At 39.5% G+C, this 144,179-nt stretch overlaps 7 protein-coding genes across 14 annotated transcripts; 4 read left to right on the forward strand and 3 right to left on the reverse strand.

Moving 5' to 3' along the window:
* Positions 1–11,157: 11,157 nt before the first annotated feature.
* On the forward strand, positions 11,158–16,593 carry prss35 (serine protease 35). 2 transcript variants are annotated; one of them, XM_085919080.1, is made up of 3 exons: positions 11,158–11,294; positions 14,382–14,729; positions 14,859–16,593. In XM_085919080.1, exons 2-3 carry the CDS (start codon positions 14,400–14,402, stop codon positions 15,660–15,662), a joined length of 1,134 nt encoding a protein of 377 aa, XP_085775206.1. In that variant the 5' UTR covers positions 11,158–11,294; positions 14,382–14,399; the 3' UTR covers positions 15,663–16,593. The 2 variants fall into 2 exon arrangements, with proteins under 2 accessions (XP_085775206.1, XP_085775205.1); XM_085919079.1 differs by having other exon boundaries at positions 14,382–16,593.
* A 1,104-nt stretch (positions 16,594–17,697) lies between these two features.
* On the reverse strand, positions 17,698–37,822 carry snap91a (synaptosome associated protein 91a). The gene is made up of 29 exons (XM_085919078.1): positions 37,681–37,822; positions 31,998–32,140; positions 31,360–31,435; positions 30,952–31,054; positions 30,564–30,657; positions 30,368–30,479; positions 29,992–30,098; positions 29,878–29,919; positions 28,996–29,057; positions 28,740–28,748; positions 27,996–28,008; positions 27,685–27,854; positions 27,368–27,462; positions 27,059–27,073; positions 26,697–26,891; positions 25,611–25,688; positions 24,920–25,162; positions 23,883–23,966; positions 23,526–23,594; positions 23,095–23,241; positions 22,651–22,722; positions 22,232–22,447; positions 21,102–21,299; positions 21,005–21,023; positions 20,475–20,565; positions 20,277–20,363; positions 19,648–19,785; positions 19,475–19,571; positions 17,698–19,179 (listed from the first exon to the last, which is right to left on the reverse strand). Exons 1-28 carry the CDS (start codon positions 37,808–37,810, stop codon positions 19,491–19,493), a joined length of 2,889 nt encoding a protein of 962 aa, XP_085775204.1. The 5' UTR covers positions 37,811–37,822; the 3' UTR covers positions 17,698–19,179; positions 19,475–19,490.
* A 1,734-nt stretch (positions 37,823–39,556) lies between these two features.
* dop1a (DOP1 leucine zipper like protein A) lies at positions 39,557–61,773 on the reverse strand. 3 transcript variants are annotated; one of them, XM_085918338.1, is made up of 38 exons: positions 61,416–61,773; positions 60,433–60,630; positions 60,042–60,223; positions 59,779–59,949; positions 59,308–59,497; positions 58,991–59,089; positions 58,697–58,796; positions 57,590–57,672; positions 56,893–57,007; positions 56,680–56,800; positions 56,466–56,585; positions 55,864–55,981; positions 55,042–55,071; positions 53,780–54,037; positions 51,753–52,272; positions 51,061–51,344; positions 50,834–50,986; positions 50,661–50,761; positions 50,311–50,576; positions 48,040–50,167; positions 47,457–47,568; positions 47,087–47,269; positions 46,712–46,837; positions 46,300–46,434; positions 46,014–46,069; positions 45,792–45,896; positions 45,625–45,691; positions 45,375–45,519; positions 45,070–45,149; positions 43,101–43,210; positions 42,837–42,986; positions 42,437–42,498; positions 42,049–42,201; positions 41,836–41,972; positions 41,672–41,727; positions 41,211–41,375; positions 40,814–40,943; positions 39,557–40,521 (listed from the first exon to the last, which is right to left on the reverse strand). In XM_085918338.1, exons 2-38 carry the CDS (start codon positions 60,568–60,570, stop codon positions 40,213–40,215), a joined length of 7,458 nt encoding a protein of 2,485 aa, XP_085774464.1. In that variant the 5' UTR covers positions 60,571–60,630; positions 61,416–61,773; the 3' UTR covers positions 39,557–40,212. The 3 variants fall into 3 exon arrangements, with proteins under 3 accessions (XP_085774464.1, XP_085774462.1, XP_085774465.1); XM_085918336.1 differs by having other exon boundaries at positions 57,590–57,699; XM_085918339.1 differs by lacking the exon at positions 55,042–55,071 and having other exon boundaries at positions 57,590–57,699.
* A 282-nt stretch (positions 61,774–62,055) lies between these two features.
* On the forward strand, positions 62,056–73,201 carry ube3d (ubiquitin protein ligase E3D). Of its 2 annotated transcripts, XM_085918399.1 has the most exons (10): positions 62,056–62,339; positions 63,114–63,325; positions 63,924–64,011; positions 65,010–65,232; positions 65,947–66,019; positions 66,100–66,178; positions 66,402–66,510; positions 66,741–66,889; positions 68,734–68,872; positions 72,226–73,201. In XM_085918399.1, exons 1-10 carry the CDS (start codon positions 62,242–62,244, stop codon positions 72,244–72,246), a joined length of 1,191 nt encoding a protein of 396 aa, XP_085774525.1. In that variant the 5' UTR covers positions 62,056–62,241; the 3' UTR covers positions 72,247–73,201. The 2 variants fall into 2 exon arrangements, with proteins under 2 accessions (XP_085774525.1, XP_085774526.1); XM_085918400.1 differs by lacking the exons at positions 68,734–68,872; positions 72,226–73,201 and adding an exon at positions 67,165–67,545.
* Positions 73,202–92,076: 18,875 nt separating this feature from the next.
* On the reverse strand, positions 92,077–94,721 carry tpbg (trophoblast glycoprotein). 2 transcript variants are annotated; one of them, XM_085919479.1, is made up of 3 exons: positions 94,589–94,721; positions 93,355–94,491; positions 92,077–93,266 (listed from the first exon to the last, which is right to left on the reverse strand). In XM_085919479.1, exons 2-3 carry the CDS (start codon positions 94,289–94,291, stop codon positions 93,160–93,162), a joined length of 1,044 nt encoding a protein of 347 aa, XP_085775605.1. In that variant the 5' UTR covers positions 94,292–94,491; positions 94,589–94,721; the 3' UTR covers positions 92,077–93,159. The 2 variants fall into 2 exon arrangements, with proteins under 2 accessions (XP_085775605.1, XP_085775604.1); XM_085919478.1 differs by having other exon boundaries at positions 92,077–94,491.
* Positions 94,722–95,934: 1,213 nt separating this feature from the next.
* Positions 95,935–113,364, forward strand: ibtk (inhibitor of Bruton agammaglobulinemia tyrosine kinase). 3 transcript variants are annotated; one of them, XM_085918797.1, is made up of 29 exons: positions 95,935–96,089; positions 96,543–97,431; positions 97,569–97,665; positions 97,809–97,933; positions 99,059–99,169; positions 99,285–99,455; positions 99,570–99,687; positions 99,846–100,026; positions 100,288–100,411; positions 100,872–101,037; positions 101,194–101,347; positions 101,726–102,110; positions 102,220–102,470; positions 102,544–102,630; positions 103,163–103,245; positions 103,760–103,797; positions 103,903–103,999; positions 104,114–104,215; positions 104,691–104,808; positions 105,204–105,264; positions 105,898–106,025; positions 106,359–106,471; positions 106,542–106,687; positions 106,768–106,880; positions 107,618–107,716; positions 107,801–107,953; positions 108,342–108,539; positions 110,326–110,458; positions 111,381–113,364. In XM_085918797.1, the coding sequence occupies exons 2-29, from the start codon at positions 97,108–97,110 to the stop codon at positions 111,504–111,506; spliced, it is 4,002 nt and encodes a 1,333-aa protein (XP_085774923.1). In that variant the 5' UTR covers positions 95,935–96,089; positions 96,543–97,107; the 3' UTR covers positions 111,507–113,364. The 3 variants fall into 3 exon arrangements, with proteins under 3 accessions (XP_085774923.1, XP_085774922.1, XP_085774921.1); XM_085918796.1 differs by having other exon boundaries at positions 100,872–101,049; positions 106,545–106,687; positions 111,381–113,363; XM_085918795.1 differs by having other exon boundaries at positions 100,872–101,049; positions 111,381–113,362.
* Positions 113,365–118,541: 5,177 nt separating this feature from the next.
* On the forward strand, positions 118,542–122,938 carry tent5aa (terminal nucleotidyltransferase 5Aa). The gene is made up of 2 exons (XM_085918232.1): positions 118,542–119,312; positions 119,681–122,938. Exons 1-2 carry the CDS (start codon positions 118,887–118,889, stop codon positions 120,458–120,460), a joined length of 1,206 nt encoding a protein of 401 aa, XP_085774358.1. The 5' UTR covers positions 118,542–118,886; the 3' UTR covers positions 120,461–122,938.
* The last annotated feature ends 21,241 nt before the right edge of the window (positions 122,939–144,179 follow it).

Here is a 144,179-nt window from a genome sequence, read left to right on the forward strand (position 1 = left end):
TTTGCCATCGACATACTGCAACATGCATATCAATTAAATGATTTTCCATTAGTTGGGAGAAGCTGGAAATAAACTTGTGTATCCGCTTTCGGCCGTGTCGGCCTTGCATTCTCTTAAACAGGCCCAGATTCCTGATTGAGTAAATAAAAATGTGTCTGTGCATTGCGACGAGTTCATCATTATTATTTCATTATTCACACACTTTGCCATATTTTGCTTACTTTTCACTTTGAGTATGTATTTATTTGAGTAATAAGCATGACCAAATTGATTGCAAATGCTTATGTTGCTTGAATTCATGCTCATGACATTTCTTACAATCACAAGATCCTTCACATGGCACACCGTATGTGTGATGGGAGTGACGCAAGGAAATTTGAAGCCGAGGTCACGATTGACACAGTTACAGTTGTTATGCAACATTTTCCAGTTACAATCTCACAAGCGCTAATATACAGATGAGTTTTGGAGAATCGTTATCATTGCTAAGTTGTAGTTGAAGTATGGACAGAATAAGGTGACCGATACAAATGCTGATCCGACCAGATGATTTAATAAAAAACCAAGTCTTGTTGTCTCTATGAATGCATTTTATTCTGTTATGTTGGATTTCATGAGCTTGCATAGATGTACCTCATATTTGACCGGATTGGGTATACGGTAATAAGGATTTCTCCAGCTTGCTCCAATTTAACGTTGATTTTTGCGCTTATCGGGATTTCTCTCATTTGAAATCTGGACGGTAAACATCTGCCTTCTGTTTTGCTATCAGGAGCGGGAAGTTATTTTGGAGGTTAAGGCAGGACGCCATTTGGCAGTAAAAGAGCATGCGGAATGCTGGGAGAGATTTGGGAAGCACGCTGTGCCAGTGTAATCTTCACGTTTCTATCAAGGGAGCGAATAGAGTGAACTAACACAGGGCTATCTGGGATTTGTCATCTTGGTCAATATTCTCTATATGTTTGCATGTTTTTACCATGTTGCATGTTTTTTTGTTATTACCATGGTGGTTATTCCCACCACTGCCCTAATGCTGACCTAATGCATAAAACTCTATCACCATGTATTTATAAATAGGTTCTTTTGTTGACTCAAAAGTTTGTCTTCCAAAGATAATCGAAATAAAATAGGTATTTGTCTCAATAAAGACAGTGCTTCCAAAAGAAGCCATTGTCTACATATGCCCAACTAAAAAAAGAAATGAATGCAGGATATCAGCCAACATAATTCATGATTTGAATTAAAGAATTATTATATTATATTATGATTAAACAATAAAGCGGACTTTGACTTTGATTTCTACGCTTGTGCTATACATCATCAACATATAATGAAGGACCAGTTATTTACTCGTGAGGTAAACGCTATCACCTTTGTCGAGTAGAACACAAAAGAAGTGTTTTCACAGGCTGCATTCTTACCACAGTATATTTCCATATGCACAGAGATATATCTCCCATATTTAGGTTCAGAAAGTATATTAAAACATTTATTTTAGTGCCTCAAACAGTGGTGTTGGAAAGGCCTTGAATCAGTTAATAGTATTTATATATTTTTTAAAGCTATATTTTGTTGTAATGGTTTTTTTTACGACAGGTACTGAGCTTTATATTGTAGTCACTTGTAGTAAAAAACACAATTTAAAACAGTTGAGTTGTTTTCATAACATGTTTGTGCTTTCATGATAATACAGTGGCCACTCACATATTTTGGTTTTGCATTTGGGAATGAGTCTATTGATTTTTTTTTCATTTTCTTTCCTTTTTTTTCTTTTTTTTTTTTTTTTCTATCTTCCATTAGCCATGGAAAATCTTGCCCACTGACAATTTTCTGTAATGTGCCGCTGCAGCAAACATGGCATCTGGTTGAGCATCTGGTTGTTTATCTATGAGATCATGCAGTAGAAATAGTTCTGAAGTCTTTGGGAAACAGCCTGCTCGCATGAACACAGCACTGAACTCTCTTTGTAGATAAGACGGTCTGCACTTCACCATCAGCACTTCTTCAATGTCTGTCATGCCGATTTCTCTATCACCTGATTGTCTGCGTTTACACTCTTGTAACTGGATGACTGAGTCTGATAAGTTTAGTTAGTATAGCTATAACCTTTAGCCAATATAAATACATTCAATAAAATGAAATGTGAACAAAGAATTGGGATGTCACGCGAGGAGTAGGATTTGGACCCAGATGCAGACATGACAGGGAAGTTGAAAATATATATAAGTACGCAGGGCTGGACGTAAAGACAAAACTTGACATTCTCCCTGGGAGTGAGCTCGACGTACTGACAATTAGTCACTGTGTAACTCAAACTTGTATACCATGAGACATGAGGCTTATATGACATAATGACGGTGACATAATAAAAGGACAAAGCTTAAAAGGATCAGAGCAACTGCATCGCACGTGATACATCAAAGAAGGCTTATATGACAGAATAAAGGTGGCATAATAAAAGGATAAAGCAAAAAAAAGGACCACAGTAATTTCATAGCAACTGATAGATGAAGAAACGACCCATCACAACATGCTATTTCCATCCGCTTTTGCTCGTTCGCCATATTTTTCCCTACTGACTTGTCCACGTATGTTACAAATGTTTGTAGTTGTACAGTATGGAAAATGTGGGCAATGAGGACGCCACATGAAGCGGTGTGGTTGCTGGAATGACGTCATTTTGTCACAAAGGCCGATTTGTGAAGATGGAAAAACCATGTATGACTGATTGATGTCCGTCATAATTGCAGTGTTATTGTTTTAATTATTTGAATATCAATCAGTTGATAGGTGAATCCGAGGATGTCAATCTGCAAATCTGCAGTGGTCAAGGACAAGTATAATCTTTATGATTTACAGATAAGATGAAAGGAACATGTGAATGTCAGCATCAAACAACAGTGAACAATAATTAAAGGGTTATTGTGCTCTTAGCTCATGAGCTCTATTTTAAATATCATCGTTTGTCAGTACGTAATGATATTCATTCACCGTTGTTTTATGATCTTTGTAGATAATTAACTTGATTAGATTAGAAAAGCAACAATGAAGATGATCTAACCATTGTCTCCAAGTGCCTGTTGGAACTCTATAATCTCCCTGTTATCCTCCCAATTGCTTCAAAATGTACTTGTTGGACTTCAGGCACCTGAGAGCACGAGCTGCTTCAGTTGGGGTCAAATCCAGTCAACTGTGTTCATGTCTACAATGCAAATGCCCATCGGTGAAATGAGTTATACAGGTTAAAGTACAAGGCTATAAATGAGTCATATTAAAACTGTTCCTGCATGTACTCACCTCGGGGAAACTCTTTGACCTTTGAATTTATGAAATTGATTCAGAATGGAATCAGAATATGCCTGATAATGTTGAAATATTTTACAGAACAACTATCACACCATTTGCTTCCGAGATGGGCAAATTTTCATCCTACAGATTTATTGAATTTTTTTGGACCTCATGCCGAGGACCAACAGTAGCCTATCAACAGAGGAAACGCTGGGTAAATGTTATGTAGGGGATACTGCAAGTCTGTCGTCACACTTTTCTTTCTTGCTTTCCTGTAGGTCCTTCCAGGACCTTCCCCCAGCCTCTCAAATCAATGTGCTCTTTCATTGATGTCTGGTCATAATGTACCACTGTTTTAGCCCAGGGATATTTAGGAAGGTAGAAAAAAATAGAGAAGTTTAAGCTGCAGCTTTCCTGTCTTGCGTTATTAGAGAAAGCTGAGTTGATGTGTAGTGTGAGAAGGAGCTTGATCAAAATGGCTCAAGAGCATTAAAGGAAAAGCTAAACATGTCCTGAGGACACACTTGCAACCTTAAACCTAGGAAATCAACATTTCTTAACATAAAATGAGAATATTTTCAATCACAGAAACACCCATGGTAATATTTTACTGTGCAGCTTTGTGGCATTGCTGTTATTCCATCAATCAGTCGGGAGGGGTGAGGATTTATGGTCAATAGTTGCCAAAAAACATGACTTACTAGTTTATTTTTATATACAAGGCAATGTTGCTTGGCAGATACCATATCAACTAGATTGGTTGCCCATTTAATTCTCAGATCTTTTGAATCTGTGTTTGGTGAACTGCTGTGACACTAAACCTAATAATAATGAATATTAATAACAATCATAACAACATCAACTGCAATTACTGTTTTTATTACATTATTATATTTCTATATAATGTTTCTTTGGTTGCTGTTATTTTTGTACAAATTAAAAATCATATGCATTATAAAAATGGTTCGATATACTTTTTTACTTTTTTTCTCAATATTTGTATTGCCTTGGAGTCTGTTTGTTCCATTCATGTGGGAACATGTCAGTATGATTTGGCCACTTTTAATAATAATTGTGCCCACAAATCAAATACAGAATGACAGAATGATGAAATCCCAGTCTAGTGGGCCTAGTAGGTTTTTCAAAACAGATCTGAAAAACAAAATGAAGTTTTGTAGGCCTTAGTTTGTCCACAGAAAAAGAAAGAAAAAAAACCTTCTCAACACAGTCTTATTTAAAGTAACATTAAAGCATCAAAAAGGTGCCACGGTACCCGTTTTGTCCAGGAAAGGAGGGCGATTAAGGCATTTAAGTAGTTCTAAAGTGTGGTTATTTAATCTTTTTGACTCCAAAAGCAGGGGTGACTTTCCACCAAGGGCCACATAGGTACGTCAGAATTGTAGGATGTGGGGGCCCACTTTGACATTCTTCAGCTTTATTTGATTAAACCCATGAAAATGTGTGAATATTTCAATCCACATTTACACTCTATTGTTTCTATTGAACTATTTCATACTGTACATGATTTTGCTACCCCATAACTATTTGCACAATATTTATTATGTTCCCTCATAACTCCAATCATTCCTGTGACTACGAATGAATGTTTTTGAAATGGAATAAGACAACCTATCTGAAGCGGGAATTCTTCTTCAATGACATCAGTTAACCATCTCAAAAAGTACCTTGATCTATCTGCACCTTTTTCCTCTCTCATGTCTCAAGTTCTGGCATGGTAATGTGAATTGAAAACGCCTTGTCTTTCCAAATCTTCAATGTAAACACTCAGGGATCAAAATGTCTCATTTTGCTTGTCTAAACAGTTCTCAGGTCGCAGTGCAGACATGCTGTAGATCAGTTAACAGGAAGAGGCATGAAGACTTGATCAAATATGCCTTTGTAGCACTGAATGCAACTCCCCCTTAGATGCTTGTTTGGCAAATGGACGATAAGGAGTCCACTAATTAATTTGTTGTAAATAATTCTAAATTCATAAATCAAATCGAAAATGAGAAAAAAGAAAAAAAAGCATTTATTCTAAATTTTAAAACAAATAGAAAAATGAGTATTAACAGAATAAACAGTTCAATGTTTTATGTCCACATTTGAACTATTTTACCTTGTCCACAAGGCCCATTCGTCTGTTTTTGTTTTTTTTCAAATCAAACGTGACCCTTGAGCACAATAGTTTGCACACCCCTGCTTTACCTGCTCCACTATACTAGTATATGCCTTAGGACATTTTATTCCATCCATCCCTTTTCCAGACCTCAGTTTTTGATAAATGTTCTGTTAATGGTTTGATGGGCTACCGGTCATGCATTTTAGTGTAAACAGAGCTTCAGCATGGGATCCACAGAGCTATAGGAACTGTATATAATTCCTACTGCATGTCACTTAACAAGCTCCACATGTAGTCTCAAGTACCATTTCAAAGATCGTTCATCGAAGCCTTAATGTACTTTGGGGGTTTCGGAAGCAAATGACAAGCTCATCAGTCATGAGGAGAAACCCCACATCCACAGATATTTGGGGCTGAAAAAAATGCAAACAGGTACTTTGCTGAGTTGCTGGTTTATTCTCAATGTATAATAAGGGATCTGTGGTGCATATTTCAGACGCAAACAGGCATGTGATGTGGAATGGTATTTTTATGTTTTTATTGCAGCAGAAAAAGAAAATATGGGCAGTCAGTGTAAACACATTCACACATAAACTCAGCCTCATAACATACAAGAGCACATTCTGATCTGTTTTCAAGTCAGAGATCCCGATCTGCATGTTGTCAAAGCACTCTCGGTGCTTTTGCCCAAGACACTTTTGAACTTTTATACTTTAGTTAGCATCTTTATTAGCTGCTATGTCCCTGTTATCGCATCACAGCCATATCTGTATTTTGCTATTTCAGAGCGACATCAGAATTGTCACTTGAACCATGACGTGGAAATCCAGCCCGACAGTGCCATGCTCAAGACCTTGCATTTCTCATTCATTTTTTTTTTATTTTTATTTCCAAACACATGTTTTCGTCATTGGTTTTCATTTCATGTCAGCAATAGTGTTGTTGTTGTTGTTTTTTTTTACTAGGGTGAATACCAGGTATCCTTGTGTACCACTATTATGAATGGTGTGTACACTTTCAACATGCAGTAATGGCTGAATGGCTTAATCAGTCCAATATTTTTGTGCGTTGTGTTTCAATGAAATAAGCTGCAAAAAATGCTTTTTGGTCCAGCAAATTCATTATTTCTGCATCATTGTGAATTTTGAGGATCCACCACCATCGACCTTGTTACAGTTGCATTATTATACTTCATAGTCCCCGCTATGCCCTCAATCTCACATTTTCATTTGTGAAATACAGTCGATTCCAAACACCCTCATTATACCTTCATTGTTGTTTGTCAGCATGCCTCATTTGACTGATGCATTTGATGCAGCATGGTTTTCACAAACTCTTGAGGTGCTAAAATACCTTAATATGGTAGTCCCACCAATAATCCCATGACAATAATTTAATGTTTGCTGAATGATTATTGATGGGATTTTGTTCATTCAAACAAGTTTCACATCTGTTTTACCTCAATGACGACGCAGGTTTGAAGTTTATTTCGAACCATGAAATAAACACCTGGACTGATGTTAAAAAGATTTATACTGTATGTAAATGTTTAACTTGAGAATTGTTGAACATCTGCCTTTATTTTGCTTATCAGCAACGGTATTTTGGTAACACTGTGAAGCACTTCATAAAATATCGGCTTGGTGAAGACAAACAAGATCAGAACAACAAAAATCTGCTTGACATAAGTATGTTAGCAATATAATTCTAGATGTGATATAAACATTTTGATTTACACATTTACAGTCGATTACTCAACGTGCATAGTCACTGGGTCAATAGACTATAGATGTTTATCATTAAAGTGAAAGCTAAAGCCATCTTGTGTTTTCTTTAGAGGATGAGCCAAACACAACATATCCCATCAGGATGTGCTTCTATGGAGCAAGGTTTGGCTTGTAATTAAGAGATATGGGATATTGAAACAATACCATGAGGTAAGCATGACTGGAACATTCTGAAAAGATAATTACTGATTCCTACTGAATAGTCACAGAAAAGTTTGCAATAAGTTCTGAGTATCGTGTTGTGTGTTTGTGAGTGTGTGAGAGTGTCTGTGTGTGCACGTGCGCATTTGTAAGGTGAGGATCCCTGGGATATCAATGGTGGTCTGTTTAGAGCAAAGCTGTGAGGAGCCTTGCTAAAAGACCTTTCAGTTGTCAAAATAAAGCCAGTGGAAGTAGCCCACTGCAGTCTTTGGAGTGGATTTATGAAAGACTTCTGTGCAATGATGATAGCCTTTAACATCTTTGATATTTACAAATAGATTTCTAAGATAAAGTCTGAATCACAATTGCCCCCTTTTTATAAAAATGTGTTCAAACAAAGATGGCAAAGGGTGAGCTTCACTATTTCCCCCAGTTTATTATGTCTCCAATAATTACGTATCGACCACAGCAGAGCGCAAAGGGAGCACTTCCCATGAGGGTGTTACAACGGGCACAAAAGACCCTCTATCCTCTGTACACAAGCCCGACCTCTCTAAAAATACGTCTCACTGCTTTTCACAAAACCAAAGACTTACAAGCAGAGGCTTGACTCCTTGATACGTTTGATTTTCAATTGAGAAAATGGGAAAATGTTTTCAACACAATATTGGTGACAGCAGTTGACTCTCAAACATGAACATTGAAAATTAAATTTAATTCGTGAACAGAGCAAATAAAAACATATTTGGTCAAATATTTCTTCACTTTAAAAATACCTGTTTGTAATGGATTAACTCTCGCCACACTTGCGTTTAGTTCCCACCGAGTGATGGTGTGAATGAGCGTGTAATATTTCTGTGTAAAACAAAGATCATGTTGTTTTCTAAATGTTAAACGTTAGGACATTGATGTAGCTTATATGTATACTCTTCGACTTACAGAAAATCTTGTGAGGAAGCTGCCTCTCTTTAAATTGATCTAAGGCTGGTATAGTAAAGAAAGCGCAATCTTTATCTTTACAACGAGGTATAGGATTGAAGGAATTTTGTTGTCATACTAACATACCTTTCCACATGATATGGCACGGAATACGATACCGGAGGTCCCAGGTTGACCCCTTTTTGTGAAAAAGAAAGTAGAACAATAAAATGAGATCAAATACATAAGATGCAGCGATAGGGGGGATGCTTGTTGATGCTCATAAGCAAGTTTGAATGATCAGGATCGTTGTTCTGTAGAATTTGCTTCACAACCACACAATGGGATGGATGCGGTGTTGAACAATGTCATTTAAAATCTCCTGAAAAACGTGTAATAGTTTTCATCAGACAAAAAAAAACCTTCGAACCATGATGAGCATTTATTTAATATCCCATTAGTGACCTAATTTTTCCATGGACTAATGCTTTTTGTCCTCGGCGCTAAGGCAATTCAGGTCAGCTTGCCCACTTCCACACCAAAGGACAACATAGGGTCTTCAGTGAACCTAAGATGCATGTTTTTGGAATGTGGGAGGAAACTGGAGTATCCTGAGAAAACCCATGCAAGCACAGGGAGAACATGCAAATTCCACACCCATGCCTGGAGTTGAACCCTCAGCCTCTGAACTGTCAGGCAGACGTGCAATCCAGTCAGCCTCCATGCCGTCAATTCAATAACTATTAAATTAAAACCACACAAACACACAGAACCCAAATCTTCACCTGTGGATCTCACTACCAGCCCGCTCACAAACAGATACTATATTAAAAACCTGCAATGTCCTGGTGGTCTGCTTTATCACATGTCCTCCCTTTCTCCTGATGATCTCCAGCAGTTTGGGAAAATACTTGTCCAATTGCACCAAGAGCTTTTTCTCCTAGGGAACTGTTGCAACTTGTATGTACTTCATTGATCTTGGGCAGTGCTTCCCATTGATTTTTCTATCAGGCCCCACTGCAACTATAAATAGTAGATTGTGCCCTATAGTTTATTCATAATGTGCACACGCACATGTGTGGTCATCATGCTCATATAATGATGATCTACATCAGGAGCTTTATAACAAGCTACATCAGGTGTGCATGGCCACCCGGGTCTTCCTGACCACTTCCTTCCTTTCCCAAGCATTTGCGCATGCACAGAAGCACTCGCACCGTCATCAGTGGTGGAATATTATAAACAGATGGCTTAGAAGGTCACAGCCAAGTAAGGGATTCTATATAAGTATTTTTTCTTTTTTTCCCCTCCCGCTTGAAATAGTTAATAATACATACACCAAATCAAAGCTGTGCTGGTGCATTTGCTGAGACCAAAAGGGATGAGACAAAAACAGATGTGCAGCACAATTTGCCAGTCTTACATGTGTACTTCATTTGGTAGAATCCCACAAAATAGCAGCTGAAGTAATATGTCGAATTTGGGATGGATCCACAAAATTTAGGTGCACCTGCTCTCCTTCCCTATAATCACACACTAGAAGGTTATATAAATAAATTGTGGGTACATACATTTTTTTATAGAGGCCACAGTTGCATGCATCCAACAGAAACAAACATCTCCACCAAATAGAAAACTTCTCTCTCGTGAGAAAGAAAGCAGGTGAGTATAATTCCCGATTTTAGGACTGCTATCTCCATAAAATACTCAATCTGTACTTGATCTGCAGGTTGCACTAAAACTGTAATTCAATGTTGAATTTAGAAATATTGCAATACATACTTTCGTGTTGTTTATTAATAGAAAAATAACATGCTTGATAATATAATCTGCATCATAGTTCTGAAGTTTGGATCTTTTCTCCGGCCATTCTGTGTGGAGTTAGCACATATTCGCTGTGCTTGTGTGGGCTTCCTTCCAGATTCCAAAAACACATCTGGTTATCTGAACACTCTAAATTGTCCATATGTGAGAATCTGAATGTGAACAATTGTCTCGCTACACTCCAATAATTGAGGCTGAGGACCAGTCCAATGTATTCCCCACCTCTTGCCCAAAGTAACTAATCCCCCTACACTTCAGCCCCCCCCCCCCACTGATTTTCAAGCAATCAAGTGTAATTACATGGCAGGCAGCACTAAGGAATTTTTTTTTATAGTATGTTAGCATTACGTTAGCTGACTTTTGCTTTCTTAAAATTATACGGTGTGGCACAATATTTTTGTGTTAAGATATATGTTTTACTCTTGTTTGTGTTTTACATGCAAGTATAATTCAATTTCAACTGTGACTGTCAAATAAGCAACTTGTAGCAAGCACACTTGGCCTCTTATTTGGAGCACTGTGGCACAAGAGAGTGACAATAGGCACCAAGAAATCATTTGAAAAGTGTTTTCTTCATATGTTACTCTGTACTCTTAAATCAGCAGTTTGTGCAGACTTACTTAATAACATTGTCTATAAGTGTCTTTTTGTCCTCCCAATTGTATCACTTCATTTTGGAGGGAAAGTGCTGCAGATGTTGACAGGAATTCAAATCCGTAGCGCTCCCACACTATTGTTGTGAGACCAGTGGAACTAATTCCTGCAAAGTCCCACAGACAAAATGAGGATTGATTATGCTCCTGTTTTGTGCCTCGTTGAGCAGGTCTCACACCATGGCATCTCTTGTGCAGTGCGGCTTCTCTACTGAATACAACGCTGTGACTTGCTTGGGCCGCTTTCTCTAGCACCACCCACAAAGCTTTGTCACCAGAGAGAGATGAGGGGGGAAAAAAACCGTCTTTTTCAGATTGTGCTTGCCTCCCCCTCCCTCCTCAGCATCAAGTGCTTTCAACTTTCTGTGCAGTCACTTAGAAGGAGCAATGAGGAGAGAGGAGCTGTCGCCCTGCTGATGCCAGGACGTCTAGGATGAATTAACAGCCGTTTGTTCTTCTTTTTATTTAAAAAAAAAAAAAAAGGACAGTCTTTGTGCATGTTTTAAGACAAAGAAACAAGATATTGCGGATTTCTCATCTCCATCAATCGGATGCAAGCAGGTAGGGCTAGTATTTGATTTTGCTCCTTGTGAAGGAACCACTCTGTCTTGCATGGATTGCTTTTTGGTATTTATTTGTTTTAAATCATTGTATTCTTTCATTTAAACTACTTCTATGTCATTTGAGTTGTTTTAAATGCTTTTGAATGGAAAGTTGCCAGAGAGATGCAACACCTTTACAGCCAAACAAAGTGTAATGCTGTTAATTTTAATACAGATGACTTTTTATGGTTTACATTACAATATAATTAGACTTTTAATCGCAGTCAAAGTATTTCCAGACATCTGACAGAAAAAAAAGGCATCTGTTGCAGGTTTTCATTTGACTAAGTTTAATTTTACTCGTGTAAAAGTTCGACATCAACTTCATTTTTTCAAATTGAGATAAGTGGACACGTCCGTTGAAATAATCTATTGCAATAACTTTTTGACCTTGATAAATACTTGGTTGACATGCTCTAAGGAAATTTAGGGAGGATTTTGCCCTCTGTCGGTCATTGAGTGTACACAGCGTCAGGCTTACGACACGGATGGAGAGGGCACACAAAGCTGCTCAGCTTACTTGGGTGGAAAATGATTGAACTCAAATGTGAGGGTTTCGTGTGACTAAGAGCCATGGTGGCAATATATCAGTCACTTTCCACCCTGGTGAGTTATTGCAGACTTTCCAGTGTTTTTGGTGAAGTCTGAATCTGGCTGAAGGAGTGTGAAGTTGAACAGACACCAAAGGTCATTTTAGTCTCAATTAAGGCTTTTGTGCTTTTGGGGGCTTGTTTTATTATCCTTTGTTTTTTTGCCAGGTTTTCTTGGCCCCTACTTTAAAAGGATGCGTGCTTCACATCAGCCAAGTCTTCAAGTTGAAGTCATTTTATTTTTTTACGGTTTTTCAAAGTGCTTTTTTGCATTTTTTGGGGCCTGCTATATGCCTCTACTCGACTCTCAGTGATGTAAAGCAAAAATGGTGAAAGTAGTAAAGATGACTTCAGGGGGGGTTGCCATAAGCGTGACAAAAAAAAAAAACTTTCAATGCTACATAGTTTATTTCTTTATCGTTTAGCTGTTTGTTATTTTTGCATAAATGTCAAAAGTTAGTGCAATCCTTATCAGTATAGTCAATATTATGACGGTGGAGTTTAAAACCCTGAAACAGATTGATTCTATTTCCAGTATTTGTTATGGGAAAAAGAAATCCAAACAAATTGGAGGTTCTGTACTTCGGCACAATTGCCAACTCCGGAAAGAAACTGGAACTGTCAATGAATGATGCTGAGTTGCAGCTCATTGCAATACTGCACTTCCATATAACTGAAAAGGAATGTGTCTTTGGAAGCTGTCTGGTCCACCCCCCTCCTCAGCCCACCCTAACCCCCACCGCAGCGCACACCACCGGAGGTAAATCCTCCAGCTGGAAAGTGCAGATATCAGACTGTCTGCAGCAGCATCGAAACGACTTTCTCCTCACGCATTTGGAAGTTGCCTGCGTGACTTCATGATCACAGTGAAGCTGACGACATGACATTTTCCAACTTTGTGATCAAACAGCTTTTTCTTTTTTGGGTTATCAGGAATATGGTTGTATCAGTGCCATACCAAATGCGCATGCTGCACGTGTCCTGTCATTTAATGACACGGGAGACGAGTGGTATTGAGGAAACCAGACGTGGTCATAACTAAAAGAGAAGGTTAACCATTGAGGCAAACATCCAAGCCACTGTCTTGAGCTCATTTTGAGAATGACGGTTCATTCTTACCTCAGTGCTAACCACAGCAGTGACTCAAACTCTTAACCATAGAGCTGATGCAACCACTTAGCAAGTGGCCAGTTTATCCCCAGACTATGAATACAACTGATCAATTTGTGCAGACTTGCAGAAAAGATCTGGAGAAATGGTCTGCAGCTCTTCAGTACCTCCCGGAACAGCTGTGCATAAACTGGAGGGTATGCGTAACTCTGGTACATACTGCCTCCCTATGGCCAGAGATGGAGCTGTGTTTTGGACTTCCAAATTTTAAATAAAGCCTAGTTATACATACACCCAAGAAAGTGAAGCTGAACTGCATTTGACTTTTTTTTTTAAATTAAAGAATTCCCTGTGTCTCAATTTTTTTCCTCAAAGTGCACTTAACAATATAATGAACTGGATGTTTTTATTTTTTTTGATGGCTGTCTTTAGCTTTACGATACAAAATGTATCATTTATAGGTAACAAATGCATGTCTTTAATTGGAGGTCATTTGGGGGCTAACATTATTGTGATGTCAAGGATGCTTATCCTGGACAGCGCTCCACCAGACTAAAAAACACACAGAAACTAAACTCAAAACAATCAGTGTTTGACCTTCAGTTTGTTTGGGAAATCATGGTCAACAGAAGAAATACTGAAACGTCAAATACTGAAAATACTGAAGGGCGGGTGTTGGGCAGGGAGGGAGGGCTTTAGCCCCTGAGAAATCTATCGACCCCATTGTCTGATTTTCACTTGTTTGACCGCAAACTGTTTGAGTTCTGAGTGTTGATATACGTACAGTCTAGTGGTAACAAGATATACAAGTATAATTTCTTCCATAGTAAGATCCTAACTCAATTGAATCATATATTACATCAACATTGCCCATCAATCTGTTCCACCCTCCAAATTAAAGTGTTTAATGAACACACATAGTACTGTAATGAGGGGATAAAAAAAAACACTAGAGAATATCAAGAAATACATTTCTTAATTGTTGTATGAAGTTTTAATATTAAATCTTGGGACAAGCTATGCACCAATAAGAGCTGGCCTGGTGGGGCACGTCCGGAATTGTCTCTGCATAAGTTTCTTGTAGCTCCTTTTTCCAAGTCTTCTTTTGTATAGACTGGTTTGACGCACTTGATAACGGTTGTGAAATAAGTCCTCTGACTGCTTATGTATTTTTATTTAAAACCATAAATGATTATCAGAGAGTAACAAACTGCTCTACTCAAACCAGGAAAACCAGTATGGTAAACTCAGTCTTGTAATTCAGGGCACTAAGTCGAGGTATCACTGTTTAGATATGAATGAATGCTTCAAGACTATAACCATCTCCCTCTTTGTTTTAATTTCAGAGCCAGGCCCAATTCATAATGGGCCCTCTACACTTGTGCGTGCTGCTCCCAGTGACGGCGTTGGTCGTGGCGGCTGTCGCCACCGAGCTGTCTGCGACTGTTGACGACGAGTACACTTGGCCTCAGTGGAATTTGCCTCTGGTAAGGAAGAGGCGCACGCTGCCTCTGAGTAGTCCCAACTTCTCGGCTCATCCTAAAGGAGAGCTGAGCGGAACGTGTGGGATTGAGTGTCAGCGTGGCCTCCCCTCGCCTTCCCTGGATGACCTGGAGCAGCTCCTATCCTACGAGACGGTTTATGAGAATGGCACGCGCACGTATACCTCGGTGTCTGTACAAGGTGTCAACGAGGTGAGCGATTGGTCCAGAAACGACTCCTCGAGCTCCCGTCACAAAAGAGAAGTGTATGGCACGGATACCCGCTTTACCATTTCTGATAAGCAGTTCTCCACTAAGTATCCCTTCTCCACTACTGTCAAGATCTCCACGGGTTGTTCTGGAGTTCTGGTGTCACCCAAACACGTGTTGACGGCTGCCCACTGTATCCATGATGGAAAGGATTATTTGGATGGCGTTCAGAAGCTTCGCGTCGGTATTCTTAAGGAGAAATCTCGAAAAGGGAAAGGAGGCAAAGGGAAAGGAGGGCGAGGGAAAGGCAAAAAGAGAAAGGGAGATGATGATAAAGAAGAAATAAAGCAAGTGGAAGACAAGGGAGGGAGCCGTAAAGGAAAGGGTAGAAAGAGCCGGAGTCGCCGCAGCGCAGAGGTGGAGAAACCTTCATTTCGGTGGACCAGGGTTAAGAAAACCCAAGTGCCCAAGGGTTGGTTCAAAGGTGTGTCTGATGGACTGACTGCAGATTATGACTATGCAGTTTTGGAGCTGAAGCGAGCCCCCAAAGTGAAGCACATGGATCTGGGTGTTATCCCCTCAGTCAAGAAGCTCCCTGCAGGAAGAATCCACTTCTCTGGTTTTGATGATGACCGGCCGGGAAATCTGGTATACAGGTTTTGCTCTGTGTCCGAGGAATCTACTGATTTATTGTACCAGTACTGCGACGCCAAGCCCGGTTCCAGCGGCTCTGGGGTTTACATCCGTCTCAAAGAGCCAGGCAAAAAGAAGTGGAAGAGAAAAATCATCGGGGTCTTCTCTGGTCATCAGTGGGTGGATGTTAATGGAAATGGGCTGCAGCAGGATTACAACGTGGCAGTGAGGATAACTCCTCTCAAATATGCCCAAATCTGCTACTGGGTCCACGGGGACTCAAGTGAATGCCAGGTATCCTAAAACAACACAGAGTCCCTTAGGACACCACCCAGATCCATCCACTTCCTTTCAACCAAAGGACACCCAATCTTCTCGACCTCCTGTCACCAACACGGTGCCTGTCTGGCTTCCTGCCCTGTGCTTCCCAAAAACACATGACACAGCCAGACAGACTCAGTGTTGACAACAGGAACTCCGAAACACATAAAGAGAACTGTGGCTTTTCTAATTTATTTGAAAAAAAAATGGAGAAAAACATATGTATTTTAATTATTTGGTTTTTTTTGTTTTTGTTTTGTTTAGATTTGTGGCAATTTTTCACTACGTTGGATACATTTCTAAAATATGCATCAACTTCTCTAACTTGACCAACATGCAAGTTCTGATCATTGAGATGATGATGGCTTGAGAGCAATGACAGAAATTTATGTAAACTATATTCCACAAACAGACTACATTATAGGTATAATGAATAAATGAATGAACTTTTAACAAGATGGTGTTTTTGCAATATGTATGTCTAAATTGTTTTGTATGTCTATAGCCTTCTTTCTGTTCCCGTTGAGCTGGTTCCAATGGACCTGAAATTGAAATTAACATGCCAGCTTTCCTTTGTAGCAGTGAAATGTTTATTTTTTTCCTCATTAATGTGCACATAATTGGTGCTTATCCAGAACACATGGTGCTAATTTATCAAACTAAGATTTTTTTTTTTCCAGGGAAAGGGGAGCCTACTACTGTAACTATGATCTTGAGGCTGTCGTGCTAAAATTGGACTGAGCCTTTAAATAATTGACATGACAATTTAATTGATTTATTATGCAAAGGGTTTAATTTGACCAAAGACGTTAAATCATTGTTTGATAACAACACATTGTAATATGAGATGCAATGGGTTTTTTTTTAATGTTGCTTATGTTCCCATTTTTTGTCAATTCTAATAAATACCCAATTCCTGATACTAATCGCGATGATGATTGATGAACCATTAATTTCATCTGGATTAATATGTGTATTTCTGTTCATAACTATAACAAAATGTTTTTATTAAGAATATTTATGGGTAAAGGCACATTGACGGAACTACTAACATGATTGGTATAAATGTGTGGTTAGCCCTCAGATTACCCTCTTAGTAACAAACATGCTATATAGACAACAACACGTCATTCGTGTGAGTTTAGTCAAGTTAGGGTAACATATAGGGATGGGACGATTGGTTATGTAAACCATAAACCATGACAGTGCTTAATGGGACTGAAAACTGGCCTGTTTAAATTTAACAATTGAACAAGATAACAGAAAAATCACATTAAATATTGGACACATGCAGAATTATGTTCACCCGTCCAGTACCTGGAAAGTTGGAAAAGTAGTTTTCCGTGATAATGATCTTTGCAGATTCGTTGCTGTTATATTTTACCTTGGCAAAACACTTCTTGCAGATTGCATATTTTTTATCCAGTGTTCTCCTGTGAGTTCACACTTTGGATTATATTATTGATTATATTTATATTTTTGATTATATTTGCCCTCAGGGTATCAAATATTTATTGCAATATCGATTTTGACTAGTGACGTGTAATTATTGGAGATTTAATGAATATTTAAAATGAAAATTTTGTGGTCATTTTGAAAGAAAACAAGAAGAACAGGAATTTGTATCCATCTACTCCCCATATGGATTGTCTGTATAAGAGTTGGAGTGGTGAGAAGCCAATCCCATCTGATTTTGGCTGGATTCGCCCATGCTTGATTTATTACAGGGCACAGGAACAAAGAAAAACTGTGAGTGAGTGAAAAGTGTGTTATTGTCGCCACAATAGTCTTTGCATCAATTGAAAGACACATTATTGCAGTTGGGTCGTGGAATCACATTTAGATTGTGTATCACTATACAAGAACTATACTGAAATTTATAGCTTCTGACAATGAAACTCAAACTCCCCCAAATCAACCTCCATAAAGCAACTCTCTTTTGAAAATCAATTGAGATAAATAAGACTATCTGTTTGTATGTCAGAAATAAGAGGGGAAAAGAGTTCAATCCGTCATTTATTGCATCTCAAAGGGCTTACATGCAATGGGTAGGGACATCATACACAAAATAAATTAGACAGAAAAAAAATGCTTATGACCCATCCATGAAAATGGTTTATCTGAATCAGCACTCTTTTGTACAACCTTGCGTTTTAAACCGTCAACTCAAATGAGGAGGTACATCATTGTATTTCTAACACAACGCAGCATGTAGTCCAAATCCACACACACGAAAATAACAAGAAAGATAACGTTGGGCAAAACGTTAACGTTCCTGCGCCGCATCCATTACCAATTAGATGTCTTACAATGGAACTACAAATTCTTGATGCCCAAGAAAAGCATTCAATAAATTGCAGTGCATTGTTAAAAATACCTCACAGATTAGGATGTAAAACACAAAGGCAGATCACTTGTTTAAATAGAAAATGTTCCATGGTACTTACCAAAACAAAACAAACGGTTGTGGAAGATTTTATTTGACTCCAATTGGATTTATTGGTCTTCGCAAATAAGGATTTTTTTCATTGAAAAAAACAATACAAGCAAAAGAACCAAACAAATAAACAAACAAAACATTACTGTGCACACATTAAAAAGTGGAATTGTTTCAATGAGGGGCACTTTAAAACTTTTTTTCCATGATGTATAACTTTTTCACCAAACATTGGATTTGGAAGTAAGACTTGCCAGGCATTAAAAGACAACTGCCAAAATAGTAACAAAAAATAAGCCACAAATAAAAAGAAACACAAAGCGTCAGTTGATGTTCCAAAGTCTCAAAAGCCCACATAATTCGTTTCATAATATACAATATATTTATCATTTTTTTTCTCCAAATGATGACTGAATGACACTCACATGACTCCTCACAATTTCATGTCAGATTCACATTGATATTTCTCTTCAGCACACGTACAGTACATAATAGAGACGTAATTGTCAAATTCACCAGCGGAGTCTATGTTTATAAATTAGGACCTTTCTGTACACAGGACACAACATAGTTCTCCAAAAACCACAACGACTTAATTAAACTCTCATCCAATCAGAGCAGAAGAAGAAGGGCCCCTCCCCTTTAAGGGGACAAGACTGGGTGAAGCTTAGGACACCAAAGTACGACCATCATTCAACACAAACAATATATCTAATCACATACTCCTTCACTTTCACTCAAGAACAAATTTCAGGATTTTTTTTGGGTGAGATTTTGCTTGAGACAAAAAATTGAGAACATCTAAATGAGCACGCACTTGGAATTCTTTTCTCATATATATTCGTATACTGGTTATACTCCGCTAGGTTTCACTTTCACAGTTGGTGCTACAACATCACACAGGAGAAGGAAACAGAAAGAAGATGGAGAAGAGGAGAGGAGAGGAGAGAGGCTCTTATTATGTCGAGAAGCAGACAAAAGAGACAGATTGGCAGGGCCACTGGCTTCCTGGGATCTTGACAGACGCGGGGAGCATCCGACTTTGTAGAGGAAAATATTTGTCTACAGGACACGACAGTCTGCCTTCATTATCTCATTTAAAGAAATATTATAGTACACTTAATATATTGTAAAACTTATTATTTAAGTATTATTCTATACACTCAGAAATGTATAAGCAGTGCTTCGATAAACCTTTCAAGACATTGTATTGGCACCAAATTGTGTTGAACTTGTTTAACATCGTCTAATTCATGTTTACCACAATCAGAAGTCTGACAGGTAGGAATCATAAGGATTCTTTAAGTCCACTATATAATGTATGAAGTAATATATAATATGTAGGACTGCAACATACCCGTCTTTCATTTGTGTTATAAGAAGTCCTTAAGGTCGAGCTCTGCCAGAGGATCTTTAGGCTTTTTGGGACTCTGGCTTGCAGGTCCAGGAGAAAGCTATGAAAAAAAACAAGACATGTTGAGTGTTTTTGATATTATTCTATATACTCGGCACTGATTCAAAGAATATTACCAGGGCTCCTGACGCCGTAAGTCCTCCAGGTGCAGCTCCAACCACGCCGGCAAAAGGAGGTCTCATCATGGACTGACCGATCATAGGCTGACCCATCATGGGTTGCATCATGGGAGCTCCTGGCCCTCCAGCGGCAGGCTGCAAATAGTTTATATGCTTTGTACAAAAGGCTAACACAAAAGGAGTCCAAGAAACCTTATTACAGAACTTAGACCTTGCTGAATGCAGACCATATTTATTTACTGGAAAAGAACAGTAGGGGTTCTAAAAATACAAGTGGCGGGAAGTAACAAACTACAAATACTTAGCTAGTACATTGAAGTATAGATGATACTGCATTTGCGTATTCAGAGAAACTAAATGTTTGCCATCCGTGGCCTTATTTAAGAAAATGGTTTGTTTTCAACTCCATTTGTGGGGCACCATAGGCACAAATTGGAAAAAAATTAAAAAAGTGTATTTTTATCATTAGTTTTTTTTTTTTTAGCCAAGCTATTGGAACACATTGGTTTGGCTGCATAAAAGCCCTTAAGTGCAGGATTTGAATCAGTACTTCTACTCAGTCATTTATACAGAGAAGTACCTATACTTATATTAAGGTATAGAGTGTATTGAGGATTTTTACTCACCATACCAAAGCCAGGCTGTGCATTCATTGGTGGTACCATTGCTCCACTAGGAGCCGCTGCTCCAGGTCCGCCAGGAGCCACTCCAGCCTGGTCATAAATTCATAGTTTGTCAAAGCATACATGTTGTTAACTAGCTAACTCCTACTTGTGCAGGTGGCATGAGGTTTGACTGCACATTAAAGTTGAAGTTGCTCTCACCATGGGGACACCTGGTGTGGTCCAGCTTGTGGGGGCCACATGAGGGGTCCAGTTGGCTCCTCCAGTCAACTTCTTCTCACTCTGTGGATCTCTACAGGAGGGTTATTAGATAGCACTATGAATTATTTATACTGTCAACCACCAAATATGCCTTAACATCTAGAGGGGGGTGCATCGCTACGATAAACTACAACTCAAAATATATTTGGATACATTTTAAAGGGGAACAATTGGGTTTGGTTCGATTAGATGCAGTCACATCATTTGAATCTAAACTATCCATTTTCAACATCCAGTATCCTGTTCCAGGGCCCATTTTCCAATTTAAATAACCCCAAATAACATCAATAACACTGAAGAATTATTCTGAAACAATAAATCATAGCTGTTGCATGCATATTTGGGGTTTTGGAATAAAAATTGAGAAAACAAGTACAATTGTTTTGTTGTTTTTGTTTTGTGTGTTTGTTTCTGTTTCATTTTGAAAAAGGAATGAACAGATGGACGTATCAAACAAAGAGTATACTTACTTTTTCTTCATTCCCAGGTCTAAAGGGAGGATAAAAAAAAATGGAACTTGAATTTTCAGGGAAATCACTGATGTGTCCCATCATACAATACATGTACCTCCAACCAGGTTGGCCAGTGAAGAGTCAAGATCCCCTGCAATGGCTTTTGTTGGGGGTGGGGTGGCAGGTGGAGCAGCTGTAATGTTTTCAACTGTGACGGGAGTTCCCATGCTCCCTGCTGCACTTCCTGTTGTGCTTCCCCCGGTGCTCTGTGGCGTAACGGCGGGCATCAGCAAGTCACCTAATCCATCAAACACTTGAGGGGGGGTAGGAAAGGTGCAACATTAAAAAGTCGCTCCAGATTACATGGTTGTTCATTTCCAGTTCTAGCTAGAATGCAGGCAGTGGGCAGATGTCAAAGTGAAGGTAAGGGAAACAATCCAGCTGTAATAGCAACAGTACGTAGTTAAATGTGCAAGCACAAAGAGTGGGACCACATTTGAAGAAATAAATTGCAACACATATACGCCTCAAACTATGACTACTGTCCCCCTTAGCTTGTCACTTTCAGTAAAAATTATTATTATTATTATTATTATCATACCTCAGATTATGAACAGCAAGAAGAAGTATTTGGAATGGCTAATTGCTCCCAACTCATTGCAATGCTACATCACTGTCATTTGGATAATAATTAACACAAGAAAGGACTGGGGGGAAAAGAATTCCACAAACCAGTGTATTTTGTCTCATGCAGGAGACACTGGAGGATTACATTTTAAACATGCAGAATATCTTGAAACAAAAGGCAGACTTCAAAAAGTGCACATGCTGCAATGCGCTGTGGAGTTCAACTCACCAATTACACATTAGAAGAAGCAAGCAAGAGGTAGCCAGCAGAGAGGAAGGGGTGAAGATGAAGGAGGTGGGGAAGAGTGAGTGAAGCAAAAGAGAGCATGTGTGAAACTGAAGAAAGCGCAGCATGTGTGAATGGTCCACATTGAAACAAGATAAGAAAGAAATCCCATCAATCATTGAAACAGAGTCAAGGTGAGAAGTTAAGCAGTCGACAACAATGGTAGAAGCGTGTCATCCATGCAACAGGCTGATGCCCAAATTATTATGTTTCAGTGGACCATACACTTTTGCACATCGACTCGCAGCTAAGCAAGAATGTTTAAGAGATAAGTTGAAAAAGTTGGACTTTTTTTTTGAAGTACTATCCCTGACATAAAACTTGACATTTACCTGAAGCATCAAAGCCACCAGAGGACGCTGGTGTGGCTTTTGCAGGTTCTGCAATGGCAGGTGCCATTGGTACAGCTGGCACAGGTGGTGTCGGAGAGGGAAGTGAACCCAGAGTTTCGAATCCCGATTCAAGAAGATAGTTCTGTGCAGGAGCTGGAGCCATGGCTGGGGCTAGGGCTGGGGCGACGGTGGGTGCCAAGGTGGGGGACATGAGATCTAACAAAGAGACGGATTGGGTTGTGACTACCAATCTTTTTAAGGTTTCAAATAAAATCGAGATTTTTTTTTTCAATACAATTATGATGGTAATCTATTATTCACACATTTTCACTATTCGTGGACCGGCCCGGTCCTTTTTCTGCTCGAATTGCAGGAGTCCACTGTTTCTATAAATATGGTGTAACCCTAAACAGTTGTACCTCCGAGCAGGTCTCCTCCAGGTCCCCCAGGAGCAGAGCTCTGTGTCTCCTTCACAGACCCACCAAAGGAGTCTGGAGGGGCAATTATCCATAGGGAAAAAGAGCGGGTAGTTAACACAAATACACAATAGCACAAAAGAATTTGAGTTCTTTTCTTTTTGAACATATTGTTGAAGTTTTTTTTTTTCACTCTAACTAATGTGCTAAATACTGAAGAAAATATCAATATCGCTATGTCCCTAACAGGACAGATTGCTCTCATGATCCGAATCCGAACAGTCCAGCTCTGATTTATATTTGTAGGTGTTTGAGCTCTGCATGTTGCTGAAAGTTATACATATCATCCGTTTGATAGAGTATTATCCAATATCCAAGAAGGACTAGAGAACAATAGACAAGAAAAATATAGAATTATTAAAAAGAGGACATCTTTTGCTATCATACCCAGCAGGTCAATAACTGGGGTCGGCTCTGCTTTGGTTGGAGAGGAGGCCTCAGTGGCAGGAGCAACAACAGGAGCTGGAGTTGGAGTCTGAGCTGAAGCAGGCGCAGGAGCAGGGGCAGGAGGAGGGGCAGTCTCAGGACTAGGGTCTGATGATGAGAATGATTTGAAACAGGAGAACAGACAACAAGAAAGCAGACAAATTAAGGTTCAATAATATACCTGATATAATATATTTATCTGCAACTTTATCAGCACGGCAAGGCTAACATTCTCTAGCAAAGGAAGCAAAGCAGGAAAGCAGGCCTTCATGCATCTTTACCACCGCTTTTGAACAGGATTGATCATGATGAGTGGAGCCTTGCTGCTCCCTTCATAATTCACATAAGGAAAACAGAAGGGATGCCATTAATAGTAAAGCACCTTAACTCACCAGTGACAATGTCTCCAGTCGGAACCGGCTCAGGCAAAGGAGAAGGCCCGCGTGAAACAGCAGGGAGGTCTAAGTGACCAATGCAAGCAAGAGGCAGAGTGCGAGAAAGAAGAAAAAGGTGGTGGTCGAGGAGCAAAGAAAAGTATTAGCAGAGCAGGTAGAAACAGCTCTGGTGAAAAAAAGCAGCCTTGGGGAGAACACGATGCTTGTGGATTTCATGCACAGCTCTCAGATCACTATGAGGGGAAAACAAAATTGTGTAGTAGGGAAGGACTATGTATTCGACAGGAGTGGAGGTGTGCTAAGTAGAAGAGATGAAGAGGTTTCACACACAGACATGTGGATCAGCTCCTGTACCTGCACCGAAAAGGTCTACGCTAGGTGTGGTAGCAGCTTTGGATTCTGCGGTAGAACCTTGCTCAGGCATAGAATCAAGCATATCTAGGACACACAATCATCAAATGGACATTTAGATTTTAAATCCAGTACAAACACAATGACAAGAGGTGTGGGAAAGCAGAGAGATGTCAGAGGATATTGAATGCAACACAATATCAGATTAGAAATCTAAGGAAATATTGTGAGCTTTGCATTTATTTATAAATATTAGGATTATATTTGTGAATGCATAATAATTCCCAGGTTAATGATACTAGTTAACGACGGAATTTAAAGCAACGTTAGAACATTTTAAAACTACACAATATTTCACTTAAACTTAAGAGGACAAAGAATAAATTATACATTTTTTCTCAGCTGACATTATTGGAAACTTTTCACATGCAGGAGATGATTCGTTTAAATGTTCGCGGTGAATATTAGTATTTGGTTAGGAATCACAGCAAGGACAGCCATTTTTGCTGATAAGGAGATAGGACAACAAAGGTCAACTCTGATTTTGGCGGTCAAGATGCTTGCTTGAATGGCCAAAGAAAACGAATGAAGGAAAAAAGATACAGTGTTCACCATCATCTATGGGTAGCTCATAGCAAAAATCTGTGAGCAAGAGATATTGCAATAGGGCAGCATAGCACTACTTTTGTCTAAAATAAGATCTTCAACTCACTTCAGAATAGTTCTTTGGGGTCAAAATGCCCCAAGATGGTGGCAGAACACTACTTTTATCTAAATGAAGCCCCACATCTCACTTCAACATAGCTCATTGGCATCAAGAGATGTCATAAAATGTCACAGTAGCAATATTTTAATTTCTATGCCCTGTGCACATAAACTGGAACATTTCAAATGTGGCGGTGTGGAAATTTCAGATACAGTGACTGTCGTTCCAATTTTATTATTAAGGACCTCTAGAGCAAGGGCAATCAAGATCAAAATATCATCATCATATAATGCAGAGTGGCTGGGAGAGCAGAATGAAAGCAAAAGGACATTACCACCAAAGAAATCTAGAGTCGGAGCGGCTGCAGACTCTGTGGTGGTGGTGTCTGTGGTGCTAGTGGTGGTGGTGACAGAAGGAGTGGGGGCTGCGGCGGGTGTGGCGACAGGGACAGCGATAGCCGGCGCCTCACTAGAGGTGGGAGGGGTGATGGCAGTGGCTCCCGTGTCAGCGGGTCTCATAGCAAACAGGTCCAGGCCTGGAGTAATGTCCGCACTCCCCTCGGTCGTAGCAAAAGGGTCTTCAGCAGGAGAAGCAGCAGGGATTGGAATGGAAGGGTTAGACGTGATTTGATGAGAAAACAAGGGAAGGGGGGTGGATGATTAAAACGTGACTATATTTGTGAGGCAAGGTGCCTGTGGATGTCTTAACAAGACTTGGAAACCATGAAAGAAAGGCAATTGAGCACACATCACTGGAGGACTGAAAAAAGAAGCCCTATTAAAGGCTGCCTCTTATCTGTTGAGAATATCGGAATCAACAGCAAAAATAAATTTGAAATTAAAATTAATTTAAAAATTAAATTAAATTAAAAATAATTTGACTCACTTTCATTCATAGGTCACAAAGTATGTTTTCATGTATGCATGTATGTATGTGTGTGTGGTTGATACATGTATTATATACATGTATTGTATACATAGTATATCATATATATACATGTATTAATGTTCTTGCATAATACCCACCAGATTCCCCAAATGCATCAGTAGCAGGACCCGCAGCCACAGCGACAGGACCATCTCCTGGGGAAGGTGCAAACGCATCTAGTGTATCACAGCAACACAACCAAACAACACATGGAGAAACAGATGGAATGAACAAAAACAAACAAACAAACAAACAAACAAACAAAAACATGAGAGGTCAGTATCAGGGAAAGGCAAAGAATACAAGAAGTACGCAGCCCAAGTCATTTCTTTGACTGTACCATCAGTTCTAGGAGGAAAATTTGATGGGGCTGCATAAAATTGTATTCAGTGAGATGAGGTCAATTGTCACAAGTTGTTTGTACTCTGTGACAAGTGGGGGCATGGATTAGGGGAATTCCTTATTTGATAGGGATCATCCATTTGGTCTTCAGATTTGGCAGCAGTGAATGTGATATAAACACAACACAGCCAATATCAACTTGGAAAAATAGATGATAAAGAGAGTGGACAGAGAGAAGAGAGACAAGAGATTACTGTATTTTGTCTCAGTTTTGTGTTTTAATACAATTAAATTTTTTTGACTCAAGCCTTAGGTATTGTGACCAATTCATCTTCTTTACCCAATATTAGAACTTTAAAAAAAATGAAAATTAATCATGATGCTCATGTTGATTTAGGGATTTAAAAAAAGGCTGCATTTATTGAGGAATTCTTTGAGTGTACTTGCAAATGGCTCAAAAGCAGCATATCTTTAGATTTATGAAAATAAAATGTTGCAGATGTTTCCTAATCATTGTAAGAAATTAAAATAACCAATGTCTTCAAAAAATTAATACAATAAATTATTAATAATTTATTGAAGGTAGTTTGAGCAAATATGTCATATATATATAGTATATATATATAGTAGAACATTATATATATATATACAATTGTTTATATTTGTGTGTATATATATATATACGCACACAATTGTTTTTTTATATATATATATATATATATATATATATATATATATATATATATATATATATATATATATATATATATATATATATATATATATATATATATATTGAAAAATTGCATACACTCAGGTGTTTCCATTTTCATCTGACCAACCTCCAAAAAAGTCGATGTCTCTAACTGAAGCAGCGGTGGGAGCAGTGACAGGCAGAGAGATGGGCGCTGGCATGGCTGCAGCAGTGGAAGCGGCAGCTGGAGATGCAGCCACTGCAGAGGCAGCTGCAGCATCAGGGACAAGCTCTTTTTTTGCTTGTTTAGCTTCAGAAGCATTGTTAGTGGCAGCCGGAGTGGCTACAAGACACCATCCACAAAGTAGAAAAAAGAATTAGAAGAGGGCAACAGAGATCTTTTTTTTCTTGTGATGACTACTGTATATCAAAGACAACTCATGGTAGATCTAAAATGGAATTATTCAGCTCCATAACTAGCTTGTAGAAAGAGATCATGAGATTACTCACCGTCAGCCAAAAGGTCTGCACAACAAAAGGCAAAACGTTGTCCATTAATGAATGACATTGTTAAAAGATAACAAGGACACACCTAAGCAAGTATTAATGAATGTAAAACCAAAATTTTGCAACATTTTTTTTGCAATGTGAAAAGATGGGATTAAACAATTGGGCATCATTCCTTGCATGTGAAGTCCAAGCTCTTTGATTCGTTCCGAGCGATGCACATGATAGACCGCGAGGGTCAATAGTGAGGGTCACACTGTATATGAATTTCAAATAAAGCTCAGGAATTTTCCGAAACAACAGTTTTCTCACCTCCCCATGCGGTTGTTGTGGAAGGCGGTGCAGTCCCACCAGCTGAGGACGAGGACATGGGATCTAGATCCAACAAGAAGCCATCATCGAGGGCACTACACAGAAAAAAAGAGAAGCAAGTAAATATCATTTCATCTTGTAAATATCACATGTAAATAAATACAAACCGTGACAATGGAATCAAGTTGACAAACACAATTTCCTTTTACTCTTTTTCAACCACTGCACATTTTGTGACGTTACAGCGCACAAACATCAAATCAATAATAGGACAATTTTAATATTAAATAAACATAAGTTCTTTCACTGGCACTTACCTGCTGGCGGTAGTGGTGGGAGTGACCGCTGTGGGTGTGATAGAGGGAGGTGGAGGTTTAGCGGGGGGCCCCGGTCGAGCAGGGGGGCCCCCGGCGCCAGCAGGCGGTGCAGGCTTGGGTGGTGCAGAAGATGTCGTGGTAGTTGCTGAGCTGTTATTGACCACTGTGTCCTTTTAACAGACAACATGGTTAAACAAGGTGACATATTTGAATGCTAATGAAGATGATTGTGTATTTCCAATCCATCCCTCTATTGAGGTCTCATTTAGTGTATGTAAGTACTTCATGTATTTGTCTTGGTGGTGTCTTACCTTGGTGGGTGACCTACAAAAACAAGAATGGCAAACAGGTTAGGAAAGAATAAGAGTGATATCATACGTACAGTATAAAGTGATTTAAATATTCGGTAAATTAAGACAGGCAGTATTTGAAACATAAACATGAGACTAAATAATTGCATCTTAGACTCATTTCCACTTCAACTTAGGGTTTTTCTATGCAGGTAAGTTGGAGAATGTGACAATTGTCCAGCCTGTACTCCTTAGCAAAAGTGGAGTCTGAGAGTAAGTAACACTGATTTAATGACTTAATATACACTGACCGTACACCTGCACAATCCATTACTGTAGCCATATTATAATTCAACCATTGAAAGAATAATTATAGCTCAAGTATAAAAAAAAAAAATCCTTGTTGTCATTGTAAATTCAGTATTGTCTTTGATTTCATTGGATTGTACAAATTTACCAGCAGCTTTATATTAGTGTATGATTAACAATATTTACAAATGTGGGTTCTATTTAAGTAAATAAATGAATGAATACATATAAAATACATAAATGAATACATTAAAAATGTACTATTGAAGCACAAGGTGAACACAGCTTTGGTTTAATATTGTTATATTGATGGTATGACTTTAAATGAATATGGTCACTTTTATTCAGTAAAAAATCTCTGTAAAAGAAAGAAAAACTGGTGGAAAATAAAATGTAAAGATGAAAAAAGCAGGTAATGGTATAAATTTAGCATTTCGAATGACAGAGAATACTTACTTATCCTCTCTGTATTGTATTGGACAAAGATCAGAAGAACATTAGGTTAAATATTTGGCCGTCATAACATGAACAAAGTGGATAAATAAAAAAATGTAATTAAAGCAGCCTCAAAAAATGATTTTTATATCAATTCAACATGTCATTGAGTTCATGCAAACCAACCTTAAGCCAATTACAAATGATCACTATCTTGCTAATGGTAAATGATTTATTTTTTTTTTTACCATAAAAAACAAACAACACACAAACTTACGGCTTCTTTCCTTCTAAAGTGTTGAGGTGAGTTTCAAGTGATTCTAAAAGACTTTCTGGGGCCTGTGGAGGAAAACAGAATGGCAAAAAATTAAGATCTATCGACATCATATCGGTCATATGTGCAGAATGTATTAAGTATACAAAATTCCATCATTGTGCATTGTTCACCATTGGTTAAATGCTTAAAAAAACATGTTCATACAACCCATCATTTCAAGAAGCTACATATTGAACAGAGAGGAAAATTAGGTTTAAATGTATCATTAAGCTTGTCAACGCTGCTATTCATTTTGTGCTTTGTATTTTGTTTCTGATTTTTAGTTCATATAATGCATCATACTATTTTGGCTCTCCTTCAAAAAGATGACGATAATCAATGGCTCAAAGATCTGGGAGACTGACACTTATTAATAACGACATTTAATTCATTAGTCATGCAGCACATCAGATGGTGTTAGATGGCACTTAATAATGTTTGCCAGGCTGTTTGGATGAATTATTCTGCTCATTTACAGTACATCGCTGTTTGTGCACCACTTATGCTATAATGCGCCTTTGAGGGTCAAAACGGAATCTATTGGCAATGTAAGCCGAATCCATAAAAATGGGAGGATTGACATATATTCACACGAATATCATTAATGTGTGTAATTCTTTAAAATCTTACTGCTCATGTCATCTCCTTGGTAAAACCTACCAAAGATATACAAGTCTCTCAAAAGGTCTGACTTTGAGTGAGAACACAATATACAGCAATAAGAGTAAATAATAAGTATAAGAGAAAATATAGTGTATAAAACTGTTTCAATATCTACTTTGTCTTTTGAAAAATACACTTTAGATGTTGAGCTGAAGAAAGTGTGACTGTAATAAGTCTTACTTGAGTCAGTTCAGGTATGTCATTCTTGTCTATTCCCACTTGCTGGAAACACAAAACAAAGACATTTGAGCCAGTGAGTAATGAGTGCTAGAACAATGCACATCCACATCTTACCTCTGCAATTTTGAAGAATTCAGAAACCCGAGTCATGCGAGTCAGAAATCTCTTGTAGATCTCCAGTCCATCTTTACACTGGCTTCTCTTCATCTGGAAAAATTTCTCTAAAAGACATAGTCGTGACGATATTAAAATGGACATACTTGGACTACATATTTTTTGCCAGGAAAGAATTTATGGTTCTAAAACACTAAATTAGTAACCTTCCGTAATGAGAGATTCTGGCTTGTGCTGACCCCGAAACATGTCGGAATAAATTATCTACATAAATGTAAGGAAGATGTTAAACTAGGCTATTCAATCTTCACTACTAGATGATATTTAACATGCATTTGCCGGGAAAAAAAATTGAAGGTGAACAGAAATACTGTACCTAGTAGATTGATGATGCCATCATTGTAGCAAGCATATAACTTTATCAGGTCTTTGAACAGTAGAAGAAAGCAGGCATTTATGACTCCATTGTTTAATTCCGGTTGGTGTGCCTTTGAACAGAATTACAATTGATGAGGTGAAAGAAATTTGCCTTCAAGTGATGTCACTGGTGAAGATTGCTTCAAGTAACTCACATCAAAATCCAGCAGTGCATCAATCTGACCCTGCAGGATAGGCATTCCTTTCAGCAACTTCTCTACTGTCATGGTCCTCATTGCTCCATCAGCGCTGTGATGGAAAGAGATAATAAGACATTCTGTTTCAATATATTGAGACATTTTAAGAGGAGGATCTGAAGAACTTCTGGGCGGTTTAGTCCAAGCATGCAGTAGTTTGCGATTAGTAAATTTACCAAATTAATCTGTGATGATGATAATTATTGAGTAAAACTGTTCTGAAACCAAAATGTAGATCATATGTCCCCTGCTCGCATCATCCTACAACTAATTTGACGTGTTTTTTTTTTTTCATCAAAAGTAAAATTTGATTGGTGAAGGAATGACAGAAATGAGGAAACTGTACCCTTTCTTGACTCTGACAAAATCGAAAGACATCTGTCTGTAGGCAAAGGACTTCTCATTGAGATAACGGCTGTAGCGTCGGATAAAGGTGGACATGTCATAGCCTGAGGAAGACATACACGCACACACATTGATGTATGCCCAATAATACTGGAGGAGCGGGATGTCAGCATTGTAACTTATCAGAGTACAAATATTATAAATTACAACATTTTGTGAAGATTTCGCTTTGGAAATATAAGGCTTGTCTCCTATACATGACATACTGAGCGAAATAAAAGACTATCTGTTAAAAAATAAGGTCAAGTATGACTTTATCCAGTGAAGCCATCATTAAAAACAATACACAAACATAGAAGATGTACCACTTGCTGAAGGACAGATGAATGGGGAGTTGAGAAATACCCACCATGGGAGCCTGTTTTGTCCAGAAAATTGGCAAGGTTGAACAAAGAATTCCTCGATGAAAGGAATTGCAGGAATTTCTGAAAGAGCACACATACAGCAATGTACAATAAATTGTGGTGCATGATGATCAATAAAGCCACAATACAATTGATTTGGATGTTATTGGAGGAGTATTATGTATTATTAAACCGATTTGGCATCTTGACATTTTTGCATGTTCTGGGAGGAGTTAATGCAAATCGATCAATTGCACATGCATATTTATTAAATTAAAAGCTGATTTGATATGTTGAAGCACCGCCTCGGAAAGAAAAAGCAAACCACGTTTTAACAAAACAAGGCTTTTAAGTAGTTGTTGGCTTTTTCTTGGCTTTTTTCTCAAACTCAGTAAAATGTTTCTCTGCTTTGTCCACTCACACTTCCAATTCCATTACTTCAAACTTCAATCTGCTTTTAAAGTCGTTTCACAAATGTTTTATGGTAACACCTACGGAAAGCACACATATCTCTTTTAAAAATGTTGGTCTCCAAAACTTTTAGAAACTGTACTTGGCAAAGCAATTTAGTCTCTCCTATAAAGCGTCTTACCAAAACAGTTGTTTGTTTCTTAGCCTGGACGGTCTATGTGTGTATTGTTACCTCATTGCCGTGCACCATGAGGTTGTGTGTAGTAATCAGGGCCTTGAAGACCACCACCCAACTGGCATTGCCCGCCCTCTCTATCAGTGTATCGGCCATCTGAGGGACGCTTACACTGGAATCCTGTGAGGCCTGGATCAGGTCTGGGGAATTAAAGAAGAACTTTAGTAGATAGATAGGGGTGCAACAATTTTGTTCAAATCAAGACAACAGGAAAAAAATGCAGTGATTCAGATGAGATGACATTCAAGAAGGTGGAGGTATAAATTGAACAGCTGCTTAGATGGGATATTCAATTTCATACGCACCATTAAACATGTGCTGGAAGACCTTTACTCTACTGCCCACATTTCATTTGCCAAATAACACAGCATTATTTTATGTGGCCCGCAAAAGCAAAATTACGTGTCAACTTAATGTTTATTAAAATACCAACACTCTAAATTGTCTTTCCTGTTTATAAGTGAGGTATTGCAACATTTTTTTGTCATAATCCTACTTTTTTTTTTAAGTCTATAATAACTTATTGTGTGTTGCTTATACCTTGTACTGCTGTAACGCTTGATTTTAACCTAGATTGATTATAATGATCCTATTTTTTTCTTAATAGCACCCATGCCAGTACATTGTTGAATTCATCCCTCTTACTTCATCACAAACTATGTCTATGTTAGTGACTCAAGCCAGAGTGCTGCGCTATTATCAAAATGTCTGGACGAGTGCTGCACAACCACTGCCTGATTGGAATTCATCTGGCTGTTACTCCGTTCATTTGTGAAACTTGTCATTACTACCCACAGAGGAACAATGGGACATTACACTGCAGAAATCATCAAAATCTGCATTAAAAGAAACATTTTCACTGACTACTCAGGAGAAATAGACATCTACCACAGAGCTTCATGCCGCAGTATGAGAGTGTAAATCACTGGTTTGAAAATCGGCAGTATTTTGTCAAGAAAAACAATCATTTGATTAAATACTGCACACGGGAAATCATTTAGTACCATGCGTGTAATGGTTAGTTTTTTTTTTGTTCTTCACAAGCACCAAATGTATGAATACAAATTCTGATGAGTTAATCCACTGATTATCAATGCACACGTCATTTATTTTTTTCCAATCATCTTGGATAGGGTAAGTAGGGAAGGGAGCACTCTGGAATGTGGTCGTTGCAAACGAAATATCTTCAAGGTCACTTTTCTTCAAGCCTACAACCATCTACTATGTAACATTCAGGATGCAGCAATGATGGCTGTACACGATGTCGTCTGTAGTGAAGCTGCAAATACACACCCATACTACACAGAAAATAAGCCCGCCAGGCCTGATGACTCATCATCCCACACTTCTCCTGTGTGTGTGTCTCGTTTTTTACATCCCACTGAGGCTGGCAGACTGTGGCACTGATTATTCCAACACGACCACCTAACGGCTGGATAAACCTGTCCCATACCATACTGAATATTATGCAATAGCACAAAAGATGTGGCGCTAACCTGGGATTCTGATTGGTCAGCTAGGTAGATGTTAATAGATTAGCTATGTTGATTCAATTCACAGTAAATTTAATCTATCGCGGGTGATTCTCGTGTAACACAGCAGAAATGTGTGACTGCCTTTTCTCCTTCATTATTTATGTGCGTGCGTGGAAAGGACAACAATTGGAGACAATAACCAAACATATGCAGGTCAGGCTGATTAAATGGTCCTAAATAGTATACCTGAAGAAAATAAATAAGGATATACATTTTACATTAAAGTGGGAGGATCACACCAATGTTAAATTTAAGAAGGCGTTAACAACTTGCCTATGTATTATTTATTAATGGCAGGGGTTTTGTTTAGGCTCCAGCATCAGATGTCTTGACGGACCCAAAAGGAGATCATGCAGTGTTTTGTGAAAAAAAAAAAAAGGCAGTTATCAATTAGGAAACATGGACAATCAAAGAGCCACTGGAACTAAACAGTATAACTACAAACACGATAACTTTTCTTTCGAAAAATTCAGTGCCATTCAGATCGTCATTTACTCCAGACAGGGCAAAAGTGACTTTATGAAGAAAATGTTTTTTGCTCAGTAGGTCATAGATTTGACAGTTATCCGCAGAGCAGTGGAAGGAAATACCCTGTTTTGTTAAGATGCAACACAAACCCAGCAGATAAAATGAAAACATACATTTATTACCAAGAGTCCATGCTTTTTATTTATTTTGCTTTCTTAGTTCATTTTGTCTCTAGCTTATGCTGTCACATTTTGTTGCTACTATTTTAGTCGTTTTTACTCGCTTCAATGAGTAGAATATGTTTTCAGTTCTACTTTAAATTAATTTCTTGTATTTTCTTATATTTTGCTGATTAGGCTTCAACTTAAATTCTACACAAAAATAAGGGGTTATACTTAATAATAGGTTAGACAAGAGCAAAACTTGTAGTTTATGAATCGAGGATCTGTAAGGATGATGTAGTATTACTGGAACTGGACACCATCAAAAGAATGGCAGACTAAAGGGCTTTGCTTGATGGAGGACATGTTTCACAGACTTCAGCAAAGTGCTTTGGCAGACATCACTGACTGTATTGATTTACCAAACAGAAAGTCTGCGCAACTACTTTGCCTCTTTCGCTAATAAATGTGAAGCAATAACTCATCTGTCAGGCCCCTGATATTTTGAGGCGCACACCGCTGGGTAAGATTTTTCGGTCTTCTTTGTTAGGACTTCTTCCTGCAGAAAATCACCTTTCGTGTCTATCATTTTGATTTATTGTTCTAGGAAAGCTGACTTACAGCGTTGCGAACAAAAACAGAATGTGGATGTGATTTTTAAGAGGTGAGGGGGTCGTGGCTGGAAATGGGAATTTCGCTATTACCGTTATTCAATTAGCGGCCCGTGGGCTACATGCGGCCCAGATCCAACCCCAGTGTGGCCGAGCCTGTAGTCCAGCTTGTTTGAATTGATTTGCGCCTAATGTTTATGGCCCTGGTACATTTCTTGATTAGAAAATTTGGCCTAACTGAATTGGTCACTAGACAACCCATTCTCCTGAATAAGACACAGCTGCCCCACTAGTACTTATTTAGGAAGACTGATAGGATTGACAACCTATTACTCTTATGATTATTTGTGAAGTGTTGACTGGAATGATTATTTCTACTAATGCTTGCTAGAACTTTGAGTTGTCCAACATGTTCGACCCTTGGGGTGGAAACTGTTACACCCTCTTCTTATGTTGTGCAAACTTTTTCGGCTTGTTGTCCAAAATTGCTCCATCAGTATCTGCTTGCAAAATGTTGTAAGGATGAAGAAATAAGACCCAATGCAGCTGGGCGAAACCTGAGCGGAACCATTTTGCAGAGGCGACCCCAAACCTGTTTGTACTCAACCCCACCCTAATTTCTGACAATAAAAAGGCTGCTGCAAAGAGAAGTAGCAGTTGCTTTCAAGCATTTATGTGTTACACAAAGTGATGCTGGCTCTCCTTGTTAGCAAACGTAAACTAGCCGAACTGTCTCTTGTGGTTCTTGGGACATATAGAATGACTGCGGAAATCCGCATTAAATACTCGACAGAATTTCGGGGGTATTAGAGGGGAATATTGTCTATTAATTCAGAAGAACACCTGCAAGGTCAGAGACTGATGATGTTGGACGATGCCCCGCAATATCTGGCGTACTATAGTTCAATTCAAAGATTTTCAAAGTCCTTTCACACTTACACTCATCCAATTGTACTTTGTTGGGAGCATTAAATTATAGAAAATGTCGATCTGACTCTGTGATGAATGTACGTCTACTATTTGCTGAATGCCAGCTTCATCACTTAACAAGACCACTTTCCTTTGTTAGTAACAGCAGCCAAGTAGTTGAACATTACTCTCTATGGTAGCAGATGTGTTCTGAATGGACCAATGATTGTGCAGTAGGTTGGGAAATGAGAGCATTTGAGAAACGCAATATATTTCGTCACAGATACAAGAACTATTCGCATTTGGATTAACCAGAACATAAAAACAAAGACAGACTGCAAAGTGCATCACAGTTGAATTACAGTGACCATAGAGTAACAGTATTTCAACAAGTGCAATGAATAAGCAATGTTGTACTCACATGTTGACATTAAGTTAGTACCGTATTTTTCGGACTATAAGGCGCACCTTCAATGAATGGCCCATTTTAAAACGTTGTCCTTATATAAGGCGCACCGGACTATAAGGCACACCATTAATGCGTCATGTCAGATTTAGAATCCAAATCCAATTATTCTCCATTTTATCATTTTTATTTCAACTTCATATGCAAAAAATTACTTTATAATCACAAAATAATGATCCATAGTCTTTTTGATTCATGATTCATAGTCTTCAGCGGGCCACTTATGATTGATTTTATGACACAATGCTTTGGGCCAGTTTACATTTAGGAATTTGGTCCATATATAAGGCGCACCGGACTATAAGGCGCACTATCGGCTTTTGAGAACATTTTAGGTTTTTAGGTGCGCCTTATAGTCCGGAAAATATGGTAATTGTGGTGGCAACAAATATTGTATGCAGTTCAGTTCATCACAGGTGCAAACTCGACCAACAAACCGACAGGGATAATATGGACAAAGCAACTACGAGTCATACAGAAACATACAGGGATTAAGACGCAAACATTAATGGTGCTTACTGTATTCGGGTACTGTATCATGATTTAGGTGCATATAGATCAGAACAGTACATTGATGATTGATGATGATGATTGATGATGATTGATTGAAAGGGTTCTGGATGTGCGAGAGCATGGAGGGTGATACAAGTCATGCTGCATAAGTGATGCTTTGGTGAGTTACACATGAATGGACCATGAAAGTACGCTGTTTATTTATAGCTCCTCTCACCCGCAAGCAACATAGAGGGAGAAAAAAAAAACACCCAGAATGCACTGTGCCCCACTGCCAATGTGGTGTGCCAGCTTAACAAAAGTGGAGGTTGAAAATGACATCTTAGGAAAAGCTCAATTCAACAGGAGGTGGATGTAGCTATCTCCAGTCTTAAAAAAAGAAAACAAAGTCAAAGTCGTCAAAGACCTAAAAAAAAAAAATGGAGATCCTACACAACATCATTTTGGGCAGTGGACCCATGATTCCACCATGGAATGGATGGAAGATGGAAGTTTGTTGTTTGGAGTGTGTGCAGTGGATCAATTGCCGTAGCATGTCTCAAAACATGCATGTCTCAATTTTCAACAGAATCCAACATATTTAGTTCCACGAATAGGATCTGTGCCATTGAATAAGGCAAGCAGTGACAACAATTCAAGGTGACGCCTCTGTTCATGGAGGTCGTAAAATCACTTAGTTACAATATAAGCTTTTCAATTATGTATTCACCTGCACCAAAGCAGCATGGGGCATCACGCCTTCAGCACCATTGGCAATGGTGTTATCAAAACCTCAGTTTGTTGGGATACTTATTTCCAATTTAAGTGTAAGACGCTAGCTTCCATTGCTGTAGATTAAATCCATGTGATGACACACAGCTGACTGCATGGGGGAGGTAACCACCATGACTTTGGTGCATGGCCTACATGCACAAGATACATAGATGGATAGATGACTGGACAGGCAGATAAGCAGACAGACAGACAGACAGACAGACAGACAGAAACATGGGCACACACAGACAGTAGTCTACTCACATTCCAGGTGTTTTTTCTTTGGGGCTGTTTGCTCATGTGTGGTGGATTTACACACAGCTCGAGACACCTCCGATCCAGTCAAGCTGTATTGGGCCGCGGCGATGCGGTCCGTAAGTGTCTGACCCGACATCTTCTTCTCTCGGTGGAGTCCACCCTCAACGATCAAGTGGTCCTACCCCCCCCCAGACCCCCACCTCCACTTAAATATGAAGAGGAGCCTCAGTACTCCAAGTCAAACAATTCTATTACATAACATTGATGGAAGTGACTGATCAGTCAGAGCATGCGTCTTTAGGGAAAATAAAGTATATATATTTGTTTTGACAGGAAGCTGACACCTCAATAATGTAGACTGGATATTCAAATGAAAAGATCACCGTCAATCTTTGGACCTATTTTTCCGCCTGTGAGACAAAATGCTCGTTTTTGGATGATGCTCTTGAAGCTTCCCCCTCCTTTCAGTTTTACAGCATCCGGCCTCCTGCTTAATCCTTGCAGCCTCTCCGACAGTCCTTGTTTGAGCAGAGGAGCATCAGGCCCGGGTTGGGAGCATCCCCATCCAGAGCGCCGTTTTTCCTCTTCTTTCTTCTGCACCTCCCTCCCCTGCACGCTTCCTCTGTGCAGCGGCCCCCTCCCCTCCAATGAAATCGGGTGAAGCACGTTGCAAACCCCGAATGTTCTTGCGTCTTTTTTTGTGTGTGTGTGTTGTATTCGTGTTCTCTTCGGTCTTGTTATTTATTTATTTTTGCATTTGTCGCCGCGCCCCGCCCTTACGCCGTGTCACGTGACAGTGCCGTGCCAATGCTAAAACTGCCGCTGCCTCTTTCTACCATCGCGAGAAGTGCAGCGGACAGAAAAGGACGTGAAGGGTTAATGACGCTCGTTGACATTCAGGATTTGAAGGTGATTAGGGACATCCCTCGACCCTTGACACACCCCTCACAGTCACCATCATGCAGTTTTATCGCTGTCCGTGGTGCTGATCTTGCGCAGGCAACCCTGCTCCGTCCACTGTGGCTGGTGGTTTTGCAGCCACTGGATATTTGGATTCAGGATGCAGATGTATTTTATTTGATCAGAAATAGAAATTTACCTTTCAGGTCACTGGTGCGTCAAGCTGATGGCTTCACTCACGCCCTTCAACAATGAAATCTTAAAATGCTTTTTGTTGATGTTATTTAATCTATTTAGTTTTGGTGACTTTCATCTTGTCCTATCAGGGGTTTCCACAGTGGGTCAGTTGCATGACATGTTTGTTTTATTTTTTCTTAAACAGAAAGATATTTATCTCTGCATCACCCTAACTGGGAAAAGCATCTCTGCGTTAATGGCAATAGTTTGTATCAGTGCTCTTATCCTGTATTATTTATTCATCTTGAGTGTAAAGAGTGATTATTTTTACTGCATTGCTGCTACCACTACTTTTATTATTATTATTATTATTATCATCATGCCATGCTACACTCTATACTGTGGTTGTACAGACTGTGTAATGGGTAAGTATTGAGGAGAGTTAATAAACCACACCTACATTTTACGTTGTTTTAAGGGCCGTTTCACTTCATACATCTAATTGATCGCATCATCTGTAAAACTAAAGCATCTAGAAAATAATCAAATAAAATCTGTGCGTTTTCATTTACAGCAAAGAATAATCAGCGAGTTACATGCTTGCATGGTGAAGCATAGATACTAATGTGCAGTTTTTACGTCAGTAGTGTTGTCACTGGTGTAGAACTGATATTGGGAAATGTTTCTAAAGTTTGCATTTTTCTTGTATACGGTCATTGAAATCAAGGTAACTCTGTATTTTTGTGATTGTCTTCACTCTTGTATTAGATTTAATGTGGTGGGCGTGGCTAAGACAGGGGAGCTCTGACCGAGTCACGTGTCTTTTGGCTAATTCTGGTACATTTACAGAAATGTTGATTGACATACACTGTCCCTGTCAAATAAATAATACAATTAAATTAAAAAGATGTGAGGTGGGTACATGTAATTAATACTGAGGTCATTGATTGAATTATATCCAAGGTGTCCAGTAGAAAGCATATTAACAAGAACACTTATCAAACAGATGCTGGCTCTTCAAAGCCATTATGATGGAATTCACAAAAGCTTTGCCAGAATTGTTACATATCGTGTTTAAAATTGCTTACTGCTGATTTTAGTAGCATTTCATTGCTAGTAAAAGGCTAGAGCTCAGCCAAGCATCAGTAAATGTCAATTCAAAGGACAGCAACATCGGAAGTGTGCCGCTCTTGTTAGAAATTTTTATTAAGTCACATCGATATGGAATGGCACGGCATCTTTTCTTGGTCCCACAGGACTAACTTGAATTATTAAAAGTCAGCCATCAAGGCCTTTCTCTCTGTACAAATAATTAAAATCAATGAGCTTTTGAAATGTAAAATAATTATAAATACCAAAAAAATTACAAAGTATTTTCCTACAATTGTATCAGCTTGTTGCAGTAATACAAGTCGAGGTTTATCACTAGTGCTGATCAGAATGTATAAATCTCCTGTGTTTTCACGTTTTGATTAGACCTTCCAGAAAGTCCTTTTCTACCATTTCCTCAATGTTTTGTCTGGCTCGACTCCAGAACACTTTCTGGCTCTCCAGTTTGTGGCCCTCCTTTGGACAAGGGAAGGAGCCAGCTGCACGGTTGTGAGCGTAAGCGGGACCTGAGCGGCTGCCGGCTTTGCTGTTAAACACCTGGCTGAGCAGGTTGAAGAAAGGAAGCAGCTGCTCCATGCTGCGGATTACATAGAGAGTTAGCATCAAGTGGCCTGGCTCCCAGGAAAGTGTTCGCGTGAAGCAGTCATCATCTGCATTTTTCTGTGGAGGAGACATCAACAAGGGCATGGAGTTCAGTGTGGAACTCTGGCAAGGTCAATCTGTTTACAGAGAGTGGCGGAATGTTTACGCTTATCAACAAATTCGTTTTTTCCTCTCATCAATACACTTAAAATGGGATTAAAAAAAAAAATCAAAGCCATGTTGCTCCAGAAAAAATGTCAAAATCGTTTTTGAGTTATGCTGGTAAAAAAAACAACAACTGTTTATGCATTCAAATGGAGATTTGGCTTTTACATCACACTCATTTAATAAATTTGTGAGGAGGCTGTACCTTAGCTCGTTTCCTGAGCAGCTTGGCGAGTCGGACTACGTAGGGTTTAAACTCCCGCTGGTGAGTCCCTTGCCGTCTCACCTCCATTCCAGAATCATCTGAGGCTTCAGGAATGAAGGCCCATCGATACCTGGGATCAATAAAGATGGCAGCATACAAAAACCTAATTGTTAAAGCTGACTGGTGCCTTAAGTGACCAGTAATACTGTCAATAAATTCTTCCATTTCAAACAGTCATATGTATTTACCCCCAAGAACCAGCTCATAATTTCTGTTTTTATTGAATTATTATCCACTTCTTCCATTTGCTATTTTAAAGGACATCTGACCAATCCCAATAGTGAATGCCAGTTGGGATTTTCCCCATTTAGAGTCTGTAAACTCGCAAAGTACTGACATTTGGAACTGAGGCAGGCTTTCGGGCGGCAGGGCCAAGGCCAAGTCCAGCAGCTTGCAAGCTGACAGATAGAGGTTGAGCCAGCGTTGGCTGTTGTAGGACGTTGAGAAGCCATTGCCTCCGGAATAGGTGGTTTCCAAGCCGGCCACAGATGGCCCAGATGTCCTTGGGAGACAGGATTAGTCATCGGGGTCAACAGAGATATGTCATTACAGTAGAACCTTACTTCACAAACAAATCAGTTCACAAACAATATTTCGGTACACATATTCCTTTGATTAAGGTCTGCTGCCCAATGGCAAAAGCAACTTGGTTCTAGGGATGAACAAATTAACTCTATTACCGACAATTTTAAAAAGATTGCTTTGGTTCATGAACAGAGTCTCAAAACAAATTAAGTTCATAGCTGAGGTACGAGCATAATATTCAATCTTGATAGCGACAAGTGTCAAAAAGTATACCTTGATATGTCCTCATCTGATATCAGCTCTTGCTCCATCAACAAAAACACCTGAACCTAAAAAGAACACACGCAGAGGTTATGAAATGGACAATTGACAAAGGTGAACATCAATGTACCGGTGATTGAAAAATGCAACGCCGTGACACAGCATTGACAGCTCACCAGTTCCGTGATCATAGTAGGCCATAATGAAGTGAGGTGTTGAGGTGACACACGCAGCAACAGCACCCTGAAGAAAAGGAACACCTGAGCATGCAGGATGGGTACCTGAGGAAGACGCAGGCTCTCCACCAGGCGCTCTGAGAGAACACAGAATGTAATATACAGCTTAGAATAGTACAAAAGTGAAAATCGGAAACAAGAAATAGTCATTACCTTGTATGTCGGGGAGGTACTTTTGGTACTGGTCCACTTCACTACTGTAGATTGTGAAGGCCAGGCGCTTGAGCAACATGGCCCTCTGTTCCAGCTCAGCATCTCTGTTTGTGAACAGACTCAAGGAACTGCTCTGTGCTACAGCCACACGAGCTGAGGTACAACGCAGGGACAGACATATGTGAAATTAGTGAAAAAAATCTCTAAACAAAGCGCTTTGCAGAACATAAAATAGTTTTAGACTGATGCAGGATTTGTTAATGTGATTTTAAATGCCAGTTGAGCAAAAACAGTCTCAAATTATCAGTAAGAGATGCAGGTCTCAAAAAATATCACCAACAGATGAAGGTTCTATAAAGATCATTAGAATTTAGAAAATAAAGCATACTCATAAGATCTCTGAATGTGGTCTTGTCATGAGTCATCAGATGATCAATGATCGCCCTCCAGCTGAAAAAAAAAACACATAAGTGACACAGTGACAAACAAATATGTGTCTCCCTTTATCATGGATTAATAACTATCTTCGGTTCTTCTTTGCTATTTAAATATTGAACATGCGTGCGGGTAAAACAACACTATAGAGCCATTAACATGAAGTCAATATCGCCTGTAATAAGTGAGAAAAAATAAACTAAGTGAATGAGAATTACAACAATATAATGTATAAACACTGTAAATTGTCTTGAAACTCATTCCTTCATTTTTTTGTTTGTTTCAATCTGAAGCAGAGACCCGAATTTAAAAGAAAAAAATCCCGGTCCACACTGACCGACTCTTTTACTCACTGGCTGACACAGGATGAGTCCATCTGGAAGAAGGTGTGGTCCATAAAGAGGTCAAAGGCCTCCTTCTTCCAGGCCCGACGTGTGTACTGGTACCCACTTAGACTGCTCAGCAGCTGAATGCAGGCCCGGTAGCTGGGAGCATTGTGAGCGCTGACAAAGAGATGAAGACAATCCATGACATTGGTTCAAAGTTGAAGGCAAAAGCACTCAGCAGACAATTCTGAGCCATATCTTAGCATCACCCACAAACAGACACTTACTTACCTGTGGTTGCGTAAATAGGGAACTACATAGTGCATGATATTGACCAGCAGTGGTATAACCCGCTCCTTCTCATCACTGTAGAACACCATGTCCAACAAGTGAGCCAGCACCTGCCAATGAATTCCAGACAGTCTGTGTAAATGCTGAGAACACCATTGCTCTGAGGGACAATCTTTCTAAATATGATTTGATCTACCATATTCAGCTGATTTAAATCTGCGCCTAGACTATCAACATTACTGTGGCAGCTAACAGAATTACAAATTGCACTGCAGCATTATTGATATTGACACATTGACGTGCAGAGAATAAATGAACTCGTATAAACACAAGTGGGAAAACACTGCGACAAGAAAGCCCAACCTGCTGCATTGACTCTCTCGTATAGCTTGAATGATGAGGTGAGTGATTTGTCAGGCTCGCTTCAGAGCACCAAAGAAATTAGATTTATAGACCTTTTAATAATGATTGATGTGTCCCACCTCGCCAGTGTCTTTATAAATAGTCCGAAATAAAAATGGGGTGGGAGGCCATTTATCAGCTTTGAGGATATCAGTTGTTTAGGCCAACTAAATTGAACTCTTGTTTGTATATCTGTAAGTGCAAACCTGATAATAGAAGCTTGGTGCTTAACCAACAAAGAGATCTGTCTTCTTATGTAAGGATATTGATGGACTTTCTATTAACGTTGTAAATAACCTCTACTGAGCAGTATGCACCCGGGACTAAAAAGGTTTCTGTAGACAGGTACGATGGTGTTCTAGAATCCAGTCAAGCACACTAATTCTTAAGTTGTTGTTTTTTTTTTGCACGTTTCACTTTTGTCTTGCCCATTCATCGAATATTCTCTCAGGAGCTTTGTGTCTTGTCACCATGCAGTTTGGCAAACTTCAGTCTGGCTTTTTTCAATTATTTATTTTAGGGATGTCCGAGTACCGATACCAGCCTTCTTTCAAGGTAAGTATCAGGTCTCGCAGCGGTGGCAAATACTGGTAATCTAATCTCCTGAGATGTCTCTCTCTCTTTTGGTTTCTCTGGTCTGTGATTCACACCATGACCCCAAAAAGCAAAGTGACTACTTGTTCTTCTTTAAATAGGCCAGAGGACTGAAAGTTTTAGGACACCTAAGCTGCTAATATTGTTTTTAATTTAATCTTTATGTGCAATACATTTAAATTGAATCACAGTTTAAATAAATAATGGAACTTGAGGTTCCAAATATAATTTGTTCGGCGAAATTGCTCTGAGATGGAAACATTGAAAAAAAAAAAAGTTAATTGGTTCCACTGAATTGAGCACAATTGCATTTAATCCATTCCAGTTAAAGAACAACTTGAAATTTGCCTTATTGTGATTATTGTTTGGTTAAAAATTAAATTCTGTGCAATAAAGAAATATATGAAAACACAATTTAATACACGAAAATAACAATGGGTTGTCACATCAATTTGCTGTGTCTTACACTTTTTGGGTGCAGTAGTGTTTATGTGCAGTGTGGAATACTGCAATGTCTAAAAGACAATCACGTCCCACAGCGGCTGAGTTGCACTGGTAGCCATTTTATGCGACCAGAACCACAGAGTTATTGATTGCAAAAGCCAACCGTTCTGAGCCTTTCGCCGCCATGCCAAAACTGTCCAGAAATCCAAAATAAAACGTTACCCAATGTAATTATTAATTTTAAATAACAGTTTATAAACCAAAACCTGGGCATTCGTAAACCAAGGTGTATTTTTTTCTTCCTATTTTTTGTATGTATAAGCACCGTGTTGTGATGGATAATGTTACAGGGGCTTGCAACAATCTTAAATATATTTTTAAGGATGCTCTGCTGCATTTGATAAAAAACTTCTCAAAGATTGGTGATAAAATCCTGCCCCAAGTGGAGGAGTTCAAGTATCCTGTTCACAAGTGAGTGCAAGATGGAGAGTCAGATCGACCGGTGGATTGGTGCAGTGCAGTGTTTTACCTCAGCCAGCAGCGTGAGGGCATGAACGCTGTAAACGGATGGGGTGAAGCTAGAGGCCTCCATAACTGTAAGCATTAAATCTATTAAAAAAAAACAAAAAAACACACACACATGTAAAATCTTGTCAGGGGCTAAGGAGCACATGTCCATTAAAAGATTATAATACATTCTAAGATTCACATGAGCAAATCTGTATTTTTGTATAATCTTCTGGGTCGTTTTTTCAGATGATCTTAAATTTACTTTAGCTGGATTGTACATTATAGGACCGAATGAGTGTCCTTCATAAGAATAAGAAAAAAAACCTTCAACATCTGCTTCAAGGTTAGTTCCATCCACAACTATCTGAGGAGAGGCCTTCACTTCCAGGTTTCTCCTCAGCCATGTTGTCTGCTCTAGAGAGGAGCCTGCAATTGTCCCAATGGCCTCCACCACTTTATGTGTCACATCCTGAACACCATCAAAATCATAAACAAGCAAACAAACATAGCACATGAAAATGTGTTAGAATTAAATTAAAAGACAATGGAAAATGTAGGCAACCAAAGTTTTAACCTGGAGCTCTCGTTGGTCCTTCTTACTTTCCAGATTAGGGTTCTTCAAAATGAATTCATTCAGTACACTGAAGAACAGAAACCAATATAAAGACCATGTAAAATGTCAGAGTGAAACAGAGTAATCTCAATATCTTGATTTGTTCAGAAAAACATGAAAAGACATACCCAAGTATTAGAAACTGTCCTGGGGCAGGCAAGCCTAACTGCACGGAGTCTTTCAACAGAGCCAGCAGAGAAGGCCAGCTATCAACTAACGTGGATACAGTGATTCTATGACATTAAGAAAACATGCTATTAGGGTGAGCAAATCATCAGCTTTGCAACCGATGTAAAGTATTTTATAAATACACTGTACGGTATACTGATGTTCATATGTAACAAACTCACCTCTGGACATATGCATAGAAGAACTGCAGCATGCAGACCTCCAAAGAAATGTGTTTCTAAAATGTTCCAAGCAATAAAATGAGTGACCATGTATAAAGTGGGTAAAATCATTGTTGAGAAAAATAACACAATACATTTGCTCTGAATTAACTAACTGCCTCAAAGTATATTATAGTATATATATATATATATATGGGTGGAGTAGAAAAAAATATATAGCAACTGGATCTTTGTGTAAGTCCAGATGTCTACTTGGTAATGGCAGGAAAATGTAAAAAAGACCAACCTTATCCTTTGCAATAGCTGGTGGCTGCTTGAGAACCTCTCTGACTGTGTGCATGACAGTTTCAGTCCGCATGGCACTCACTGAGCGAACCAGCTCAACCAGCAGTAACTGTTCATCACTAGCTACAGGAATCACCTGAAAGTCATACAGGACCAAAGCAGAGTTCTTATAACTATGACAAAGTACAGAGACATTTTGAGCATTTTATAGTTATCTTTTAGTGGCGTAAATGCATACTGCAAAACTCTGGACTAACCACCCATTTTGTTAAAAGTTGCACGTTATTCATTTTTCTCAAAACAGTTATAAAGGCCTTTAAAACTTAAAATACATGTTGAACTAGTATTCTAAAAATGCTACTCAAGTACAATGCAATAGATCATTGTTTGTGGCGCGGTGTAAGGAGACCCACTTTATTTCTGACGGGTGCCTTGAGCTGTTTCCTCTCATTCCAAACATAGGCAATGGCTGCCATAAAGTGAGCACCGTGGTTCATGGAAATGGGGCCGAGCAGCTCAAGGACTTGCTGGCGAATTTTCTGTAGATGAGAAACAAGTAAGAAATGTATGCTGTTATGTCCTAATCTAGGAACCCATTAGCGTTTTGGATCATACACACCTTCAACTACTTCACTTAAAATCTATGATTGCTGTATTGCACAACATGTAAAATCCTTTGAATTGTAGTGACTACAATTTGAATACACTTGAGTGACACCTCTAAACTTACTATATTGCTGGAATACTGTAAACATTGTCCCACGTTATCTGCCATTAGGTTAGAATACCTTAGTAGAGCCCAAATTGATGTTGGAAGTGGAAGCAGCAGAAGCAGCAGCTGGTTTCTCAGAGCTGTCAGCATGATGGAGGACACTCCAGAATAGCGTGACAGAAGACATGATGGTGTGGAGAATGGACAGGATGCCTGAGCGAGCCTCAGCCAGGTACTTCTGGTCAACACTCACGTGTAACTGACAGGTCATCAACAGGAGAGAGTGTCAGCAATGTAAATACAATGCAAATACTAAGCACAAAATGCTAATTGTCAACCATATACTGATATTAATCATACCGTGTAACCAGTAAGACAATAATACTGTATCCAGCACTTATTTGGCACAAAAAAAAGGTCATTGTGTACATGAATTATGTGATCACCTGGTGATACTGAGTAGTGGGATCAAGCAGGCAGTAGTGGATGATTGCAGTGATCCCCTCCAGTACTGTCAGTAACAGGTCAGGAGGAATGCAGAGTGCCATCCATTGGGGTCTACAAAAAGAAAGTTTATATAGCATATAAGAAACCCAAAATAGTTCCAAAACATGGATTTACCAAGTCTACTTTACATGCATATTAATACAACTGAATATTAAATTGTTCTAATTTACTGTTTTCACTGTCTGTGTGGTTGTACCATTATTTTAGCTGATATGTGAAGCAAATTGTATATTCTCCCAAATTAAAGTTGTACTGTAGTTTCATTTATTGGCCTACAGCGCCATCTAGTGTTAAAAAAATCGACTTGCATGTGAAAATGCAGTTTGTAGTCTGTGAAAGCATAAATGTTTTTCTTCAATCTATAGTGTATCATGTAATAATTGTAATGTTTCTTAAATTTGATACAATATAAATTATTTTCACATGTTTTATGTCTTTTCTTTGGAGCAAAGTGCTTTGCAATTTAAAAAATGCATACATTTGCAATATTAGCAGCATTCTCCATGCTATAATTCTTAATACCTGGAGTCAGTAATCCCAGTCTCATATCGGTACTGGTGAAGAAGATTGTCCAAGTTTCTGCAAAGCTGTAGAGTGACTGATGCAACCACCCTTCTTAGAATCCTCCGCATGTATGGTAGTGTGGCTGTGATGAGTCCAATCCACTGAGGGTGCATTTTACATGCATGGTGTTGATGCAGTGCCCTTATCACAGCGCACAAAAACATGCCCTGTGCTGTGATTGGCTGTCCGTGAAGATACTGTAGTGATGTCATTGGCTGCTGAGGGTTCACATGCTCCACATCTCCACCTAACATCTCAAACCCAGTTCCTGTGCTGTTGCCTGCTGCTACAGCTCCCGCAGCTCCCGCCGCAGGTTCTCCACCTTCTTCGATTGGTACAAGAACCTTGTGCTCAAGTACAACTAGGCTCTGGAGTAGTCTCAGTAATTGAGACTGGACTGCACTACAACTGTCCATCTGGTCCTCTGACAAGTTGATAATACTATCCTCTGACAGACCTTCCTCCACTGTGGACATGTTTACACCAGCCGCCCGTTGGTCATGCCATTTCTGAGCACTGAATATGGAGGAGAGCAGGCAATGGAGAACCACCTTCTGAACTTTACATTTAGACAAGACATCGTAGATGAAACTAGCAAATCCCTTTGCCGAGCCACCTGTGACTTTAGTCAGCTCACTGAAAAGAAGAGTTAAGACCTCTATACTGGTCAGCTGCATGGCCCGGTTCCCCGCCAAGTCCTGAGGGCCTGCTGTCACGTGGGCCGAATAGAAGCTCCTTAGGAAGTATAGACAAAGTGATATGATGATTTCCAGATACATGGCACTGCGGAATGAGTGGGAGTGGGAGTCTTGTGGGATGGGGCAGTAGAAGTCTTTGCCCATGACAGAGACCCTGTGACGAGCCAGCAGGTTTTGGAGCAAAGATAGCTGGGGGGTGTAAGTGTTATTGATGCTGGTAGTGGAAATAGCACTTACAAATCCTGAGGGAGCAGACCTTAGCATGGCTGCAACTGCAGAAAGTGCATGTAGGGCCCTGGAGGAGTCATATAACTGGAGATATAGAAGAACATGCTGGTAGAGAGGATGGATATTGAAGCGAGAAGGGTCGGAAGACAATCTACGTCCTGCGACACTAACACCTCCGACGTTCCCACCTGAACAGCCACTGGGTGAGCCTGTGTCACTTTCAATTTCTGATACTTCCCCTTCCCCACAGCTATACCAGTTCTCCAGATCTAGGCTATCCCCAAAGAATATACTGGGTGTTTGTGTTTTATCAGCTTGGCTTGCTGCTTTTCTCTGCCTCTCCTCCTCTTTCCTTTTGGACTTTTTTGTCTTAGGCTTAGCCCCCGTGGATTTGTCAGCCAGCTTCTCCATGATTTTGCCTTTAAGGCTGAGCTGCGTGCTGCTATGGCTACGTTTGCGTGCTTGAGAGTTGTCCACCTGCAGATTGTGGTCTGAAATGGCTGGGTCTGCGTTGTCAGGTAATGTGACAATGGAAGGTGAGGAACTGTGACGAATGATGCCCTCTCTGTGCAGCTGCTCTTCTGTAGCTACATCAGTTGAAGGGACGCCGAGGAATTCCAGTGTTCCTTCAGCCAGCATCTCTGGCAGCGTCTGGTGGTTGCAGCTTTGAGTAGGTCCAGAGTCCAGATGGGCTCCAGTGGATATATCTGAGGAAGTACTCTCAGAGTCTGACTGAGGCCAGTCTTCAGACTGAATCGGCATATCATGAGATTCCTCAGCTACTAAACTCAGAACATTTTCTATCAGATCGTTTACAACAGAGAAAACAGTCTCCTCTAATGAGTCTTCAGACAAAGAATCCGAGGAAGCAGGCTGTTGGTCTGAACTATTGGATATGCTGTTTACAACCTCCGGCTCATCAAAACTTTGATTTTCCACCGGAGAGGAATGACAACCAGTCGATTCAGAGGAATGGGGCTCCTCCTGCTGATCAGCAGGCTGAAATCCAGCAGTTAGTTGTAAATTCTCACTGCTCAGACTCAGTATGGATAAACTGTCACTCAGAGGGTTAACAGTAAGACAAAATGGCTCCATGTCACCGACTTCAAGACCTGGGAAATCTCTCTGTGCCATCCTGTCCACTTGCATACGGCTGAAGTCTAATGACGGGAATAAAAAAACAAGGTAAAATGTTACTGTAACGAGGCAATGGAGAAGCAAGAAATGACTTATATTGAGTCACACCTACTGATATTTCATATCCAATATACAACACCTACAAAATAAAAAGAAGGCAACTCACTTTCAGAGAAGCCTGAGTCTCTGGTGTCTACAGGTTCCGATGGTTCATGTTCAGGCAGGCCAGGAAAGACATGGGCCCAGTGGCGCTGGGCTTGTACTTTTTGAATGGAAACTCTATGGGTCTTTGGATGCAGTAGAAGAAGAAGGAGTGGTTCTAGTACCCGAGCAATGTCATGTCGCTGAAGGACCTGATTAAGCCATGCCCGGCCAACTGAACTTGTACAAGGATCCCAATAACTCAGGCTGTCTAGCATGATAAAAAGAGATCTGTCGGGTAAAATAAACGATGAAAAAAAAATAACTTTAGAGGAATACCAAGCGCACTGCAAAGGCAAATGCATTTGAACCAACCTGTCAAATGTGCGATTAAAAGGAGAAGATTTGGTCATGTTTAAATCTCGTGTCAAATGCCACAGCACGGAAAACTTTACATGGGCTTCGAGGCGAATTCTCTGTAAGGAAATATAGAAGAGTAAGGATTTGTTTGTGTTTACTGACACTGACTGGATTTCCCCGGGACTGACCTTGTCACGGTGCATGAGCTGCTGGCTGATCACATCCTCACAGATGCTGGAAGAAGGTACAAGGTTGTGGAGCTGATAGAAGAGCTCCACACTTCGTTGATGGTGCTGAGGTGTTCCTTCACTCAACTGATCCCACAGGATAAGAGCCACATTCTATGCACAAGGAGATCAAATGGTTAAGGGAAAAATAGAGGGAAAGGCAAATGGTTGTTCCATATGATTACTACCTTAAAGAAGTCGGTCTTGTTCGCGATGTACATAAGAATTCCCTGAGTGAGTGGGGGCCTGATGACAACAGCCACTCGCCCTTGGCTGGGACTCATCGGCTGGGCAGACTCAGAGTTGCCACTGGATGCCGCACTCTCGGCTGTTACCATGGCCACAGACTGGGTGAGTCCCACAAGGTCCATTAGCAGAGAAATGGCCACACCTTGCAGACTGAAGTTGCTAGCCAAGCAGGTGGCATCCATCAGTGCCTGCAGCCACACTGGCAAACATCCCTGTTCACTGTCTGTATTAATAGGGGCAGAAAAACACTTGAATACATATTTATTGCTTTGCTTTCACAAGTTTTAATGTCCTTCAGAAACAGGTTCCTTTAGCTAAAGCTACTAATCACACCACATGAACTGTGAATTACAGATATTCTGTTTAACAAATAGCTTTAGTGTGTTCAAAGTAATCATTTCCACATTTGTTGTATAGGTGATGGTGACCTTAAATGGAAAAAAAGTCTCACATAATGCTACATTACCGATAATAACTATACTATCTCTAAAGGGGTATGACGTTTAAAAACCTTAGACAAGAACGAATATCAAGTGTGAACGTTCATGTACTTTTACAAAGCAAGCCTGAGAACACTAGCGATGTTTTAATGAAACACCTTTTGATTACAAAGACTTTTTAGGATACTTACCACATTCTCGTTCTTGTGTGGGTGAGGCCTTCACGTTTCCCTCTGCAATGTACACTGGAAAACTGGAACACTCCAAGAACAGCTGGCAGGCTGCAGTAAAAGCAGCAATGCACTCTTTTTGCACCATCACATTGTCCAAGCTTGACTTCGTAAGATCTACATGCCCACAATGTGGGGTACTCTCCAAAACAAGATTTGTTGACTGTACCGCCAGGCCTCTGTCCTTCTCGTCTTTGTTCACTTCTTCAGAAGATATATATAAGGTAATAAGCCGGGATATAAATTGCTGGAAATGTTCCAAACAACACTGCATGACTGGTTTGTCCACAGGTTTAGGTTGTGATGGGCCCGAGGAACGAATGCACGTTTTATGTGTTGGGTGCATGTGAGGATGTGTATCAGGGCCACCCTCATGGTACTGGATAAAGTCTGTGAAGGAAGTTTCAGATGAGATGGGATGATTTTCTACACCTTTGAACACCTCCCCACTTCCATGTGGATCGACAATCACAGGAATGGCCTGCGGGAAGACGAAAAGGAGAGAAAAGAACACTTGAATAATTCCTTCCATCTCTGACAATTTTACATCGTTGTTCATAGGACAGAGATCCGCATTAACTTATCAGCAGTGAAACAAATGAACAAAGAACAAGTGCTACAACTTTTGACATCTGTCCACAGCTGTTGTTCTGAAAAAAGGATCTTGACATGTACACAGCAAACAGTGCAACAAGTTGAATGAATTTTTTTCTTTTCAGTCACTGGGCGCAGCTAAATATCCTGGGATTCACCTTGATCCAGGCAGCAGGCACATTTTGGGGCCTGGACTCAGGTGGCATGTAGGGTAGCACACATCATCCATATGCTCCTCAGGGTGGGGGCAGAGGTCTGTTAAAAGTGTTTGTTGGATGTATGTGGCATGTTTTCCACTCTGTTGGAGATAGCTACAAGCTATTTCATTCTTCTGTACTTCCAAAGAGAGTACAGGCGAGCTGGGCTCAGCTGTTGGTTAACTACCATCTTTTTCTTTGCTCCTTACGGGCACAGCTCAGTCCGTGTAGGCTGATCCATGTCTGAACATGGGACAGATTGACTGAATGCCACAGTGAGCTTGCACTCATTTAACAAAGCAGAATTCAGTTATTGAGACCAGGAGAACCGGGACAGCGAACGAGTAGTCTCAAGGGACCACGAGATGGCTGGGCCATTGCTGGGACTACCTCGTCAAAAGCAGATCATCAAAGCTGGAAATGAGCTGCTTGACCTAATCTGAACAGAGGACTACCTCGTCAAAAGCAGATCATCAAAACTGGAAATGAGCTGCTTGACCTAATCTGAACTGACTACATTTCTCTCTTTCTTTGTTTAGGATGGAGGGAAGGCAGTGTAATTTAGGCAAAATGGGTCAAGATAAGTAACTACAATTATCAGGAACAAAACGTGGTCATGGGACATTGCTTATATGTGAAACAGCACAAACTTGCATGTTAGGACAAGGATAATATAAACATCAATAAAATTCAAAAGCCTTCAGACATCAAATAATTGAAGAGTTGGACTAAACCCCTTAATTCCCCATGACGTTTTACGGCTGTTTTCTGTTGCTTTACCTTGCCCAAAAATACAAAAAAATGGTCCTCCCTTTGAAAAAATAATGTAAAAGTCCTCCCAGAAAACTTGAAGCTGTTATAGCTGTAAGTGGTAGTTTATTTCCACTTACAACTACTATTTGTTTAATACCTAGGTATATCAACTTAAAGTTGAAGTGAACACAGTATACGGTACTGCCATGACTACAGTGCTCAATAATAAGTCAGTAAGGAATATTTTTTTTATTTTATTTTTTTATGATTAAACTCACCTGTGGTTGGATTCTTATATATACAATATTTTTTATCAATAGACCATTATTTATTGTATTTTATAATAGTAAAACATTGATGATTCTGAAAGGTAATTGAAGGTTTTCTACAAAATTTAAGACATGTAAAAAGTGTGGAATATGTCACTACTTTTACTATACTCACTGTTGTATCGTTTTTTTTATCTTTCGCGGAGTCTGAAGAATTTCCACAGGAGCTGGAAAGGCCCTGCACCTGGGGGCCTGGGGGCAGAGCCAAAGGAGACACTAATGGTGGTTGTACTTTGCTCAGGATCTTGGAGCAGAGACGCAGGCAGTGAGTGAGCTCTCCAAGCCCCAAGGTCTGCAGGTGACAGGTTAGTGCAGCCACCATGCGCAGCAATAGCTGAGGAAGATGCTCCGTCTGGATCTCGATGTACGTCTCCTACAATAGGTGACAATAGATGTAAAAAGTTGTCTATATTACATTCACACCATGTCTCTGTTCAAAATGTACAACAGCAGCCTTGTCCCTTCTCATTATTTAATCAGAGAGACTATAATATTAATAAAAATAATAATATCAATGAAAATAATAATACATCAGATTAGAAAGTTCTTTTCAGGACACTCAAAGATGCATTGGATGCATTATTTATGCACTCAGACATTCACACTCTGGTGGTGATAAACTACGTAAGAGCTACGGCTCCCTCTGACCACCACCAAACTTTTGCACCGGGATCATGAGTGTTGTTAGTCATGATGGTGAGTTAAAACAATTTAAGGACATATACAGTACATATAATTTTTCCAGTTATGGATTGTCATGACCACTGGCCACTTGTGTTTATAATTTTTAGTTAAAGTTAAGTAATTTTGTTGTAACTTCTATAGTTTTTTTTCCCAAGTTCCTAACTTGCAATATGCATTTGCTTTTTTATTTCTTACCGAATGCCATTTGTGTAGAGGTTAAATTTTACAGTACGACAGTATACAGTGCTGCATATTAATGCAATATATATGACGTTTAACAAGGAAGATTTTACTAAATTTGAAAAAAGGGACAAATGAACCATGAAATAAATATTGGAATATACATAAACATAGTCGGTATTCATATTTCTTTAAAAATATGTGAGCAAGACAATGTCATAAAATTACATGCAATTAAGAAAGCCCAGACACACTGGGCGAAGATTTCATTGCCACAACATCCTCACCAAACATTACGGATGAGATTTTATTGGACGAGATTATTTTCTGTGCTTCTTTCCCGAATGAATTTCGAAGTTAAGAGCACAGTGGTCAATTCATTATTAAGAAATGATCACGCAAAGCTTGGTAGAACTCGAGGCCAAATGAAAGTTGGTGGGATGTTGCAGGAATGCTATCATAGCCTCAGTGAAGCAGGATGAGGTGAAAAAGCAGGAAAGAGCAGTACTTTACCTGGCAGATTACCCTCATGCTTCTAGTAGGCTTCAGGGAGAAAGAGCAAATAGTTTGAACAGACAGGAGCAAGCGGAGCACAGGCCACAGCACACTAATCACATTCCTCTCTAGCCAGTGTCCAAAACACACACAGACACACACCCAGACACTCTTGAAACAGGGTAATAAACAAGAATTTCCAAACTGAATTGGAAATACAGTACAGACAAGCAGATTTCTAAGCCGTACAACAGTTTACAAATCTGCTATATATTTTAGGGTAGGGAAATAGACACACAAGTATGTTTGTGCTTGTGTGGGGCGTTGCACACCTAAGAAACAAGAGTGGAGGCACAGACGTTAAAAATAGCAGAAACATCCCAGGACCAGGAAATGTCTGTTCAGGGTAGGGAACTGAGCAAAAAACAGTAAAGGACGTGAATGATCTAAATCGGGGGCGGGAGAGGATGGCGAGAAATATATAAGAGCCCAAGCAGAGCCAGGAAAGAAGGGAATGTCAATGCTTGGAAAGAAGCAGGACCAGAAAGACACAGAATAATATGAAAAGAAAAAGAGAAATGAAAACTCTACGATAAATAAAACTTGAATTAACAATACAGAAACAATTCTACACTACTGGTAAATTGAACTAAAATCAAGATTCAAATGAGACAAATTAAATTCAGGACTGAAATGAATGAAAGAAGGATTTTTTTTAACGTACTATAACTGTACATAGAGGCAAATACCTACATCAAAACTAAAGTGAAGACAAGAGAAGGATGGATGATGGTGTAGGAAAGACAACAACAAAAAAGAAAAGAAAACACACAAACTTACCAAGGAAACGATGTCCAGCAGGAAATCAACTAGTTGACAAAACTCCATTAAGGAGAGCTCTTGGGTATCTAAACTCCCGGCATGCTTTGGAATACTCGTTTGAACATTCAGTGTCGTCCTACAAAAGAAGCCATACGGTGTATCTGTTGGTTGGTGAAGAAACGAGCTGAATGCAAAGTGAAACATCTTGATGTTCTTTATAAGGATTGGCAAATTTGCAATTTTGATGCAAATTTACCCATTGTGCAAAAAAATACATAAATGTTATCACTTTTTTGCACAAACTTTCCCACATTATTATTAACTTACACTTTGGCTTTTCTTTTTCAAAGACCCATTAATATAGCCCAAATGTTTCAAAATGATCTATTGAATGGATTGCTGCAAAAGGCCCATTTCATGTTTGATTAGATTTAAAAAATGAATCTCCTGAATAAAAAGAAATAACTGCACTGCCTTCCTCTAAAGTGAGAACGATAAATGAATGACAATTGGCATTAGTCATGGATAAAAGAACGAGCAAATCAACTATTCGATACCAGTTGTACCCTAACCCAAGAAATAAAATGATGTATATGAAAAACTTATTTCCAAATAGAAACCTGCAGCACTCCTCAAACCAGCGAGCAATATAGTCCCACATGTAGAATGGCTCGAAAGAGTTGAACAGGAGATTGGCTGTTTTAATCAGCTCTGCTGTCTTCTTGTTCTCTCGAAGTTTGCTAAAAAGCAATCCAAAGGTCGACATTTGAATTATACCATGAATTCAAAATATGTGAACACATGCTAAAAGAGAAGGTGGTTGATTGGACTAACCTGCTAAGGTGTGTGTGGTCTTTGCTGAAGGAGCTCTGGTTTTGGAGGCCCAACTCAGTTTTACACTTTGTGTGCAGAGTACGAAACACTTCAATAAGAACATCCTCTAAGATAGCTGGACCTGAAGAGAGAGGCACACAAGACACGAGTTGGACACTGGAGAGCGGCATAGGAATTTATAACGCTAACTTTTCATAATATTCGACATATTACCAAGCTCTGGTTTGTCAAGCAGACTGATAAGAATGCGAAATGGCTTGAGGTCATGCATGAGAATGCTTTCCTCTTCTCCGCCTCGCACTTTGCCTTGCAATATCCCCACCATTGCCTAAAAACACACAATTAAACAGAGAAGAAATATATTTGACAAACTGAGAAATACTACTTGATACCTTTGTTTTCAAATTTGGCAAAGCAAATTCTACTATTAGCATCTTCCAGCCCCTTCTCTCATTTTTTTCATGTGTTCACGCTCCGTCTGCCACATAATGAACTGAAGCCTGCAAAGTCCCTGTAGTGCCAACCCTCTCCCAATGGAGGGAGTTGCAATAACTACATTGGAACAGATGGCATAGGAGCAAATGACAAAAACAAAAATACTTTCTAAAAAAAATAAATTTGCCTTCTGGTTTCTCTGTGCTGTGTGTTCTAACCCCTGGAGTGACACAGGAGAGCACATGGCGGGACTGAGTTAAAAGACAGTTAGGGGACATCAAAGAATTGGCTGCCGGAAAAGGTGCAAAAAAGAAGACAAGAGGACTTGGAATGCTGGAAGATAAATCAAAAAAGAGATGATTGTATTGGGCAAAAATGACCATACCCTATATCACACATAAAACTATTAAACATGGTCAAATTCTCTGCGACGTGACTTGTTTTGGTCTATTGTGTTCAAAAACAAAATTCCTACCTGGACAAGCATGTCTTTTGAGAAGGTGTTGAAATAGTGGCTCGCATGCTCTTCTGGTTTGCTCTGTCGAGTGGCTCGGGGTCCTGTTTTCAGCCCATTGTTGTCAAAACCTACAGAATATAAATCACAACAATCAAAATTGTAAAATATTTGGTGAATGTATTCTTTAAGGGGAGGAATATTCAAACACAACGGATCCTATGTGGGGAAAAAAAAAAAACTTGCCCTTACTATGGCTAATCACATTTTCCGGAGAACTGAGTTCATTTTCATTGATCCACCCAAGCCTGATTAATTCCAGACCTGCTAGATCAAGAAATCTAACGAGAACTTGTTGGACAAAATAAAGCCAGCCAACGAATCTGAAAAAGTTGCAACACCATGCCAGTATTCAAAGAAAGTCAAGATTAGATTAGAAATAAAGTCTTTGACATCCAGCAGTCAGGAAAGCATTACAAAGCCATTTCTAAGAGTTTAGGACTCCAGTGAACCACGATGAGAACCATTATCCACAAAAGGAGTAAACATGGAGTAGTGATGAAACTTCCCAGAGGTTACAAGTCTACAAAATTAAGGCCGTCACAGCGAACCCGAGTAAAACATCTGAAGAACCGCTGGCCTTCCTCACCTCAATTAAGATCAGAGTTCATAGGGGTGTAAAACCAAACTATGTTAATATGTTTATTTGTCATTTCAGATGAAGAGAAGTTGAAATCCTGTAGAAGGTGCTTTCAAGAAAACTTAAAAAAAACTTGATACATCCATTGCGATGACACTTACCAGCATGTGTATCCGAGTTCAGTTGCAAACAAAAGAAAACAAAGTAATGTTACAGACTGAACAACATTTATGTTTCTCAGAATTGAAAAGAAGTTTGTGGATGTTAGAAATCGGCACTCCTATAATCCGTCAAATTGCCTCGTGGTCTGACTCAGCGTTGTTTTGTGTAAAAGAAATTGTGGGTCATGTTAACGTTCTGAAAAGGTAAATAATGTGTTCCTCCAGTACCCAAGTTGAAATTAAGCATAGAAGGGTCTATCTTTAACATTTTAGAACGAGTGTGAACCTGATATACTACGGGCTCAGATGTGTGTGTATGTTTCGCACCAAGTAGCCATGCGTAGAGTCGGCGGTTCAAGGACATGTCTCTTCTCAAAACCACATGCAAAGCAGCTGACAGGATCCGTATCATGTCTGGGCGAGTAGCCTGAGTACAGCAGAACAAAACATTTACACACACATACACCGCAACCGAGAACTCCCTAAGTGTTTTGAAATATCCCAAATTAAAACACTGCTATCAAAAAATTGCACTGCACTGAAGTTGATGTTCAGATCTAATTGTAAAATACAGTGTATGCCTGGAGGTTTCCTTCAGATGGCATCAACAGCTGTTCTCACCTGGCTCATGTGGAATGGGAAGCAAAAAAGGATCAAATCTAAAGTGCTTCTCTGCACCAGCACACTTGAGTCCTGGACTGATGTGCTGACAGCCTCCACCTGATCAGAAAATACAGACATGGGGATGATTTGACCAATTATTGAATTATTGATTTCTACAAATGTTGATCAATGTTATTCATTTCACTTGTTTGAGGTTATGTAGCATAGTACTATTAGCAGCCAAACAATAGATTTATAGTATTTGAAAATTAAAAAAATGCATGGGATCGAACGCATTCTTTATTAAAGACGGCTCTCACGAACCCAGCCCCTACCATGAGTTCAATGTCACTGCCCATGACGTAAAGCTGGTCCTCCATGGAGAGCTTGCGGTTCAGGTGCAGTAGAACAAAGGAGACCCCCGGGAGACGCACAGCGGGACTGGTAAGGATACTGCCCCATAAGGCACTGTAGAAAGCCGACTGCTCCACTGCTGCTGCCACCTTCTCCAAAAGGGTGTTGGTTCTGTAGCAAAGATCCAGTGCTTGGTTATAATATATTGGTAATATAATACACCTAACCAAAAGTCAAAGCTGGACATTTTACAGGTTTGATGAGGTGCAATCTGGGCATAGCACAATTAATGACCTGTGACCTCATGTGAGTGGAATTTCATTAAAATAAAATTACAATCATAAATAATCGCATGTTAAATCGCAGAGGCAATTTTAATTGGAAAAAAATGGCAATCTGAATTCCCCCCCCCCAAAAAAAAGTCCTTTAGCCCTAATTTCAACCATTCTCACCTATCATAAAACTCTGATCCTTCCTCAAGGCCAGGCAGTACTCCAGTCAGGAGTCCCTGTAGACCCGGCTTCAGCGTCTTGCCCAGAGGCAGGTAGTACGTCTCATAGAGGCCCAGCAACACAGGCTTTACAGACATGGCAGCATTGGTGAGTAAAGGGAATAGCCCCGAGCTGCATTGTAAAAGATGATGTGAAATGAGTTATTTTCAGTTGTGTCTCCACTGTAACGTCCCATACACATGCAAAAGCAAAAAAAAAATTACCTGTAAAGAAAGAGATCTTTGGCCAGCCTTTTGGGTCCAATAATTTTAAAGATGATCTCATAGGTCTCCAAGGCCTTACGGTGGACTCCGCTGGGTAGGGCTGGATGGAGACATTGGGCCAACCGCTTGCCTATTGTCAGCTTCTTGGGAACCACTTGATATTTTGCATTGTTCTGCAATACCTGAGAGGACAATAAAACACAACTCTCTCATTGATCCCAGTTTCCCTTTTATGAATATGCGCTGAGAATGTTTAGAAGGTAGCAACCTTTGCTATGCAAGAGTGATTCTCATGCATATTCTTGATTAATCTATTCTAGCGAATATTTTTGTTTTGAATTCTCTACTTGTGCGCTTAAGTGCATTAAAAATGATCAACTTGGATCGTTACCTTGTTGAGTTTGCCCAGAGCAGATATGAGGTCTGCCCATTCACTTGAGTACTCAAAGTTTTTAAGGGCTTTATCCACCGCTGCCACATAGTTCCTGTACTTGGAGTCACTTAGCAGCTCCACTTCCTCTGCATTCATTTTCCTGGGTGGCTATTGTGCTAAAGTTGAACACCAGGCATACATGTGTGTGTATCACACCTGGTCCAAAAGCACACAAGGAGACAACAAAAACACAGATTTGTTATTGGAAGTTACTGTGTGGTGACTATGACACTTTAAGGCCTGGCAAGCATGACCATGCTGTATACATGACTAGACAGAAGGTAGGTCTAAGAAAGAGAAAGTGACCAAGCACCTTGTTCTGGAATCTTCACAAGATCACAGTTGAAACAAAGGAGTTGAAACAACGAAGATCCACTAGGGTCATTGCAATACTTTTAATTGAGGGCTAACATTCTACTGATGTTGTCCAAGTTGGCTAACGTGAGTTAATTGGAAAAATAAGCCAAGGGCGTACTCTGCTGGAGAACGTGAAATACCACAGACTCGAAATTTACAACATTAATCATTTACTATGTATAGAATCACAAAAATAGGCATTATAACGTCAGCTGTAGATAGGTAGAAATCTCAGTATTCGCCTCTTATAAATAAACTGTTGTAACGGGCGGGACTTAATCGGCGATCATAATGTGCCATTTGTATATTTCAGAAGCCATCTGATGGAATTTTTAAAAAGCAGGTTTCCGTCAGATACTCACTTTAAACACATTGTCATCACACATGGGTTTTTTTTCTAAATATATAAAAATTCTTGAAACTATATACAGAAAACCTGACCTATATTGTTCACATATTGCAATCCCTAATGTACAGAGGTTTCTGTTTACAGCAGTGGGTGCTTGGGCTAACAACTAAATGTCTTAGAACTGGTTTTGACAGTAAACAGAAATAATGAATTAACATTGTATTAAATAGCTTACCGTCATATCTTAGTGGAGGAGAAGTGTCATTCAACAATGCACCAAATTCGGTGGATTAAATGAGCTATCACGTCAATAACTGCGCTAGCAAGGACGCTAACGTTTGCTAACAGGTTGCTAAAGAGGATGGAGAGGTAGGGCCCTAACACTTATTATTTCACAACGTTTATGTCTCTTGGCAAGAAGACAATGGCTGCAAATATTCTACATATTCCCCCGGTACTTCCTCCCGCTGTGTGCGAATCATCAACCATGAGATCATCATCACAATGGCGATGGAATGGAATGACAGGTCCCAGACTACACTGCAGATTCGCAGCACATCCGACTGTAACATTCAACCCGCTTTTCCGCATGGACGTCTTCCGTCTTTTGAAAGTGTAAAATGATCACTGTTACGCTAAAACGTTACGGAAACTAAGATTTCAGTTATCAAAATAAAATAGAATGAATAATAAAAAACATTTTGCACTCAATCGGTTTGATAGAATTATCGTAAATTGATTTGTGGATGGTCAGTTAGATACACTATATAGAAAACTTAAAATATATGTACTTTTACGCTTTTTGCGTTTAGGGAATTACAGTTATATAAATAATAATAACACATTACTATGAAAATGTTAAGCGGATAGTCTTGTTCATCATATGGCAAACTGTGATCGTGTGGCACGCTGCAGACCATCCTTAATGCTATCACAGCGGACACTTTACTAGAGATATATCAAGTACACGTGTATTCAAGAAGTTTGTTGTTTTAAAAAAACAACAACATATGAGCAAATTATAGCCTGTAATTAATATGTGTATGTAGTCTGCAGTCTCTATGGCCAAATACGATTTGGAGATGCCAGTCAAGACACGCGGAGTTGGAGTGTTTCTTGAATTAAGAAAACGGCTTCAGAGTGGACTTCTAATAATCGGGTAAATTTGTTGCAATAAATTCGCGTCTTTTTATGATGCAACAGAATTGCATTGCACACCAGCTATGCTAACCCATGTCAGCTCAGGATTTTTTATTATTTCAACGATCGTGTATCGTGTACATTCCGATCATATCATCGCTATGCTGTCTCCATCTTTCACGTTGCAATAATGTCTCCGATAATTTGTTCACCCTGTTGAGGTCACATAGAAATCAAATTATGTCCTCATCTTAATGCTGTATAATGGACGTACCATATTGTCCCAAGTTGGACTTCCTGTTATTAATAGAAGATCTTTGGTCGGAGTGATGGGTACAGTACTCAAATAGGACACTAGATGGGGTAAATAGAATTTAATAAGTACACATACATAACAAGTCTTCCTTTTTACGTGATCTTAGGATCAATTATCACCATTCTCACAACATATTTTACAACTGTAAATATGGAATTTGTTGATGTCGTGCAGCTGGTAATCAATTGCAGTCTTAGTATATTGTGTCATCTTTGTATTTCCACTCTCAATATTTGTGAAGCAGAGGTTATTTTATACTGTAACAATGCTTTTCAGTACTTGATTAATGTAAAATAAAAACAGTCTGATGATTATCATCTTGATCGAATTGTAGACAGGTTTGAATTCGGGCTGCACAATATTGGAAAAATAGCATTGAAGCTGCTCGTTCCAGAATCGTAATGTCATTTTGAAGTCTCTTTTGCTTTTACAGATGTATCATGATCTTTCCTGTTTCTTTCCTTTTCTGTTGTCTAGGAAAGATGTTGCTGGAAACCCCGCTGATGTGTTTGTGACCGGTGGAGATTCCTCTCTTAACGTTCGGACCCCCACAGGCGAGGTGACATTAAATTTGCCCCCAGGAGTCTCCTATGTGGATGAATCCTGCATTCTGACACCTGGGGGAGAATCCTGTGAAGAAGAGCTTCATTTCAGGCTGCGAATAAGTGTTTCACATAACACAATTGAAGGTACTGCTGGATATTAGGAACAAAACCCATAGCTGCATTTATTTATCACAGTGCTGGCGTCGGGCTGAAACCTTGTCGTACCTCCAAAACAGCTACTTTTCAGAAGACCCTGAAAATATCATTTTTCTTCAACCATGAACATGCATCGTCAAAGAGAGCGAGCCATTTTCAAGACTTTGGCCAATAATTTGTGGAAAAAAAAGAAGAAAAAAAACACCCACACGTGTACAGATTTTTGAAAAATCTTCAAATTATGATTTATGAGGTTGTGCCTGATGCCAGTAATATGAAATAATGGACGAAGACAATGAAGGGGTCTGGTCATACACACATGTAGAAATCATTGAAGTTAACTTTTTTAGTGGCTGATTGCATCATCTTGTGACTCACAAGAGTTCCATGTCTTGCCAAATTCTCATAACAGATTTTATCAGGACCATTTAAGATTTTTTATCTTTTCTCAAAACATGCTCACAGCTTACTTCTGTCATTGACCTGTTGAAATGAAATTGGTTTTGTGCTGTTTGCTTATTAACAGTTTTCTGCTCTTTTCCGAACATAACAGTCATTTTGCTTTGTTTTAATTGTTTCCCTTTAGAGTCCTCGGACATAGTCAGAACACTACGGACTCAGCAGATGTATTGCTTCTACTGTCAGAGCTGTACGACCAGGCTTCTCGAGGATAGGTGAGGAAAAGACAATCAAGGAGGAGCCGGTCTGGAAATGTGTTCTTATCACTACTGCTCCTCGTCAGGAAGAAGAGAGAGGTTTTCTTGATGGTGTGACCTAGCTGTCCACAGGAATAATAGATATATGGAGCTGGAGCTAAAATTGTCAGTTGATGTAGAGTCACTATAACATAAAGGTTTACATTACCTATTAAAACAAAAAAAAAAACAATTGCACTTTTCTCCCTGAGGTGGTCCAGCGGTATCGGTCTTATTGCCTTCAGCTCATAGATTTCTGTGGTCAGCAGTGTGATATGCTGAAAATTACTTTGCCAGCATTATGAAGACTTTTAGCCTCTGGTTATGTTTTTCAGCAGTGACCTACTAAAAGTTGTCAAACACTCCCCCCCCCCCCCCCCTCTCAACAAGGGCAAGTATGTGTCGAGTCGTGTGTAGAAAAGCGAAGGCGGTTGCAATTAAAACAACACCATGTGTCAATGCGATATGCAGTTAATTTAATGCTCTGCCATAATAAGTTTGCTGCAGACTGTCGCTCTAATAGCGATTAATGGAGATTAATCGCTCAGTGCTTGTTTTGCTGATGTTGTAATGCGTAGTTACTAAATTGCTATTAGACAGAGAAGAGTCATTTGTATTTTTTGGGGAGTCCAACTCTGAAATTTCTATCCCACTTGCAGTATCTGAGATTTTTCTTTATTGTGTGACACAAAAATTGGACTTAACTAATTGCCTCAACTATACTGTGTACATGGGTAAAATTTCTCATTACTTTTGTTTGATTCAAGTTATTTCAGTGACTGTTGTGGATTTTTCTTTAATCAAGGAGATACAACAATTATTACCATGTGTGTATACATGTGATAATAAATTATGGACTCTGTAGATGTGACCAGTTTTGTTTGGAAACACTATTTTCAAAATGAAGCCATGTCCAAAAACATGGCTGACCTCATTTGATCCATATCTCATGTCTTGTAACAATTCTTTCCTTTCAGATTGTTTAAGCGAGTGCTTCCTCTCCCTAATGGCAACTGGAACGCCATTGTGGACGATTGGTGTTGCCACGCAGATCCTTTCGCCAACAAAAAGATGCTGCCCCGAGCTGAGGATTGTTTAGTGGGCGACACCTTCTTTCTCCTCACCCGGGACGGCAGCTGTGACCAGACCCTTCTTCAGGAAGTGAGCCCTGCTGACTCGCAAGATAGTCAAGAACCAAAGGTGAGTGACATACAGCACACAAAAAAAAAGGATAGCTGAGTTAAGCAAGGATCCAGCTAGACCAGCAGAATTCTAAGCTGCAGTGTCAGAATGTACTCTAAGTGTGCAATGCTCAGTTTCTGTAACACAATACCTGATTTAGGATTGCTAGAGATAGAAAAGTACTAAAAGAAATCACTTTGTAAGTAATATATCTACACAATTCAAAGCACGTTAACAGTGGCTCTGAGGTGTGTGTGTGTGTGTGTGTGTGTGTGTGTGTGTGTGTGTGTGTGTGTGTGTGTGTGTGTGTGCGTGCGTGCGTGCGTGCGTGCGTGCGTGCGTGCGTGCGTGCGTGCGTGCGTGCGTGCGTGCGTGCGTGCGTGCGTGCGTGCGTGCGTGCGTGCGTGCGTGCGTGCGTGCGTGCGTGCGTGCGTGCGTGCCTGTGTGTGTAGATTTTGAAGATGAGCTGGAAAAATGTTTTAATTACAGGATTAATGGACCTTTTCAAAACATGCTGTATACGTGCAAGCACCAGTACATTTCTCTGAGTATGAGTAAAATGAAATTCCTGTATTTCCTGGAGAAAGATTAATATGTATTTGTTCGGCAAAATATTCTTTTCCTTGAGCCGAGTTCTAGTGAGATAAAGATTGCTTGGTTTCTTTGAAGGCTGTGCATGCAAAAACGATGTATAAAGTGTTGAAATGTTTCTTTTGTGTACTTCATGAACAGAAAACCTGCCGCAGACTGGCACATGTGTCCTGCATGAGCTGTTCCTCAGTTTTGGGAGAGGCACTGACACCAGGTATGTTTCCTGTGAGGAACTGGTCATCAATAAACCTCTATGCCGAGGTTTTTACGAGGTGTTCTTACTGTGACTTGTAGAGACGCTGAGATTGTACATCACACAGGTGGTGGTGGAGCCCAGCGTAGGGGACACAAAGCCAGAATTGTCATTGAGCAGGTAAGTCCAATAGTTGGCCATTTTCAGTAAATGCGAGGAAATCAGGAGGAAATAAAAAGAGCCACTCAGCCCTGAGGGATTGTTGGGTTCTTAGGGTCTCGTTTATTGTGTAAGTTCTTACGTACAAAGTAAATTCAAGGCCATTTTGTAATTTTCACAGTTTTCAGTGCTTCCAAATCTAAAATGAACAACTATTCATTCATTTTTCATTTGTTTTGGATAGATCTCGCTTCCTGGAGAAGACTGTAGCAGCAAGGCTTGCAGAGCTGTCCAACTCAATGAGCTCCTTCCACTTTTCTGTCCAAACACCGACTGGAAAAACCTTCCTGCTGGTAAGAACAGGATTGAAATATAGTGAGATAGTTAATCAAATAAAAGTAGAATGATTTATTTTTGCATATTATTAGAATAACTTTACTCTATTGAGCTTAAGTACAGTTAGGATGTTGTTGTTGTTTTTTTCAATTCAACAAAGTCTTGCTATGTGACAAAGAATGGGTCAAATGTGTCTTAGTCCTTTGCACAATCTAAATGCAAAGTGACATGTCTGCTACTTTTGCAGCTCTGGCTGCTGAACAGCGATTCCATCATAGCATCAGTCCCAGAGTGGTCTGCTAGCACCCACACTCCTCACAGTCCATCACCAAAGGTTGCAAGAGCCCTTAAACTCCTCTACATTGCCTGCTCTCAAATGGGGATTCAGCAGCAAGAGTAAGTAAATACATCGTGCACATTTCTCCTTCCGTTTCCACTCCTTCTTGCCTTCATCTTTCATCTGCTTCATCGCCACCTGCCATAACTCAGCAAAGGATGAAAGAGGTTTTTTTTCATAGTTTGTTTACATCGTTTATTCACCAAAAAATATGAACAGGATTTTCTTCCCAGTTGCTACAAAGGTAAGAAGATGCAAGATGCACCCTATATGCAAAAAAAAAAAAAAACGTGCTGCACTGATATGCTAATATATGTGCATAATTATTGTTCAGGTTTACTAAGGGATGGTCACAATGTACATCTATCAATGTTCTGCCACCGTGACAACTATTCAGGAACTCTGGGAGTCAGCTGTAGCCAATCTGATTTGCCTCACACAGAGTGCCACACCATTCCAAGACAATGTTCCATATTTTTTCAAATGACATTGCCATCAAATGTCTTCGCTTGTCTCTTGGAATCCACTTCTTCCATTTGTTTTGACCATCGTGACTCTGTGTGTACCTTGCTGTGATGCATTAGAAGGGCGTCAGTGGATGCTCTGCATGTGGCTCTTCATGCTCTGTATATCAGCACCCCACTGGAAGAGTCTTCAACCCTCATTATTTTCAACTGACTCAGCACTGGTCGTTTTTTATCCACTCTGCTGTTCCCTGCAGCCGAGGGCAGTCAAGTCAGAATGGGGAAGTTAAGCTATTTCCAATGTTTTGACAAAGTTGCTGTCAAAAAAAAGTAATAAAGCTCACATAACCCTGTCTTTGCTGGAAAGTTACTATATAGTGGATGTCTAAAATTGAGATTCATAAAATGATGAACTCTTTTAGGATTATTTTTACACTAGTTATGTGAAAAGGCTTAAGAAAATGTGTCTCGAGATGGCTGGCCACAGTGACTTTTGATGTACACGTTCACTGCCAGGATAGTAAAATATGGATCTTTGACATCAATTGAATGAGTTAACGAGCAAACTAGTTCCAACTACTGTAAATCACCGATGCTTTCTGATTGTTCCTCCCAAGAAATGCACTCAATTTTTCAGCTCTTCAAGCAAATCTTGCTCAGTGTTTACCAACATTAAATTTGTCTAGGCAAATCTCACAGCATGCCACCAGACAAATTTCACAAAAAGTATTATTAAAAAGGTAATAATAATACCCTTATGTCAAATGACTCCTAAATGTCCTTAGTATAATATCTGGGTTGTTTAATTGAACAAAAAGTAGATATCTCAACTTTTTTCCTGTAAAAGTGGTGAGAACACAGTTTTATTATGCAGTGTCTTTCATACTAATTGGCAACATGGGTTAAGATTTTGAATGACTGGTCTTGTTCATACAACAAAATTCTGAGGACAAAAATCTATTTCAAACACAACAGAATTTGCTTGTCCTTCCTTACACATAATTAGTCTGGAATTATAGAAAAAAAAAAAAGATGAATAAATTCATTGTCCTTTGCGTAGCTTTAAGTAAACTACATTTATTGAAGACTTATCCTGTGGGATATGCACAGATGGCAATCGTGCACTTTCACACTGGATCAAGACAAACCACACGTACCAACATGTGTGCAGTTGCATGATGACGCATCAATCTTTTCACATTCACTCACTCTATGCACTATTGCAATGACGTGTACCGACGCAAAGCACAAGCTGGTTATCTATCTGCTTTAATGTCTTCCTTGTAATTGTGCACAGTTAGTAGTTAAAAATGGCTCTATTAAAACTGCAGTGAAAATTTTTCATCATGAACTTTATTGCTGCTATTTCAGGCTTCCCGTTTGTACTGAACACGGGCTCTGGCAGTGACCATGAATCATTTGCTCTTTCTACGTTTTAGCGTTGCCACCAGCTGGGAGGTCAATGCCACAGGACACTCGGTGGTGCTTCCTCTGAAGGTATGTGAGGAACTGCTGCAAGTGATTGAAGACAGCAATGCAACAATTCCTGCATCAATGCGTCACATGAGAGCCTATAAGGTGAGACATAACCCGGGAATTACAGTTCAGACTTGCATGCTGGGTTCTTTGCATCATTGAATCAAAATTATATCAGTCTGGGTACAGATATAAATCAAAGAATCTTCACAATGAGCATAAGACAATAATAACTATCTTGGCCGAAACCGATCACCCCCGTCCCCCACTTACACTATAGTTGTGACCTAGTGTTTTTATATAATTGATTTTCCAATTCAATGGTTTGCAACTCTTGCTTTGAGGTTTTTTTAATGGGTAAAATGCAATATGTCTCAGGCCTAACCTGATCTTAAGCCACCTTTTATCCAGAATTCGAACAATATCCGTATTTAGCCTTGAGAAAGTATTTGATCAGCAAGTAAACGGGTATAAATTAGCTGACAACTGTAGTCTTAGCTTTTTTAAACACAATGACAGTGGTAATTAGTACATATTCTCCAGTTCCTCCTTTGAAAACTGAAGTACGAGTCCAATTACTTTTCAGTCTGGAAAAAAAAAGAGCATGACAGCCTATTTATTCAAATCAAGAACTGTTTCTCAGAATTACATTTTCATATTATTGTCTAAAACCTCAAGCCAAGAGAGTAACAAAATGTATTGTTAGGACAGGTTCTTTTTTTTTTTTTTCTCCCACCCTTACATACTGGAGTAGGTTGTCCTTAATGTTTAGCAACATCAACGTCTGCAGTTGCATAATGACTGAGGTGGGTGAGACCGTTGTGAAACTGAGAAGGCTCCAAACACAAGGCAGACACGGGACATAGTATCTGTCGGCTTGCTGGAAATGGTTCCAGTGGTAGTAAGGACAGTGATGAAATGATACACTCAAACGTTTCCTGATTGTGGAGGCCTGTTGGGAAGTCGTCGGTAGAGGACGGGAAGGTAATTTGATCACACAACCATCTAGAGTTACAAGAATTAGTTTGAGGGTATCTGAGATCTTCTTTGAAATGGTGAGGAAAACACAATGGTACCCAGAGCGTGGCAGAGACTAGCCAGAGGGCTTTATGGGGGCGTTGGAAATATCTACAGAGAATATGATACAACAAATGCATAAAGTAGACAGTGGTCTTTAGTTTAAGGTTTGCTTTTGGTCCACAAATGGTGGTGCAACAGTGTATTTTACAGCATACAGTATTATCAACTACTATATGGGACTGATATGCAATAAATATTTTCATTAATATCAGTTTTTGATTACCTTTATTTATGGGGCACTTCTAAAACATTAAGAGCTGCAAAAAAGTGCTATACCTGAAATAAAAATCAGATCTCTGAAAAGACACTGTTAAAACAATAATAATGTACAAATGCAAGAAAACAATCGAAGAATGCTGAGTTTCATGCTAAAATGAGAAAGCCAAAGGTTGAAAATGTTATTGTGCCTTAACTTGGAAATGACACCGTGTTATTGTATTGTGGAAAATGCCCATATCGGTAGATGTGAAAAATTACTTGTGCTACCCTAATGGAGTTGTTTTTTTGTATATTTGTAGTTTTGTTAGTTTTACTTTAAAGCTTCCATACCAAATATATATATAAAAATATAAAAGTAGATAATGATGGCCAAGACAACCATTTGTCCAGTAGGTTACTAAACTAACAATATTGCTAAACCAATCAATTCGACATCAGATCTGCCCAAGCATGTCGGAGAAAGTTAATTACAACTTTTTATTTCATAATACACTTTTACTAGAGTACATAAACTGTCTCAACAAAATCAATCAAGAGTATCGGTGCCACAATTTATTGTACATACTAGAAATGAGAAGTCACAAGCAAACTGTACGTTCCACTCACTTGAATTTCTCTGTTGCTTCGTATGTCGTTTGACTCCAAATGTTTGACCGTTTTTAATTTCTGTGAATGGATTCAAGACCGCACCATAGCCAATCCAGTATGCATTCTTGACAGTCTATTGTTTTCTGTGCTTCACACCTTCTATTCCTGGACCCACCAGTGTAATGGGGTGTAAAGTACTTTAGCTTGCTGTCACTTTGCCCCCGGCTCATTAATCTGCTACTTCTACACCCCCAAGGCAATGCCAAGTCAGAAAAGGTATCAGAAACTGATGCTTTTCACAAAAAAAAATTTTGTGAATGCATTCTTAGGCTTACAAATATTTGAACAATGAAAGCTTTTTTTGGCTTCGCCCACATACACCACTACAATCAAGCAGTGATCGAAGTGTATGGTTATTACTATTCAAGCAGAGTACATACCTGTAAGTCCATTTATTGGCCATCAATACTGTTTATGTACTGTGTGCAGTCCATTTTCTTGTTTTGTCAAGACAAATGAGGCAAATAAATTCCCGTTCAAAAGTTTGGGGTCATCCAGACAATGTAGTGTTTTCCATAAAAGCTACGATAATTGCACACGAGTTTTCAAGTTTTCAACTTCACCCCACGCTCACGCTCTCAGATTTCAAAGAACTTCTCGATGTCTTTGTTTTCTCCAGGCTGGACTATTGTAACACGCTGGTCTTTGTGATACTGCAATACATTCAAAAAGGTGCTGCAAGGATCCTTTTGAGATTAAAAAAAGTTTCACCACATCACACCTGTCCTTGAATTCCTCCCCTGGCTCTCATCTCACTCAGAATCAAATAGAAAATGTTCCTGCAGTCTCACCGGTACCTTCATGGAGATGCAAAGTGTTTGGTTTTTTTTTATTTCCTTTTTAGGCCTATTTTTTCAAATCTCATAGTTTTTGTTGACGTTTAAACGATAGCATTTTAAAGTTCACCGTCAGTGCATTTATGAATTCAAAACAATTATCATTTTTTATGACTCTTATCATTTTGAGCCTGCTTCTCCATGTTTTCTTACTCCAGTTTACTATCTCATGTGGTCCTCATTTTACATTAATGGCAGCTCACCTCCATTTGCTGTTTGTTATCATTTGGATGAATTATCGTTGATTCGCCTGAGTGGCAAGCAAGAATTGGCATGGGAACACAGAAGACAGGGCCTTGAGTGAGGCAAATGCTCTCATCAATCATCCCAGTGTGGAGCCCTCAGTGGAACACAACTATTGTCTACAGCAGGCAAACAGCCAGGACTAGCAGATGGAGGAAGTGAGATAGGATCAGGCTTCGTTGATGTGCTTTCTGTGCTTGGTTTAGCTCGATGTGGTTTTGAACTTGTGAAATCCCTGCCACCTGTGGGGGGTTCATTCGAAGACCCCAATTACTGATAAAGTGTTGCTGTGCTGATTAGCGGCCCATAGCACACCAGTGCATCTGTGCTTTTGGGAATGAATGTTCAGAGAAGTTTTCCAAAATGCTAAAAATACTACACGTTTGTCTGTGTTCAGAACTTAACCAATTCTCTTTCTGTTGTCCTCAGGTGGCTTACCTACAATTGTGAATGCTCAGAAGAGTTGCCGGGATTCTGAGGCCCTATTTTGTTCCTCAGTGGTCAACTATTGAAGCAGATGATTCATTCGAAAATATGTAATTTCAGTGAAGACGGCCTTTCCCATTTCAGTCATTAAAACTACATAAGGCATACAATTCCTATTGGTGCTATTGGTAGAAAGTGGCGCTAGAATCACAATACTTAGTTTTATTAGTGTCATAGGTGTTTTGGATGTTTATCCTGTTCAGAGTTGTGTTTTGTATTTTCCAGATACATTTTCACCAAAAGAAATTAAAGTGTAGAGTTTTTTTCCCAAACTCTACCTTTCTGTTCATCTATTTGCGGGATCTGCTGCTTTGTGAAGCTTATTTTAGAGACAAATCGACCACTTAAGGGTAATTATATCTTGGGGGAGATAAGTGTAATTTTGTATACCATTTGTTCAATTTTTATGCATATTGTAAGGGTAATTTTTGTTCAAAAAAATAATGGTATAACATTTAATACATCTTTCTGTCACTCTAATGTGGTGTACATCCAAAGTGGTTTTGCTAGACTATAAAAAGTAAATCACAACAGTCAAAATGAGCAGTTTGGCAAGTTTTGGTAAAACATACCACCGGTAGTTAGTATGTCACTTAGCTGTACTTAGATGGTCACGTGTATTTATTATTGGACCCAAACCACTTCATTACACTACCTAAACTGTAATATAAGTTTACCTGTCTGTGGGTTTTGTTAGAGGGCATTCTTGTCTTCATTCCATGAGGTGAAAACCATGCCTTTTCCATCCTGTTCTTGTCAACATCATCAAGAAGATAATCCATTAATTCAAATTAATGATCTCCGGAGTTGCTCTCACGCTGTTGGTGTTTACGCAGAGGAATGTCCTTGAAGGGATTTGTGGACGAGTTTGGTGCAAAAAAAGAGACCAAAACTTAATCCCAGCAATAAAACTTTGAGGAAAGAAAAAAGAAATGACATTGTGTGCCAGGCCTCCAAATTTAAGCAGACATTTGTGATGACATAAAGCAACAGCAACACAAAAGTAACCAGTAATATGAAAACGAGAATAAGCATTACATACCGTTGAGTTGTTCTGAACCAACCTGGCGTTAAAGGGTACAAAAATTGGTTATCTCAGCGATACACCGATGGCAAATTGTTTTTCTTATTCGTATAATGTTCTATGCACCACTATTTTTCTGTATTTGGATTATATTTGGTTGTCTGTTCCTTAATATTGGTTTTAGTATGTGGATGTGTAACACACCAATTTGCATCATTTTATGATAGATCACACGGTCAGGCCATTTCCAGTCTATCTGTTTATGGTACATTACCTGATTGATTTTCTAGCAGATAATTACCCTTGAACAATAACTGAACAAACTACTATCCTTGACTTCTAATTTCAAAACTATTAATCCATTTTGTTGAGTATCGTATATATTAATATGATTAAACAATTAAAGATTTATTTTGGTTTCACCGCCATAAGGCCCCCCTGAGAGAAGCCGAAACTCCAAAGTAGCCCACGAAAAAATTAATTTGACATACCTGTTCTAAACAGAATAGTGAATTTCCGGAGCAGCCATTTCAAAGATTTTCCTTTTACCTGAAACATTTTTACCGAACACAACCTGCATACCAGTTGAGTAAAGCAGAGGATCCATTTATAGAACCTACTGGAGTTTATATGCCCACGCATCCACTCGATGTATGAAAATAACTTACCGTATTTTCCGGACTATAAGTCGCTCCGGAGTACAAGTCATAGGCCTATAGCCTTTTTGCAGTTGAGTGGGACAATAACATGTGAAATGATATAATAATGTGTTTCTAATTTCATTCATACATTTCAAACATAAACCGCTCCTGATTATAAGTCGTAGCTCCGACCAAACTATGAAAAAAAAATTGCGACTTATAGTCCGGAAAATACAGTAATTTCATCTACATATGTTCCATCTGACCAGAAAGCATATTTGCTTGCCTTCCCGCATCTATTTTTAACACTTCGCAGGAAGAAGGGGTTATTGTCCTTGCCTCCATTTGCAGAGATCTGCTGAATGCTGATGCGGCAGGTGACAATTACTCTAAAAACACAGAACTACAATATTGTGCCTGCTGAGATGGCGAAGCAGAGCATAAATGGGCTAATTAAATACATCCACCCAACTGTCAAGAGCTTCTCATTTCCTTTCTGCCCTTTCTCCATGAGTGCAAATGAAGCAAGCTTTAAATAACCAATTTGTTTCATGCATGATGAGCAGAGAAAACTATACACAGCAATAACCACAATCAGATGCCTTGAGGGATTCCAGGTATACTTTGTATTAGTCCCATTGATGATAGAAAGGGAAGTGTCACATTAAAAGTTTTTGCATAGCACATTGTTGCCTGTTGACAGCATGCAGCTCATTAGCCTTTTCAGACAGTTAGCTTGTGAAAACATCAGCATCAATACCTTTTCTTTTTTTTTTTTCTCGCCAGAATTTGTAATTAAGGTCACTAGAAGGGTTTCTTGTTTACTTGACTACATCTGCACCTAAAATGTAGGCAATTATGAGGAGCAGCTACTAGGAGTGATAAAAGCTCGAGGATTATAATGATTCTATGCAAAATCTAATGAGAACCATTTCAAGAACTGTTCGGTTTTGATTGACAGTTGAATTACTGTACAAGCGCATTAATATTAAAACTAACAGGTACAATTTTACTTCCCCTAATCTCTATAGCATAGTTGCATAATGAAACATTCTGAGAGCTCCTTGCTCATTTACTTTTGGAAGGTTTTTGATGTTCAGTTATAGTTCTTGGAAGTATATTGGAATCCAGTCTTGGTTGTTTTTGAAATTCCAATTTCCAGCCCAAGCAGTTACATTAAGGCTAAAATAAATGAAAGAAAATGGTCACTTCAGGAACCGCCAGGTGGGTGAGGTCATCTTTGCATCTTTCAAGAACTGGGAAATGTTTCTGTCATGACCATTTATGCCACTTGGCCACCTATCGATTTGCAGCCACATACGTATTGTATACTAAAAGAGTCAATGGTGGTTTATGACTTCCTGCAAGAACTACAAGGAACCACTTGTAAATCCTCACATCCAGACTGGCATTGTCTCCTAGATGGTGCCAGAGAGTATTATGGGTTTCCTTTCATAATGCAAAGTGGTCCACCTCAACCCTGCTGAAGGTTATCCAGAAAGTGTAGATACTTCTCAATGGAGCAGCCATTCCCCTGGCAACACAATCTGAGGAGGAAAGAAGAGGGAATCTTTTCTAACCATTGGCTACGTTTATCCGACCTGGCCATTCAGACTACGGTCACATTGCAAAGCTTTGGATACGAATCCCATCTAGGACCATATACGAAAGTGGCCCGGGTCAGATTTGAAAAAAAAATAAGACGATCAGACTGTCTTTAAAAAAAACTGATATAGGTCTCATATGGGCGAAACAATGGAATTGAGCAATAGGATTCACTGGGGGTTACTTCCTACTTCTAGCTTTGTAAAAGAGCCTGACAAGGAAAGAAACAACTCTAATCTGACAAGTCTGTCATACACAATAGACTGCTGAGCCTTTATCCCCAGCACTATAATAGGTACTGTGTAAAGTGGAAGTGACAGCTTGGACATTCCACAGAATGACTACTACTGCTCCAAAGATAGAATCAGTACTGGCCGTCAGCCCATATGAACATTGGCTCCGTTACTTACTGGAAAGTATTTTAACGTTGAAGTTTAGGATTAGGGAGGCAAATAACCACCAATGAAAACTGTGATTTTAAAAAAATGAAATTATTGAAATTAGCGAAATGATTTGTCGGGAAAGGTCAGAGATAAAAAAAAAAAGATACCGAACATTCTACATTATGCTCACCCATACACTTTACGGTGTACTTAGTGATGCCCCTGCAGTTTGGCTGAAAATGAGTTATTAGAGACATAATCACAAGAACAACAATGCCATATTTCATTTTAATGCCATAATGTGTTTATTTATATCCTGCAATACTGTTTCAGTATAGCCTAATGCATCTTTTGATGCGAAACTCTCGGCAGTCCCTGCGATTTAGATTTAAAAAAAAAAAAACGCCTATTAAAGCTTCATATGACATAAAAAATATGGAGTGATCAACTCACAGTATGAGTTTTGAATTGGATTTTCCAGGTCTTTGCGCCTGCTAATGCATTTTGTTGTTTTTATTTATCCATTTTCTTTTTCCAGAGACAATGATGTGTGAGATTACAATGTGGCCACTGTAGAATAAGATCTGTTTGGGAGAGGTCAAGCCATAAAGCTTGTTTCATCTCTTGAGGGGAAATGAGGCATTAGATTGAGTTCCTCTTTTAGTCACCCAATCCTAATGGTTCATCTATCCTTAGCATCCTCGGTCATTCAATGAAAGAAGGATCATAGAATCGTTGTACTTCACCAGAGTCACTCTGGCGCTGAAATGAAATGATGACACTGTTATTAAGTTATTTATGTCACTACCCGAGTTTGCACAGGATGTTGCATCCTCAATCTGGATTTGAGCACATTGCACTATGGACCATACTGTTATGAGTATCTCTTCTGAACATTCAGAAGGACAACTTTAGACTGTTGTACTGTAATGGGCATCTAGAAAGTAAAATTGAACATTTGCTGCACTTTCTCTCACAGTCAGATGTTCCTTCATCGATCAGTAAATGTAAAATCTGAATATGCTGTTAATCGGATTTTTTTAAAATATCACCGAAAACCTGAATATTGTGTCACGTGAACCACAATCGAGTTATCTCTTTGCAGCAAAGCATTGGTTTTTGTTCTGTACATGCTCTTGCACTATCTGCAAGGAATCTTAGTTTTTGTAGTTCCGGAAAAACTTGTACCCGCAACATCCTCGTTATTTCGAACCCAACTTGAATACATTGAATTTGAAGATGACACAACGTGTATAAGTCCCAACATCTGGCACACAATTCATCAGAAATATACAAGTAGAGGTAAACGATCATGGCAAAATTCAGATGTAGCACACTTTTTAGGCAAGGAGGAAAATACGTTGCTTTGGAATTGTGGTGAGTGACATGAATAGTAGCAAGTATAACAAATACGTAGAAATTTTGCTTCATGACATCTGTGTGTTGCTCTTGAAATGAATTAATTCAGATACTTTTTAAATTTTGACCTCATCGAATATTGTCTACATGTCAACATAGTAACTGAATGTATTCTAGTATTACTGCACGATAGAACTTTGCATATTGTTAGAATTCCTACAGTAGCATTTAGCTCAAAGCACTTCAATGTTCTGGATACTTCTTCGGCTTAATTACAATATCTTGTCCTCCAGTCTTCGCAATTGCCTCATTGTTAACAACCATCCCCAGCCCCCACTTCTCAAGTCCCTCTGTAACGGTCTTCATCTCTACTTTCCAACAAGGCCACAGAGCATATCATTGGAGCATTGCGGAGCTCATTAGTTTGTGCATTGATATCAAAAAAGCCTCAGCAGCACATGTCAAGCCTTCAAGCAGACCCAGGCCAAGAAGTCAACCTGCTCTTGGGGAAGACTGATGCAGAGGCCTCAGCAAAATGATGCAATGACAACTGAGAACAGACATCTAGGAAACACTTCTGCAATACAGTATGTAACGATGCTGACACAGAAAAAAAAAAAAAAAGGTTGTTCCTGGCTGGTCGTATACAGGATGTCAAAAAATGCTCTCCATATTTGTATTGCAGATTCCAATGACTGAATTATATATAACTCCTAGTTTGTTAAATAACTAATCACATTTCCTGGAATATTGTGCTTGTTGGAAATACAAGCGATGTCCCTCAATTTAAAGGTTTCATTTGAAGAACAATTATGCCATAATGCCACGAGAAGGTTGTCTCATATCAGAAGTGCTACACACCACAGTGAATCACTCGCTTGCTTTGTTTGTCACAGTTTTTATGCCGGATGTCCTTTCTGACGCAATCCACCCAACAATATAAATGTTTTTTTTTCTGCCTATTTCTGTTAGCGAGTCATTCCGCTTTCCGCTCTTCTGATATGAAACAATGGGGCTTATTTGAATAGCTTCACATCTAATTGATTTGCTCATTATGACCAAGCTATTAAAAGGTCTGACTTGCACATAGTTGCAGAGACAAACATTTCCAATAACATGCACAACTCATTGAGCACCAATCGATGACACGAGAAAATCGATAAAGGGAAGCACGAGTCTTGTCTGTGCACATAGACTTACAAAAAAAAAAAAAAAAAAATGGACGCCAATTGTTTGTCTAATGAAACCAATGCAATGCTGCCTAAGTGGCTCTAAACTGTGACTCTTCTAGGACTTATAGCATCTCACTATGATCTGTAACTGAGGAAAGAAAGTGTGATGGTTCTCTCTCACGAAGACAAAGACTAAGTAGAAGGCTTTCGTTTGACAGACTGGAGACATTTTGAGCTGACAGCCGACACACAAGATGGAAGACTCGTTCGGAAATAGGAAGGAAGGCTGCTGTGCTTGATCTACAAGAGCTGTTGCTTGATAGTCGCTCTTGGATGATGAATCAGCTTCTGCCATGGAATCTCAAGATTTTCCCTTGCTGTTTAGGAGGCAAAGCAATTACAATTGTCATGAATAAGAGAAAAGTATGCAGTGAGGTTCAACATGGGCTTTTAAAGGACTGTATTTGACATTGTTATGTCAAACGACTGAAATAGAACGGGAACGATGCATGCTCCTGACTTACTATATGAGTTAAGATCTGAATGAAGGATTGATCAAATCAGGAACGGCAAGTGATGGAATGAAGATGACAAAGACAAGCCAGTCCTGTCATCATTCAACAGCTAAGACAAATGTTCCAATCTGCACAGATTCATGTCCTTGCTGCATCACTTTTCATGGTTTTCACTGCACTTTCACTTCAGTTCAGCCAGGAAGTATTTTGACAAGTATTGGCCAGGGTGTTTATTTACCCCCCCCCCACACACACACACACACACACAAAATGTATAAGTATAAATATAAGACCTGGGCTTCAGGCTCATGGGGACAATTTTAAGTCCATTCATATATATATACTGGAAGTCAGTGCCGGAGGCAGACTGATTTATCAGAGAGGTCTCGTTTTTGCATCTTGCGATTGATGATGCATTCACTCAAATCATATCTAAAATAAATTCTACTTCTTAATATTATTTATTACCTGGGTTTTTTCCTACTTGTATTTTAAATATCATTTACAGTTTATTTTGGGATAACCTTGACTGTGAATGGTCTCCCAAAAAAATGAGGTCTCTTTTTTTGGCATCTTGCGATTGATGACGCATTGACTCAAATCATATCTAAAACAAATTCTACTTCTTAATATTACTTATTACCTGGGTTTTTTCCTACTTGTATTTTAAATATCATTTGCAGTTTATTTTGGGGAACCCTTGACTGTGAATAGTCTCCCGAAAAAAATGCCATCTCAACCACAATATGTGGCAACTATGTTGGGAAAGTAACCACTTCAATTACTCCAAGACATGTTTTATAATACATATTCCAATTTAATACTTGACTATATTTGATGAGTAAGAAGGTTTGTTCATGTTGATTGTTTCAATGAATTAATCTTAGTTTGTTCAAACAGATGAAGGAAGATGCAGCTCACTCTTAAGGTCTAATTGTTTGTGTTTAATTGGTCCTATTATTCTAGGTACAAATATTTTTCAGAGATCTTTTCACTGCACAAATACTTGTGTAAAGGTGCTACTGATGTCAATTGATTGAAACGCAGCAATTTGTTACTTCCCTGATGAGAGTTCAATGTTTAACTGCTCCAAAATAGCTTCCATTTGTGCCGACTTTCACCATTCCTCTCAGTGGTCCAGTTCATTTGAAGTCGGAAAGAATTGTTCCCTGCTTATTTTCATTTTTTACTTTTATTGTAAATGCAAAACACTAAACAGCACATCCAGAGTAGGCAAGCCAGTACGCTTTGGTAAAGTTAAGTCTAATAGGATTTGTACACGCTACATGGCAATAAAACCTTGCTTAATTGTGTTTCATTTTTTTTAGTCATTAGTTTTTAAATCAAGTTCTCAGGGGTTGGTTTGACTGAAACATGAATAACTTAATTTCCTCCTCTTCTTTTTTGTGCTACTCGAACACGTTTAAAAATGGAGGAAAGCCAATCTGTTGACTTGCAATGAAAGAACATTCAAAAATATCGTATTTCCTTTCTTTTTTATTTTTTATTTTGTTGAATTCGCTGACCACTTAAAAGCTATTGTAAACATACTGCAATAATGGAACTCTAATTAGGGTTCTTTTATGCTGATCTGTCATTAGCTGTACAGTGGTGGTAAAAAGATTAACCGATTGAGGGCGTCGTGCAGGCAGGGGTCACCAAGGATCATATGAGTAGCCCGAAGCCCACTCTAAAAATATCTAACCAGTGATAGTAAATTCTGATCTCCTAACATTGTACCATTTGAAAATATTAACCTGTTGAATATCAACAGTGTTGTGTTTACTAATTGTTATGATAAATCAATAACATGATCAGCATCTTCACATAAATAAAAACCATTAATTATTAATAAGGTAATATTATTAAAAATAGTCAGAGCAGATATTTATCTCAAAAGTATGCATTAAACAGCCCTTTGCATCAATCATCACCTTAAGAGTAGCCTAAAAAAATAGTTGGTCAAAATAATATCAATAAAAGTTATATTAGGACCAACATAGTTTTGTGAGCTGTTAATGAAAACAGTTTGGATTTTGAAGCAATTGTTTTTGTTACAAACACAAAAACAGCTTTTTGGTAGAGACCAAACAATAAAACTGCTCAGTACTTTTATGTTTAGAACTCTCCCTCTTTGTTCTGGAGCTTCAGGTGATTGTAGCAGTGGATCAGGAGTATTTTTGTTTGTGTACCTGACCTGATGCACCCTGTGGCAATGCATTTCTTGCAAGTGCAGTAAATAAAATGAAAGAGACATGATCCCCACAGGCCAAGTAGAACTTTTTACTGCCTGCATTTGGGCCGGTTGGGTTTTTTTACCAAAGGGAGGCCTTTTGTCGTTTCCGTTATATTCCTGGGAACCTATCTTAAGGGATTTGTCGTGACTAGTAAAACTCCAGTTCTCTTAATGGTTCCAGTTCTCTGCACATTATGAGTCTCTGAGGCATTCATGTTTTCAGGTGGGAGAATCTCATTTTCCAGAGCTGCTCCTAAATTATAGCTTTCAGTGCACCAAGGTCTCATAGGCAGCTCACTCTGAGAGATGGGAGCTTTTATTCTAGCATCAAGGTTGTGAGAACAAAGACTTCTATTGTCCCACAGAGATGACAGGTGCAGAGGAGGAGGATTTCACTAGTTAAGAATATCATCTCATCAAATTTGTCAGAGCTCAAATTTTATTATTATGGCGACTGGAACGGAGCTAGGTAATCATTCGAAAGCGTGACTAATCAGTGCCAATTTAGCAATTTACTAATTTTGTGAAAATTAAATGACTTTGTGGCGTCATCAGAATCTCTGGACACCCAGACCCGACTGGGTCTAGACTGCAAATGAATGGGATCGGCATAAAGCCACCAATAATTGAGTCTTAATCTATTACAGTGGAACTTCGGTTCCCCGAACCACCTGGTTTACGATCAGTTTGTTTTGTGAGGAGTTCAAGAAAATAATAAATGTACTCCATTAGCACACTATTTTTGGTTTGTGCTTTTTCACGCGCCGCACAAGCATAATTGGATTCGTGGTTCAGTTATCTTTGTATTTTGTCTAAAATGGTCACCACATTTGCTCATCAGTGAGTGTGCTTGGTACAGTACAGTACTTTCAGGTCAGCCTGTCTTCTGTCATTGTCATCTACAGAAAAGTTTGCTCCTTTCTTTTTTGGTTCGTTATGTCTTGGGAATGAAATTGTTAGTCGCGTTCAATAAAGCAAATGTCTTCTGTTTTGTTTGGGTCAGAACACGGAGTTCATTCATGTCTGTCGTCAACTCAGAATTTAGGCTTTTATTTCTCAAGTGGCTCAGTTGTCATTTGACAAAAAATGAGAGAGAGAGAGAGAGAGAGAGAGAGAGAGAGAGAGAGAGAGAGAGAGAGAGAGAGAGTGGTTTGTTGTTTTTTAATTAGTGCTGTTATTACCTTCTTCAGAAAGCAGATTATGTCTTTTGCCAAGACACTGTGGTAACCCCATGCCCACCTTCAAATTAGCTAGAATGCTCCATGGAAAACTAAATAAGTGCTTCATAGTCAGAGTCAAAAAATAATTTGTTGAGCAGAGTGGTTTCTTATCTTGAGGTTCATCAGCATACAATTTCAAATCCCCTGAAGCATTTTATCAGTAGAAAATCCACGGCTTGTCATTAACATTCAGTGTATCTCAATTGCTAAACAATAACAAAACATCTGTGCAGGATTTTTGTGACTGAGAGGTTTTGGGTAATTTGTATCTTTGGCATTTATTACAAGTGTGTGAACATCTTTTGACGTAGCTCACATCAAACGTAATTTGTAGCTTTTGTCTCTCCACCTATGAATTCTGGTGTTTTAGTAATGTCTTTAAAGCTGTCAAAGTCTCAAACTCAGAATTGTACCGCAGTAGCCGCTTCCCTTTCATTTTCTTCTGCCTCTGCTTGTTATCTGCTCTCACTTTTATCATTTGGGAAGCACCATTATCACAGAACAGTGCTGCTGGAGAGTGGAGCATGGAGAAAGCGAAGCTCGCACTTATTTATCACAATGGGCACATATAGGAGACACGTAAATATTATCAACCCTCAACTCCAAGTAGATCACTGACGCATTGGCCACCAGCAGCACTGATGTGTTTGTTGTGATGCAGATGCACAGTTGATATGTTGTTCACTTTTCATATCGCTCTTTGTAACATCAGTGCTGCAACGCGTTATTGTTGCCTGTGGCTTAAGTGCTTGTAACCATGCCAGCATTGGTCAGATCACATCTGGTCAAGAAATGTGAGACTCCCTCATAAATGTATAGTCAAGTTTATTTCCTTGCAAATTTGGTCAAAACTTGCACATTTTTCCTTGATTAAAACATCCTATTCATTTGGACTTAACTCGGTATAATTGCGACACTCTCTTTCTTCATGTGATTCGGTAAGAATGTCAGGGACTCACCCCTCGGCGTCAAGATTTATCTTCTGGGAGCCGTAAAAGTATCGAAATATCTTTTCATGGCTAAATTTAAACTGAAATGATGAATTGCCCGTGGCTTATTTTAACTCAGGAAAAACTCGACAGAGACTTCATCGCATTTCTGATGTGTCAGTGATTTGGGGTTGTAGAATAATTGACACGAAATGCCACATATTTCGGCTTTCTACTCTGAGAGGTTTTATAAAATAACATGTCCTCTCAGTTTTTCCGCTTATGTTAGTCCCAACAATGTTGAAAGAATTTCAGAGGGAGTCATTAATCCTTCCTGACCAGCTCATTTTCTTCACCCCGGTGAATTGTAGGAATTATTTTCTCCCAAATCTAAAATCTTGGGAAAGGACAATAAGATGCAGAGTGAGACAATGATTTTAACTTGGCTTGTGGATTGAAGTAGACATATTCTCAAGCATTATCTCTGTATCTACACAAAGATGTTCCACTACTCCAGGATGTTACATTTGATCTGTATGTGCAAAGGATCACCAAGGATCTCTTGTCCATGTTTCTTTAGTTTGTGGCTCACTTTTGGTCTTTTTCTGGTTGTCGTAATTTCAGTTGAGTCTGTTCCCCGTGTTCTTTGTCATTCTTAGTGTCTTTTTGCTTTGTGGTTTTTATAGTTTTTAATCATAGCGTTTTCAGTATTTTTATTTATTTTTTTGCATAATGTTTCATATACAAATTACAAACTACGTAGATATTTTCCCCCTTTGAGGTAATGCCCCCGTAGTCTGTTCTTTTCCCAGCCTTTTCTGTCATGCCTTTATGCATCAAAGGATTCTCCTCAGCTCAAAACGGGTCTCCTTGATGACCCCCTCAAGCGTGGCATCGAGGAAAAAAAAAAAATCACACAGAGCAAGGTTGAATGAGGAGAGAGCTTTCTCCAGCACAGTGATGTTCTTGCCAGGAACTGTCTGATGCTCAGGGCGTTGTTAGCAAGCCCGTTAACATGAAGCACTAAATTGTTCTGCCACAAATTTTGGTGCAGATCGGCAAATCTTTTTTTCTCCATTCCCCCACCAACCCTCTCCATTGACAAATATGCCCTGCACAAATTTTGGTCATATCATTTCATTTAATCTTTTCCTCAATAGTATTGTGAATGTATGCAGTGTTTTTGCTGAAATGGAAAATAGATGCAAAGAGCAGGTTATCAAATCTATCTGGATTATATAAAGAGCAGCAAAGATGCATGGTAAAAAAAAAAAAAAAAAGACAGATTCCTGTTTCCACTGTGCGTACACCACTGCAAAAGGAAGAGCTGAACACCTAACAGATTAATGGCAGGAAGAGAACTGTCATACTCGCTTTAGACGCTGTGAGACGGTTTCTTCAAGGCCTGCTGAGCATTCTAATTTAAAGAGAGAGAAAAAAAAAAAAAGAGTACACACTTGCAAAGGAGGATGTTTTACCATATGACCTTGTAGAAGTCTCACAGGGTGGTAGAGTCAAGCTTCTTCAAGCTGTCTCTGATCCCACTGCTTTGCTGCTATGTCACTGAGGTTGTTAATCACTGTGACAACCTGCAATGCTCTAAAATGTTTTACCAAGCATTTTATAGTATTGCCTGAGGACCATGTGGCATCACATGCTCCAAATACATCATTAGGTTTGTGACAGTCCCTTCCCTCTGTATAATCACTCTACAGTTGCACACTCCCGTACATTTGTTCTTTTTTTTTATTTAGACCCATTTTTGCTTTCACGTGGTGTAAAGTATTTGAAGAGGAGTAATTGTGAGTTATTGTGTCTTATGAAAAGTTTCTATTTAAAAGGCAAGTTTGCGCACAGCTATTGTTTTGATTATTTTTAATGGCATACACGTGTGGGAGGGTCCAATACAAAATTTTAATCAAATGATGTGCTATCACACTTTTGGGCACTGTCAGTTGTTAATTAATAAAATGTTTTTTTAGGTCTGCTGAACTTTACTATGTCATAAAATGGTATTTCCAATATAGTATTTCGGTTAGAATTTATGCAACCATATCAAAAAATATAAAATATTCCCTCCTCAGATACAGTGCTGCTTGTTTTTTTTTCCCAGCCCACCAAACTTTGAATGAACTTACAGAACTTACAGCACTTCTGGGTAAAGTCAGGCCCACGGGCCACATCCAGCCCATTTCATTAAGTCTCTGAAGCTTTTGGGAAGTCAAAATAAATGGTCAATTATGCATTGCTTTTATTTCAATGTGCAAGCATGTCAATAATGCAAGCGGACAAAAGCAGTGAATTGTCTTCATTGTTCCCAACTCGAAAGTGTTGTCACTATATTCAGAGAGGCGGCATGATAATGCACTGGTGAGCATGTCTGCCTGACAGTTCAGAGGGTGCGGGTTCGATTTCCACCTACAGCCTTCCCTGTTTGGAGTTTGACTTGACTTACCACTGAGCGGCTCGTTTTCAAATTTGAAAAAGGGTTCTAGCATACATTAGTCATGGTCAAATCAATTGATTTTCAGATGTTCAGAAGATATCACAGTTTGCAGAGAATGTTTCTATGAGCTCAGGATAGAAATCTCGTCCTGATCAGGTTTCCAACAATTGAAAACAAACAGACAGCAACCGTTAATCTAATAACTACAGCTTGGCTAGTCGCTTCCATGCCAACAGGACAATGTCACCTTCTAATTATTCTCATGCAATCTTCCGGTATTTGGCTTGTTTGTTGTCAAAGTGTGGTTGTTTTTATGTCTGTTTATATCGTATATATTTTTACTAAACAGTAATCATCAGATCCCTACCTTCACGTGAAGTAATGTGACTGTTCAGATGTTAAACCCGGGGAGAGAGGAAAATCCTTTTGCTGTGTATGAAACCGCACAAGCTGATGGCCAGTAATCTTCTGAGCAGGCATGTCAAACTATTAGTTCATTAAAGAGACAAATATGCATAAAAACATTGGATGGCAATGAAATGAGCATGCCTACGCAATTAATCAATTTAGCACTTTTAAGATGCTTAGCGCATATACTTCATGGTACAGTAAAATAAGCACAGTGGATTCTGCATTTATCGCCAACGTAGAGAAACTGCATTAGAGACGGTACATTGATTAGATATCCTAGTCAGCTCTGGGAAATTGACCCAAAAAATTTGTCCGTGCATGTCCAAAAGATTATTGAAGGAGATGCTTCATTGTCACACTTCAATAATTATCTAGAAAACCCATCCACCATCCTTTATTTGAACCGCTTTTCCTCAAGAGGGTTGCGGGTGGGCTGGAGCCTTTCCCAGCAGTCTTTGGGCAGTAGGGGGGGGGGACACCCTGAACTGGTCGCGAGACAGTCGCAGGGCACACAGAGATGTACAACTGCACTCACACCTACGGGTAATTTGGAGTGCTCGGGCAATTTGGAGTGCTCAATCAGCCTACCATGCTTGTTTTTGGAACGCTGGAGGAAACTGAAGTAACCAAAAGAAACCTGCCCTTGCACGGAGACAACATGCAAATTCCACACAGGAATGTCAGAGCCGGAATCGAACCTCTGCACTGTGAGGCGGACCAGTCGAGCATCAGAAACTTACTCTGAAAACTTCAAACAGTTGGAAAAGATATGAGCAATTTCCTACAGTTACATAGACACATCCTGCAGATGTTGAGAAATTGTCATTAAAATACTTGTTTATCAATTGTATCACTAATTTGCAATTTACAATTGTTGTATTTGATATGATTAAATATATTTAAAAATTAATCTAGAAGACATAAAACACATCATAGAGAAATGATTTAGTCTTTACTGTCAACGTACAAATGTAAAGGTCAGCCACAAAAAGGTCAGTTTATTATTATCATGATTTTAGATCCTCAGTTAGATATATTCAGCATTTGGAAGAAACAAAAAGCCTCATTCATTCCTGAAACGCTTGCTCTCAAAAATCTATTCCTTGACTCTTAGTAGTATCACATTTAGCCTGTCTCACAATGCTTTGTTGCGTTTCCTCGAATGCGTCCCTCAAGCTCATGTGGCGAACCAAACGGCTGAGCTATAGCCTCAGAGAGGCTGCGGCGCTGTCAGCTCAGATCCGTCTTCATTAAGTCGAGTATGGCTCAATGGGAGAGTTGCTTCCAAAGCACCTAACGTACAGCGTCATAAATCCACATTAGAGAAAACGAGGCACCTCACGTAGAGGTGGGGTGATGATAAGTTGTGGAGGTCAGCAATGCCCTACAAAATCCAGACAGAGTATATGCCCTCAGAGGCATTAATGGCATATCAGGCTGATTCAGGGAACTGGCAGTGAAAATCTTCGCATTGTAAATCCTCGTTCTTTCTTTGTGTCCTATGACAGTCTTAGATGGCCTTTTTCGGGACGGAAAGGTCATTCACCGGGGCAACTTACCGGGTGTTTGCGGAGCAGCAGACCAAGTGTTGTGTTGTAAATGTAATTATGGTTCTCTGGCAGTTTGATGACCTGCCAGTCTGTCTCTCAACACAAGACAATAGGACCGGCATATTAAATGTGGCGAAACAAACATGGTTGTCAGAAGGGCACAGTATTGTTGGTTAAGGGTTTTCTTTATAGGTGCCAGCTCATCATGGTTTTGAATGTCGGGTTGGGCGCCTACTTATTCTGCACCATAAAATTTGATGAGTTGCATTCCAAGCAGTTTAATGTGGTATGAAAAGCCATACGGTTATGCAAAGACAAAGTTTTCGAGTATCCTTGTGTCCGAATTTTTCACCATCTATCTTTTAGCTTTCAGGTGTGTGCCAGTGTCATAACAGATTGAAGATATTATTTGAAAAATAAATCATAAATCAGGCTAAATCCGCTAAAAGAACAAATCATACATTTCAGTATATGTGAAATTTTAGCTCGAAGGTGGTGGATCATGAAATCAACGCAGGCTACACTTCATCCTGGAACACCTTGACATCACAGGGACCTATATTAGGATCTTGGACTTCAGCTCTGCATTCAACACTATCCACCCTGAACTCGTTTCCTCCAAGCTCCTCCAACTCAGCATGTCTCCTACCATCTGCCAGTGGAGCTAAATCTTCCTGATGGGCAGGACACAGCAGGCGAGGTTTAAGGGGACAACATCATCCACATGTGCTATCACTGGGGCCCTCCAAAGGATGTTGCTGCTCTTCTATCTCTACACCTGGTATGGGCTGGATAAATGCTGGAGCGGGTCACGATTTTCAGTCAATCAGCCGACATAGGACACACTTTGTAAGCAATGTATGACAAAAATGCCATTTTAAATATGGACAAAATATATTGTGTACATATGTGCAAATTTGGTGCTCTTAATATATTTCATTTTTTATCATACATTTCTCAATGCATGTATAATGGTTCCACTGGCCTAACCCAACAACAAAGGGTTTGGAGCAAACAACAAAATTACTCCATATTCTGATTTTTTTCAGTGAAAAAGAGTATTCTACATAAAAAAGATCATTCAAGGATGGCACAAAATTGCTGATCATTTTGTGCGTTTTTTTCCCAACAGTCAACTTTTTGATTTTAATATTGTTGAGATATGTTTTTCCTGAATATTATTCCAAATCCACGCTGCAAAAATAGGCTTACTGATGTTATAACTAAGCCATGTCTGTTTACTGGTGAACGGAGACATTACAACTTAAATTTCAGTCGCGGATTTACGTATTTGCCGATTTTCTTCAGTACTTTTAAAAAAATATTTGGAATAGTTTCCATTTTTTTCTCCTTTGGAAAACATTTTTTTTTTCGGGGGGTTTGTTAAAATAATGTTATTCAAAAAACCTTTGTTTTTTTTTTTGTATGTGTTTATTATAAAAAAATAGTCCAGTTGTCCATCCATGCCCTCCACACGAGTGTACCTCAACAAACTCAATCGTTAAACCCCCAAAATCTGAAGAAACTACCACAATCATCGGCCTCATGTAAGACGATGACGAGTCTGCGTATCGACTGGTGCTCTGTTGCAGCCAACACCACTCGGAGCTGAACATGCTCAACACTATAAATATGATCGTGAACTTCAAGAAACATTGTTCGTTACATCTACCACTATTTTTCTACGTCGAACATCCATCAAGACCTTCAAATTCCCATGAATTAATCTCTTCAGTGAGCGATCATCAATTCCATCTGTAAAAAGGCCCAGCAGGAGATGTAATTCCTCTAACTGCTGAGGAAGCACGGCTTGCCACAGGAGCTGTTGAGTCAGTCATTGAATCGATCCTGTGTTCATCCATCACAGTCTGGTTAAGTGCTTGCCACAAAGAACGGCTAACTCCGGCTGCAACAAACATTCAGGACTGCCGAGACCAGCGCTTCCCCCTCTTACCCGCTCTTGAGGACTTGCACGCTGAAAACGAATACACGGGCAGTCAAAATTCTCTTGAATCCTCCACATCCTGGAGACCACCTCGTGCAGGTCCTTCCTATTGAACTATGCACACTAAAACCAACAGATTAAAAAGGCAAACGTCACAAAAATGTTTATTGGCAATTCGATACCTTAATTATTGTAAAGTACATATTGTCATCGATATCAGCAATACTCGGCCTGTATTTACTCAATATCGGATTGATACCAAAATAGTATCGCACACCACTAATCTTTACTTTCTGCACTTTTGTATTAACATCCCTCATGTTGTTTTTGTTAGTTGCTTGTTGCTGGAATAGTGTGGCTCAAAAGGCCAGAGAAGATTTTCAAGTCTGTACTTACATATTTAGCCAATAGAGGATTCTGATTCTGAAATGAAATATGTGTATTATTAGTGAGCCGACCAAAACAGTTGAAATTCCAAAGACAATCTTGACTGAATTGGGCTACTGCTATGAGCAAAGCCTATGTTTACTGGCAGTAACAGCCATCAGTTCTCCTCTAGTCTGCAAATGAGCTCCAGACAGCAACCCTGACAGCTCAGAGTCCAGGGAGATGCTGCCCACTACAAGCGCTGACATCATAAGTCAATGGCTGGCCATTTAGATGTTGACGATGTTTGGAGACTATTGCTAACAAGCACAAAAGGGTCACTGAGTGGACTGGCCAAGGTGTCAACTGGGATTATCGAGCAGAAAGTGCTCATTTGTTTTATTCATCCACCTCCCAAGACCATTCCATCTTTGTTTCCACTGTGATTACAATGTGCTGCCAAGCATTGCTTGAGGCGTGGCGGGGCAAAAATCTCATGGATGTGTGTGTGGAGGACTCCTTGCTGATGGTCTCTGTGGAAACATTGTAATCACCTCTACGTTCTGTATGTACCCCCTGGGACACAGTGCTAGGGAGGCCTCACTTTGGGGAATTGACTACGACGGGAGGCCATCCATTTTCACAATGTACCAGTAGCGATTGCGAAAGCGCGATACGAAAACAAGTCCTCATGAATAACAGTCTTTAACTTTAGGATGGATGAAATGAACCATTGAAGTCACAGTATGTTAGAGATAATTGAGGAAGGCACTTTCACGCCGTGTAAATCCTTTCAAAAATGCATTTCCTTTGCTGTTTTTTTATACAAATGCCACCCAAGAATTTTACAAGATTGAAGTGTTATACTGAAAATGCAATAAAAAAAGTTACAATGTACAGAGCTGGGAGGCAGCAGGGGTGATATATGACTGATAGAAAAAGCGTGAGGGGGAATCTTTGCCCGAGACATGCTGCTGCAGGTTTTTTACATGCACACAAGACGAGTTGCTAGATGGATGAAATATCTGTGGCTAGTCCTTAACAAGTCTAGACTTAGTTATTTTTTTCAGTTTGACTGCTATGAGAACAAGGAGTATCTCAGTAGAATTCTCAATTCAAATCAAAACCTGGAAGTAGTAGTAAATATATCAAGTGATGGATAACACATTCAGTTAGTGTTAGTTTCTTTAAGACATAATGCTGCTTGAGATCATTTCCATAATACTGCCCCATTACAATTTTTGGGAGCCTTCATTTGCATGTGCCATGAAATGGTTCAGATTTTTTCTGGTATTTGCGACCACTGGAGTATAATGAAATTCATACAAGTGAATATGAGACTTTGTTGGTAAAAGCTTCTGCTTAAAACCTGTCCACTGGCTGCAGCTCAAAGAATTTTGAGAAAGGGATGGGAGGGGTACAGGGAAGTCTTGGATTTTTATCAGATTCACAGCAGGGAGCAAATTGGACAGAAGATAACAGTCAGCCACACTCCTCTTCTGTAGATCCACAAATAGATAATTTTTGCTGCAGTCCTCGAGTTACTTTTTTTTTTCTCAACCTTTTATTCTGTCCTTCCTGCACATACACTATGTGAACTAATTGTCAAACTCATTTTGACTCAAACTCTTTTCATTTGTTTAGCAATTGACAGCTGAAATGTGGCAGGCGTGGAACCTTTTTGCACAACTAGCGACCTTAAATAAAACTTCAGGGGTGGTTGTAGGTTATGCGTCCATCGCATACAGTTCCGAAATATGTTTCGTGAAATTTGGTCATAAGCATATAATGTTTCTGAGGTAAATTTATAGTCTGATAGGTTTCTGGCATATTTAAGCATCATCCGATCAACCTGATGCATTACGGGATCTGTAATATAAAAAATATTATTCTAAAGTTTCATCAATCTTCATGATTATGCACTTGTTTCGGTCTCGATCATTTAATTAATGAAATTTGAGTCAAACACCCACCACATAGTCAACATTACACATTTTATTTACCGCAGGCTCTGCTGACCTTGTGATACAGCAGAAATATAAATCCAAACTCTTAATGAATTTGGAGCTTATAAAAATTCTCTTGATTATTAAAGGCTACCTTATCAATTGAGGCAAATACTGAGAGGGAATTTTTTTTGCACGACTAAGTCCATGAGAGCACAACAAAGATACAGAGTAAAATACGTTTAGAATTTTAATGCTGCATCACATACTTGCATCATGATAATAGAAAATATGATTCAGTAGTTCAGATGAAAGATGCTTTTGGCAGAGGAGCAGAGGTCATCGACAGTGCGTGCTGTATATGATAAATGACTAGGTCAAATCAATATCAAAGTAAAAAGAGAAATAGTACATTGCATTAGAAATACTGCTATCATGAGTGGTATTTTTAGTCAAGTAAGATGGAATTTATATGGGTGCTTGATGTGCACTTGGCACACGAGCAAATAACTACTAACTCCTCTGTCTGCCAATTTCTGCTCCTATGATTAAAAGGCCCTCAGTCAATATGGATACAAGCAATTCAGAGGCATTTTATTTAACTGGACATCTTTACAAGGAAAAATGAGACTACTCCATCTAATAAATATAAAAAAAATGCATTGTGCACTATAATCATACAAATAGGTTCAACATTTATCACAAGTTTACATATTAAACAGAGGGGGTGGGGAAAAAAAACACAGACAAGCTTTATATAATTTCTCTTCCGCGGAGACATCGGAGAAGGATGTGACGATCAATAGGATATGGATTATTCCATCATTTTGTTCATAAAAGTCAGTGCATTTGTTTGTCCTTCAGGTCGAGTAAACATGAGCGTTTCAGCCCGTCATTATAATTAATGCATGCAAAGGATCACATACATGAGGAAAATGAACACAAGTCTATATCAGAGCGAGCAGAGCTGCAAGGTAGCCAACATGCAGCAGTAGTTGAACAAATGAGGCGGTAAAAGGGGTTTGTTAGGAGCCACAAAAGATGGGGGCGGGAAGACTCATGCAACTTGAATGCTATTAAGTCATATTTAATATGTCCCGGACAACAGCTCACACATCTGAATTGATGCTCAGATTGGCCAAACGTGGGTCCGAGTTGATTTCATACCTGTAATGATATCCCTCCATGTGGTCCCTACAAGCATCCCGGATGTTGTACATCCAGCGCTTGATGCCTCTGCGGTTCAGGTAGAGCACCAACAGAAATATGACGCCAATCAGTGCCAGCACCAAACCAAGAAAAACATACGAAGTCTCGAGCACACCTTCCATGTTGCCCGAACACTTCAGATGGGTCTGCTCCACCTGCAATAGCGGCCGGCGCCTCAGATGCTCAGGCTCTGCACAAGTCAGGTCCTTCATGTCCGTGACCTGAGTGGAGTTCTTCAGCCACACCAACAAATCCTCGATAGAACAGTCACAACGCCAGGGATTTCCGTCCAGGTGAATATGAAGGTCTGGCTTCAGGTTGAACTCTATCAGGGTGGTGTAAGGAATATTCCTGAGACTGTTGTGGCTCAGGTCAAGGTTTTGCAGTCGTGGCACCTTTAGTATCCCCTTGGGGATGGAGATGATGGAGGTGTTCTGCAAGCTGAGGTTGACCAGGTTGGATAAACTGAATGAATCATCTGGCAGCAGCACAAGGTCATTGTTGGATAGGTCCAAGACTGTCAGCTGGAGGAGTTTTTCATTCTCTAGGACATTCAGGAGCCCGCTCACAGAGGAATGATTGTAAAAAGACCTGCTGAGGTTCAACACCTGCAATTTGTCATCATCTGGAAAAGCCTTTTCGCTGAAAGTTTGGATTTTATTGTTACTCAGGTCTAGACGCTCCATGTTTGGCAAGTTATGAAACACCATTTCCTCCACAGCCTCCATCTCATTGTCACTGAGATCAAGATCTGTTAATAAATCCAGGCGGCTGGGAAAAGAGTCCTTTTTGATGCTTGAAATGTTGTTTCCCGTGATCACAAGGAACTTGGAATTGGCCGGTATGAAATGTGGAATTGCGTCCAAGTCCTGGTTTTGGCATTTTACTGTATGCACGGAACATGCGCATTTTTCCGGGCAGCCTTGACAGGAAAGTATGACAGCTAGGAGAAGAAGTAACTGCATCACACCGGACGTGAATGCATTCATTCGGATTCCTTCACTTTGACACCAGCACGATGTGCTCAACAGGCGCATCTTGTCTTTGACCATCTGTTATGCAGACTGTGCGCAATGTCAGTCTGAAACAGTCAGCTCCGAGTGAAGTTTTTCCTCACCTTGATCCGTTCTAATTCAAACTCGAACGCCATTAATCTACCCCCAAACCATCTTCACTGAGGTCTTCATTTCTTCAGGTGGAGATGGAGACAAACTTCTTCGCTGCGTTTATTCTCCAAACGTCAACGTGCAGGCTATAAGGGAAAATATTTTGCATAAAAAAAAACGTGTGCTTTTCAAAAGTCAAACTCAGTTCAAATGATTGGAATCGGATCGAAAACGATAATGCACCTTGTCTCCGGGAAGTGCTATTGAACAGTTCCGTGCTTTCAGACTGTCAATTGGAGTCTGCCGCTCAGTAACCTGCTGAGAAACCAAGGAGAGAGAATCTAAACACAGCAGTACCACTCCGAGATGTGACAGGTTGGACCATACCATTATTCGCCTCTGAAAGGGGTGGTTGTGTGATGGATTTTGATACTAATTTGTGGTTGCACATTTAAATCTATATCTAGTTTTAATTATCTTTAAAGTGTCATTTAGTGACTAGGATTTTTGAGACCCCTGAGAAACTTCACTATAACAAATTTAGCGACAATTTCATGATACATTTAAATATTATAGCGACCTAACTGTGGACATCTTTTGGGGGGGAGAAAATGTGCACAATTAAGCCATGCTGAGTTTCTCTGAAGTGTATGTTTATTTCAAAATATTTTAGAACATTTGGAAACATATTTTACCATTCCTATTCTTATCATTATTCACATTAGTGCTTAAGTTTATGTTGGTCAGGTAAGAGTGCACTCATCAATATGTCATAATTGGGAGCCCTGCAGTGGATCCCTGTGTAACACTAGCTTCACCCTCCCGTGACCCTCGTATTTTGAGCGTCTCATTTATCGGAGTATTTCCATGAAGCATGGTTTGGGGCTGAAAGCAATCCATTACCACATATGGACTAATTTTAAGATTAAAAAAATTGTAAAGAACAGTTACAGTATTACAGACACAGATTGTACTGTTCTTGTTTTGTCTGCAATCAGGTCGGCATTGTAAACTGTTCTCAATGGACTTACCCGGTTAAATGAAAGTTAAATAGAAGTATTTAGTTACTATCTTTATACTTAATGTTTGATTTTATTGGCATTATCATCAGTGACTGCATTTTCAATTACCCCACATAGATTGAACCGGGTCTTAAATAAATGCAAGAAAAACGTCATTTATCCCACATAGTAATGTACAAATGTAAGCCTTAATTTGTCAGATACTTATTCGATCAACGGTGTGGATTTCTTTTCGAAAAATATCTAAGTAATGCTTACTAAATGATTAATTTGATTGACGTTGCAGAACTTCATCAATGAATTCAAAGAAATACAGGAGTCCTACATTACTTTAAGATGGTCTACTGTTGGTTGTTGTTTCTCTTTTATATGATATACATTTTATATATTTATATATATATGTATTCCTGTAACTATTCTTAATTGATGTTGGATTTCATTCAATCGGTCAAAAATAAAATTCAGCGCTGCAAAATTACTATTACGTCACAGAGCACGTCGGGGTCCCCAAAAAAGTCATCCAATAGGAGACTCAAATGCAGAATTATTGACCAATCAAAGGTCTCGTTGTTCATCGAGCGTTGTCTAACTCGGATGGGCAAGGACCCAGATACATTTACGCTTCAGCACCGTGAAAGATATTTATAGCTATGGAACAGTGGATATACATGTTTAATTTCAACGATTATACCATCTCATCTTTTTACTTTATCTAGCGGAAGGTAATGAGATTGCTTTTCATACAATTTCGTATTACGTATCGGCTATGCTAGTTTGTGATGATGTGTCAGTCAACCTACCTAGTAGCATAATATCCTTATTGAAATGTAACATGACTTACTTAATGTGAGGCGTTACTTTTGCTTGCTAGTTGCATTAAATGACGAAATTAACTAATTCGTCTGTTTGACAAAGTCAATATGATGCGGCCTGCAATTGAAACTAACCACCAGACTGCGCTTGTTACATCATAGCCAAGTTATCATGATCAATATGACAAACATGTTACTCATGCATTTGGAGTCTTAGATGCAGTTCCATTGCACTTTACGTTTACAGCCTTAAGAAGATCAAGCAGCCCAATGTTTTCCAGACACAAACCACATTTGAACCAACTTCTAAATTGTGCTGTACTTTCATCTAATGAAATCATTTGTACACTTTTTCTTTTACAGGTTTCTCCTTCAATTATGGAGTTTTAAAAAGCACAACGTGAATTTTGAGGGGAAAGGTCGGCTTTCCCCTCAAGTTGATGGTTGGACAGCAGTGTCAACGTTGAAGGAATTCGTGAATGATTTGCCTTTTGTAAATTATTTAAAGAACATGAGAGAACAAATTATTTTTTTATGATATTGTATGGTTTTGTACAGAAGACAAAACACAGGTTGATTTTGTTTATTTAGTGGTCATTATGAGGCAAAAACCTCGGCTTGTGATCTGTATTTTCCTGAAATGGTAGACTGAGCAAGTCACACAGTCTCTGGGGTTGCTAGGGTGCAGTGGAACCTCAACACAAGCACAATTCTAGCACTCCACAGCACGGCCAGCTCAACCTTTTGTTTTGTGTTATTCAATGCACTTTTCTCCCTTATCAAGAGAAGCCTTGTTTCATTACAAATTGTCACTGCAACGTGCACGAGTGATTGCTCCTGCATGTTGGTTTGTCTTTGTTTCAGTTTGTAACTTAGGATAGTGTTAAAAGACTGTAGGCCTTATTTGGAAGATTTTGGATAGCCCAGAATGAATCTGGAATTGTCAGAATGTACTCCAAAATGCCGCTCATTGCAGCATGCAAATGAGGTGATAGCAGCAATCACGAGTGGCTCGGAAGGACAGTTGCGAGCTTTCTTAACATCACACTGCCACAATGCAGCAACTTTGCGGGATGAATTTGGCCGTACAGCATTGCACCTGGCTGCCTCACTGGGAAAAAAGGCCTTACTGGAGTGGCTGCTGGAAAATAAGAAGGCTGACTTGACAGTGAAGGACAAAGAATCAGGCTGGACTCCTCTGCACCGCAGTGTCTTCTATGGACAGATCCACTGTCTTCTTTCCCTTGTCAAGGTACATGTTTAAGTTGAGATTTACTACATCAAGGTGGTCATCGATCAACAGGCTGCTGTAAAAGCTATTTAATGTGAGCTCTTAAAATTTAGCTCTAGTAAGTTTAATGAGAGTGTTTTCATGCTTTATGTGTCTAGCGCGGTGGAGTCCTCTCCACTCAGGATAAGGATGGTCTTTCAACTCTGGACCTGGTGATGAAGGACCGACCACCTCATGTTGTGTTAAAAAATGCTGGTAAATTTCATGTTTCACTTAATACTAATAAATACTCGACTTTCACATTAATGAAAGCACTGAACCATATTTGAAAATGTATATACTAATTATTGGTTGCTTCTACCTATAACTGTATTTTTTTCTCTCTCTACGCATTACAGACCCGACTGAAGTTTATACATGGGGAAATAATACTAATTTCAGCCTTGGGCATGGTAATCAAGAGAGTCGACAACACCCCGAGCTTGTGGATGTGTTTCCCAGGACTGGAGTTTATATTAAGCAGGTTGGCTTTGTGTTTTTAGCAACTTGGTTGCTCTTACCAAACATTCCGTATTTTTAGTCCCATGTTTTAAAAATGTCTGTTGCATGAGTCAAAGTGTCCTGCTTCAAATCCAAACTCACTACAGGACAGTTTGTGTTGCATAAAAATATGGCATCATCAGTTTGGCCAATGAGGACACCACCTGGGTACCCCAGCAAAACACAGTCTCCTGAGTTGTGTGTTATGCAACGATCTCTCTGGAGGAGAGAGGAAATTATTGAGCTCATACAAGAATGTCTGTTTCGTTAACGACCACATTAAACATTTCATTGATAAAGGAAGTACGTAATGATGTCAGCAGAGGGTATTGTAAATGTCAATTTTCGACTTTGGTTTGTCACTTAAGACTGTGTTTGTATGGTTAACTCCCAGGCTGTGCCAACCTGGCTTTCAATTTCCTACATTATTTGTCACATGGAGGGCTCTTATGTGTAATTGGAGAGACGGGATTCTGGCCTGTTTGGCACAGGGTGCCTTTGCTTGTGTTGAATATTTTTCCTAAAGTGCTGTCATCACTTGTCATCCTGGGTCGTTTCATGAATCCCATTGCAGCGCAGGTAGATCTAATTTCATGGTGGCGCAATGACTTTGCGGCTCCACATATTACTCCCCTTGTCGTCGTATTCCAATGCAACAGGTGCCAGAAGTTAAATATTAATTCCACATTGACATGTTTTAATTAAATGAACAACCATGATGTGTGTGAATGTCCACATCAATGTCATACTTGGCAAAACATCCTTGTGCTCTATTGAATGTTTGAGGAGAGCCATGTATTAGTAATGATGTTTACTTTTCCACTTGTCCGCCAGCCTTTTTATTGGCCAAGTATTTTACTATCACTACAAGTAGCCTTGGCTGATGGATGTGGAAAGAGATGGCGACGTCTATGATGGGGTCAAATTGGAACAAGTCTTTGTGCAAACAGCAATTTGAGAGATGAGTTGTATTTGTCCCTCCCCCGTAACGCATTTATGGATGTCCTGTCTACGCTGTAAAAGTGACCATTATTTTTATTCATTTTATTTTGAGCCTTCAAACGTGGTTAATTCAACTCGTTAATGGTTTTCTTTATCACACTTTTAGGTGGTGCTTTGCAAGTTCCATTCAGTGTTTCTGTCTCAGAAAGGTCAGGTCTTCACTTGTGGACATGGACAAGGAGGACGGCTTGGACATGGAGATGAACAGACTTACCTGGTGAGACTTTTTTCATCAATGTATAGTGCCCATCCTAGCTACGTATAAAATATCCAAGCAGCATTTTCTCTAGTTTGCACACACTCTGCTTCACCATGTTCTAACTTAACTTTAGGTTCCCCGAATGGTGAAGGGCCTGATGTCCCAACACTGCTCTCAGGTGGCAGCAGCTAAAGACCACACAGTAGTGCTGACCGAAGAAGGCAATGTTTACGCTTTTGGACTCAACACTTACCACCAGCTCGGCTTGACTCCTCCACCTGCTTCGGCACATGTTCCTAAACAGGTGAATATTAGATAGTTGTTTAAATTGTTATCTATTTATTTTTTTGTAATTATGAACCCCATAAGTCTACAAATGTCTTTGTCTTATTTAGTTGTCTAATTTTTTTGTCTTTAGGTGGTTTCCAAGACACTAAAAGGGAAGACTATAATTGGAGTCGGAGCTGGGAGGTTTCACACAGTTCTTTGGACTAGGGAGGCAGTTTATACAATGGGACTCAATGGAGGGCAACTTGGTAAGACCTGAAAAAAAAAAAAACTTGGTGTGGCTAGGTGACACAAATTATAGTGGTTAAAGATAATCCATCCGCTTTCTGTGTTAAAATGAAAGGTAAAACATTGCAGATCTATTGTGGAGTTTATTATGATGTCCACCAATTTGCTTGGTTTTCAGGTTGCCTGTTGGACCCCAATGGGGAGAAATGTGTAACAGTCCCACGGCAGGTATCTGCTCTGCACCACAAAGATGTCAACATAGCAATGGCTGCCGCAAGTAGCGGCGCTACTGTGATAGTGACGGAGAAAGGAGACGTCTACCTGTTGACTGACTACCAGTGCAAAAAAATGGCATCAAGGTCAATAAAACGCCCATCACAGCAAAAGCGAATATTTTACATACATTTTCCTCATTCTGTCATCACTAGTCATTATTTTTGCCTCCGACAGAGCATAATAATTAAAAAAAGTACATACGCACCCTGTGGGAGATTATAAAATCCCCGTTTAAATAAGAAATCAACTATATCGCACTCACTGATGTGATGCTTATAACAAGGTGATACTCTTTTCTGCTTGCTTTTGGGTAATGATGATCGTCTGATCTTGCATCCATTCAGGCAACTCAACATCAAAAAAGTCCTGGTCAGTGGTGGAAATCTCGACCATCGTGTGAACCCCAATATTCTAAGTGAGTGTGGGGGAGAAAAGTTGTCCATTCTGGCTTTGGATGAAGCTGGTCGGGTAAGTGCAGACAAAAGTAAAACAGGAAAATACTTTTCTTTGAACTAAAATGACCATGACAGCATTCATTTTTATCTGTGATTCTCAAAAATCAAATTAGTATTTGGTTTTCAAATTTTTAATTTTTCAAATAAAAAAGAAATAAAACCATTTGGATGCCTCTTCAATTGACACTCATTGTACAGCGCTACCTTGTAATTGTCTTATGGACATCAGAATCAAACAGTATACGCTCCTCTTGAGTACTTCTGATGTGACGGACACGGTTGGCTATGATTATTAAGACTTATACTGTTTTATATTTTACTGTAGCTTTGTTGTTTCTGCTGTTATCTAACATCCTATTGGTGCATAGTGGACAGATATACAAACCCAACCGGTCTTGTCTCGATGGAGGCCTATAGATGGAAATGATGACTAAGATTTTTGAGTAACTTCTGTATTTTTCCATCCCTGTCAGGTGTTCTGTTGGCGCTCCTCAGGTAGCTCGATGAGACATTGCCGGTGGGCGTATGGGCGCCAGGTTTTCATGTCCGACATTGCTCTCAGCAAAAATGGAATGATGTTTGTGACTCAGGACGGGGAGGGATTCAGCGGCGTGTGGGCTGGTGAATATAAAAAGTTTGGTGAGAAAAAAGGTACATTCAGTGAAATAGTAATAACTTTTGATGAAGCACATAAAGTTGTTACGTCTATTATTTTATCAAGAAACCTATTGATTACTTTAAAGTATTGTGCTTACGTATTCTAATAATTCTTATGTATGTGTATTCATGTATCAGAGATGAATGTAGAGGTTTGTGGACATTCAAACTTTGGCTCAGTGTTTGAGCGAATTCGTCTGGAAAAGGTTCCCTACATTCACAGAGCTGTCAGTATCACCATGGACTCCAACGGTCGAAATTTTGGAGTGCTTCAAGTTGACCCCAAAACTAGGTACATAATCATTGTATTGCATAAAAGACCAGGGGTCTGCAACCTTTATTAGCAAAAGAGCCATTTTGCCATTTGGTGAGGAAGCATAATGGGAGAAAAAACACTAGACTCAGTATTTGAAAGACTGTACACAAAGAGCATTGTAATTATTTGCAAAGTCCGCAAATTTGCATCGTGCAGAACCCACTGCTGAGAAAGGGCTTTAAGGTTGCGGATTACTGCGTTCAGTATTGTAATCCTCACGACCACTTTGTGCTCAAAACTACTGAATTGACTAAACCCAACACAAAAATAATGCCAAAGGAAAAAGATGGCTCATAAAATTATAATTTAAACGTAAATAAATTGTAAAACTTTTTTTTCCCCCCTTTGTTCCAGTTTATATGAGATTCCCAGTGTCTCTTCACCCTCCTTTGCCACACACTTCAAGAAACTTCTGGAGGAAGCAGATGAAATGGACAGTATCCATGATGTAACACTTCAAGCTGGAAATCGCACCTTCCCAGCTCACAAATATATCCTGTCAATGAGGTCTGAGTTCTTCCGTAAACAGTTTATGGCTGAGCCTTGTGGGATCAATGAGGATATTGATAAAGAAGTGAAGAAGAGTGAAGACGCTGTGGGCTGCGACTTGTTAGTTTTGGAGAACATTCCACCGGAAATGCTGGAGTACGCCCTGCACTTCATCTACACAGATAACTGTGAGCTCTTGGTGCACGGTGCGCAACCGAAACACCATGGGTCCATGATGGAACCAAGCCAGGTATGGAAAAATAATTAATATCATTGTTATTTTTGGACTATGTTCCATTAGGTCAGATTTTCATCTTCTGTTTGTGTCCTGTAAGTGCTCTCATTTTTTTTCTGGGTAGGATTCAGAGGAGGAGAGGCTTATCAGCGGCCTGCAGACCTTAGGTCTTAGAGGTCGCTCAGCACTGGAAATATACCGCTCCCTTCCCCTTGCAGCCAAAGGTGATTGTAACAAGGCCACAAGCAAAGGCTCCAAACCCAGCAAAAAGGGGAAAGGTAAAAGTGACAAAAGTACCCATGAAAGAGGGGACAACCCAGTCAAAACTTTACAGGCGGTAGCAAAGAAGCTCGGCCTGGGCATCCTGTCTGCACGGTGAGTGAAATGTTCTGAACACTACCTGACATCTTATTTATTTCACTCATGATATCTTATTTTTCTTCAACAGACTGGATGGTGTCAAATGTGAGGGCGGAAAGATCCATGTTATCGACAAGAAAACTGGCAACAAATTTAAGTTCAATCAAAATAAATGGTTGGTCTTCTGAAAATGCACTACAATGTTCCTGCACTTTTTACAAGTGATTTTTATAAGGGATTTTTACAAGTGAAGTGACTCAAAGTAGAGGTTGGCTTTTTAATTTTTTTATTCTGGGGGGATTTAAATTTATACTCCACCACACACATACATACATACATACAGTTCCCTCCTGTCTAAACGCTTGTTAGACTTAACGAATGTAACTTTTAAAATGCAAAATGTAGGATAAATAGCAAACTGCTGATCATAAGTGACAAGCTGTCGAATTTTCATGGTCTCGGTTTTTGTAAAACAAATTTCCCCTTGGAAAAAAAAATATATATATATATATATTTTTTTTTTACTAACTTAGAAGGAAGAAAAACATACCAAAATGCGTTAAGTTTGTCCTTGACAGAGTGAATCTGCAAAAATTGAACCATTAATGAGGGAACCCTGCATGATGATATCCAGAGTGATTTTTACTTGATTTGGTGAGTGTAAAAAAAAAAAAAGTAACATCCTCCTTTCTGCTTGTGGCTTGCAGCTCCTACCTATGTGATGTTACTCTGAAATCAGAAGATGGCAAAGAGTTCCCGTGCCATAAAAGTGTCCTCTGTGCGAGACAAGGTATGAAGAAAATTACACCCCAAAAACTTATTTTGGGTGTATTTTGTGTAGACTTTATAAAAATCTTTGATAAACATGATTGCATAATAATTTGGTGCACAGTGTGAAATTATATTCAGAGGATTGAATCAAATAACTTTGACTTGACTTTGACTTATTGAGCAACCCAATCTAACAAACAAAACATCAATATATGAAAACTGTTTTTTTGGGGGGGGGGGTTTTGTGTGCATGTGCTCAAGGGAATAGGTAGATGTGTGGCTGCATGCTCCCAAGGAGCCCAGTCTCTCAAAACAAGGAAGGACATTTTCACTCAATATGAACATCATGCTGCTGATTAAGCTATGTACAAACACTGCAGCTCTGCTTGTATATTTTGACTTCGACATAATAGTCTTGGGCTAAGAAATTTTTATGAAGGCGGTGATTATGTAAATTAGGAAATGGCTAACTCAGAGAAGGGCAATTAGAAAGTCAATTTTCATTTCCCCTATGTTTGTGTCAATTTCTGCAGAATACTTCCATAGTATGCTGAGCAGTTCATGGATTGAGGTTTGTTGTGCTTGTTTTTAGTAACCATCTTGCTAAACAGTTGCTTATAACCTGTCCTGGCATATCTCATTAGTTCGAGGGCTGATGCTTTGTTTCCTCCCTCAGGCAACAGCTTGTACTGCACTTCAGATGCCCACCACCTCAGACGTTCTACTTGTCATTCTCGAGTATATTTACACAGACGATTGTCCCACCATTAAAGGTAAGTGCTCACATTGTATGCTTGAAAGACATATTTGTAATTCTAAATGTTTTTATTTCCCTGGGAAATGAATACACATGAAACTCAAATGTGCTTTTCTTCTTCTCACTCCAGAGTCTACAAACGTGTTTTTTGTCTGCAACGTGCTTGCTATAGCAGATCAGCTGCTGATCACACGATTAAAGGAAATGTGCGAGGTTGTCATCACAGAGAATTGTAAGTCATGTTTGTATTTTTAAAATTTCTCTTGCTAAAGTAAACTTTAACCCAGGTTCTCTGCCGTATTCTTTATATAATGATCAACATAGGTCATAGAAATATTACAATTGTAAATACTTTTTGATATTGCTCTTCAATATACAACTTGTTTATTTTTGCTACATATTGGTGAAGAATAAGCCAATGTTATTAATCAAAATATTCTGTCAACCTGTGAGTTAGTGACAAAACTAATTGGCACTAATGTATTGTATGGGCCATCACTATTCTTATATTCTAGTTAACGAGTGAGGCTTCCATCCTTTTTCATCAATCTCAGAGCGCTGCAATTTTGATCATGCTTTTGACTGAAATTGACGTCAAAGCGCCCTTGCGCTCATGCTTTAAATGTTACCGCTCTGTTTTAACTTAACTTGATGAGAAACTGATATTCTTGTGCCTGATGGTAACCTTTCTAATGTGCTCTTTCCAGTAACCCTGAAAAATGCAGCAGAGCTGCTGGAATTTGCCTCCTTGTACAACGCAGAGCAACTTAAACTCTCCTGCTTTCAGTTCATTGTGCTGAACATGGCTGTGCTACTCGAGTCAAAGTGAGAACCAGAATAGCTATGCAGTGGCATCAATTGTCTTTCTAAACCGTCAGTTCTCTGGAAGTATTGCAGGCGTCGAGCCGAAACCTCACAATCTGATAGATTGAACATTTTCTCACAAATCCATACTCTTCGTCAGTTTGCACTCCACACGTGTGTGTGTGTATGTTTTTTTATATTGAATGTGAAAATGTCTTGGTCTCTTTGATGATACAATGTTATTAATTTTAACAATAAGCATGCTGTTCTTTTGGTTTCCTGAAGTGAAGGTTATAGAAATATCTGCCCAACGCCAGCGATACAATATATAGAGTTGGTATTGGATGAATAGTGAGCTATTTTTATTACTTGTGTCTCTACTCTATATGATATATTATTTTCTGTGATATCTTTAGAGCACTGGATTGTCTTAGTGATGAAGTGCTTCTGGAGCTTTCTACAGCCTACAAGGGGATGGTCAGTCACCTAACATCTGTCCTATAAATTTTGCCACTGCTGTTTTTATATCGTATAGATAAAGATGTGCTCTAAGAAAATGTTATTCTTAGAAACTTAATTCAGAGGTATTTTCTATCAGAGATTATGTACCAATTTGTATTTATTTTTTAAGTATATTGACTTTATCGCTGCCGTTGGTGTTTTGTTGTTTTTCCATCAACTTCAAGTTCAGACACTCAAGGAGGATGTGTGAATAATGAACAGGGCTAGTCGAGGAAAAACATTGGAAAATGGTAAAAACAGTGTGTGTTAAGCCAGCCTTAGACAACTTTAGCCCTGAAAATGACACCTTTTAAATCATGTTTCAAATCATGCCTTGAACAATGCTGAACAATTATTCACCTTTGTAGGGCATTTGCAATGATAAGTTATAGGTGTCATTTTGTCCACAGCCACTATCATGGGTGGGTGTTGTCAGAAAGAGCATCAAGTGTAAAAACTTGTCATCCACTATGGTGACTTCCAATTTATAGGGGCTAAACCAAACAACATCAGGAGTCATTTGAGGAAATTTGTTTTTTTTGGGGGGGCGGGGGCTGACGGTTTATAAATATTTATTATATGAATTTAAATTTTTACATCTGATTTCAGATCCCAGCAATGCGTAGGAGAATTGTCACTCCATATCCTGATGCCCCAGATCTGAGGATGTACGAAGATGAGGATTTTGACTTTGCCTTCAGCTCGAAACTAGAATCTGAACTGGACCAATCCCGCAGGTACACAGGACTAAAGGGCCCCTGTAATAGCCTGAATAGTTAAACTCCTTTTGCCTTAGCCTTCCCAACCATTGACAGCAATCACAATATATTATCATAAAATAACTAAATCAACTCCTGTAACTAAGAACACATGGACAATAAAGAGCAAGACAGGGTTTTTCTTATTTTCATGCTTTTAATATAGTATCATTTTGGTATCAGTATTGAGGTATGATATACATTTATCTCAGTAGCATGACAACACAACAAACAATACTGAAAAACATGTGTTCCTCTTAAGAGAAAATGTAAATGTTTGCTTTTGAATAATTAAAAACCCTTCATCCACAGGGAAGTACTATTGAAGAAAGCCAAGATGAAGGCCAAAAAGAAACCAAGGCGACGCTCTGACAGCTCAGGAGGTTACACTCTGTCTGATATTATTCAAAGCCCCCCTGCTACAGGTGTGGTTGCACAGACACTCACACAAGCTTGAAATGTAAACGTTTAGTGACATGCACTTATTGCTCTCAGCAGTTTCCCCATGCCTGGTGAAGGCACGAAAAGGCACCTCCACAGAGTCACTGCAGGAGCTGCTCACGTCAGACTCGGAGGGGAGCTGCATTGGCCTGGGTAGCCCCAGAGATGTGCAGTCACCAGTATTTCATGACAGAGCTGTGGTTAGTGTTGGATTGCTATTAGTGTAATGGGCACATGTTGTTGTTAAAAACTGGAAAATAATTTGGTTTCTTTTCCACAGGAGGAGAGGGTCTCGTGTCCGAGGATGAAGACTCCACCCGGTACATTAACAAGGGATGGCCACCCACCTCCCCCTAGCTCTGGTCCAAAAGATATTCCAAAGACCCGTTATGGGTAAGATAGACACTACTGAATTTTGTTAGTTCATCCCATTAAGCAGACTTTGCCAAACCTTTTAAGCCACACGCCCCATTTAACATCCCTGCGGATGTGCCCGCCTCGCGCACACAGATTTGGGCTTGTAGATGGTGGGATCAACATGCGAGTTGCCAAGTTCTGTGACTTAAGGAAAAATGTCTTGCATGTGTATGAACAGTAGATATTTTGTTCAGCCGTTGTGCGTACATAGTCTTCTTGTTAGAATCTTACGCACTCTTTGATAAGTGAGACCCCAGGCCCTAAGAGATAAACTTGTGACACCCTAGCCACAACAGTCCATCAGTACTCACATGAGTAATCTATTGATTTTTGTATTTTTTTTTTTAAACTAGGACAATGTGCTGTAACAGAACAGGGAATTTCCCAAAATGTTTCAACAAGGTTTAGAATTGGAATTTTGAAACAGGACTATTTAGAGAGAGTTTAAATGATCCTTCCAGCTGACCAAATAATGATTTCATAATCTTGTGTGTTTCAATAGATTTCTCTAGAAATACCAAGCATCTGACAATCAGTTATTGCACAGGAATAATAAGCAGGCTTGAGCTATGATGCAAGAAAGTAATTTGAAGTGCAGCTATTTTTCTCCTGCATTATTTTTAAGGGGTGGTTAGGACAACGTTTCCTGCCAAAGTTAACAAATTTAATTCTACTGTAGTCCTGTGGTCTGACTGTGTTACTTCAATTTGTAGACCTTCCCATCCACCTCCAGTCTTAGATCTTAGAACCATCATGGACATGGAAGCTAACTCTCTGCAGACCCTTAAAGCAGCTCCTAAAAGCCTCGCAAGGTAAAATATCATAAAATGTATTTACATAGCTGCTGTTTGCAGTGCACATAACATTTTTGGTATGCCCACCCACTTTGCCTTCAGTGTCACTCCCCTCTGCAAATATTCTCCTGGTTCTACAAAACTGTCCCAAAAGCAAAGGAAGATGTTGTCCTTGGCCAATAAAGAGACCACTGTGGAGTCCACGGCATCCAAACCAACCTTCACGCCTTGCAAGAACAGTAGTGGGAAGACCTGGTGAGCGTGCTCCAGGATTCATCCATCCATTTTCAATATAGCTTGTCCTCTTGAGTTTTTGTGCTCATAAAACTTTGCCACCCTCTTGACATTTTGATCTCAAGGAGCTACTTTATGTGCATTGAGGAGTTTCACTTAAACAACAATTGTGCTTTGCCACCATATTGCGACATAGTATATAAAATTAACAACTTTTTAGGCTTGGTGTCAATTGTCATCAGGGCTTGATCCCCGAGCTTCTAGGAAGAGAGGTGGTTCATTTCATTATCGCCATACATGGTTTATGTTGTGCCTTATTCATGTGCGTTATGTCTTATCATTCAATTTCAGCAAAGATCCACCATTTCAGTGTGTTTCAGTTTTCTCCTCCATCCTTTTCCATGATCAGGGCAACATCCCTCCAATCCCAACCATCACCTTACTCATTTCGGGCATTGCTCGAGGAGGAGGAGAACATACTCATCAAAGCGGGGCAGCCTGGGACTCACAGGGGCCAAAGTGCTCAAGCGTTCCCTGTCAGTGTCACACCTGTTAGTAGGAGAGTGGCGTTCAAATCCACTGACAGCAGTGAGGTGGAGAAACCTGGGTAAGTTAACTACTTGTAGTGTGTTCTGCTATCACTGGGAGGCGCTGTTGTCACAAAACAGTACTTTACTCAATACTGTACAGAAACCAGTGATTCCCAACTACTGGGGCAAACACAAGGGGTCATTGGGTGTACCATAGGAAATGGTCCAATTTCACTTAATTGGTACCGCCTTATGTGTCTTCCTACAATGGCTCTGAATTCAATTTGTTAAATTGTCCCGAAAGTGACATAACATTGAAAAGTCAACATTATTTGAGCAAATACATGTGACACTTTAGGGGGGGACGTTTTTTTTTCCTCTTGAAAAACACGTGCTTTGGTTCAATGAAAGTTCGGAAACACTGGTCTAAATCACAAGTTCCCCAATAAAATTACATGCAAAAACGAATATTGAAAATATTTAACTCACTACTTGTAAGTGAAGTGAAGAAAATGGAACTCCAGTGGAAGTAGGTTGACCCAGCTCAGTGATGGTCAGCATGGTTGACCTGACCTTAGACAAAGAGTCAACCTGACTTAAAACCAAACAAACAAAAACCACTTGTGTCGAAAAAGGCCTCCCCTATGTACCCGCACACAACTATTAAGATGGGTTTCCATATTTAATATTTTTGAAAGCCTGTGACCCTTTGAGGCGGAAATCTTATCATTTTTTCCTTAGTTCCTGCTCGTCCGGAAAGTTGCATCTCTGCTATCATACTTGTGCTGTATGTTTACCCTGCAGCAGATTTTCAAGGAGTACTCCAGATGTTAAACAGCTGTGTGAGTCTCGAGTGAAACTCGTGATTGTAATAAGAATTGATAAGGGCACCCGTCATGTCACATTATATCATACAGAAGAGGGAGCAGGTATCTGGTTTCTTTTCCTTGAAGACTCAAGAAACAGCCGCACCAATCACACCAGCCCCGTGTTGTGTTCGTTGATATGCATTTCTAGTCTCAGGATCTTAACCCCCCCTTTCGTCTGTTTTTTGAATTAATTACTTTCTGCGCTCACTACATAGATTTTACATATGAAACTATAGCAAGGATGAAGAAAAAAAAAAAAAAGCAAAATGTAGTTCAGGTCATTTTCAGTACATTGCATCATATGTGTCTTTGTTAATTTGTGTTTCTTTCACTGATCCATTGTTATTCACCAATTTTTTTTTACTTTGTTTCTGTTTTTGTGTTTAGGCCAAAGCAATAACAGCATTGCTTTGGCGCTATCATGTGACATGTAAAGAAAGTGTGTTGAAGGGAGTGGATTTTTTTTTTTTTTTGCTGCCATCTTTTGGCAATTGAAAAACTTTTCTTCAGGGGTTGGGTGTCAATTACTTGCAGATTTTTGGCATTTGCAGCAGGACTTAGTCCCGTCTCCCTGTGCATAGGAGTTACTGTATTTTGTCATGTCAGAATTTTTATTCGACTTGAAAAGCCAAATAAATGCCTAACCATGTAACAACGCAGACAACTTAAATGTCACCAAAAATAGACATTCTGGTCTATGAAACAGTTTTTGAACACAGTGTTTCAAGTGTCGTGTGGTAAAATGACTGCCGTCTTTTCTTATCCAAGTTTGAGATCATTTAAAGCTCAACAATCTTGTCTTAATAGTGTTGGAAATGAAATACACACCACACAAATGGAGATTCAGGCTGGGTTACACAGTGACACCCTATTAAATGGGCAGTTTTTTTTTCCACACACAGAAGCTCATCAGTATATGTTCACATAACCCTTTGTCCTCCCACTGAGACATACACCGTCTCTTTCCTCATACTTCACCCGTCTCTCCTTTCAGGCCTTGGGTGAAGGGAGCAGTCGGTAGCCCACCCCTCCCCTCCCTGGTGACCTTTGCCTCCATCGTAGAGGAGGAGCAGCAGCAGGAAGCGGCGCTAATCCGCAGCCGAGAGAAACCGCTGGCACTCATCCAGGTAGCACGGCTTGCCTGCGTGTGGTAGTGCTTTCTTTGAACGACACATGCCATGACACACCACAGCCAATGTCTCCCTTTCCCTTTCTGGAAGACTATATTCCAAACACGGTTGGAAAAAAATCATTCCAGCCAGCCTTCTTTCAGCACCTTCTGAAGCCTTTTTTTTTTTTTTCTCCCCCCAAAGACTATGGTTCACATCGTGCTTTTATCGCCGGGCTTACTTTCCAGGCCCACCTGAGTTAGATGAGAATTTACTATATAGAGACTCTTTTTTTGGAGGTAGTTCTACTTCTCCATGCTCTTGCTTAAATTAAATCAAAGAAAAGGCAGTATATTTATGAATCCCAGTTGAAGATTATTGTAATACAGACCCAAAACAAAATTAAACAAACTGAAAAAATAATTGTATAATTTAAAATGTATATTTTAACGCCGAAGTGTTCAACCAAAGCACATTTTATCATTAAATTCTGCTCTCTTAATGCTAATGAACAATACAAAACACCGCAGCTAACCGGTGGGCCAGATTTTGCAAGTGGGTCACTATTCGATGACCCTGCAGTAGACTGTAAAAGCTTCAAAAGAAATGTCGGCAATATTGTGGGAGCGGGAACAATGAGATGTGATGTAGTGGCGTTCAGTGTAAATTGCCTGCCTCCCTTTCCCTCTGTGGCAGACAATTTTCTGACCGCGTTTGGTTGGAAAAAAAGGTTGGCTAAGTTATATTACTGCCAGCCTTCTTTCATCACCTTCCTAAGACCCCCTATGACTTTCTGTTTGTCATTATCAAAAATGTGAATTCTGATCCATCTTTTAGTGTCAGCACTTTTTCTTTTCACCCTCAGAGCGAGTGTGGTTCTCCTGCCCTCAATTTTCAATACGTCTCCTTTCCTTGACTTTCTGTTCTTCTCTACATATAGATTGAAGAGCGGGCTATTCAAGACCTTCTGTTCCATTACAAGGCTTATGACAACCCTGATGAGCTGATCTTGGTGGAGAGGGCCTCCCCGGTCCCCATGGCCGCCCCAATATGGAACAAACACTGATTACTTGCCACAACATGGCAGTAAAATGAGAGGATTGTTGGCAGTATTCTAATGTCATGCGCTCATAGATTAGAAAACGATTCTGCTTTCTGCATTGTTACATCAAGTTGTCATCGTGCGCTGCATTGTGCCGTCGTCACAGGGTGAATGTTGTCAAAAATATGAAAATGTAATCCCTCTGAGACGTTGGAGGATGAACCGTTTTTTAGGAATTGCTCACATGGTTTAAGTTAACGTTTCCCAATTGTTTTTGTGATGTGATGTTGCCAAAGAAACCAAATTGAGATGGAAGTGTTTTGATTTGGTGGAAGCTCTCCAGAGGAAGTTTGGAGTGCCAATTAGAACTAGAAAATGACAACATTGACTGCTGTTTTATCTGATTGATTTGCAGAGACGTTATGATGTCGATACAAAAGTGAAGTCAATCAAAACTCTTCCAAACCATGGTTTGGTGTGTTCAAGTGACATAATACATATTTTGCAGGGTGGATTTTGTGGAGATGCCTCCATGGTTGCAAGAAGGTGCTGTGATGTTATTAGATTAAATAAGCTATAACAGAATCTCCTTACCTTTATCCTTATGTCCTGATTTACATATTTTAGTTTTTGCTTCAACCAGTATAGGCAATGTAGATACCTCAGTTAGACCTTGTGATATTATGTTTGTGTGATTGGATTGTCTTTGTATTAAAGAGACTCAAAGATGAAAAAATAGCATGCAATAAAGTATCTCACCTGTGCAATGACCCAGTGGAAACGTGAGTGGAACGATATAATAGGAGGCTGAGGGGAAAACTGTGATGTCTTTAATGTCGTTCATTATTTCCCAGCCTTTTTCCTTTTGGAGTGCACAATGTCTAGATCTTACTATAAAAAAATCGTAGCCTCCTGACACATTGGCTGCCCTGCATGAGCCACTAACAATTTGCACATCTCGGCCTGTAATTGACTGTGATGACCCTGATCTGAACACCGCTTGCGGTAATTTACCGCTGATATTAGGTGTAATTACAAGTAAAACATCACATCAGAAGTCAGGGAGAGAGTGCTTGTGAGGGAAATAATAATTCCTCATTAGTGTGTATTTAGCTGGAGTATTTTTTCATCAGGTTATGTAGAATCAAAGTAGTAGTATACAGTGGGATGACATCGGTCTAACGTGAAAGAAATAGGTTTGAAAAATAAAGGACCAAGTCTCTGCTATTTATTGCATATCATTATGTTATTCCAAAAAAAAGGTAAATGATGATAAATAGGTATTTCAACTGTTAGTTCCAGTCGGAGAAATCTCATCACACTCCACCCTGGAAATTCTTATTTCTAGACTGGAATAGAGAAGGTGTCCAGCCATCAAAGGTAACTAGCCTTTTATTGTTTCAGGGTGTGCCGATTTATTTAAGATGGTTGATTTGAGGACAGTGCATGCAATCTGTCACTTGGGAGATGGGGGAGGACAAACTCTGGCCATTTTTCCAGTCAGCCAGATGGAAAAGTTGTGAGCACGTCCTCCAAACTGTTAGAATAACTTCTCTCTTATTTATGGTCAGAGGGGGAAGTTCAAGACATTCAATGCAATAACTTCCTACCTTCTGTATAGTGCCAAGTGCAAGCCCTAATGAGTGAATTCAGAATTCACATTCATCCTATTCGACTCTGCATTTATCAAACTTAATATTTATGCTGATGTGACACAATCTAGGATGCAGTCGAAATGAGTAAATGGAAATTTCTGTTCAACCCAATAAAAGCATGCATCTTGCTGCCAGGATTTTACAGAAGCAACAGGGCAGAATTTGGCCCACTTGCCCTATACCAAAAAAGGAAGCTATTACATCTGCGGACATAAAAGAAATGTGTATGAGAAGATAATTAAAAATTACTCATTAATCACTCATCTAGTTCTTATTTTGTATCTTGCACATCATTTATGATGCAAATGTCTGTCTGCAGGTCCAAGTTACATATTCATTTCAAATGTGTATGAGAAGACAATTAAAAATTACTCATCAATCACTCATCTGGTTCTTCTTCTGTATCTTGCACATCATTTATGATGCAAATGTATGTCTGCAGGTCTAAGTTACATTTCATTTCAAATGACTCATATCCAGTGTGGATGTGTTTACATTCACCTATATATTAATAACTCTCCATACATCAACACAAAAACATGGATGCAAACAATAATATTATACAGACATCCTGTTTTTTTGCCTGGGCATCCTCCATCCCCCCCCCCTTCTGATTTAAGGTGATTTGGGGAAATTGTGTGTGCAGTACATACAGTACTTGTATATTAATATATTGGTCAAAGGAGGGCCTGCTGAGCCTTCAGGTATAAATACAAAAACACAAACACAAACAGTAAATGTTTTTTTTTTTCCCCCTGCCTATTTCGGATTAAATAAATGAGCCATCAATTTTGCCATCGCACAGTTGGTCTACTTTACAGCAGAAGCAATTTTTCCATCCATGACATAATCAACTCATCTGGGCAACATCCACCATTTACAAGCCAAGGAAGGGCTACAGGATCTGAAACAAACCAAAATATGATAAGCAGAACTGCATTGTTTTTTATTTTTAGGCATACAAGTACAGTGTTAGTATCACTTAACAATGTCAATATAAAATAAGTCATTTTGTAGCTTGTTAATAGTTATTTACTCTCAATTTAAACACTGACTTGTTGGCCACTTCCTTTTTGTCGTTTCAGTCGAGAGGTTACGAATCAGCCAGTCTTTTAATTGTATTTAGTGAGCACTGAGCTGGTTAGTTTTGGATTACCTGACCCCTCCATGGCCATCATTCTGTTGGCAACAAGTCAGACATAATTAAGGGTTTAGGAAACCATTTACTCCAGGCCTGGCAGAACATGAATGCTGCAGGTTGGTGACGTATGCTCTTCGAGACACGTGCCAGTGAACATCTGTGACGTCTCCATGTCTGGTGACGCACGCATACACACACACACTCACACAAACACGTGTGTGTATTCTATCTATCTATCTATCTATCTATCTATCTATCTATCTATCTATCTATCTATCTATCTATCTATCTATCTATCTATCTATCTATCTATCTATCTATCTATCTATCTATCTATCTATCTATCTATCTATCTATCTATCTATCTATCTATCTATCTATCTATCTATCTATCTATCTATCTATCTATCTATCTATCTATCTATCTATCTATCTATCTATCTATCTATCTATCTATCTATCTATCTATCTATCTATCTATCTATCTATCTATCTATCTATCTATCTATCTATCTATCCATCTATCCATCTATCCATGCATCCATCCATCCATCCATCCATCCATCCATCCATCCATCCATCCATCCATCCAAATCCATCTATCTATCGTTTCACAATCGCTCCCGTCTGGTACCCATTCAATGATGGCCGTATCATCCGAGAACTTCTGCAGGTGGCAGTGGTCTGGTTGTACCTGAAGTCTGATGAATCGAGGTTAAACAGGAACGGTGAAAGAACAGTGACCAGAGGCAGACTACCACATCAGACACACAACAATGAGACTTTACATGCTGTTTGTGAGGTAGTTGATGATCCATGCAGTAAACGACTTGTCCAATCCGACTCCCCTCCAGTTTCTCTCTCAGCAGTACAGGCTGGATGGTGTTGAACTCACTGGAGAAATTAAAGAACATGACCTTCATAGCGTTTCCCGTCTGCTCCAGATAAGAGAGGGATCTGTATAGCAAGTGGCTGACAGCGTCTTCCACTCTGATGCTGGGCGAACTGCAGGAGGTCCAGCGCTGAGCTCACCAGCGGGCGGAGGTGTTGCAGGATGAGCCTCTCCATGGTCTTCATTAGATGATTGGTCAGGGCCACAGGTCTGTAGTGATTGGGCTCCCTGTAATCTTTGGCACCGGAACCACACAGGAAATCTTCCACAATTCAATTTAAATATAAATATCTGCTTCGAGCACAGTGACTTCCAGGTACTTTAGTGTGTTCAGACAGATGATTCCAAACTGAAGTACCGAATTTACAGCATGTCTGTAAAATTTAGTGGTCCCTAAAGGGTCTCAGTAGAATGTGACTTCTTTGCTGCCAACAGACCTGCAGGTTCGGACAGGGGACTTACAAAAGGCCCTGTAATAAGTCAGATGAAGTGAGATGGTTCTCCCTATCTCACTTGCGAAACATGATCCACTTTGTAACCTTTAGCTTTAATCTACAAGATGAAGATGAAACCAAACAAACCACATACTTGCTGTCCGTCAGGGTTCAAACACAACTGAAGTAAGGAATCCTCTTTGTTGAACTGATTACTGCTGCTTCTCCCCTCCAGAGACCCTTACATTCAACGACAAGAACGATTCTGCAGATTTTTTTTAACGACTATGTCTGAAGCATTTTGATTGAAAAGTAGGAAGGAAATGACATTATTGTCAGTCATGCGTCTGGTACACAATGTCAACTAAATCAGCAACACATGGAAATCTAAGGTAAAACTATCTCCTGGAATTCCAGTTATCTCTGTGAAGGGAGATTGAAGAGGCACAGAAGGCAACATAAATGAGTGGCGCTTTGTTTTCTAGTCATGCAGTTAATCATATTTTATCATGAAGTTGTCACCTTGAGTGGGGCCCTGGTCCATTTTTGTGTATTTTTCATCAAATATGACATAGATAGATATTATTCACAAAATTTTGATTTGCTTACTCATTCACAAATATTCACACAGCGGAACAAGGAGCTACTCTGTCATAAATAGTGTCATAAACAGGAGGAAATGGTGGATTTTGTTAGATGATTATGTACAAGGACACTCTGGAAGACTTTTAAAGGGTAGTTTTAGAACAATTGTGTCAATCAACATAACACAGTCTTGAATGTTTTGTAAGATTTCTCAATACAAAAAAACTGCTTTTGCTTAATTTTAATTTAAATAATGCTGTTTTATTTCACACTGGCATGGGAACTTCACTACACCATATTGAGAATTGTTTGTCAATTTGATTGGATTAGACCCTGACTGATTTCAATTTAAATTCGAAAAGACGCTCTTAAGTAACGAGTAGAGGTTCACTGGTTAGAGTCGAGACAATTTTCTGCAGCATCATTTTCCTCACATGATGGTATATGATGAAAAGCATTTGGCCATATGTATATTCTTACAGTTCATATTAAATCCTGTGCACGTGTGAACTTGTCTGAGCCTACCATGTCCACCATGGAGACGTGGCCTGTTGAGTAGCCCGGCTGACTCCAGTCTAATGCATGTCATATTGACAAAATGACCCAGTTTCCTGGGTCGGTCGATTTTTTTTGCCCTAATTGCGTCATTTTTAACCCAGCATTTTTAAGGTTGTTGTAGAAAAATGAGTAACAACTGCTGACCTGAATTTGTCGCTGGTTCTTTTTTTTGTTGAACTATAACACACCTCGAAGAGTAATTTTTTTTAAAATTCCTGCAAAATAAATAAATAAATCCATTTATCCAGCCATTTCTAAAGGGATAAACTAGGATCTAAACATTAGGTGCATGTAGAAACCATTTTTTTTACCGGTCAATGTTTGGTTATGTTGTCTGAGTAATTTAGCAAACATAAGTGTGTGAGCTCACATCAGCTCTGCAGTGCACTACCACCATCAAAATAGTAACCCTATTAGATAAAGCCGACCATCAGAATAGTCCATTAGCCTTAGAAACTCAACCTGTAGAAATGTAAATTACAGTTGCCATTCTTTCTTTTGAAGCCATTTGCTGTATCTCGTGTTTTCCAAGCCATTTTCCTTCTTTGCTCAATCGCTTTGCCTAGTTCAAAATGACATGTACCGATTTATTAATGTTGCCATCGGTGAAAACATTGACATTTGCCCCCTGGAACAACATGTGACATCATGGTTAAATGTACTATAAACTATAGTATGGTCAGTACTGTTATGAGTCATGGGCCTGCTAACCCAACTAGGGGCGAATCCTGCAAAGTTCAGCCCTAAAATTGAACCACATACCTTATTTCAGCATTAACAAAGACCTTAACAGGATAATGTGAATGTCGTCCGAGTGAGGAGTAACACTGTAGCTTCTGTATGACACCGAAGTTAAGTAAATGGGATAATCAGGCTTTAGAGATCTCAGTGACTGTTCGTGACGCAGAGCTTTATGCTGCCAAATAAAGCTGCCCGGCCCTGACAAGGGCTGGTTCAGGACCCTTATATCAACACTCTATCTATCATCCGTCCATCCATCCAGCCTTTCTCTTTCGCCATCCATCCATCCATCCCATCCGTCCGTCCGGATCAATCGATTGCATCACAGTCCCTTTCGACTGCATGTTTTGTGTTAGGACACAGCACAGCCTATAGGAGGCGACATGGCAACATTTGTGGGTTGGATGTTTCCTTCAACCCTACTGTGATTGATGTACAGCTACTTTACATTTAATGTTGTTGTTTTTTCCCCTCATCCACGTTTGCCCACAATTTGGTTGCAACAAATGCAATGGTGGGAATGACAGGGGGATGGAGTGATCATTTTGAACACAAAGGCATGCATTGACAGGCTTGAATTATTCTTTATGTGTGTCAGTGTTTGTGCATCATGTGCTGCAGGCTTACTGTGGTGGGGGGGCGGACTCCTGGCTCTTAGTCAGGGAGCCAGGCATGTAAAGTGGGCAGGTAACAGTTAACTTCCCCTCCAGCGGAATAATATATGGCATTAAATAGAGCCGAGGAAAGCAAGTTGGACTTCGTACATGCACGTGGAGCTTTTAAAGAGGAACATTTCTTGGAAACGGGAGAAGAAATGAAAAAAAAGTGTAAAGGTGCCCAAATGCTTTTTCTTGCGAGAGGTTGATTGTCAGAGGGAGAACTGTGCCAAAGTGTGAATTGAGGATCCGCTTATTCATGCAAATTCATCAAATCATAGGCGTGCCTATGAGCGATGGAGCCGGAAAAGCAACCACCTCTTGGATCATGCAGCACCTTCAAAGACTGATGTGCACGTCTCGGAGACTTTCACAGCAGTATTGGAGTGAACGTTGGTGAAGCACAAAGTTAGATGCTTCACTTTCCACACGTTTGTCTTCTTGCTCAAGCTGAGCGCTTTTTCTTCTGAGCAATCAACAAGTCTGCAGCAGTGCCTCTGGGATTTTAAAACCCACTTGTTGCGTATTGTAGCCATTATCTAACGTTTTTCTTTTTTTTCTTTTTCTTTTTGGTGTCTCGCTTCAAATTGAACTTTTTTTTTTTTTTTTTGACATGCTGAGATTGGTTTTTCATGACGTTGAAGTTAGTACCCGAAACTAAATTGGTGCGTAATTACGCATTTGCTCCAGTTTTGACACTTGCTTTTAAATCCAAATAACTCGAGACTTTCCCAGCATCAACATGTCTGAGAGCGACAATAGCTCTATCGACAGCTGTCTTTCTAAAACAGAAAGCGACAGCGTCAGTGTTTTGAGTTGGGAGCAAGTGCAGCGTCTGAACGCTATACTGACGGAGACCATCCCGATCCACGGACGGGGCAACTTCCCCACGCTGGAGATGCAACCCCGACAGATAGTCAAAGTGGTGCGCAGCCGGATGGAGGAGAAGCAAATCCACGTCCGGGACGTTAGGTTAAACGGCTCTGCGGCCAGCCACATATTGCATGAAGACAGCGGACTTGGTTTCAAGGACCTCGATCTCATATTTTGCGCAGATATGAAAGGAGAACGGGACTTCCAGATTGTGAAGGACATTGTTCTGGACTGTCTCCTGGACTTTTTACCCGACTGTGTGAATAAAGAGAGGATTACCCCTTTAACGTTAAAGGTAGGCTGCTGACACAAACAATCCATTTGAAATGACTGTACATTTGTTTTAATTCAGGTGTGGTGACATTTAATTGCATTTGTGTCAAATTGGTTTCACGGTCATTGTGCTCACACTTAATGTGCAATTAGATTAGTTTGGTGATAGTAAAGGATGTCTAAGAGGATTGTGTTAAACCACTTGGGAAGGTAATTTGAGCTCAGCCTGCAGCTACTGTAGATTTCATATCGAAGAATAGTCATCGGTTGTCATATTCGAGTTTAGGACAGGATCTTGAATGACAACGAACTTATTCATGCATAACTGGCTCAATATTTGACAATGGCTGTGTTTGTTAAAATATCTTTGCTATGCATTGCCATTCGTAGGAAGCCTACGTGCAGAAGATGGTGAAGGTGTGTAACGACTCGGACCGCTGGAGCCTCATCTCCCTCTCCAATAATCGGGGCAAGAATGTGGAGCTGAAGTTCGTGGACTCTCTTCGGCGACAGTTTGAGTTCAGCGTGGACTCCTTCCAGATCAAGCTGGACTCACTGCTGCTCTTCTACGAGTGCTCAGAGAACGCTATGACCGCAACCCTCCACCCTACCATTATGGGCGAGAGTGTGTATGGCGACTTTGGCCAGGCCCTGGATCATCTACGTCACAAGGTCATCTGCACCCGGAACCCGGAGGAGATCCGAGGTGGCGGCCTGCTGAAGTACTGTCACCTGCTGGTGAGGGGTTTCCTGGCGGCATCAGAGTCTGAGATGAAGTCCCTACAGCGTTACATGTGCTCCCGTTTCTTCATTGACTTCCCTGACATCGGCGAGCAGCGGCGCAAGCTCGAGTCCTACCTTCAAAACCACTTTGTGGGCCTGGAGGACCGCAAGTACGACTACCTGATGACGCTCCACGGGGTGGTGAACGAGAGCACGGTGTGCCTCATGGGACACGAGAGGAGACAGACCTTAGGGCTTATAGCCATGCTGGCAGTGCGCGTTCTGGCTGAGCAGAATGTCATTCCCAATGTGGCCAACGTCACCTGTTACTACCAACCTGCTCCTTATGTGGCAGACGGTAACTTCAGTAACTACTACATAGCACAGGTACAGCCCGTCTTTGCCTGCCAGCAGCCTGCCTACTCCACCTGGCTGCCCTGTAACTGAGCCAGTCCAGAGTGTAGAAGAAGAAGGAGGAGGTAGCTTTGTTTGAACAGGGGCACAGTTACCACCACAAACTTACCTGGTGTTTGATGGCTGTCAGCAAAGGGAGTTCTTTTTTTTTTTTTATGTTTTGCATCAAAGCTCTTTTATTTTTTTTTGTTCATACATTGAGTATGAATGATAGACAAATAAATAGTCGATTATCAGTCAATGTGAATAGCTCACGTTTCTTGAAATACCAACCCCGCCTTTATGATATATTAAAAGGGAGACTTTGACAAATGCAATTGGCAGATCGGTTAATCAGTCAAGAAGTGAGCAGAAAAATCTGCTTCAGTGCTCATTGAGTTGAAAGTAACTGTAGCCCAGCTCATGGGGGGGGAGTAGACCTCACCCCACCACCCCTGCTCTCAGTGTGTGTGTGTGTGTGTGGGGGGGGGGGGGGGTCAAAAGAATCTCCAGGGCACTGAAATAGAGCACACGATATTCTGCTCTATTCTCAGCTGGAAAGCTGCTATTTGAATTACTTTTATTATTCAACTAGCATCTCTTTTGCATTTAGTATGAATATGGTTGTTGCAGACCAAAGATTTTGGATTGTTTTTGACATTAAGACCCTATTTTTTTAAATGGGGAATTAAGTAAAAGATCTGTCTTTTTGTATATGTGAACGTGTTTAAGTGCCTTTCAGTGGGCAGAAAAACAAAAGAGCAGCCCATTTATTGTTTGAATTTTCTTTTTTTAGTGCATCAAATAAGACAACGGTACTAGGAAGGATTGAGAATGTGTGACAATGTGCGAGTATATTCTTAAACCGCATCCTTATTTATCACACATCACACTTGAATAACTGGTATTGTTGTTAATGATAGGACTTGGCAAGAGTAGCAGTAATCTCATTGAAAAAATCTCAACTGAAGGTTATCTGTGTATTTTGGAAGTAAAGGGCTGATCTTTGCTCACCTGGGGAAAAAACTACACGTGCAGAGTTCACACAGGTCAGAGGTCAATAGCCACTTTAATAGCATATACTTGTATGTCTGCCATATGCCATCCTACTCCATCAGGGAGTACGGTAATTCTGTCTTTAACATTATTTTATTTGTAATCAATAAAAAGTGGACAATCATTGCTCATCTGTATATATAATGGAATACGTTGTGTCATGGCTCCAGGTTCAATATGACCAATGAAATAGTTAGCGTCAACCTAAAACAACAGCAATGACAACAGACTCCTTGGCGGTGCTACGTCGGAAAGAGAGCAAAGGCTGCGTTCCGAGAGTCAGACAGAGCTCCTGCTTGAAGAATATTTACCGTGACACCTCAGATGATGAGACACTATTTGCTGTAGCACCCTGACAGGGAATTCCTCATCTGCTGCTCAAGCACTCCAGCTCAGTCTGCTGCTGCAGACACTCTTTTGAAGGCTCCAAAAAAAATTTGAAATGGGCTGCCCAATACTTTGCTGATCAACTGTGGGAGCATGTACATTGATTAAAGGCACTGGTTTGGGTATGGAAAATGAATGTGTAGCTACAGATTGTGTGTAGTTTCAGATGGCAGCAAGAAAAGGAAGAAAGAAAAACTTGAGGGAGAAGGAAATGTAGCAGAAGAGAATCAGTCTGGAGAAATGGGTGCAGCTGGTGATGGGGTTTATCTCTAGGGCTAGCATGCATCACTGTGCAAACTGAATCACAACGTAATGACAGTACTGCCCCTCCTTTGTTTTATTCAGGAGACCAAAAGCATTGTGCTATTTTTACCTTCAGATTGCTCTTTTTTTTTTTTTTTTTTATTAAACAAAAAACAGGAAATGACAACAGATGTTTGAGTTGAAAGGTGTTACAAGTGTCGCTGCTTATTCAATGTCGCTAATTCTTCATTCTGCCGCATTATAAAACAACGTTGTACATATATGAATACGTGAATTCACTCATGCTGGAGCCTTTTTTTGGTATGACTAAAAAAGTCAGTTGTGACTTTGGAATTGCAGTCAAGCCATAAATCAAGCGATTCAGTCATCCTGTCTAAGACCTTTTTTTTTTTTTACATTTTTCTTGTCAGTGATTGTCTTTAATGATAAATCTTTGAATTGTGCAGGCATTGTATTACCTTTTTTTTACTCAGTGATGTGTTGCCAGCTGACTAGCTCTCCAGTCTGCCTGTCCAGTAATGATTGTGCCTATCAATTAAAGATTGTGGATTACTGCATTGTTCCGTATGCATCGGTTCAAACATGTTCATTATGATGCATTCTTTGACAGAACGAAGATAACCATCCTTGTCTTGTATGTGCATTTTTTTTTTTATGAGTGTTTTTCTGTATATAGAAATGTATCAAAGACTGCGTATGTTTAAATCTGTGATTGGACTTATATGGATATATGTTCTTAATTGCTTTTTGCGATGTTATGTTGTGTGTCCAATGAGTCCAAATTTCAAAATGTTTTCATCAATAAAATACTATATGAAAATCAGACTGATGTCTCATGTCCAGACTTTTTCCCTTTCAAACCATTAATCATCTCATTTTCACTGAACAAAGTCAAACGTATCAGCATCCATTTCCACAATAACATCTAGACTGCATCTATCGATCATATTGTCAAGTAAGAGTTTGAAAACTGCAGTTGCATTGAGCTGTTGCTGAAAGCGAAGCCTCATTGAGATCTTTTTTTTTTTCTGAAGTGCCTCAAAAGGATCCATGTAACAGCCACCACAATCCATCTTCTGCCACTCACCGGCTGACCCTATTGCATAGATGTGGAATTTCTTTAGGAATTCACCAAACAAATCTATGGAATATTGTACCATCAATCTTAAAGAGCTCGACAGGCCTGAACACTAGAGGCTCTATTCTGGAGCATCTCATAGCGTTCCATGTAATGCAGATGTATTATTTCTGTCGTTTGATAAATCAATTTATTCCCATCATGTTGAATATGTGTCCGTTGTCAGGGTGAGCATTTTTTTTTTTTTAGATTTGGAACAGAATTTCACACTGAACAAATGGTACAAATGGCTTTATTACATGAATAAAAGTTTGATATCCGTAGATGCTTTTACTTAAGCTGTCATGAAAAAAATATTACTGGAAGAATTGATGTTTAAGGTATAAAATAGAGTGAATACGGTAGAAAATAAAACAATAGAAAGCATTTACATTCGCCAATGCCCTAAATTGATAGCGAATTTAGTTTACTAATCTCAAAAGTGTCAGATCAGGTCATTAATAGATTTACCACAACCTTTGACACTTATCTTTTAGCACTTTTGAAGAATCTGGGGTACAGTAGGATTGAATTTGTAAAACCTCTTAAAAAAAAAATCCAAGCATCCAATATTCTATCTATTGATTATATGTAATATTAACTACATCACTCTCATCTAAAATTGGTGGGGTAAGGAAAGGACTGAAGTAAACCATGATCAGATTCTACCCACCAGCCCATGAGCATTTAGCCTTCTGTATCTCTATGCTTGAGGTACACTGGCTTCCTTCAACTGTCTGTAAAACATGTGCAATATATTAGTTTGAATGAAGACTCTAAATAGCCTGAGGTGAATGGGCTTGCGAGTAGTTGTCTTTTTGTCAGTCCTGCAATCGACTGTTGGTGACTCCAGGATTAACACACCATCTCGGACAAAATCAAGCTTGGGCATATGATAAACAGTTGTTACTCACCTCTTTGTAAAATCGTACTCTATGGAAGCACAAACAAAATATATCATTCAAGTGAATCAGAAAGTATGACCTGTATTTCTCCCAAACCTTTAACATGTGCATGAGTTTTAAAAGAACAAAACATACGAACATTTCCATTCAAAATGATCCGACTCAGGCTGAAGTCCCAACTGTGAGTCAGTGAGCTCAATTTCAATTCTCTTTCTTATATGGAAAATTTAGTTGTTTTTGTGAGCCAACATAAAACTATCAAAATTTGTGAGATGTATAAAACACAAAAAGACATTTTAATAAGGTCATAATGATGTATGTCTTTCTTTCACTGTGATAAAGCTGTACTTGTCTGCATGATCAATCCTTCTACTGACCTTTGAAGAGCTTTTTTTGGTCACGTGTGAGAGGAGAGATAGGCCACTTGCCAGTGGAGCCAAAAATATATTTATGTTTTTTTTTTGTGGTTAAAAGATAGCTGCGGAATGGACTGGAATTCAGACAGAAACCAACTCGAAATGCATCCAAGCTTTGTTCACCAAAAACAGGGAGTAAGCGTGTCTCTTTTCACTGACTCTGCCATTCAGCAGCTTTTTAGATTGGTTCCCTACTGCGAGAGCCTGACGGGCCCAGCAGGCCCAAGCAGAAACTATTGCCAGACAGTGCTGAAGCTGAAAATGAGGGGATTTGCGTTGGTAGAAAAAAAAGATTTTCATGCTCAGAATGATTATCTCTGTGTGTTCATCAAATTCTCTTTTAATAGCAACCTCGTCATGGATCAACAGCAGTGCATTAACATTCTGGTCTAAGGCCCATATAGACGAGTCCAACTGCCTTATGGTTGTCAGATTGAAATAAACTCTTAACAATAGAGATCACAGTTCCACGTCACATGCCAATTTGTGCTAGATGAAGGGGGGGTTGGAAAGAATATATAGTCAAGATGATCAGATCATTATCAATGTCACTGAAGCACATTCCAGTTATTTTCTCCAGCCATAACAATCACAGCAGTCAGGCTTAGGTTGATTAGTCATTTTCATACACAAAGCTATCATCCAAGGCTCGTATATATTGTGATGGTAGCAATTCAGCAATGTTGACGGTTTATTTATAACGCGTGGCAATGACGAGATGCGATAGAAAAGCCTGGCTTCATTCCCACCCCTTCTTGAATTGCTCCTCTGTGGATATGAGATCATAAAAAGATAAGCCCACAGCACCTGCTAGTTAGTCAATATTTACTTCCGTACATGTACTTCATTGCAAGTAATGTCTCTTTCTTTGTGCATGCAGATCACTTTGGAAAGATGTATGTTCACACACCAGTGGGGGCATTTAAATATAGAATGTGAAGACTCATCATCTCATGACTAACACGCTACATTTAGAGAGAATGAAAGGAGTTGCTTTGATTGTCTAGGATTGGAGTCTGGTTTGACCCTCCCCACAGCGGCGCAACCCCCCCCCCCCCCTCCACAATTACCAACATTGAGTCTAACCTCTGTGCAGTCAGTCATTCCAAAATATAGAGCCCTTAGGGTTTAACAAATAATAAGTGTGGAATGTGAAGGTGATTTGCATTACAATGTGACTCACACATCTAAATTTTAGCATTCTTAACTTTTTGCACATCATTAAAAGGGAGCACTTTAAACCTTGATAAAACTCCACAGCTTGAAAATCTATAACTCTGTTGAAGGCTGTTCTAGGTGTTAATGTTTAAGTCTTAAATTGTCCTTTCGTGTCACAAAAAGCACCACAAGTCCAAAGGAAAAGAAAAATACTTTACATACCAAGAGTTTTATCTTTTGATAGCCACTGTCTTGAGCTCTCACAAGGGAAATTGAAGGCCACACTTTATTGGCTCATATACAGTATCATAACAGTTTTCCAGTATAGGAAATATGCGACTTTCAAGTTGCAAAGAAAAGGCCACATTATCTTCCAGCACTTATTTTAGTTTGGCTTTATAAAGGCCTGACTTCTTTAACAACCTTAAAAAGCATGCATTTATGTCTGAGAAAAAAAACATCCTTGGGGTTAGTCCAGCAACATCATGCGTGACATATAATAAGATCTATCTCTTTTTCTTAAATATAGGATTTACACCTATACCTACTTATGTAAAATGGGTGATGGCTGTGAAAGCCAAAATGGGAATTTCCCTTGAAACTTTAAATGGGACCAGTAACTGTATTTAAAAAAAGTATGTCATATTAAATAGTACATTACAGAGAGGTTTTTTTTATTTGTTTTGTCTTTCAATCCTGCTTTCAAGCATAAAATGACTTACTTTTCCTTACATTAGGAGCCCTGCGGTAAATTCTTTAAGTCAGCTTTATGTAGGAAGAGCAGCTCCAAAGGGCCTGAATCTAAACTCCTTAATTTGAGAGGGAGCATCAAACAATAAAACCCTTCTAATTTTAAGGAAGCTGTGATTTTAACTTTCCAGTTGTCTGAGTTGTGAAAGACCACACTGACGTGCATCTAAGAGCTAGGCAGGAGGAGCTTGAGAGCTAAAACAGACCACAAAGTTCATCCCTGTATAATTATCTGTTATACCTTTGAGTAAACAGGATAGCTGCATAGTTTAGATAGTTTTCATTTATCCTCCAGTTTGTCCTTCCTGATTGTCTGAAAGTTGGGTTATTCTCTGATGTCTTTTCCACTGCAGGGGTTGGAGAGTGACCTTGGGATTTCTTTGCAATTTTCCTCCCAACTGGAGTGAAAAATATTTTCCAGATGAAAGTTTTTATGGACACGCTAGAGTTTTGAGGGTGGCTTTACCATACTGATGCTGGCTTTGGACCGGCAAAGTTCCACTTGCCGGTGGGGTTTTTTAAATATAGTGTCTGTCTCAGTAATTAGGATTTTAATACTTTCATACTTTTTGTTTCTTGCTGAAGGAGGGTGATAAGAAAGCTCAGACAGGGTGATAGAAAATGTAAACAAATTCCAGTGGGATGACATTTACAAACAGCTACTGAAGAGATATTAAGTTAGAATGAATGTCAATGGCAAATGAATGCAAACGTAAATAATTCATTCCAGGTCCCAAATTATATTTAAATGTTATGATATTCTATGTATATTTTGTAGGTTTAATCAGTGTGAGGTCAAACATAAATTTAGGTTAAAAGTTTAGGTTAAAAATAAAAAAAGTGGAAATACATCATTATGAGAACATAACACTAAATAAACATACCACCAAGTAAGAAGGAGAGAAGGACAATAGGTCTTCCATTGAAAAATAATCTCCTTCTAAAGTAACAATCTTATTCAGATTATTTTTTTGGTGTCTGTAATTGGGATTTTTTGACATTCAATTGAAATTAAATTACAGTACAAGGAATTATCTGTTTATTATTTCATTTTAAAGAGCTGTTTTAATGCAATAAATTCTGTACATATCAGACATACTGTTTTTACATACTTTTTTTGCCACTTCAGTCTCAAATCTAGGGTGTCTCTGTTAGAATTCTGATTGGAAGAAGCGTGTATCTAAGGGTAACTTCTGACTGCACACACAACAGCTTTCTATCTGCTGCCACGGAGCAGACATTAAGTTATATTATGGTTTTGGGGGGGAGTTTACTGCCAACGGTAACCATTCAGAGCTCTAATTAAGTGGAGAAGAAAACAGGACAACCACACTTATAGTGCAATGGGTTATGCACAGAAGCTATGATGGTTAAATACCGCACGATGCATAACACACATCCATCTGCTAGTCCATGGCGAGACGGTTTGCATAATGAAACATGTATACGTAACCAGAGGCGGTGTTTCTATCAATATTTTATTCTCAACATCAAAAGGTTAGTAAAAAAGGTCATTCATAAAGCATTCATTGATGTTGTACAGCTTGAGATCATCATTCTACAGTAATGGAAAATTGCAACGTGATTCTATTCTGGTAAGTCTATAATTGAACAATGTCCTTAATATGAAATGCTGTATGTACTGTGAAGATCTCCACAGACTTTCAACTTTTGGGGGCTTATTTTGATGCCCAATGTAAGAATGAGGATGAGGTCGGGTCTTTCTTGCTCTTGTCTCATGATTGATGGAGTCTTAAAACAGCACAACCTCTGTGATTGTATCAATGATGGTTAAAAAAAAAAAAAAGGTGCAAAAAGAGTTCATTTGAGAGAGTAGGATGCGGTGAAAGAGGGAGATAAACTAGTGGGTGAATGGGAGTGTGAAAAAGGTGTGGGGAGGGTGAGGATGGAAGGTGATCTCGTTTCAGAGATTAGGGTCAATGAGGTTAGAGGCTTTATTTTATGTAAGTCGTACAACTTGTACGACTACAGAAGTAGGGCATTGGGGAAACTACACTTACAGATGACATTAAAAAAAGCAAAATATTTTTGGAATGAACCATTTTAATCATTAAAATCAGCAGTTGACAACATCTTTGAAATTCTGAGCTAGTGGACAGCCAAGGGTGAAATAGCCAATCCCATGAAATGACTGCCCGAGAGCCTAAGTAAAAACTCGAATCCAAACAGGCTTAAAGTTCAGATGTATCACTTCAACATACTTCTTTGACATAAATCATTATTTTCTTACTTAGCCAGGGCCGAAAGAGCACAAAAATGCAAACGAGTGCGTTTATCAGTCAAAAACTGAGGATCCGTCCCAAAAAATACATCCAGGTGAATTGTGAATAATGAACTAAGAAGCGATGGAGGTTCACTGATGTGTTTACTAAAGCTTCCAGTGTACACACCTTATGGTTATTAAATATAACTTAGGCATTTGTAATAGCACCGGTCAACTGACAGTTTAAAGAAATATTAAATACATGACCAAACTCATTTGTGTGTGAAAATAAATAAGACTCTTCCTTTGCGATGTTTGCATGTTCTCCTACTACTTGCTAGGATGTTCTCTAGGTACTCTCTGGCTTCCTCCCACATTCCAAAAGTATGCATGGTTGGTGAATTGAAGAGTCTAAATTGTCCCTCGGTGTGAATGCGAGTGCGACTGGCCATTTAATCATTTAATTGGAAGGAGGAGAGCATTGCAAGTGCTTTTGTTGTTGGTGGTGGTGTGTGTTGTGGTGGTGGTGGGGGGGGGTGTAAAATGTAATATTGCACAATAGCCATAGATAAAGTTGTTATCTATAAAGTTTTATTAAATTAAAAATTCATTACATGTCAAAATGTCTCGTCAATTTTATTTTTACATTTCTTCAGAGTGACACGTATTATTGCAGAAGTGCACATTTTTACAGTGAGGAAGACATTTATGTATCTCGTAATTTAGTGTTACATCCTCTGATGACTTTAATGCGTAAGGCTTCGAAAGTCATGATGTGGAAATTGTGTCACATTTTTTTCTAAAAATAGTTTTCAAGTGCAAATAACACAAAATGGAACATGTGCGATCAAGATTTTAGACATCTGTCAAGACCTTGTTACTTTTCTTGGCCCTGGAAAGAACCATGACTTTAAATAGGTCGGACATTATGCCACACTACTACTAGTGCTCATGTGAAAATATTTTGTGTTTTTATAAGTAGAAGTATGATGCAACAGAAATTAGAATCCCATCTCAAATTTTCAGTGGGTCGATTTGGGTTTCATAGAATAATGCAATTTGTTCACACTACTGTTCCAGTGGAACCTCTAATGTTGCAAATTGGCCCATGTACACCCACTAATAGTCTTATGTTAACCTAACAACTAGGACCTCATTACAACGGTATTATCCATATAATTATATGGAAAATTATTGTGTGAAAAACATTATCCAAATGACTTGAAAATGGTGTCTCATCATCCAACTTGTATCTGAAGGGGAGTTGAATTACATCTTGTAAATTGGCCCCACAGCACCATTATCATTATATCACAATATGTTGGCAATATCTTTTGGACAGTGATGCCATTTGCAGTGAGATATTGAAAGTCATGAGCATTGAGAAATATTCTTCGTAACCTGCAGGATTATTTGCCTACGTAGTTGTTTGCAAAGTGGTGAACCTCACCCCATCCTTGCTTGTGGGCAACTGAGCCTTTAGGGGATGCTCCTTTTATACCCAATCATCAAACTCACCTATTTACAATTAACTGTGGACAAAAACAGACAGTATGTGAGACAAGGTCAAGGAACGGGATGGGCAAATTTGACAGGCCATGATTGCTGTGGATGCCTGACTCGATTTGAAAACTGTCAAAAAAATTGTCCCTGTTACGGTGCAAATGTAAAATCGACGCCAGTTTGCTACAACTGACTGGTGTAATGACAAATAAACAGTAGGTAATCATGGTAAAAAAAAAAGACTGGACGCATACTGTATGTATTTGCATGGCCTCATATGCGCCTTTACAGTTTTGTCACTATATACCAATTTTGGTATGTGATGTCGCATTTTGCAACCAAGTGTACTGCTGCTGTTTAGTCATCATGGTGCAACCCAGCCTGTGATATTTTCTGGGAAAAATACACATAAACGACTCAGTTCAACGTGCACCAAACGTTTTCTGTAAAATAGCCAAACACACTGTAAAAAACCTGTCAGACCTGGACCTGATGTGACAAACGTAAGGGATCTAACTAAAACATGAACCTCTGGGCCTTGTCAGCCATTTATTCCCATATGACCATCACAGATAACGTACAAGCTATGCGAAAGACTTAAATATGGAGAGAAAAAATGGTCCTCAAGGTTCTGTGCAACTGTGACATTGTGTTAATGTCACTTTAGAGCAGCAAGTCTCTTGATGAGTCATGCACATCATCTCCTTCGCTGCAGTTTTCCTTTAATTTCCTGTCTGGGTGACCCAAAACACTCTACAGGGTGGCTTATAACTTGGCCCGAGCAAGCTTTAGACACCATCCCTGTCCTTCATTTGTAGACAGGATGTTTAACTAAATTGTTTGGACGGGTCAACGGGGGGGATCACTGAGCAATTTGGCCCAGATGGTGTTATTAAAGCACATGTGGCCCAGAGCTGACAGTGAACTTTTCAGACATTGTTCTTTGCCAGTGTAGTTCTTATTGTCATACCTGCATAAACCGGAAACATTCAAACTGCTCATTTGAAAGGCTAGCATTGTGGCAATACTGTACAGAGCATTAATACTGGAAAGTTGATTATTTCTGATGAATACTGACTTTTGCATTTAATCAATCTACATGAGCCCTTTCCTTTATTCTTAATAGCAAATTTCCTTTCCAGGAGGTCAGAAGTTCCTAACAGAGCGTATTAAAATGCTTTATACTGTTTTTGTCTCATATTACAGTTTTTTTTTCCCTGAGAACTCAAAGCTACAATTTGACACCTCCTCATAGCATTTCAGAGAGATTTGGCAAAATATTTGGAAGTACTTGACTAAGCCATTTTTTTAACAGGAGTTACCCTAACCATTTTAACACTGTAACCTGTTCAGGGTCACAAAGGGAACCAATCCCAGCTGACTTTGGGTGAAAGATAGATTACATTCTGGACTGCTTGCCAATCAGTCAAAGTATCCATGCATAGACAACCAGTGAAATTGAGAATGTTTCAAAGTGGCCACTGAACCAAGGCTACTTGAAAAAAGTCAGACGAGGGACCCACAACTTCAGCGAGTGAGAAAAGTTCTGAAATTCTGGTCCAGGAAACAGAGTGTCGCAAGATCTGCATTGAACAATCCGCTCTTGACACTGAAAATGATCTTGCAGCTCTAATAACAGCACAAGTATGCAGAGCAGGAATGCAGCACATAAGACTTCTATATTTTCCTCCTTTTCCAGGTCTGTGCTCTGCATCTCTGCACTATCAGCAGAGAATGAATAAAACAGAACTAATCATCATTGATACATTGATTACATTTGTAAGTGCAGCACATGCACAAAATAAAGATTTCCAATTGAATCTTGTTTTGAATACTGCTTTGGTCACAATCTGTTCTGGGATACTTGATTGTGTAAACTTAAAATATGTTTTTCCAAAGTTAAACTGTTGCTCTTTTAAAAAAATAAATACTAGAAGTATCGACACTGGGATTTAAAAATACTTTAATAAAAGTGAGAGTATCAATTCCAACTTTTTCCTTACAGCAAAAGTATAAAAGCAATGGTTTTAAAATTAAAATATAAAAATAAAAGTAATGCAAAGGAGAAAAATGCATTGAACCAAAAGTCAAAGATTTTCTTTTCAATATATCGTATGTTTTTACTCTGATAACTTCTTATTAATCTCACGTTTTTTAATTAATCCGATGAATCCACTTTAGCCCAAAGGTTTTGACTTGACTCAGGACAAACACTCGGCCTGCATCACAGGGACCTTATGTGCACTGCCCCACTCAATAGTCAAGTTTCAACTCTGAATTTAGCACAACTGATGACTTTCAATTGAGTCGATTCAAATGACATTACTCTGTTGAAATTGTTTTTAATTTTTTTGAAACGACACACCACCAAAATGTTGCGCTACCATTGATGAGCTGGCTGTCTATAACATGATATTCAATTTCTGTGAATCAAAGAAATAACAAAAAAAACCCATCAGCTGATATTCGTTTCATTCAATGTATAAGTGAAATGAGTGACTGTGTTGCTGCATTTGAGTTGATGTCGCCCTGTTGGATGGTGCACCTCATCCAGGAAGTGGCAGAATCTGGTCTTATTCCAACAGTGCCTCTACTTTAAATCTGTTTCCACTTCATGTAATGTGTTTTTCTTGAGGACAGGCCATCTCTCCTGTGCTTTATGAGGTCATTGTATCTAAGTTACAGTCCCACTCTAGGTCAGGGAGCCGGTCCCGCTCATGCTGAGTCCCTCATGTGACTGTTGCTGTTGTTCTGGGCTCCAGCAGTGCCAGTCCTTGGCTGCACAAATTTGATCGACTCGAGAAAATCTGTGCGGCAAACCATTGGTACTTTGGGAGGCAGACGGAAAGAACGGTTTCACCGGGTGATGCTATATGTGGGTGAGCAGAGACACGAGAATTAAATAAAGATGAGTAACCACAGCTGTTTTGTCCAGTTGTTGAAAATAAATACTATGAATCACTTGTTCAACTCTACCTTGTCTAGCTTTACGCAAATATATTTTCTTTTTTTGTAATTTGAGAGCATAGTAGAGCAACAGAACAACTTGCCATTTTCCAGGCAGTTTATATATCAGCACTTTGCCAGATAGCTTTGGGAAACAACCCATCTGGCGGATTGGCTTAGTCAACTTCCACCTTTTGTCAAGAGATGAACAAATACCATCGATCACATTTTGTGTTTCCCTGGACTGGGCTTTCTTCATTTTGGCTCTGAAATACTGTGTATACAAATTTCAACAACTCTCCTTGTGTTTATTAAAATCGTTGCTAGACACCAACTCATCTGGTGGAATCTTTTTGGAGTGACGAAGGCCTCAGAGGTACCTGCTACTACTTCACAGGCTTAAATCTGAAAGCAGAGACCCAACACGGTATTCAACTTTCTTGATATGCCAAGTGGGACATCACGTTTTTATGACATGGTAACACAGTAACTGACACTTAGTCCACAGGTGGAGCTTCAGTCTGTTGGGCTGTGGTCGCTTCTCACCAGAAGCAACAAACCTTCTGCCATTATTTGGACTTTTTTACCCATCCCTTCCTCTGACGCCCGATCCTTTTTGTTGTATGATTTCCCTGTGTTTGGCGTCCAGGCGTGAGTAACTTTATTCTGTTTCTCATTAGCTATATTTGCAGTGACCCTGAGTTGTGATCGTGCCAGAATGTCTCTTCCTATAACAGGAAACACTATCACCGACAATTAGCCAACCAATACAAAACTTTTGGAACTGGTTGCAAACATTCAGATTAAATTACGTTAAATATGGAGTTGGCCCACAGAGACAAAAGACATAATATGGGAAATATCTCAGTTTGCAGATCGCAGCACGCAGTCCCACCAGCCAGATGGCTTTTTACAAGCATGACCAGGACACCTATTGTTCTCAAAATTAGACAATCAAGACAGTTTCTTGGGTTCCTTGACAAGAACCTTCAGACTTAAAGCATTTGTAATAAAAGTCATGGAACAAAAACTGAAGCTTTGTGAGGCAGATTGACTTTTGGCTTTTCTAGCACTGCAGGGAGTTTTGGATTTATGGTGTAGTCAACCACAGCATCCTAGATACGCCAGGATCCTGTTTGTGAACTTCAGCTCGGCGTTCAACACCATCGCTTCTGACACCCTCCAGCAGAAGCTCATCCAACTCGCGGTGCCTGCCTCCATCTATCAGTGGATCGCCAGCATCCTGACCAACAGGAGACAGCGTGTGAGGCTGGGGAGCATCACATCTGACACCCGGACCACCAATACTCTCCTGTGAACCTCATGAAGTATGCAGACGACACCACTCTCATCGGACTGATCCGGGGCGGTGATGAGACTGCGGACAGACAAGAGCTGGAGCGGCTGGTCCACTGGTGCAGCCAAAATCACCTGGAGCTGAACCTGCTCAAGACCGTGGAGATAACAGTGGATTTCAGGCGAGATCCTTTACCACTTTCACCCCTCACTATCCGCAGTATGCTATTCTCTCCACAGACACCTGCAAGTTCCTGGGAACCACAATGGACCGGCCACATAGACTCTGTGTACAGCGGAGGCTGTACTTCCTGAGACAGCTCAAGAAGTTCAACCTGCCGCGGGAGCCGCTGAAGACCTTCTACACTACCATCATCCAGTCTGTCCTCTGCACCTCCATCACTGTCTGGTTTGGATCGGCCTCCAAGCAAGACATGCACAGACTGCCAGAGACAATCAGGACTGCAGAAAAGATAATTGGGATCAACCTCCCATCTAGTATCCAAAACTTGTACCTGTCCAGGACCAGGAAACGTGCAAGTAACATCTCTACAGACCCTTCTCACCCAGGTTGCAGTCTGTTTGAACTACTCCCCTCCGGACGGCGTTATATATCTCTGTACGCCAAAACCAGCGGACACAGAGACAGCTTCTTCCCCCAGGCTGTTGCTCCGATGAACTCACACCACTCTTAGAGTCTCAGAGTCATTGCTGTGCAATAACATCCTGCTCTCCAAACCTTTTGTGAATTGTCTACACTGTTTGTACTATGTGTCCTCTCTGCATCCATTGCAGCCTGGTCATCCTGGAAGAGGGACCCTCCCATCTGTGGTCTCTTCTCAAGGTTTCTCATTTCCCTTAGTTGGAGTTTTGAGTTTTTTCTTGCCCTCCTGGGAGTTTAAGATCAGGGGATGTTTGAGAATATTTGTCATTTTTCACATGTGCTGAGTGTTGTTAGTCACCTAAATGTTGAACAGAGGCTGTGATGTACCGAAGTCAAATTCCTTGTTTGGCACGCTCAAACATGGCGAATAAAATCTCTTGAATCTTGAATAACACATACAGGACACAAAGGTAAATCATAAAATATGTGATGTAAGCACCACCTCCAGGGGTGTGTATGTGGATTATTGGAGAGCAACTGAACGTATCTGTTTTTCAGCCGTTTTTTGCATTTATTGAACTTAGAATTAGTACACAAATACAGACCTGATACAAGAAAGCGCCTGTTTGGATTGGCTAGGCTAAACGCATATTTTAACAGTGATGCTTATCTCGCGTATCTGATGATTTATACAGATGTTTAAAAAACAAAAACAGAGATACCGAGATATAGATGGTAAAATAGATACCCATACACATGATATAACATCTCAAGCTTAACTTTAATACAGTTTGAAACTGCAATAATGCAAGTTCAGCGGCGCAGTGGTTGCAAGAAGACTGTTCTCCCTTTCACCATACTTTTATTGTGGTTAACCTCTGCTGAAATAAAAGAGTGAGGGAAGAAACCCATAAACATGCATGACAGCTGTCTGTGCACACTAGCAGAAGCTAGTGAATGAAGGATAAATGACTAGTGATCCCCACCAGGCGCGACTGGGGCCGACATAATGCAGATGTTCAAGTGGCTGCAGCCAGAAAACAAGATTGATGGTACGCAGGTTAAGGGCCAAAGTTATTTGATTCACTTGACTGAGAGACAAACTGTTAATGCACAATACATTTAGTCTAATCTAGCCATCCCCTAAGACACAAGACTTGTTTGTTATCCAGCTCTGAGAAAATAAATCTGTATACAAAAGGAGAGTCTGACTTTGGTTGACATTTTCATCTGCTTCTTGCCTCAACCTGCTCTGAAGAAAGACCTCCTGAAGTCCCACAGCGACAACCGTTTGTGTTATGTATGCCATAGGCTGAGCCTGTCATGATAAAGAGATAAGTTGTTTAAGGTGCACTTAGACTTCAACTCAAACCCTGAGGTGCTGAAATGCAGTTGTCTGCATGTTAGGAGGAAATTGTGCAGCAAAAAGGAATGACTTTTCATGTAAATATGTAAGCTAAGCTATGTGGCATGTAGAGGCAAGGCAGAGCATGTTGAAAAATAGACGAATCCATGCGGTAAACAGCAACATTGATTATGCTCAGGTGGGGTAGGACATCGTTTGAATTTGAACGATTCAAGTTCCAATTTTGCTTCCCAATTTTGATTCAAAGTTTGATTTATCGTTCTGACCTTATTTGTTTTGCCCATATGTGACAAATTTTAGATTTTTTAATGACGGTCTGAGTCTTGGTTTTAATGCCCAAATTTTGTTTTTTGGGTGAAATCCAATTTTTATTGTGTGTAAGTGTTCCCATTACACGCAACGTCAGTCTGTCTAGTGTGTGAACCAAATGCGTCCCTGAAGAGACAGAGTCTAATTTTGTGGTCTTGAAAATAGTATTTTTCTGTCTTGAGGTTTACTCTTGAGCTTATGACTTGGACTCGCTAAAGGTGGACACGACTAGAGCCTTGCTACAAAAGGGAAGACAATATCTTGTCAACAACGCAGCAACATTTTCGCCTTTCAAAGGAGGCAAAATGATGACAGTATGAAAGGCTTTCACTAGAACAGAAATTATTTGCTGGCACACAGCCCTGAGAGGGAAGAGAGCCACTGCATAAATGCTGGAGCACAATCTATCTGATCCTTGTGCTGGCACACAACGTATTACAAGAACAAAGATGCTCAAGGAGCACTGCAATTGGAAAATGATGCATTAGAATGAGGCATATATTATTTCAAGCTTAAAGAGAATGTTTGAAAGCTTATTGCGTTTTGTTCTACTTAATGTGTCATATTCATATTCATTCATATTAATTTTCTGGGGCATGGTAATGATTATGAGTAATGAGTAAATGACAGATGAATCTCACTGAGAACTGATATAATGCAAGCAGTTTTTGCTACCAATCCCCAATTTAAAATAAATTGAAAATACAAGAAAAAATTTTGACTGGTCTCTGAATTCAAAACTAGTTACCCAACATATTGTTGTGTATATGTGATAATATAAGGCATGTGAATGTGTTCACAGTCATAAGAGCCCTGCAAAAGGAAATTACAACTTGTGATTTAACAACATGTATACATTTTTCTTTCTTGCTTGTCTTCATTAAGGTAGAGGTAGTTGGAGCCAAGCTAACTGACTTTGGGTGAGAGGCGGGATACATCCTGGAGTGGTTGCAGGCCAACTGCAGAGCTTCATCAGTTTCTCATGACAGGAAATGTTTGCCAAGTTTTAAATTTACAACAGGTTCAGTGCTGAATTGTGCAGCCCAGATGATCATATTTCTTTTGAGAAATGTTGATGCTTTACTTAATGGCTTTTATACTTCAGAAAACTTTGGCAATTTAGTGACTTTGTTGCTATATTTTAGTATTTTTTACATATCAAAAGATAATGAGCCACAAATCCAGCAACTGTAGTCTCCTCTGTTAAACAGACCTCAAAGGACTGACCCACTTTCATTGAGAACAACAAGATCATATCCATAGAAACCTCATGAAGCCATTGATAATAAACACATTATCTGTTGTCCATGCAACAAAAACCATAGACAGCTTGTGTTTCAAGAGTTATGCACGAAACAGCAAATGGACAATCATGCGGAAAGCTGTGTGTCCTTGTCTGTGTACGTACATGTGTGTGCATTCTTGTTCATTCAAGTGTAGACTCCTCAACGTGTCGAACACCGGGCAGAATGTTTTGATCATAAACCAAAATAAACAAGACGTTTTGGACTGACCCAAAAATGATGAAAAGTCAAAGTCATAGTTATCGTCTCAACAATATGATATTATTATTAGGGAATGAAGAATTTGACCTGATATATATGCTGGCTGGGAAGTCAGGATCACCCAACTTAGTGGGATTTGTCTTTGGATTTTCTTAAAAATAAGACTCCTGAAATGAGCCAATCTACCCACAAAATTCAGTGCTCTCCAGTTAAATAAACCCATATAGTGAAAGTCAGCCGAGCATCTTAATCATTTTCAGATTCTTCATGTTATGTAATGTCCTTCAGTGTAGTTCATATCATTCAGTTACTTGGAATGGCAACGTTTTGTTGATATTTGGTGAATATGGTGTGGAAAGAATGAAATGTGTTCCAGGTGGAAAATAGACACTGGTCCGCAAAAGATTCATTTTCAACTTTGATGACTAATAGGTATTTGCACAGATATAGATATGTACGTTAATTTAGTAAACTGTGTTGCAGGTACTGAAATGATTTCCTTTAATTGTTTAATGTTGAGCACTTAAATCATAGCTCACAGCAGTATATGTTTTCATTTTAGTGTCTAAATCACTCTGAGGATGGCATTTCCATATTCCTAAATGATGATGATTGATGTTAATAATTAACAATCAATATACCGACCACAACTGCTTGGGTTACGCAAGGATGTTAATTATTTTTTTCTCCATTGGTTTAGAGCCAACCAATGGTTTCGAGAGAGATATGGGCATTTGCAAGTGATTCACTGTGTTCTGCTGAACCATTTGAGTTATTTTGGCAAAAGCACGCACAAACTGAATGCAAATGAACCAAAGCAATTGAGAAGGATCTTTGCAACTTTGGTGTAACCGACTCCTTACATGAGAAAGGGATCTAATTGGAATCATATGCAAACAATTTTGGGAGAGAAATGAGCTTTTGCTAACGAGCTGTATTGTTACACACAAACCTAAGATTGTTTGGCCAAAGGATCTTTTAGTTTTTTAGTGTCATTTCTGTTTCAAGAAATGAGCCAATCCAACAGAGAAAACTCTAATGGATTACAGAGCATCATGTGTTGCATCTGTAAAATGAAAATCTTTTGTTGTGATGTTTGTGACAATGAACTCATTTGACTCTTTGGTCAGTCTTAGTTCAATTATGAGGAAATCTTTGGTTTCAGTTTTCAATCCGTAAACACAGCGGACAGAAAAACAAACTCACGTCACCTTTTCAAGCACAGCTGTCAGCCAAACCTTGTCAAGAGAAAGGTTCATCCTTAGCGATGGAGTTGTCTTGTGGCCTCATATTTAATGCACATAAATAGTACAACTTCAGTGATTACCGTAATGGCTACTCAAAGCATGTCGAGAATACATCAAATATGGAAAACAGATTGAACAATGTGTGCTGCAATGCATGGGAGCAGGTATATTGTCAATTGAAAACCACATAAAAACATTTGAAATGGGAAACAGTTGGCTCGCTCTCTCCAAATGAGGGGGTAACAGATTACTCCTTGTGGACAAGGCATCAAAGATTCTCATAAAGACAGAATCTGGGGAATGCTTCATGGAACATTGACAGCACGTTTCCAAGTGTGTTTGAGCTTGCCTGCGGTGGGGAGCGCATGACAGGATGCAGACTTAGCAGGCCTGGCTCAAGGCAAAGGTTCACTGTAACCTTTGAGTGAGTGTGTGTGACTGAATGTAAACTTGAGGTGTCAGACACTAATACTTACCTACTGCGTGTAAATGTTTTAGTGGCTTCTTGTCAAGGGGGCTGAAAGCATCTTTGACATAATTACACAGTCTGTCAAGGCTAAGGAAGAGGACTGGCAGGTCAGTGCTAAGAGTGGAAACGAGACCGCCAAAAATGGGAAGTTGTTGACTAAACATCTGTGTGAGCAACTGACAGAGTGTGTTTTTGTGTGCGCCTTATAGTAAAGTTAGAATTTACGAAACACTGGGTTCCTCTCGTCCAAAGGTGTCCAACGTATTTATTAGTGAGCCTTATGATCATTATCGTTGTAAACATAAAACACATTACGATGACAAAGATGTTCTTTTTGTATTTTTTTTAAATAAAAAAAATAATAAAAAAAGAACATCATTGTCATCGTAATACAAAATACATCTTGGACTGGTTGCCAGTCAATTGCAGTGCACATATCCACAAATCATTTAAACTCAGATTCATGGACAACTTGAAGTCTTCACCTAGCATACATGTTTTGGAAATCTCGTGGAAAGTAGGGCTGGTTGATTATACGTACCATTGACAGTCATGATTATAAATGTGTGTTGATGATGTCGGTGATCAGATGTGAGCATATGTTCTCGTTCAGAAACGTGCATGAAAGCAGATAATTGGTGTCGACCTTTCGCTGTTCTCTCTTCCTAGAAAGTTGAAGACGTAAACAAAATGTCATAGCGAAAAGGAAAGAACGACCAAACATGCAGCTAAAATAAACATGCAGGTATGATTAGAAATGTTAGTAATTAGCTGACTGTTGATGTCAACCATGACTTAAAGTTAATTTTCAAAGATGTGGAAGAAAAATTGCAGGTGGGAAATTCAGGTAAAGCAATTTAAAAGCGTTTGGCTTAAGCCATAGGTGTTTCTACTCAGGTAAACAATTGGTCAGAAACACAACACAAACATTTTTCAATGTTCATATTTTTCATTTTTGTATTTCAAACTTCAAAGGACTACTTTAAAAATTCTGACTATAATTGATACTGGACAATATGAAAAAAATAATCGATAATATCTTTTTCCATACCGTCCAGTCCTATTAGGAAGTCGGAGTACTGTGCTTGGAGAAAAGCATTGTAAGAAGATGCAAACTCAACACAGGGGGAGCTGAGAATTGAACCTAGGTCCTCTTGAGTGAGAGACAGATTCGCTAACTTGCAAGTTGAAGTCTGAATAAACTGGAGCTTGACCCACAATGGGTTCGATCTTCATAGTTCCACTAGTACCTAAGAAATGAATCGCACAGAACACTGTTTTAGAGGAAATCAAGGAAGATAATATATTAATCGAATCAAAATGCTTTTGCTGGCTTCATGCTGGATTCAGCCTGCTGGCTTTTGTGCTTGACATGTACTGCACTGGAATTTATTACACACTTTGATTCTGAGGCACATTTGTAATGTCTTTGACACCCGCTTTTGTACTGTCTTCCTCCATTACTGTAGTAACAGGATGAAGGGAAAACCTTTCAAACAAACATACGCTTGAACATAAAATCATTCCCATCATGACATGAGTGAAGGAATTTCATGTGTCGCAACCCTGGTGCTTTATTGATGATGTCCTTGTGGGAAATTGTAATTCTCTTTGATGTACTAAGATTTACATGACATGATAAGGGTCTAACTTTTGTCCAATTTAATTCCTCAGATAATGAGGTGGAATTCAATTGTTGTTTTAGGATTAACTGGTGATCAGTGCAATGTGTATTCTGCCTCTCATTTGAAGTGAAAAAGACTCCAACTCAGCCACAACCCTCACGGGGACTCAGTGACTTCGACCCCAGAGAGTCTCCAGGCCCTGCTTCCACAATGGAAGGCGTGTCGGTGGACTTGAGGAGGTCTTCGAAGTATTCTCCCCACCGACTCACAATGTCCCGAGTCGAGGTCAGCAGCACGCCATCTCCACTGGAAACAGTGTTGACCGTGCACTGCTTCTCCCTCCTGAGACGCCGGATGGTGGACCAGAATTTCCTCGAAGCCGTCCGTAAGTCATTCTCCATGGCCTTGCCAAACTCCTCCCACGCCCGGGTTTCTGCCTCAGCAACCGCCGAAGCCGCGTTCCGCTTGGCCATCCGGTACCTGTCAGCTGCCTCCGGAGTCCCACAGGCCAAAACGGCCCAATAGGACTCCTTCTTCAGTTTGACGGCATCCCTTACTGCTAGTGTCCACCAGCGGGTTCGGGGATTGCCGTCACGACAGGCACCAACGACCTTACGGCCACAGCTCTGGTCGGCTGCCTCAACAATGGAGGCGCGGCACATGGTCCACTCGGACTCGAGACGTGGGAAAAGCTCTGCCGGAGGTGGTAGTTGAAGCTCTTACTGACAGGGGATTCTTCCAGACGTTCCCAGCAGACCCTCACAGAGCGTTTGGGTCTGCCAGGTCGGACCTGCATCTTCCTCCACCATCGGACCCAACCCACCACCAGGTGGTGATCAGTTGACAGCTCCGCCCCTCTCTTCACCCGAGTGTCCAAAATATGCGGCCGCAAATCCGATGACACGACTACAAAGTCGATCATCGAACTGCGGCATAGGGTGTCCTGGTGCCAAGTGCACACATGGACACCCTTATGTTTGAACATGGTGTTCATTATAGAAAATCCGTGTGACGAGCACAGAAGTCCAACAACAGAACACCGCTCGGGTTCAGATCGGGGGGTGTTACGAAGTAACACTATTACAAAATAGTGATAATTGTTAATTATTTTTGCTGAGGCGCGTACGATTCACAAATCATTACTAAACTAGTCTTTGTCCCTAATAACTACTCCTAATAGTATGGGTTAACAGTCCCCAGTCATCTGGTACTCAAACACCTGTGTTGTTCATGTTTAGGTGATACATGTAATGTATGTTCATTCTTTACTCCTAATACTATTTTAATGCATTTTCTGTGAATTGTTATAGCAAGCTGTCTGTTATTTTATACATCGTCTACCGACAGGAAGTAAATATATGATAGTAAACTTTTACCCCTCACTCATGGCTTTAGTTGCCATTCAGAAAACGTGATCTGAACACGTGACTGCAGTTGAAAGTCCCGAGTCAGACTGTAGGATCTATATGGTGCCTGACTGCCTGGCAGGTTTCACTTTTCTGAAATCTTGTTTATGAAAGGGTGAAGATCCAAAAAGTTCCATACTGCCTTATCTAACATATGATGAATTGCTGTCTCCAAAGTGCGGTTGGAGAGTTGGGTCTTCAAGTCACAAACTTGGAATCACCACTGCGGCACCGATGTCCCATGTTATTGTTCCAATTCTGTCTGTGCTGTATAGTATTTACAGTTGATTTATTACACGTCTTGGTTCGATTGGTACTTTGGCGGGTTGGAGATTGGAAATCTAATTAATTTGTAACCCAGGGTATTTACATTCTGAGTAACTTTTTACTGATCTGGCTTCATTGGGAGACCCACACTGAGAGCATATAACCCGAACAAGCTGTTTTCCATTGGCTGTGACCAGGCCAAGTCATTATTATTTTGTTTGGATGCTGGCTCTGTCACATGTGTGTGACACTCTGGATGTCTGATCCACTGAAGCTGGTGGTCTTTCTTTCACTGCAGATTCCTTTCCAGATTGCATTCCTGTCATTTCAGTGTGTTTTAAGTTAATGTTTAATGTGTCTGATGCGAGGCTGAGCTGGCCTTTTCATTAAGCACTTTTCTGTTGTGTATTGTTCAAATATACTGAATGAATAATTTACAACAACATGACTCTGGGTCTAACTTGGATGTCAGAAAACATGAGAAAAAGAAGAAAACTAAGAAAACATGGATTTATCTGAATGACATTAGGAGAGCACATTGGTTCAAGTCAGAGGAACATTTTTATCACTGTAACAGGGGTGAAGTGGTTAAAATAACATCGGGGCTTTAGGGTTGGACGACGGTAGTATTAGCTCCATGTGGTCAAAACCGACATCGTGAAAAATTATATGTATCGTGAGGCCTTTTTATTCGAAATGGAAAATGTTAGGGTTTGCGTATATTATGGTTTAATCAGAGAACATCACATTTTTAGATGTGGTTAGTAATGAAAACAGCACACATGCCCAAACTACATCACGGGGAAGACAAACGAAAAGCAAATGCAAGCATGACTCGAAGTACAATGAGTTTATTTCTCCTAATCAGCATGAAATTGGAAATGATGAACAAGTGCAAGGTTGGAGGGTCAATTGTACTACTTACTTAAAATGATTTCCGCTTTCTAATGTCC

This window comes from Syngnathus leptorhynchus, chromosome 8 (genome assembly GCF_054491065.1).
Source record: "Syngnathus leptorhynchus isolate UIUO chromosome 8, UIUO_Slep, whole genome shotgun sequence".
NCBI lineage: Eukaryota > Metazoa > Chordata > Actinopteri > Syngnathiformes > Syngnathidae > Syngnathus > Syngnathus leptorhynchus.

What these genes read in the sequence shown, in the direction of transcription:
- ibtk (XM_085918795.1), top strand. Translation starts at nt 97,108, where the DNA reads ATGAATCTGGAATTGTCAGAATGTACTCCAAAATGCCGCTCATTGCAG. An exon ending in CGGCACATGTTCCTAAACAG is followed by an intron (nt 99,456 to 99,569) that starts GTGAATATTAGA and finishes TTTTGTCTTTAG; the next exon opens with GTGGTTTCCAAGACACTAAA. An exon ending in CTTTGGATGAAGCTGGTCGG is followed by an intron (nt 100,412 to 100,871) that starts GTAAGTGCAGAC and finishes CATCCCTGTCAG; the next exon opens with GTGTTCTGTTGGCGCTCCTC.
- ube3d (XM_085918399.1), top strand. Translation starts at nt 62,242, where the DNA reads ATGGCCAAATACGATTTGGAGATGCCAGTCAAGACACGCGGAGTTGGA. An exon ending in AGTGGACTTCTAATAATCGG is followed by an intron (nt 62,340 to 63,113) that starts GTAAATTTGTTG and finishes TCTGTTGTCTAG; the next exon opens with GAAAGATGTTGCTGGAAACC. An exon ending in GGGAGAGGCACTGACACCAG is followed by an intron (nt 66,020 to 66,099) that starts GTATGTTTCCTG and finishes TGTGACTTGTAG; the next exon opens with AGACGCTGAGATTGTACATC.
- snap91a (XM_085919078.1), bottom strand. Translation starts at nt 37,810, where the DNA reads ATGTCGGGTCAGACACTTACGGACCGCATCGCCGCGGCCCAATACAGC. An exon ending in TGGAGGAGACCTGCTCGGAG is followed by an intron (nt 22,448 to 22,650) that starts GTACAACTGTTT and finishes TCTCTTTGTTAG; the next exon opens with ATCTCATGTCCCCCACCTTG. An exon ending in CCACACCAGGTGTCCCCATG is followed by an intron (nt 20,364 to 20,474) that starts GTGAGAGCAACT and finishes ATTTATGACCAG; the next exon opens with GCTGGAGTGGCTCCTGGCGG.
- dop1a (XM_085918336.1), bottom strand. Translation starts at nt 60,570, where the DNA reads ATGAATGCAGAGGAAGTGGAGCTGCTAAGTGACTCCAAGTACAGGAAC. An exon ending in AGCTCATGCACCGTGACAAG is followed by an intron (nt 50,762 to 50,833) that starts GTCAGTCCCGGG and finishes ATTTCCTTACAG; the next exon opens with AGAATTCGCCTCGAAGCCCA. An exon ending in TTTAATCGCACATTTGACAG is followed by an intron (nt 50,577 to 50,660) that starts GTTGGTTCAAAT and finishes TTTACCCGACAG; the next exon opens with ATCTCTTTTTATCATGCTAG.
- tent5aa (XM_085918232.1), top strand. Translation starts at nt 118,887, where the DNA reads ATGTCTGAGAGCGACAATAGCTCTATCGACAGCTGTCTTTCTAAAACA. An exon ending in TTACCCCTTTAACGTTAAAG is followed by an intron (nt 119,313 to 119,680) that starts GTAGGCTGCTGA and finishes TGCCATTCGTAG; the next exon opens with GAAGCCTACGTGCAGAAGAT.
- prss35 (XM_085919079.1), top strand. Translation starts at nt 14,400, where the DNA reads ATGGGCCCTCTACACTTGTGCGTGCTGCTCCCAGTGACGGCGTTGGTC.
- tpbg (XM_085919478.1), bottom strand. Translation starts at nt 94,291, where the DNA reads ATGGTCAAAGACAAGATGCGCCTGTTGAGCACATCGTGCTGGTGTCAA.